The sequence below is a fragment of the Amblyomma americanum genome, chromosome 1 (assembly GCF_052857255.1).
Source record: "Amblyomma americanum isolate KBUSLIRL-KWMA chromosome 1, ASM5285725v1, whole genome shotgun sequence".
In the NCBI taxonomy this organism is placed as follows: Eukaryota; Metazoa; Arthropoda; class Arachnida; order Ixodida; family Ixodidae; genus Amblyomma; species Amblyomma americanum.
In genome coordinates, this window is record NC_135497.1 from 192,449,897 (window position 1) to 192,593,704 (window position 143,808).

General features: G+C 47.1%; 4 protein-coding genes across 5 annotated transcripts; 1 reads left to right on the forward strand and 3 right to left on the reverse strand.

Annotated features, from left to right (window-relative positions):
* Positions 1–14,496: 14,496 nt before the first annotated feature.
* On the reverse strand, positions 14,497–23,613 carry mRpS24 (mitochondrial ribosomal protein S24). Its single transcript, XM_077648137.1, has 3 exons — positions 23,541–23,613; positions 21,151–21,349; positions 14,497–15,980 (listed from the first exon to the last, which is right to left on the reverse strand). The coding sequence occupies exons 1-3, from the start codon at positions 23,568–23,570 to the stop codon at positions 15,691–15,693; spliced, it is 519 nt and encodes a 172-aa protein (XP_077504263.1). The 5' UTR covers positions 23,571–23,613; the 3' UTR covers positions 14,497–15,690.
* A 382-nt stretch (positions 23,614–23,995) lies between these two features.
* Positions 23,996–41,608, forward strand: Sar1 (Secretion-associated Ras-related 1). Of its 2 annotated transcripts, none has more exons than XM_077648135.1 (7): positions 23,996–24,150; positions 24,656–24,712; positions 28,151–28,270; positions 29,615–29,680; positions 35,172–35,275; positions 38,301–38,432; positions 40,434–41,608. In XM_077648135.1, exons 2-7 carry the CDS (start codon positions 24,670–24,672, stop codon positions 40,545–40,547), a joined length of 579 nt encoding a protein of 192 aa, XP_077504261.1. In that variant the 5' UTR covers positions 23,996–24,150; positions 24,656–24,669; the 3' UTR covers positions 40,548–41,608. The 2 variants fall into 2 exon arrangements, with proteins under 2 accessions (XP_077504261.1, XP_077504262.1); XM_077648136.1 differs by lacking the exon at positions 23,996–24,150 and adding an exon at positions 24,479–24,502.
* A 16,668-nt stretch (positions 41,609–58,276) lies between these two features.
* LOC144115241 (uncharacterized) lies at positions 58,277–70,445 on the reverse strand. The gene is made up of 3 exons (XM_077649536.1): positions 70,127–70,445; positions 61,860–63,075; positions 58,277–58,842 (listed from the first exon to the last, which is right to left on the reverse strand). Exons 1-3 carry the CDS (start codon positions 70,319–70,321, stop codon positions 58,277–58,279), a joined length of 1,977 nt encoding a protein of 658 aa, XP_077505662.1. The 5' UTR covers positions 70,322–70,445.
* A 1,588-nt stretch (positions 70,446–72,033) lies between these two features.
* LOC144114413 (cocaine esterase-like) lies at positions 72,034–119,893 on the reverse strand. The gene is given in 11 exon segments (XM_077648138.1): positions 72,034–74,977; positions 74,979–75,144; positions 76,258–76,387; positions 77,066–77,222; positions 81,024–81,217; positions 82,143–82,308; positions 83,370–83,563; positions 90,131–90,316; positions 90,696–90,840; positions 92,907–93,047; positions 119,390–119,893. Coding segments are annotated over 11 exon segments (2,103 nt in total). The 5' UTR covers positions 119,783–119,893; the 3' UTR covers positions 72,034–74,746.
* Positions 119,894–143,808: the final 23,915 nt, after the last annotated feature.

Here is a 143,808-nt window from a genome sequence, read left to right on the forward strand (position 1 = left end):
GATAGAGTGGCATGTTGGCCACATAGTTGACAGGAGGGAGAGTGACCCCAGGGTATATGCGGGCATATATCGCGGGGTTGGGGAAGGTGTTCGTTTGGAGTTGCCTCCACGCAACCTCTTGGGGTTTGGTGAGAGAAATATGTGCGGGGGGATATAGAAGTCTACCTAAACGGTAGTGCATGTTTATGTCATGAAATGTAACCATACGATCTCTCGCCGCCCGCAGGACGGGCGACAACACATCCCGGTCGACGAATCCTCGGGCATGATTGTGGGCCGCCTCGTTCCCTGGATGGCATGAGTGCGCAGGTACCCAGATCAATTGGATCTGGCGGAGTTGGTCCTTGGTGGAGGGTGACGGGGGAGACCCGGCCTTTGGCGAAATTACGAATCGCAGATTTAGAGTCGCTCAAGGTGGTTTCTGCAGAGGAGGAGACCATCGCCAAGGCTATGGCCGCCTCCACGGCCTCTTCAGACGATCTGACGAGAATGGAGCACGCAACCAACGGCCGTCCACAGTAGTTTACAACCGCGAGCGAAAAAGCATTGCGATCATAGTATTCGGCGGCGTCGACGTAGACCGCTGTCTGATCTGTTAAATACTTTTTTATGCAGAGACTTAGGCCTGTCCTTGCAGCGAGCGACATGATACTCTGGGTGCATGTTCTTCAGGAGATGGGTAACGATAAGGTTGCTGTAGATATGGGACGGAAGCTGGGCCTTGTCGGCGACGGTCGTTTCGAAGCTTATTCCAAGCTTCTCGAGTATGTGACGTCCCGTGGAGGTGTGGGTGAGACGCTCGTACTGAGCGGTTAGATGAGCTTCGGACCGAGAGCTCCGTCACAGTGTTGTAGACACCTAATGCCAGTAGTTTATACGGGGGGTCCGGTGGGGGAGATGGAGAGCCGCCTTGTATGCCCGTCTAATAAAGCAGACGACGCGGTCCCGTTCCTAGCAGCTAAGGTAGATGTAAGGGAGGGTATATATGTGAGGCGACTGATAACAAACGCCTGAACAAGACGTCGGAGGTCAGCCTCTCGCATGCCTTTATGTTTATTAGCAATGCGACGAATTAGACGAATGGTCTGCGAGACAGAGACTGTGAGTTTAGCCAGAGTGCCGGTGTTTCTCCGATTGCTCTGGATGAGAAGCCTCAGCACCCTAATGGTGGATACTTCGCGTATGGGTTGGCCACTAGCAGTAATGCAGATAGGGGGATGGCCGTGGAGGCCGGGTTGACCTCGGATGAGTAGCAGCTCGGGCTTTTGAGGTGAACACGAGAGGTCGGCTCCGGCTACGCGGCGCTCAATGACATCCACCGCTTGTTGAAGTGCGGATTCAACCTCAGCATCGTTGCCTGTTGAAACCCAGAGGGTGATGTCGTCTGCGTATAAGGTATGGAAAAGCCGGGGGGTAGCGTCTAATTTTGAAGGTAGCGTGAGCAAGGCGACATTGACAAGAAAGGGGAGAACGGATCCTTGGGGTGGGGGGGGGGGGGGGGGTGCCATTGCTACCTAAGGTTATAGGGTCAGAGAGGAGAGAGCCAAAGCTAATTTCAGCTGTACGACCAGAGAGGAAGGTGCGTGTATACTCGTAGGTATGGTGACCAGGATTTAGTAGGGAGAGGTTAGCGAGAATAGCTCCGTGCGAGACATTGTCAAATGCTTTAGTTAAATCAAGCCCTAAAATAGCCTTTGTGCCCGCTCTGGTAGAGGGGCACAGTATCTCTCGGGAGAGCTGGAGCATAATGTCTTGCGTAGAAAGATTTGAGCGGAAGCCAATCATGGTGCGAGGTAGATCATTATCTTCAACATAATGATTAAGACGGTTGAGAATGATGTGCTCCATCAGTTTCCCAGCACAGGAAGTAAGGGAGATGGGACGGAGGTGTTCGAGAGCTAGTCGTTTGCCTGGCTTCGGTATGAAAGTCACGCGTGTGTGTTTCCATGCTGCAGGGATTTCGCCCTCTCTCCAGCAATCATTAATGAAGGCAGTGAGAGCCTCAATGGACGGGCCATCTAAATTACGGAGAGTTTTGTTGGAAATGCCGTCCGGTCCCGGGTAGAGTTAGGGCGGAGCTGAGTGAGAGCGAATCTTACCTCAGCCTCTGAAATCTCCGCATCGAGGGCAGGGTTGGCACCACCCATGTAGGGTGGGTGGGGGTGGTGAGAGCGTTCGGGGGAGTAGTATTGAGGTACCGGACACGAAGTTCATCGAGAAGATCCTGGTCTGAGCCGGGGTGTTGACGGACTATGCGGGAAGTGCTGTCTCGTTGGGATGTTTTGCAACCGTCCGGATCTAAAAGGTATTGGAGAAGGTGCCAGGTGCGGCTTAGCCCGAGCTGGCCACGCATGTTGTCCCAAACTTGACCTCATTGCTGGGTAGCCAATGAGAGAGTGTGTCACAAAATTGGCGCATTTTCGAAAATAACCGGCGCTGCGCCTAAGCAATCGCGCGGTAAAATATAACAAAAACAGCGGGGAAGTACCTCCGGAGAGTGCGTAGCTTTGCGTACTGCTGCAACTCAGCTCGCCGGCGCGGCGCAGAGGGGGCATATGGCCGCGCGCGGCGTCGATTTTTCTAGAATTTGGGAGTGGTTTCTACTCGTTGTCGACGGAGAGGGCATGACCTTGACCGCACTAAGGTGATACCCTCTCCCCTTTGCTCTTGCGTCGATGACTCCGCGTGGCGAGAATGATCTAGATTGTTCTAGAAGGTGGTTTCCGCGCTCGACCAATGGGGTCGTGCGCCCGGGGCGAGGAGTTTGTGCAGTTGAAGCTCCGTGTATGTGCGCACCTGTCTTGGCGCGAAGAACAAACAGACGCGGTCTGCGCCTGTAAATGAAGGGCTGCAACCGCTGTCGGCGAGCCGGAGCCGCCGTTTAAGCTTCCGAGAAGCGCGCCCGCTCTACTCCCGGGAAAACACCACTCGACTAGCCAACGACCAGTGAGGCAACGTGCGCCAGTCTGCGAGACGGCCCCGTCGTGCTCCTCAGGTCGTCGGACTGTCGCAGTGCCCGGTGAACAAATTGTGTTTTGTTTGTCTCTCTCTGTGTTAGTGCACTTTAGGTGCAGGTATTTTGCGGAATTATCTATGGTTGCCTTGCACGAGTTGTAATGTGTTTGTAAATCACTTTGTATGTGCTCGTACGAGTGATAATGAAACCCTTTGTATCGTCTCTTAGCTGTATAAACTTTGTTTTGTTTGCGAACCTTTGGCTCCGACCCATTCTCTGGCTTGTGATCGGCGAGCTGGGCACCAAACGGCCAACCCCCTTGTCACTTCGTCTCCGGCTGAGCTTGCCACGCTGAGTCGAGGGCATCTCCTTTGTGACCGAGACCGCTACCCCCACGCTCTTTAAGGGTGTCTGGGAGCGCACGCAAAAGTGCGCGAAAGGGTGACAGAGTGTGCGCCTCAATCAGTTTGTCTATCTGAGCTATTCGACGCCGAAGCGTTTTATTGTGGCGTTGTTTTCCAGCGGTTTTGCATGCTTTCGCGGGCCTGCCATAGGTGGAGGAGACGGCTGTCTGTACTGGACTGATCAGATGTGGCAGGCGATTCCTGAGTAGTAGCAGACATCTGCGTGGAGATCCACTCGTCCAGGTCATTAATCCGGGTAGGGGCGTACTGAGCACGTAGGGAACGATACTTGTCCCAATCAGTGATTAGGCTCGGGCGACCTTTCCGACGGTACGGGGACGTGCTCAGGGTGGTCGCGAGGATATAGTGGTCACTGTCAAGGGTATTTCCAGTGTTGAGCCACCGATCGATCCGCATGTTTTTGCAGAATGTAAATGCAAAAACAGTTAAGAATTTTAAGATCGGTGCACAAAGTCGTCTTTTTGCATTCGGTTGCTGCAAACAGAGGCAAGAGCTCGCCATAGGAGGAAAATACAGAAGCCCTTCCAATAACCCGACCTGGGAGAAAGGCATGGCGGAAGACATGTGGTTCTGAAGAAACCTATTTGATCTTACCAGAACCGAAACTTTGTAGGAGGAGGAGGAAAAACTTTTATTTAACCAATGGTAGTAGGTAGCCATCCTCTTCGGGAGGTGTCCATAGTCCAGGACTCCACTGACTGCCGCTATATGTCCTGAGCGCCCGCTCGACCACACGTTGCTGGTCTTGTGGATCTGTGCTGGACACAGCAGCCCCCAAGAGGAGAAAGTGGGGTGCAGGATGGTTGGTGCCTCAGTGGGTCGGGGCATTCCCATAGGGAGTGGAAGAGTGGGGTGTACGGCTGCTGCATGATGGGCAGCATCCGGGATCTTAAGGGGCGGTGTTTGTGGTAGAGGTTTGGGAAAGTGTGCGTCTGAAGCTGGCGCTAGACTATGGCGTCAGCTCTCTTGAGAGATTTCAAATAAATCTTTTTGCTGGGCTAGTTGGTGCTTCATTCCCTTGGATAACAATTAGGGCAGCATACATTGAGAGAGATTTGTGTGGTGGGGGAAGTGTGCATTTCTGGCGTCTGTATGCTCAAGGATGAGTGTGCATGTTAAAGGTTATGTGGGTGGTGGTGGTGTTATGTTGTTCTATTCGTCTCTCCTGGCCTCTCCCACTGGTACCCGGCGGGCCAGGTCTCGGGGGAGCGCGTGGGCGCGCTCATATCCAGGAGGGCTCTGCTGGTACGTCTCAGAGCCTGCCCGCTGGACTTCGATAAGTTCTCCCATGATGTTGTACGATTTGAAATAGCGTTTGGTGTGCCGACATCGCATAGCAAACGGGTGCCTTTTGCGTTTCGCCTCCATCGAAACGCGGCCGGGTTCGAACCTGGGAACTGAGCCGGAGTTCCCGGGTTCGAACCCAGCCACGGCAGCCGCGTTTCGATGGAGGTGAAACGCAAAAGGCGCCTGAGTACTGTGCGATGTCGGTGCATGTTAAAGATCCACAGGTGGCCGAAATTATTTCGGAGCCCTCCGCTACATCACCTGTTTCTCTTCTTTCACTCCCACCTTCCTCCCTTCCTTATGGCGGGGTTCGGGTGTCCACCGAGATGTGACAATTACTGCGCCATTTCCTTTCCTCAAAAACCCATTTCAATTTGTGTAACTACGGAGCACACTCTTTTTCGCGCACGCTATTCTACATGCCCATTTTATACTAGCTACATTCTGCAGTGTCAAAACGTCCCCTGTGCACTCATCGAAGCCTTGATATTGCTGCAACGAGCTACTACCTACCTACTACCTGCTACTACCCTTCCTATCCACTCCGCGCTTCTCTCTCGCCCTTCGCGGCTCTTCTCTCCTTCGTTGCGCCACCGCACCATGCGCAGCTACCTGCCGCTTCTCTCCCTCCCTGCTCTATCTTCTGCAGTGCTTATACTTCTCGGCACTTGCAGGCTTTCACCTTGACCGCGGTGGCCGCGTTTCGATGGAGGCGAAACCCGTGTGCTGAGCGATGGCAGCGCAGTGGCATGACCAGCTGGGAACGGCAGGTGCGGACTGCAGCGAGTGCAGCTGCAGTAGAGGGGGGAGGCAGCGTCCACACGAGTGATGCTGCACTTGCCGAAGAACCTCATTTAAAGGGACCCTCAGATTATTTTGGAGGGCATATTTTAGTGCAACAGACCTCTAGAGGTGGTATTTGTGGGTGTTCGAGTCAAATTTGAAAGTTCTAGATGGACACTATTTAGAAATAATTTTTAAAAACGGCCGTGGCTTAGCTTGGTTAAGCCTGGTGATTGCGAAGCTTCTCGTTCCTCTTCCGTCTCCGTAGCTCGCTGATGCTTCCTCTTTGCATTCTGCCGAGCTGCCTTGTTCGTAGGCACCATCGTAACATCTGGCTGTATGACTGCCTTGGCGAGAGGAGCGGAGCTGTTTTATACAGCTGGTGTGACGTCACTCTGACCGTAGCGCCCCTGGTGAGAGGAGCGGGAGTTAGGCCGCCCTTGGTGGCTACTGCCTCGCCTCGCGACGGCGTGAGATGGGGCCCCGTTTGCAGTTCAGTTCAGAAAAACTATTTCCGGCAGATGGTGGTCTCCCTACCCCCTCTCAGGCTCGGCCGAAGCCTAAGCCCGATTAGGAGAAGAGGCCGTCGGCTGAGGACGGTGTAGCTGATGCTTCACGTGGGGCCCCGTTTTTACACAGCTGGTGTGACGTCACACCGACCGTAGCGCCCCTGGTGAAAGGAGCGGGAGTTAGGCCGCCGTTGGTGGCTACCGCCTCGCCTCGCGACGGCGTGATGGGGCCCCGTTTTTACACAGCTGGTGTGACGTCACACCGACCGTAGCGCCCCTGGTGAGAGGAGCGGGAAGGAGGCCGCCGTTGGTGGCTACCGCCTCGCCTCGCGACGGCGTGAGATGGGGCCCCGTTTTTACACAGCTGGTGTGACGTCACTCTAGGTCACGTGGTGTGACGTGCCCCAGCGAGGTCACGCTAAAAGTCAATGGTGCCTACCACCGCCTCGCCACGGAACGGGCTGAAGTGCGACCTTAAGCAGTATTGCTTCGCAATAAAATCGCTGCTCGCAGTAGCTCGCAACCGATTAGGGCAACACACTTCACCACACGTCCTCTACCTCGATGACGTCAGCGGGCAGAAAAGTCAGCTTTCAAGCTCGCCCCGTCTGCCCACTGACGTCATCGGGGAAGGGGACGCGCAGCGGTGAGGCGTTGCCCTAATAGGTTGTGAGCAGATTTCAAATTTGGCTCGAATACCCACAAAGACTACCTCTACACATTTTTTGCACTAGAATATGACCATCGAAATTATTTCAGGGTCCCTCTTAGAATGAGCTCAAAGTTACAATTCCAAAACTCATAGCCTTCAGACTAGTCTGAGAGCATACTTTCCGTCGAAATACCTAGGCTGTAGAGAGACCTCAACGCGGCAGGCACTAACCCGAGAAGAGGTCAAGCAATAGGCAGCATTAGAGTTAGTCACATCCATAACACAGTGGGATTTACTTTACTCACACAACCCTATCACTAGACTTTGCAATTATTCCTGATATGCCTCTCTGTGTCACCATGAGAGGCTGGAGATCTAATTTTAAACCTACTGAAAAATACTCAACATCTACAATGGGATTGTGTAGGCTCTTAGGGAATGCAGTATTTTCTGTTGAAAGCGAACTGGCGAAAAGCATCGACGTTGAAGTTATCAACAGCGTTGGAGCTCTCAAGAAAAAAAAATTATGATTTACTGTTTTTTATTCTCCATACACCCTTCACTTGAGTGTTGTTTCTTAAAGAAAAGTAATATTTTCTATTATGAACTATGAAGCAAGGTGCTTTCTGATGCATGCTCCAAGTATCTCCACAGTCTGTACATCCCTTAGTACCTGGCCAGGGAAATAGGGGTGTTCGATAAGTGATCTACCTCAATATGAACACACGACTTCTAGAAATATATGAGCTATTAAATTTTCAGTGCAATCCCCCTGAACATCAACACACCTATAAGGCATTTATTGAAAAGGAAAGATAACCGATGATTGTTAAGGATGATGGAGTGGATCCCAAGAGAATGCAAGCGTAGCAGGAGTCAGAAGAAAGTCAAGTAGACGAATGAGATTAGGAAGTAACCCCTGCAGCTGGCACAGGACATGGTCAATATAGTGATATGGGAGAGGCCTTTGTCCTGCAATGGACGTAGTTAGGCTGATGATAATTGTTTTTCCTCACAATAGAAGGAGACTTGTTTCTGCTGCAGGAACCCGATCACAGCTTCTTTGACTGAATTAGCATCATGCAATTGTTGTCAGTGCAGAAATATTTTCAGGTTCTAAAGAGAACGTAATCACCGGCAACAAGGCTTGAACTGTAGGGCAGATAGTTAAAGGGACTATGCAATAAATTAATTGAAATTACGTAAAGCAGACGAGAGATAGGCATTCAATCACTCGTCACCCCAGTGCAAGAATTTTTGAGCTAGCATCAATAACAGCGAAGATATAGACGATCAAAAATTACGCTCCTCCTCTCCCCCCTCTACTCGTACACGAGGAGCACCAGAAAAAAATAAAGAAAACAGGGGTCTGGGACTGCGCCCTGCCTTTGAATACGTCATCAGATGACGTTCGCTTTGCAACTTCCGGTTGCCGCTCCTAGCCCCCCAGCAGCAGCGTCGGCGGCGTGGCGGCATCTCTCCGGTCTCTTCTTCCTAGATTGCGGCGCGCGTCGGGTTTCTTTGCTTGCAATCTGTGGTAATTAGCAGTAATAAACCCGGACCTCGAGGTGCGACTGCTCGCTTTTACGGCTGCGATGGGCATCGAGCCCTATGCGTGCGCACAAAGAGCCGTGCGAGTGGCTCCGGAACTCCCGACAGAAGGAGGCGGCAGAGGAAAATTGAAACGATATGCGCGAAGGCAATGCCCTGGCTCGCTTGCCAGAGAGGGTCGCGTGGTGGCACGAGCAGACAATTTTCACGGCTACCGGAAGTGTGCCCTTGACGTCGTGGCTGCCGTGGCTCCAGCGAATGAGAGCGTGTGGTGGCCTGGCGACGTCATGGTACAGTGACGTCTTTGTTCCAAGATTTTAGTTCCAAAATCGGTCACTACGAGTACACCTGTGGAGTTCGCTGACCTTTCCGCGAACTCGTTGATATTGTGTCCGCAGGGAAGGCCCTCCAGTGGGGTCGGAAGTCCCCAACAAAGGGGCCCGTCCCGTCCCTGCCTCCCCTTCGTGCGGCGGACATCCTCGTTTACGCCGCGCCGTCACGGGGATGACCCGCCGGGAAAAACGCTAACCATGTACAGCTGTCGACATGTGGTTGTTAAGGGGTTGACGAGGTTTCGGGGGCGCACGAGATACGGCTGAGTATTAGCCGAGTGACCGGAAACCCACTATTCCCGTAACGACTGTGTTCGTCTCGTGCGGTGTATTCTGTAAACACTTTAGGGATCGTTTTGTCGCGTGTGCGAAAGAGACAGGAAAGTGGTAACGGCTGGGCTGTGGGTGCCGTGGGAGAGGGTGGTCGCGTTTGTGCTGTTTGTCTATTTGATTGCAACCTCTCCTTTCCCAAATGTTTAATCAGCACTCTTTCCCCAATCTGTGATTAGTTGGTGAAAATCCTTATTTTCCTTTCCCTGACCACTGATTGGCGAGATGGGTCGTTTGTTATCTTATTGGTTGCTGTCCCCGCTAAGGGCGGAGACAGAGGGTTTAAAACCAAGCGCTCTGGGTTGAGCGGGGGCTGAATTCGTCTGATCCACGATTTAGTCATGTAAATAGTTTTCTCCTTGCTTTGTTTCTTCTCGGTTTTTTACCTATGTTGTAAATAAATAGTTAACCTTCTCCTTTCCTTGAGCCGCCGCGGTGGCTGAGTGGTTATGGCGCTCGGCTGCCGGCCCTAAAGACGCGGGTTCGATCCCGGCCGCGGCGGTCGAATTTCGATGGAGGCGGAATTCTAGAGGCCCGTGTGCTGTGCGATGTCAGTGCACGTGAAAGAACCCCAGGTGGTCGAAATTTCCAGAGTCCTTCACTACGGCGTCCCTCATAGCCTGAGTCGCTTTGGGACGTTAAACCCCCATAAACCAAACCATCCTTTCCTTGAGTAATGTGAATGTTTGCGAGTAGAGCCACCGGGTCATCAAGAAACCCCGATTTCATCATTATCAAGTAGTTTCCTCTCATCGCCACCGGAAGGGGAAACTCAACTACACCAATCGGCCCGCGAATTTTGAAAAACACGGTTTTTAAAAGTTCATAATAAATTGCTGGCTCATTTCCGAAGACTCATACTTTGTGTGAATGCTTCTTAGCATCATTTCTAAGCATTGAAAACATTTACAAGTGACTTTTTATTCGTTGCATAGTCCCTTTAAGCTCCATGAAGCCATATTCCCTAATATGGCAGCTTGTGATTTGTGAGACAGGAACTGGTGCATCGTCATGAAGAAGCAACACACCTGCCGACAACTTCTTGTGGCCTTTCTTTGATTCCTCACGTAACGCCATCAATACTGAAGTACAGGTCCTCCAATAATTGCCGTGTGGCATGAGCTCTAGCAATAAAACGCCTTCTGCATCCCAATAATCTTCAATCTGACACTGTTGTCAGTTTTGCTGTAAAAATACATCTTAGGAGTGCTGTTACGTAAATGTTTGCATGTTGACGAGAAAAAAGAGGCAGTAAGCATCCTTGAGCGAGTTTTCTAGTGCCAGCAATAAAGAGAGCATGCGGACAGGAAGTGAGCACACTGTGTAATGGAGAGCTTGCAGGACCATGGCAGTGCAGTTCTTATCAAGCACTGAGCCTCTTAATTTCTGTTGGCTCGTTTTATGGGGATTAAAGTCCCAAGATGACTAAGGCTATGAGGGATGCAATAGTGGAATGCTCCAGACAATTTTGACCATCTGGGGTTCTTAACGTGCACTGACATCACACAGAACATGGGCCTCTAGCATTTCTTTTTCATAGAAATACAACCGCCGCGGCCTGGGTCAAGCCTGCATCATTCAGGTCAGCAGCCAAGCACAATAACAGCTGTGCCACCGCAACGACTGCACCTCTACATACAGCAGCGGCAGCCTCGTGGCTTGAGCATCCACATCGCATGCGGGAGGTGCGGGGTTCGATCCCCAGTGCCGCCGGGTACCCACCGGTGATACAATGGGTACAACCTTCCCACGGCCTGGTGCTCGGTTTATTCAGGGTGAAATGCTTGGGAAATGGATATATGACCTCACCTTGAGTAAACGAAAATATTTTGTGCCAAGGCGCTCTTTTGCCGCAGATGCCACTACGCCATAAAAGTTCACTACCATCAGCCTCTATTTCTAATGAGATTATTTTTGTGCACCTATGTAAATACGAGACGCTACTGGTTAACAATCATTGCTGAGCACAAAATGACTAAAGCAAGCGCAAAAACTTCTGTGCACGAATGTCCCTGTAACAGCAGGCCTTATTACAGTGCGCATGTACGATTTGTTATCTATGGTTAAGGGTGGGGGGTGATATAAGAATGATTTACTCGAACTCCATTTCGGTGCAATTCTTTTTGCGCTTAATTACTGCCCCATGCCTTTGCTATGACTGCAGACATGCACTCAGACGGGCGGATGGTAAGAACCGAATAGAAGCAGACAAAAAGATTGTATCGCAGTGGCCTTACATTCATTCATGCCTTCTATCCACTTCTTACGAACAAACAGAATGCAAGGCGTGTATGCTCAAAGAAAATAGTGCATGGGGAACGCAATTTTATATTATTCTTGCTTTCCATTTGTACATTCAATTAAAAATCTATACACATAAATAAAATAGCACATGATAACTGAAATGTATGAGCACGAAATACACAAAATTGGGGCAGCTTTAGCAGTTAAAACTCAGGCAACAGTGAGAACATTTCTATCGTTTTTTCTGTGCAAGCCACATGACAGTCGCCGAGCCTTGCTTACCTGTAATGCTAAATGCAAAAGATTGTGCTGCTACTTCTGTCATTCACCCATTGTACAAATCTGCGACGTCTATGTTACCGGCTTCAAATTCTCTGCAAAATGCTTGTACAGTTGAACCTCTATGTAACGAACCTCTATGTAACGAATTCCTGGATTTTACGAAATTTTTCAATTCCCCAGCACATCCCCCATTGAAGCCCATGTATAGGCGACCTCCATGTAACGAACTCGTTGCGGCAGTTGACCTTGATGTAACGAATCCGTGGCTCTGATCATCGAGCTGTATCTTGTAATGTTTTGCCCGAAATTTGACCGGGCAGTGCGCAACTTTAATGAATATTGTTTAAGTAAGTTTTTATATTAAAAGGTAAAGTAGACCGCGAGCAGAACGCTTGCAATCGCAGCAAACAAGCAGACCTCAGTGATGATGATGATGTTGAGCGCCGCTATCGCCGCTCCGTGGCAAGCGTAGCAACTTTTAAGCTTTCATTTTGTAGCTTGACACTAGGTGGCACTACTATGACAAATTTTTCGTGGTGTTGCGGCGCAGTTATGGTAAGCCTTCTTCGTCAGCGTGTTGACGTGTGTGTGTTGGTGTGTGTTTACGGTGTCGGTTCGTTACGATGAGTTCTGCTGTGAGGAAACGCAAAGTTTTGTTGCTTGAAGATAAGCTCTCGATTTTGAATGCGGTTACCGCCGGCGAAAAAAAGAAGGATGTCGCTGCCCGCTTCAATATACCAGCCAGCTCCCTGTCAACCATTCTTGCTGCAGAACAAAGCATCCGCAGTGCGATGGAGTCGGGCACAAGCGCCCAGAAGAAAAGACTGAAGACGTCGACGTATGCTGATGTGGACAACGCCGTGTTTGCATGGTTTTTGGACAGACGAGCACAAAACGTGCCCATAAGTGGCGCGATTTTGCAGCAGAAAGCCATAGATTTTGCTTGTATCCTGGGCCACGACGACTTCAAAGCGAGTAACAGCTGGCTACAAGGATTTAAAAGCCGGCACGGTGTCGTCGGAAAAGTGGTATCTGGCGAGTCTGCCTCCGCAGACAGAGATGCTGCTGCCTCGTGGGTGGCCAAGAAGCTTCCCGGCATTTTCAGCCACTATGAAGCTGCCGACATTTATAATGCTGATGAGACGGCCCTGTTTTTTTAAATGTTACCGAGCCGCACGTTCTCACTGAAAGGAGAAGACTGCCGCGGTGGAAAGCAAATTAAACTCCGCGTGACGGTTTTGCTTTGCGCCAACACTGATGCCAGCGACAAGCGAATCCTGTTTGTTATTTTCCGCAATGCCCGATCCGGATGTTTTAAAGGAACAGGGCGGATGCCAGTAAAATATGTGGCAAACTCCAAAGCTTGGATGTCGCGGGCAATTTTTTACGACTGGCTGAAGGAGCTCAACCAAGATGTCAAGCGACAAGTTCGCAGCATTTGTTTGCTGCTTGACAACTGCTCCGCGCACCATGTGGAAGGCCTACAGCTTTCTAAGGTCGAGCTGCAGCATTTGCCACCTAACTGCACTTCTCTGGTACAGCCCTTAGACAAATGGGTTATTAACAGCTTTAAATGCTGTTACCGGCGTCGATTGATACAGAAGATGCTCCTGGACATCCGCCTTGAATGGCCAACAAAAGTGGATATCTACCAAGCAATCGAAATGCTTGCTGCGTCGTGGCAAGAGGTCGGATCACAAGTGATCACCAATTGCTTCGCCAAGGCTCAGGTAAATAAGGCCATTCAAGCTACAGTCACTGAAGACGAACCTTCAAGCCCACCCGAGGTCGCAGAAGCGTGGGATGAACTACGCATGAACGGTGGGGTGCCCGACGGTGTCGAGCTGTGCAACTTTTTGTTCGTGGACAACGGCGCCATGGCTACGGAAGAGATGACTGATGCGGCACTTGTCGAAACCATTAAAGATAGCCTTGAAGGTGACGGTTCATCAGAGCCTGATACGTTTTGTGCTGTTCCCACCGCGAGGGAACTGATGGACGCGGTGGACGTTCTGCGCCATTTCGTCGGCTCGCAGGACGATGAAGCAGCCATGGATGCCTTAGTTTCCTTGGAGCGCCGAGTAGTGGCTTCGATCGGGCAAAAACAGCAAGCGAAAATTACGCAGTTTTTCTCTATTAAATAAATTCTTTGAATGGCGAGTTCACTTGAATTGATATCTGTCGAATTTTTATTTCGTTTTGGCATAATCCTTACCAGTCTTAACCCAAAACTGCATGTAACGAAAACCTGGATATAACGAAAAATTGCGAACTTTTTTCAATTTCGTTATATCCAGGTTTGACTGTACACCGTACACCGCTCCGCAACCACGCCAGCCGTTTTCACATGCAAGACAGCTTTTTCTTCCTTGTCTCGTTCAGTCTTTTCACACACTATACAACAACCAAAAACTGACTCACACAAGTTTGCCACTATCGACAAACAAGCACAAGTTTGTGCAATTTCCAAACAAGCATGGTTCTAGCTAGGCTGCACCCAGAAGCAGTGCCCTGTAGCACTGTGCTTGTCTGCTGTCACTGTCGTCAGCATGTCCAATATCCTTATTTTGAACAACAAGCTTTAAAGGGGCTCTGAAAGTGGCTCTAATAACGTTGCGATATTCCTGGGATGTTAAAGCACGTCGCTTCATGAATATTGTCCAGCAAGAATTTTTTTAATGTGCTTTGTAGAAGCTGAGTTATCTGTAGTAAAAATTTTAATTCCAGCGTGTTCGCGCCTTTCCCTTTTGTCACTTTTTGCATGCTGGAAGGTCAGCGATCCTCCGCTGGAACCACCTCCGGGGGCGGAGTTTCCTGACTTGCCGGAGCTACGCGACTTATTGGCCGCGACCACGGAAGCTGCCCGACATCTGAAACAATCTGACCAATAGCCATCTCTCAACTTGTATACGCAGGTGCAAGCGACGAAGAAGGGTGCGAGCACGAAAAAGTCGCCGGGAAGAGCTGGCCAACTTTCGCGCGTGATTATGGGTTCACTGCTACGTGTAGAGGTGTATTACTTGGCCCAGATGCTCACAACAACACAATGCAGTGATTGAGCGAGTTGATGCGCTCTCCTCAGAAGGTGTTTCAGAGCCCCTTTAAGTAATTGAGGTGAAGTGAGTTCTTAAATCAGCACCTAAACTGCATGGCTCTCATTCATTTTTACTGCCTTTAAATGCATAAAGAGGCATCATTTTCAATGCACAAAACTGCAACATTAGAATGAAAAAGGGAAAAACATGGAGGACCCTGATATTTTTCATAAGTCCCCGATTTCCTTTTTTTTTCCTCCGATGCCCAAGATTGAAGCTACAATACCATGGTTTAAATCAGAAATGACGTTCACCTAAGAGGACAGAAAGTCAAGACACTGATACTATGTTGCATTCATGCAGTAATCCCCTATTAAATGAAGTTAATTCAAACTTGCTGCATGTACCATTTGGTACAAATGTTGTGAACAAAATACCAGAAACAGTGACAAGCGTTATATGAACAGCAAAAAAATATTACATATACTAATATATATTCACCAAGGTATGCTCTTACAGCAGCAAGTTCTTCATCAAGCAGTAAAAGGAATGCATCTCTAAAAGTAAAAATCATCTAACTCTAGCAGTTTCTACAAGATATGTTTTCTCGGTACAGGGCCAATAGAGCAAAATTCAAACACAAAGGGAATGTGAAAGTTGTTATCAATGTTTAAATTTAGGTCTTTAAGGCATATCCAAAGTGTTGTAGAAGAGAAAATACATTGATCCCCAAGTTTTCATTATGAAGCAATAGCATTTAACATGTATTAATACTTGTCTTTGATACCCATACACAGCTTTTCATTTCTTTTCATTTTACTGACCCGCTGTGTACACAGTTACCTGAACTGTACAAGACATCTTGCACAACACGTCCACAGGAGAGTGAGTAGCAACCAGCATAAGCAGCAAAATTTTGTGCAGTAGCCCCAGTTTTATCTTAATACCACTCAGTTCCACATTATAAATTACTACTGTTGCCAGAAGTTGCCCATCTATACGGGTAATGTAAGACGTTTGTGATGTAGTCAAGTTGCAAAAAATTTGGCGCTCAAAATCTCTGGACTAGTGTGGCCCTGAATAAAACCTAACAGAATAAGCACACACAAAATTGGCAAATCTTCAACAGCTTTCTTTTCTATAAACAAATGGCATAGGAAAAAAACCTCCTTTACCAACGAGCAGACATCTGAAGTTGCAGTGCACTACTGAAACACACCTGTAATCAAAGCTTGTAGTCCAGCCTAGTCCAGTGCAGTTTCAACTTTCCAAACAGAAAGGAAACACAACGTGCATAAGGCCACCTAGATATATTTGAAGATCATGTCCTTGCGGTCAGCAACTGACTGCAGCTCCAGTTTCACAGGGCACTTGAGGATGTAGCTGAGAATTTCTTCAGTGTAGCCAATGAGGAAGTACATCTTGCGAGGAATCACCACTCTTTGCACAATGCCCCCGATAAATACCATGTTGGCACGACGCTTGATGAGGATCTCCGAAACAAACAAGCGGTGCCATGTGCCAGTCATGAACTTGCGAATGAACACGTCTTCCACTAAGGTCTCCGAGCGCCTCAAGCCACCTTGCAGGTTGCCTGGAAGTGACACGAGGTAAGAGGTGAAGTGTAGTACCAACCAATTTGATTAAAACTGAGTGAATAACATACTCTTTGTCTGGAGAAACTCTTAAGATTGCTAAGGAATGAATAAGGCAGCTGGCTTCTTTGGTAAAAGCAGACATCACGCGCTACCGCGGCCGTGGACCCTCCGCGCACACCACCGCCAGTGGAGGTAGGGGAGGGGCCGAGTAGGTTGGGCCAGTAAAGAAGCGTCGCCATTTTGGCGTGCGAGAGGAGAGGGAAAGGCACGAAGATGCGGAAGTTCAAATTTTGCCTGCATATAACTCAGCTTCCACAAAACGCATTAAAGTAATTTTTGCTGGAGGATAATTATGAAGCGGCGTCTTTTAACATTCCAGACATATCACAACTTTATTGAGAGCCTTTTCCTGGGTCCCTTTAATGCCACACAGGAAGAAATTATGTTACTTTGTGTGCCTATGACCTTATGGGTGATCTGGATTATCCTGGTATGGCCTGGCTCAATCATGCTATCCACAACTCACTAGTAATGAAGCAAGAATGGTGAGACTTCTTTTGGATCCTGAACTCATATTCGCTATGTCAATTGATGAAAGAACCAACATGTAGCTTGGCAACATTAGACATTGTTTGCACTAAACATGCTGCAGACATCACTCCGGGGATTCTTAAGAAAATTAGCCACTACAGGCTAGTACCTCTTGACTACAACCTCTCTGTGTGCTTTGAAAACGCAGTCCTTGGCAAAGATCATTTATAGTTACGCTTCGAAAGCTGCCATAAAAGCCATTTCTAACAGTCTCACTGAATCATGGACATACCTACAGAAATCAATTCGTGGAGCAGAAGTGATTGTTGTTTAGACATACCTTACTACATGTATACTTAAAAGAAATAATCCTTATGCTGCGAAAATATGACAGGAGAGGATCGATTGAATTTTGGCAATCTAGAAAATTAGAAATCAAACAACAAGGCAAACAATTTTATTTTAGTTCTGCAGTTTAAAGCACTGTTTTGCATTCGGCTTAAAATACTAGAAGGTTGGCACACCAAGTGGCTTTTCACGTCTCATGTACTAAACTGGCTAAAGTCCGTTCGTAGCCAGACTCCGTCGTCATGACAAAAGTAGCCCGACATTAGTGTGGCAACCAGGACAAGACAGGCTCAGGATTCCTTCCTGAAACCTGGGATCATCCTGCAAAATTCTGAACAGTTAGCAACCCTAGCATCAACATACTTGGCTGGAACTGCAAGACCCAACTAGTGACTACGAAGGGTTAAGCCTGAAATACATGTCATCTCTCCCAAACCCTGGCTGCTCTGACAGCTTCGGATGTGTTGCCTGATCAATCATGGCTGACATAATTGTTTCTTGAAGAAGACTTCAAAACAGGCACGTATCCAAGCCCCTAAAATGTGGCTCACCCCCCCCCTTTCTTTCTAGCTGAGCATGCAATGCAAGGTACCCCTCTCCCCAATACAAAAAAAAACTGCCTTGGACCCCCCCCTGAAAAAAATTTCTGGTTAAGTGCCTGCTTCAAAGGCACTGCTGCTTTTGCCAAACATGTTCACTCTAAGTACTAATGAAGCAACAATAGAATAATAAAAGATAACTGCAAGGCAATTTTGTTACCTTATAAAAAGGGATTAGACATTTCAGTTGAAACTGAAAAAAAAACAATAAAAGTAGGCTGAATTCAATTTTCGAACTTCGGCTTTAAACAGAAAAGGTAGGTATCCTTACATCCACGGCACCACTTGCTGGCTATTGCGTAGGAGTTACACTTGGTCAAAATAGAAAATTAGCAACATGTGGAAGCTAGGGGCGTAGTGGGATGATGATACTGCTGAATTAGCTCAGCAGTTTAAGGCATTTGTCCACTGCATTACATGCCTCTGCAAACTGCGAGGTTCCACATCCTTGCTGTCAGCCAGCAAAGCGCTGTTTCTTTATTGTCATAACCCACTAAGGGCAGTTACTTGGTTGAATGGATTTTTGCATTGCATGTAAGAACTTTGACATGATACTGCACACAAGTTTAAGAAAAAAATGTCATGTTCTGGCTACTGCTACGGCCGTTCCATCACTGCCATCAACACAGAGACTACCTACATGATACCTTGCCCCAACTTAATGATAACTGCGACAAACGAGTTTTTAGAAGTAAACTTCCACTTGCGTTTTTGTCTTCTGGCTCCATTACTTTTTATAATGATAACTGCGCTTCCGTGTACAAATACACCTTTAAATACAACCATCTCTGCATTCGTTAGTGGCAAATCCACTGCTTGCGCTGACAAAAAAGGCCAAGACAAACGTTAAGTGACTTGTGACCACACAGGAACACCACATTACATCATGAAAAAGAAAAAAAAATTAATTCAACAACTAGAAAATAGCATTTGCAAAAAAAAAAGTTTCTTCAAATACACAAAAAAAGGTCCATCAATTTCAAAAAAAAAAATAAACCATAAACCCCAACCCCTACTTTTATAGTGTTCACAACGCTTCAAAAGCAACTAAGGCCATCATGTGCCCCAGACGTCATATCATAATCCTCCTCTTTCCTATGCAAGGGCTCATTTCCTGAACAAAAATGCGAAATGGATGTACCGTAAAAACCGGAATATATGTCAAACTTTTTTTCAAAAAAAAAACCATGACGAAAAGTCGACCCCCATCTTATATACCGGTCATTGCCGGAAAAACTACGGATGTCTTGCAACAATGGGCGGCTGAAGTCAACAGCCTTCATCACCATCGCCATCAGCAGCAGTGCGGCGTGCACCGCCGTTTTGCGTTTCCGTTGTTTGGTTAAAGGCTTCTTTTTCACATTTTGTTTCGAAATCAGCAGAAGCCAGCGGCAATTCACCGTCACCTTCAAGAAAAACGCGATTGATACGTGGAAGCTCACGGCCACCTGGCGGCACAGCACGGATTTGGAGTATCCGAAAAGAGCATTCAGTACTGGCGGAGGCAGAAGCTGCGTATTACAACTTGCAGCAACCAGAAGTAAACATCATTTCGTGGGCGGACTGCAGCATATCCAGAATTAGAAGGAAAGGTTGCGCTGCGTGCAAGATCGCTTCCTGTGACTGCCAAATGCATCCCCATGAAAGCGGTAGAGATGGCGCGTGCCTCTAGACTCACGAGGGCGCAATTCAAGGGCTTGCCATCCTGGGTGCGGCGATTCATGAAGAGGAAAGCTTTGCTCTATGGCGCCGTACTTCTGTGTGCCAGAAACAAACACGCGGGTCGATGGGAGTGCGATACTGTTAAAAAATTGGCTGGGTGTACATATGAGCAGCATTTAAATGAAAATAATACTGTCACCATTGTGCAACCTGTCGAGTCGCATTTGTTTCAAGGTAAGGGTGTCTTTCGGTACTTTTTCCATTGAAAAAGATTTTTTCATTTTTAGAATTGGTTAGCTGGGGGGTCGACCTATATTCCGGTCTGACCTATAGTCTGGTTTTTACGGTAAATCTATAATCAGGGCAGCAGCCAAAAACACATCGCCTCACATCTACTGACACACACGCATGCACACACATGATGAGGCATTGCCGTATCTAATACCCATGTCACATGGGCAATCTCAATGCCCATCAGAATTTTCAAGGGCCATCCAGATACAGCGTTGCCACACAGCAACACAGCGAATTTCAATAATCATTGAGTAGTGAGCCCGTGATCCGAGAGATGGTGCTAAAGGCAGCAACACTCAGTAAAAATACGAAGTGAAGCACAGTAAAACAAGCCGAACGTTGGAGTAAGTGCTATTTTTAATTGAAACTTTGTTCAGAAAAAGCTATTCATATCCTTCACAGTTCAGCACGATGTAGAGACGGCGATGGCGAGGCGGCGATGGGCAGCGATGCGCACTTCATTTCAGAAACATTCATTTATCACTGGCGAAGCTGCATCAGATCAGTGACAGTCTTTTTCTTGTTCATAGCTACTTTCATTGCAGCATTTGTGGGGCACTTTTTGGTCTTGGTAGATGCAAAGTGTGCTGAGAGGTGAAAACAGGAGAAATGAAGCGGAATGCTATGACACCGCACAGCAGGAACAGCGTCGGTTTGTTTACATATGACCATCGGACGTTTTGGAGAGCTGTCATTTTGACTAGCAAATAAAAATTTATTTATGAACTGGCTAATGTAGTCAAATTTTGCCATTAAATCAGAAAGGTACCTTTCTTTATTTTGAGTCTTTATGTCTCGTTTTTTCAACATATGGTGAGTGCGAGCGAGGCTGTTCTCAATGGCCACTGAGATTCTGATGGCCCTTCACGAACCTCCACTGAGCTGATGCCCATCGAGTTCAATGGCCACTGAAAACCGCCGAGTGGCACTGGCTGATCCACATTGAATTCGGTGTCCATTGACTCAATAGGCATTGAAACTGCCCATTTGACAGGTATAGCACCACACACGCACGCAAAAAAAAAACACGCTCAATTTGCAATGCACGGCCCTTTAAAACGTGCAAATCTGCGTGCAAGAACACTAGTTGCTCAGTGAGCGTAATATAAATGCTTCTCGCAAGTTGAAAAAGGCATTAGTCCTTCCTTACCTTACCAGCTGCTACAGAATTTTTCACACAAAACCTAGGCCCTGGGTGAAATAAAGATGCAAACTAACACCCCCTGGATTCTGAACACTTCTCGGTCTCTAGCAGAGTTTACTTGGAGTGCGTCAACATCAATATGTTCTTCAACAATGCTGTTAACGTCTCTGCCTCCTCAATGTGTTTGAATCATCAGGCCCTTCACACAGACTGGAAAGCATCATCGGCGGCAACATCACTCAGTAAGCCACATATAAAGGAGTGACAATCATTTTCCACGATCTGTAGGCTTGGCGCCTGTGCAACGGCACAGTTATCGAATCTGGTTTTCTTCATCGTGCAGGTGCCAAACCATTAGCAATTATGACACCTATTTCGCTAATCAATAACAGTGTTCAAGAAATTACTGATGTCCCTGAGCCAATTCTTTTGCAGCATATGATACAGTTCAAATGCATTCAACCATTTTTCTCAATAACAACACTACCTCAAATGCCTGCTCTTAAAAGATAAAGGAGCTGTATAATTCCACTGTCTAATGCACAGCACCCTCCATAAAACACAAACTATTAAGGCAACAATACACACTGGTGTTCCACGAGTTCCAGGCCTTGCGATGGGCAATCTGGTGGGGGGGATTAGCCATTTCATAGGTAAGTGGCCTGCTGTGGTTGCGTGTCACTCTGTACCGGCCTGCTCGGTTCTTCTCCAGTGTAGCTGTTGTGTGCAATGCAGCACCACGGCCAGGTGACAACAGAATCTCTGGGCGGCATAGCCGTCCAAGTGCCTGGACATGAAGGAATGGAACCATTTAGTGCCTCTCTACAGACATCATGTTAGCATTTTAGCATAAAATGAGAGTGCTATGTAAATATTTTTTACTTTTCAGCTGACCACAAAAGCCGAAAAAAAAAAAGCATTACGTTATTGAAAGTGGAGCATCTAACTGTAAAATACTGATAACAGCAGCCAAGAGCCGACGACGAGAATGGGCTGCACCAGGGGCATTCATGTAAAGAGCAGTCAGCCATGCTTACTGGGCAGGCACCTTTTCCGCCAATCTCTCGCCACATACCAGCGACAGCGATCCGCGAAGTGCGGCCACGCGCTCCCATGTGCCCTCTCATAGTGCTTCTTCCTGTACTTGACTTCTGCTCTACCGGAGCCATGTCAGAAGCGGCTATATCTTGAAACTGTAGTTACATGGACAGCGTGCACATTTCTGGTGCGGCTTTGAAATCCCCCAAAAATGGCCAAAAAAATTAATTTTTTGAAAGTCGTTGAATCTGCTTGTATGCCTCATCTTTTATGCTGCGCCGAAGTTTCAGTGATGAAATCGACCGGGAAGTACTCTAAAATAATTTTTTCGTGAACCACGGCACCTCTGCATTGTGGAGAAACTCTCGAACAACAACTGTTTTTCTCCATTAGTTTTCTGCCTAGGTACCCACCTTGCGGAGTATATTTTTTCATGACTATTTAATTCATTTTGATGCCATTTGTTTTGTTGCACTTCTAAGACCATAGTGCCGGTCAAGACATTTTGATTTTCAAATTTGTCAATTTGAAATTTCTTATATAAAGTTTTTTTTACACTTTAGATATGTTAATGAACACTGCATTGCAAAAATTCGAAACCAAAATTTGTGCTTTGCAAAAAATATGAGAATATCTGGACCTGTAACAGACTAGTTGGAATGCAATGAATGTTGAAGCAGCGTATTGCCATTTTCTCTGAACTTTGCAGCCTTTTCACAGGATTCAGAGGAAAATATATATTATAGAACAGTTTTTATGGACGTATAAGAGTGAAAATTGGTGAGAATACTAGTAAAATTATTTCTAATATGCTCAAAAATTTCATGCAAACACAAAGAAATGCAACAATTTTTGCTGAAAGCTGCGTCCTCCGTGAACTAATTCTATCAACAAATTCAACTTATCTCTTGTATTTAACGGAGGCTGCATTAAAGGCAATGCGATGGCGCTGCGACAACGCGCCAGAAATGTGGACGCTGTACATGTAACTACAGTTCCAAGGTATAGCCGCTTCTGAGGTGGCTCCGGTAGAGAAGAAGTCAAGTACAGGAAGAAGCACTATAAGAGGGCACACGGGAGCGCGTGGACGCCGCACTGCGCGGATCGCTGTCCCGAGATGCGGCGAGAGACTGGCGGAAAAGGTGCCTGCCCAGTAAGCATGGCTGGCTGCTCTTTCCGCGAATGCCCCCGGTGCAGCCCATTCTCGTCGGCTCTTGGCGGAAGCCAGATGCTCCCGTGTTCCCTCTCATACTACTTCTAGCTGTACAGTACTCTGCAGCACAAGCGATATGCAGATCATATAACAAAGATACGCGTGGGAAGTCACACAGGGACACCCAGGCATAAAAAAAGGCCCGAGGAACAAGCGTACGGCTATCCCCCGATGCCCGCAAAGAGGAAAAAACGAACCGTGCACCAACCCGGAGTAAAGCATAATAAGAACGTGAAGATTTACGTTCAAGTTAAACAAAATTTTGAAAGAGGATACACGAATACACGAAACAACCTACAAATGCCAGGTGCTGAACGGCAGGGTCGGCATCTGGGAATTAAGTTTGCACCAAAAGAAAAGACGCACCACAGCACTTTTTGTCAAAGCATTTTGTGGTGCCGATACATGTGGCCAAAGGAAACTGAGGTTCTAATGATTCATTTTAAGCATATACCCTACCATTAAGAACAAGATACGTTTCATGAAGTTCATAACCACAGATGCACTTTGCATAAATCGCCGAGACCACATACGTTTGGGGCTTTCAAGAGAACGCGCTGACCATCATCGCATTAGCGATGATGGTCCAAAACTGGAACCCGAAACTGCCGTTATCAATGTTGCATGTTAAACTGTCGCTAGCTGTCTGTAAAATATCGCAAACATAACTCATGTAAGCAAGGATGAACGCAGAGAGTCCAATTTTCTTTCGAACAATGCCATTTACCTTGCACAATGCACTCATGGGGGCCGCCATACTTTGCTAAAACCAGACCGCATACAACATTTTAAGGACCACTATGTTTTATTAGTTTCTAACAATAAAATTATATGATATATTTTTTGCTTGAATGCGTTACTTTTATTTATTTTTGTTAAATATTTGTTTAATTTGCTGCGTGACCACATGACGTAGATTTTGCCATGTGTTAGAGAGTTTACGTGCAAGGGTAGTGCAACGCTCAGAACAATCCTAATGTGAACATTTTGTAACAATGTAGGTTATATAAACAACTATATTACAAGTAATGAAATTTAATTGTAACTAAAGCAGTTTTTATAACTATCATTTCTAGCTTAATATTATTTACAAGCTATTTATCATTAATACCTTTAGTTTTCAACTCATCCGCTAAAGAATAGTAGCGTCGCTGTCGCCAGTTTGGCCAATCATCGTCTGCCTCATCTCAGGCGAAGAAATTCAGTACCTTTTTTCGTCGCCGTCATCCCTCCTAATACCAGTGCGGAAAAATCTGGCGTTGAAAAGTCCCCACCTGAAACCGAAGAACGAACTCTCGTATTTATTTCCTCTTAGTTTGGCGACAGACCACAGGAAGGTGAGGCGTATGCTTCGCGCTCGGTACCGCTCAACGACGTTCATTTTTGGCACTCTAAACTTAAAATACGTAGGCTTAGAACCTGCTCGCGATGAAGTGTGTGGTCGCTCTTTTTTTTTTTTTACTTCAAGTGCAGGGGGGGGGGGGGGGGGCAGTGACGCTGCTAAAACACGTCCTGTTAAAGTCTAGATTATGGAAGTATTGAACATTAGTGTCTTTGCTACTGTAGGGCCCGTGAGCGTCCCCTTACCGTTTGTAGTGTAGCGGTAAAGGGCGACTGGTATTTTCCTTTCAAGCGAGTGGTCCGAGTGCGACGTCCTGTTCTGTGCGCTGGTTCCCCGTTACACAACCCGTAATCGTTGTATTTCCTCTAAAAGTTGTCGGTACTATGCGCAACCAGTCTAAGTTTCAACACTACGAGTGTTTCAAAAGCGTAACTGGAATCGTCATTTGACGAGTGCATTGACAAGTTATTCATACCCGGTATTTTTTTTTTTTTTTGTAGTTCGTCGCCCAAAAATGTTCCTCCTCGAATGGCTCGGCGGTGTTCTAGGTTACTTGGGTAAGTCTTCTATTTTTTCCCTTTTTCCCCTTATCAACGTTGAATACGTTATTGCAAGCACTGGGGTCTGTACACGACCCCTACCTCAGCATCCCCGTTGCCAGTTCTTCTATCGATCAGCGGATTAGCGCAAACGATCTGCTGTCACAATCTTTCTGTTGTAAAGAGGCGTGGAATTCGTAACGTCTGCCTTTTGATTGACATTTCATAACGCATTAAGCAAACCCCATCTGTTGTCCATGTGGACACTCTGCCACCGCGGCGGCTTCTGTTATCTTGAAAGCTAGGGTACTGGGGGTTCTTGTTATTTGTAGGAACATATGAGCGGGGGCGTATTTTCCAAAGGATGATACCCCATTTGTCTAATTCAAGCTTGGAGCGTTTGCCCTCACGCAGTCAAGGGAGTGAGGGTGGCTTGCACTCCCGTATGCTTATCGTAGTGCTTCTGTCCTTGTGCATGTGACCTGTGATCATCGCAATTTCAGCTGTCTTCTGGCAGCGGTCGCGCATCGCCAGCGCTACAGTGTGTGCTGTGGCGGTGCCTCTTCCCTAATGATGCCAGACTTTGCAAACTGAAATATTGTGCATGGCATCTTTGGCGCCTTGCCGCGAGAGCGGTGTGCAAAGTAGCAGACAATGTGTAGCTATGGAGGCTGCTTCTTCCTGAACACTTAGACCTTTGCTGTGAAATGAATTGGTACATCACGTCTATACGTGTTTGTAGGGTCCTAGTTAGTTTGCCAAAGCTCTGAGATGCGCTTTGCAGTGCACTGAAACATGCAGTTGCCATGTGTTGCATACTTGGCTCTGGTGTTTTGGAATGCTTTAAAGAGTTTCAGCAGTTTGCACTAAGGCTTCATAGAACTTGGCGAAATTTGTTTGTGGTGCAAGGCCTTTCTGTTAGTCACACAAGATAAGGTAAATTTGTTCATTGGTTGTCATGATTCACATGCATCTGGTGCTTATCATCACAGGGTGCTGGCCAGTCCAGCAGATATTCACAATGCTAGCATATCATGGTTATGCTCATTGATGTGGCAAAAATTGTTGTAGGAAAGAGTTGTCACAATTGCATGTAGCAATTAAATTAAATTTTGCTGTTGACCATTAGTTTGTCAAAGAAAAGCCTATGGGTTTTGGTTGCGTATAAGTTTTAAAATATTAAAATTCTCTTAAAATTGTTCTCCCTACACCTAAGAGGCTGGGGATTATTGCTCCAGTCTCGTGCTTTCGCTGCACAAAAGCCAATTTTTTTTTTTTTTTCAGTTATTGGTACTAGTGGGAGCACGTAATGTCTGGGACAGAACGTTATGGGAACTTTCTGCATTTGTGGCTAACTTTCAAGAATGTACACACTACCTCTTGCATTTGGCTTAGTCCCCTGAACTATTATTAGAGTGATTCAGCTGACGTCCATGAGCGCTTATGCTGAAGAAGGGTAAGGATTGGAGGAAAAAAATGGAAAATAGAGCTTAGCCATTAATTTAAAGGGACTGTATGACTTAAACCCATCACATGGCCACTTCTAAATGCAAGCAGATTGAGAGCCTTCGAGATTCTTAATCGCCTTTGAAACTCTTGAGCTGTGCCACTGCCACACTGCCAGCTTGATCGCTGTCGAAAGTTGCCATCAAAGTGTTGTGGTGCCACCGTCGCCACCAATAATTTTGCAGGCATGCTAGTAATGGCTGGTGATCTGAAAAGTTTAAAAAAGGGTTTATTTGTTATAGTAATTATTAATCACTCTTGAAATGAACTTCGTTTCTGGGACAAGCTGCAGTAGCATTCATGCACTTTTGAAGAAGCTGGTGTTGATTGTTGTTGTATTTCTGGCAACAATGCTAATATGCTTGCTGCAGTGTTTTGTAGCCCGGCCTGTCTCTTTTTTTTTTTTTCTTCTGCAAAATAAGTTTTGTATTTTTCCCATGTTTTTCAGGGGTGATACTGCAGTGATTGTATTCCCCAGTGCGTTGCTGCGTGCACTCAGTGCCCAAGAGTGCACGCAGCTCCCGCTTGAAGGCCGTCGAGATCTTGATAGACTATCTGTTCCAGACCCTTTGAAATGACCCTGTGACAGGGTCATTAGTTCTGTAATTATTTGTGTAGTTCTTTTCACACAAAACTGGCAAGAAATGTTTTCTACTACTGATAGAAACTAAGTTACATTTCTGCTTTGGATGCCAGTGTTTTTTTTTTCCTTTTCGTATTATGTTTTGAAAGGACAGATGGCCAAGTTCTTTTTTCTCGGATTAGACCTTTGACAATGTATTATTCACAAATGCATGGAGGTAACTCATTTTGCTGCTGGTGAAATTGTTTACTCAGCAGATTGGCTAAACACTTTGGAATCTCCTCAGAAAATGTTTCTATAAGAGGGTTAGGAAAACTGCTGGTATTGAATGTTAGGTGGCATGGATTACTGATTACATGTGAGGACGTGCTTGTGGGAACACAAGTAGGGCTCAATGGCAGGAGAAACAAATGTGCTTGTCTGATGAATTGCGCTTGATTTACTAGCACAACTTAGCAGCTTCCCTCCTTTTCCAGCATGCATATATTTGTCCCTGCTTAGTTAGCTTTCATAGCACCTGACAGGCAGTGAAGCTTGTGACTTAAAAGCTGCAATGCTGTGTTCCGTACAACATATTAATATTCATGGCAGCTGGTGAACCAGTGAGTGGGCAAACAATTGGGTACAGTGCTGGCTTTCCCAAAAGTGTGTGCAGAATTCGTTAAAAGTGAGCATGTGTGGAAGGTGTTTTTGTCCTCTAATAAAGCACATGGCTTGAAGTTTGTTTCTGCTGCATGTGGGCAAAAGGCTTGACAGTGTTTGGAAGCATTAGTGCTCACTGGGCCCAGTGTAAAAGTGGTACGTTGGCTTCCTTTTCTCTGTAATTAGTCACAGTGGAGTGCATTGTCACTGTGCTAAGTGTCCTTCATTGGGGAGAAACTTGGCATAATGCTGATCTGAGCTTGCAGTTTGTTGGAAATGCTGGTGCAAATTTGTCACTTGTTTACTGCACTATTCTTGTCATTATTAAGTTTGATTTTTTTGTTCCTTCAGTTATATATTGAATTAATGTTGGTAGCAGGTTAAGACATTTCCCCACTGAAAGCCTGAGAAGTTGCTCGTAGACTGTATTGTACGAGTAAAAATTGCAAAGGTTCATTGATGCTTGGAGAAGGAAACCTTTAGTGGTTTGGGAACAAGAACTTTTCAGCAGTCTCATCACTATTTCCTGGCTCTGTACAATGGAAGTGTGTGCATTTTGCAAAGCAGGAGTGAGATGTTAAGTTTTGCTTATACATATGTCTTGATGGGCATAGTTCAAAAGTGTGCTGTAGGTGCAGCGCAGAGAGGCTGGAAGTTGTACAAGCCCTGTGGCCTACCTTTTCAACAAGGTGGTGCAGGTATTTTACAATTTATTTTTTTGGCAGGCCTGTGGAAGAAGAGCGGCAAACTGCTCTTCCTGGGCCTGGACAATGCAGGCAAGACCACACTGCTGCATATGCTCAAAGATGACCGGATGGCACAGCACGTGCCCACGCTGCATCCCAGTGAGTTCCTCACTTGCTTCCTCTCATTGCAGCTGTAACTCACCTCCATATTTCAGTGTGTGCAGCATTGTTTCAGAGTGCAGATTCTCAGTGGGGATTGGAAGCAGGTGGCAGCAAGCTGTGGGTGCTGCATGTTTTTTTTTTTTCTTTCTCGGTATGGTTCTAGCCTGCCGCTGCTTCTAGTTGTGCGCGTCGTTCCAGGTGCCATGCAGCCAAGACAAGGGGTTCTTTGTGAAGCATTTTCATGAAGGAGCTCTTTTTCCCAGCTTTACGCCTTCGTCCTTACAGAACCTCATCATTGCATTCCAAGTGTAGTTTCTGAGATATTAACAGTATGCTTGCTTGTGATTATTGCTGTCACCACCATTAAGCGCAAATAGATGAAAAGAAGGGAAAAATCTCTCCAAATGTAAAACGCCAATGCTCCGGGGGCATAACTTTCAGCCATTCTTCACTTTCTACTTAGAATGATGGAAACAGCAAGGCAGCTTCTGTTTAGATTGCGTTAGTTCAGGTGTTTTATTGGCTGTGAGGTTTTAAGTGAATATGCTTTAGATAGGTGATGCCAGTGCAAAATAGCTACTCCAGCAAAGTCATCTTCCTATTTTTGGGATACAGCCTGGCAGGTTTTCCTAAAATTCATACACACTATGTCGAAAATTAAGTTCAAGACTACTGTATTTGCTCGATTCTAACGTGCACGATTTTTCTGGATAAAAAAACTCGTAAAATGACATGCACTTTAGAATCGAGTACGAGTACATTACAGTCGAAGTCATACTTTTTTTTCTGACCTTGAAAAACAGGTGCACGTTAAAATTTAGGGTGCATTAAAATCGAGTAAATATGCTGTGCGTATTTTTTTGCTGTCCTGGTTCTCAGGTGTTGCGTAATTATGACTGCAGCTTAGTCAGCAGAGCAACCGCTACTCTGGTTGTGCCATAGATTAAATTGTGTATGAGATGGTGCACCATGAGTTATTATAGCTGGAGCAAAAAGGGAACACGGATGGTGTCGAGACATGTGTTGCAGCTGGTAGTGCCAGTCACCTTGTGTAAAATTTATTCTAGTCGGGAACTGTACTTTGTAAGCTTGATACTTCAAGGGAGACAAAAATAAAGGGCCTCACTTTTATGCTTGATGGCAGTTTCTTTCCAGAATATACAAGGTACCAGAAATCAGATTAGTGCATTAGTTCACACTGCACTAGCACTGGTGTGACCAAAGCTGAAGTGAGGACTATTGACATCTGCTTGTGTTGCCTACAAAATGTGTGTATTTATCAGTGAAATGTGTTTTGTGTGTGCATAAGTCTGCAGCAGTTTTTTCTGACCACGTGTGCAGCCTCTGAAGAACTGTCCATAGGCAACATGCGCTTCACCACTTTCGACTTGGGTGGCCATCACCAAGGTAAACACTCCTGTACTTGTCAGTGCCCATCCAGTCTTCAGTGTTCCATTGTCACTGTCTTTTTCTAAGCTGGTCTCTTATGTTTCAAGCATGAGCCAACTTGCCCAAACAGAAATTTTGAGTTTTAAGTCATTCATTGGCAAGAGGCTGCAGTGTTGTGGATGGTAGGGTTATTGTGCGTGTTTGCTTGTTTTTTTATTCATTCATTTCTGTTGCTCTTGGGGAGTCACTTGGAAAGACTGGTCAGACTCACATGCAATGTGAACCTGGCCAGTGGGTCTGACGGACACACCAGACCATACTGCAGTATTGGAAGCTTTTTGAAGCTGCTCTTTGTTTCACGTCTGTAAAAATCATTATGCAATTGGCTATCTTATAGCACACTACTCTTCATTGCCTAAGTGATCAGGAAGTGAACATGTACCTTGTGTGAAAGGGAGAGCTTCTGGCACCTGCTGCCTTGGTACAATAGGTGGCATGTTGCACTGGTGCAGCATGCGGTTGTATGTTTGATTGCTGTAGCCACAAAATGCAAAAATGGAAGTGTATTGTTTTCACTGCACGTCAACCTTGAGTGGAAGCAAATATCTGGAGCTTTCGTAGTACATTGCAATACCTGAAATCATTTAGAAACTGTTTGGCTGTCATTCTACGTTGCCCTATTTTGTAACTACTTTATTAAGTTGAATTTCTCTTATTCAGGTACAGAGTATGAGGTTCTGCAGAGCGGCCATAAAACTTTTAAGCTCTACTACATTTCAAGCTTGTATAGCGGTGACCTGTAATGAGGTGTACAGCAAGCTAAATCATTGCAGGCCGGTTACTATGTATTTAAGAAAGCACTGCTCATGTGCCTTCTGACTTTTTCTTAGCTTGTTAAATGCTTTTGAAACTTTCGTTGCAACATTATTGAAATTTGTTCAACTGGGTGATTTTTTTTTTAGCGATAGCTACATTACGGTAGCATTTCGAGCCTTCAGCGTGGTGGCACCGCCACCCTGTGGCTGCGCCGCCACGCGGTCACGTGGTGTAAAGCAGCTGCCAGCGTCATTTTTTTTTTTTATTCTACCGTGTATATAAGTTGAATAGTATCTTCTCTGTGAGGGCGAAATGTCTGGAAGATTATATTAGTAGTGTTACAGCAGGGTTTCACATTCTAATACAGCTATGGACTTCGGCCTATATAATGAACATAGAAAACCGAATGCCATGGGGTTGGGCTTGAAACAAATGACGCATTAGATATGTCATAAGTCTGATGCTGCTGGGCTCTGTAGGATGCTGTATTAACACAATTATAACTTGTTTTTTTGCTCACTTCATCAGTTTTAAAGTGCATCTCTAGTTATATTCAGAACCAAGGTATGAATATAACGCAAATTTCTTTTCTCGCTGGTCATCAAGATAACGGCCTTCATCACCAGACTTGCGAGCTGCTAGGAGATGCCAACTTTTTGACAACCTTGGGGCAGCATGGAGGTCAAAGGAGAGAGTGGCTAGACATATGGAAAGAAGGTAGCACGGACTGTTCAGAAAACGGCAGTGGAGCAAGGAAACGGAAGGGCACAGGGCACGGATATTATGCATTAGTGGCCGTATCAAACTGTTCCTACTTATTTTCAACAAACATGCAGTTCTTTAAATATTGAACATGCTTTTCCACAAAACAGATATATCGAACTGACAAGTGCCAAGCTGCACCCATTCAGCAGGCGGCAGTGCCTCGGTACACAAGTGACTAGGGGTGGTGCGGCAAGAAGTGGTGCCATGGTTGCTGCTTTCATCTCTCACTTGCCAGCAGCACCACAGGAGATGAAGTGGCGAGAAAAGCTGTTAGCCAGGCAGTCTACACCCGTTTGTGCCTCTCGCACCCGTATATAGTAGCTCAGAACTAGCGACTTGGTTGGCTGTTATACCGTGTTTACTCGAATGTAACGCGAGGGGTGACTTTACATGCTGCCCAGCAGGAAAAATAAAACCACGGATGTAAAGCGAGGCTTAAGGACGCAAAACAAAGTACCTGTAATAGACATCGTGGCCAACATATTTATTCATGTTCCTTGCTTTCGAAGGCAGTGTTCTTGGAAACGGAGTCCTTTTCATGACCGAAGTCTTGCGGTAACTTCTGCCGTATCAATGTTGTTCGCCGCAGATAAGCCATTCCTCTTCATGAACGTTTGGGCCCACCCACTAGATGCTCTGAACTTCCCATCTCCCAAGCAACGTCTCTAACTTTCCAACGGATCAGCTCGACACTGACCCCCATGCGATGATTGCACTGCTCGATAATGAAGTCTGCCACTTTTTTCTCCAGTTCGACGTGATGGCCGGGCGGAGGCCCGCGAAATCCTTTGCGGTCAGGCTCACATTTTAAAAAGCCCCTCCCGCTGCAGCCGTCATCCGCGGATGGTTGACTTGTTGAGGCCGTCTTCGAGCTGCCGCAGAATTCTGGACCTCGTCGGCTAACAGGATTGCTTTATTCTTAAAACGAGCGTCCTACTGAGCACGATGCATTGCCATCATGTGCACTGAATCAATACACCGCGAGCGATGCCACAAGAACACGACACGACGACACTAAAAAATGAGAGAACAACGCTTTGACTTTGGATGGATGAGGATTTGGCTTCCGTGGTACCCATGTTGCCAGCATAAGATTGCAAAACTGCGGAAACCGCAACCAAGCTGATTGCTTTGAAATAGCTGCAACGCGGCACTGCTTTAGGCCAATCGGAATGCGTTATTCGATTATAACGCGAGGGCCGACTTTAATGTGAAAAACTCGTGTTACAGTCGAGTAAATATGGTAGGTTTCCAGCAGCTACTCACGTCGACTGTCAGAGTGGAGGTGGTGCTAACGTCGATAGCTTTCATCCTGGCGTCCGATTTCTTACAAGACACCACTGTAATGCCAAGAAGCTGCTCTTGCTGGCGATTGACCTGCACCTCTGCGTGCTGCAGCGCATTGTGGGGAAGCCAAATTGTGTTTTCCAGTGTTTTTTTATGGCCTCTGCAGTCACCGCAAGCGGCTTCGTAATAGTGGTAAAGCTACGAAAAAGGTCTCTACCGGTAGCTGTTCTTTCACTGAATAAATTTTGGTTCTCCAGCATGAGTTTTAGTGGAATTTTGTTACAGATTTCGGGTATATAGAACTAGTGTACGATTTTTTTATATACAGTCGCCGACCGATTTTCAGGCTCGAAGGGACCTGAAATATTGTCCGAATAATCGAACAGTCCGAAAAATCTCTGAAGTACAAAAAATCACTTTGTTGAGATGAAATCTGCTTAAAAAAAGGTCACTGATTTTACCTTGCGGAAAAGTTCTCTTGCTGGCGACGATTTGTGCCTGTATTTGCGCCTAAGTTGTGCTTTCACTGTATATGCTACACAGCAAGGCAACGGCGTTTAGTTGAGTGCTTCCCACGCTTCTTTGACAGACCCGGCAGCACCGGTGGGGCCATGTTGTTCATAGCCAGAGTGTGCACCACATCGCTCGTCAAACACACGCAATGACAAGGCACTTTTCGTTAAAAGCGCTGGAACCGCCGGACGCAATCACAAAACGACGAACGGATGTAACTCCGTGAAGACAGAGTGCCACTCGGTCGACGCAGTCGGAGAAACCCAAGTGACGAAATGGCGCACGTATGAGACCCGCCGCAGTGGCTCAGTGGTTAGGGCGCTCTGCTAGTGATCGGGAGTACCAGGGTACGAACCCGACCGCGGCGGCCGTGTTTCAATGGAGGCGAAACGCAAAGGAGCCCGTGTGCTGTACGATGTGAGTGCATGTTAAAGATCCCCAGGTGGTCGAAAATATTCCGGAGCCCTCCACTATGGCCGCCTCTTTCTTCTCGGTCCCTCCTTTATCCCTTCCCTTAATGCGCGGTTCAGGTGTGTCCGCCGAGATGTGAGACAGATATTGCACCATTTCCTTTCCCCAACAACCGATTTTCAATGTATGAGACAAGCAATAACTGCTGGCGACAACGTTGGCAACAAAAGCAAGTTGACTGCGATGGCGATCTGACTACCACCTCGAAGTGTTAGAGATCGCAGGGACCTCTACTGGCAAACATGAGGTACCGAAAGTATGTCAAGCCAATCCAACTGCAGAGTAAATTTACCTCAATCCAACATGGTGCCTTTTGCGCCGGCGCAAAGCTGATAAGATGGCTGATTTTGGCCCGTAGGCGACTGAAATTAGTTCGAAAAATCGAACTTTTGGACAAAGTCCAAAATATCAGTCGCGAATATGTATGGGCTTCTATGGGGTGACTGACGGTGCCTCATCGAAGTCCGAAATATTCTACAAGTCCGAATTATTGGAGTCCAAATTACTCGTCGGCTACTGTATTCATTGTAACGAGGCTTCACTTCATATAGATTGCACATACAGGGTGTGCCAGCTAACTTTAGCCAGGGTTGTTTGTCGAGGCACTCTAAGATGATGCAACCAAATGCGTGTGGCTGGCTATTGTATGTAGCAGTGCATACGTAAAGTTTAATTAACCAGCTATGCAGATGACAAAGTCGGGAAAAAAATTCCAAATGGCAAGTTGTAGAGTGGTCCACAAAATGTCCAATTGAGCTGTTCCCAACTTTCTGTCCATCACGTATTGGTTTTTTCCGCTTATTGCAGATGCCCGTGAAATAAAAAAAAATGCATGGCATGCCCACTTGTGTGCCATGATTGCAATGCTCCCAAATGTTCAGCTTACAAACGAACAGCATTTAGCTGTGTGTGCTTGCCAGTTAAGACAATGACAGGGCAGCAGCGCAGGCATTGGCTGTGTGATTTATGCCAGTGGCCTGCTTCTGCCACAACGGTTCTTGATAGCTGCAAGCATACGCAGCACTTATCGCTTATGCTGCGTCTACATTCCTCCTCCTGTTGTTATAGTGTCTCAAACTCCAAACTCCTCTCTTGTGTTACATCCGTGATAACATTATATACTTAAAAATACAGTACTTGTAGCCCTGCTGTTTTTTAACACTGCTGACCACATTCTGCAGTCTCTTGGTAACCTGTTCGATCAGACTGCATGTGCAAACATTGCTTGCATAACTTGGGAAAGCGTGCCAAGGCGGTAAAGACTGTCAAGTTTTGATCCTCTTGCTGTTTTATATTTTTGTTTTGTGAATGATTGGAATGCACTGCATCCTCACCTTGTTTTGTAAAGGGGCACAAAATTTTCTGTTACACATTCCTCAATACTGTGCTTTCAATCTGTAAAGCAGACATGCATGAACCTGTTGGCAAACAACTGCGCATTCATGTGGCTCACTATCAAGAGCTCCAGCACGACCTCTCTTGCTGTAAGAGTAGTCTTAGTGCACCTCCTTTTGATTTTGTGGCCTCATTTCACGGTCTTGTGTACCTGCTTTCACATATCCTTCCTGTAATAGTCCGGTGTGTTCTTGGGCTGTATTCGCTTTGGTCAGAGCAAAAGGCTGCAGTGGTAAAAATTGTTGTTTTTATATCTGCTCAGCTCGTAGGGTGTGGAAGGACTATTTCCCTGCTGTGGATGCTATTGTGTTCCTCATTGACGCCCATGACCGGGAGCGGTTTCCGGAGTCCAAAGCAGAGCTGGACGTGAGTCTTTACTTCTCTTGTAATGTTGCAATTTCTTGCACCTGTAGCCGCTGCGATGGCTCAGTGGTTATGGCGCTCGGCTACTGACCCGAAAGATTCGGTTCGATTCCGGCCGCGGTGGTCGGAATTTCGATGGAGGCGAAATTCTAGATGCCCGTGTACTGTGCGATATCAGTGCACATTAAAGAACCCCAGGTGGTTTAAATTTCTGGAGCCTTTCACTACGGCGTCCCTAGTAGCCTGAGTCGCTTTGGGACGTTAAACACCTATAAACCATAAACTAATCTTGCACCTTTATCAGATGGGCAAATAGAATGCCTCTTCCCTAGTGTCAGTGCTGCATCAGGAGAAGTAAAATGTCACTTTGAGAATGCGGTGATGGCATCAAAGCAGTTTGCTTCATTTGTGGTTAGAAATTTGCACAAATTCCTCTTGCAGTGGAAAAGGCTCTCGGAAGACCTTTGTTTCGATTAAAATATGTGCATGCAACAACTTCACGTGATGCCACTAATGCAATGGTCTGGCAAGAAAATTGATGGGCTTTCATAATGCCATGAGAGAGTATGAACATTTGAATACAGGAGCTTCAAGTTCAGACTTTAAGGGAACAGATTTTCGCTTGAATTATCGTAAGTTAGAATTTTCAGACGTGTACTTTAATATGATCGCTGTTAAATGTCATTTGCTTTATGCATATACAATCAGCATTTGGGTATTATTTCTCTATTCAAATGAAGCTGAAAATGTCACAGCATTACATATAGGTGAAATGCACTTCACATATCGTATTTACTCGCGTATAACCCCAACCTGTGTATAACGCGCACCCCTAACTTTGAACTCCTAAAGAAAAAAACTCGTATAACCTGCGTGTTTAGCTGAAAAAAAAAAAGAAGTCCTAGAAAGATACAACTGCACACTCGGTGATCATTTCGTTTTCAGCACATTTATTCAAATGACCACCACCACGTCACTGGTTATCCGATTCTCAATCGTCGCGGCTCTCACTGCTGCCATTCGAGGCTTCATCGCCACACTTGAAGACATAGTCGTCCTCGGAACCATCCAAGCTGTTACTGATGGCACACTTTTTAAATCTTTTGCGTACCAAGTCGACCGGTATCGCTTTCCACGCATCCACGATCCACTGGCACAGCAATGGAATATCGGGCGTTCGCACGCATCCGTTGGTGTAAGTGCGTAAAGGCTATCAGCCATCCACTGGGCGTACAGGCACACTTTGAGTGGCTGTAGGATGGATGTCATGCTGCCAGGTATTGTTATAACGCGGTCGATGGTGGTCTCGGCGAGGCGAGCCTTCACCACATCAGTGCAGTGGCCTCGGAAGGAATCCAGTACGAGCAGTAGCTCTGTTGCAGATTTCTTCGGCAGTAGCTATAATCTTTAGCTTCTCTTTCGCTGAAACACTGCCGCCGAGTCGCACTCATGATGCCAAAACAAAGCAAGCAAACAATGCAAACTGGGGTGTAGTACACGAAACAGTGCCTGACACTAGGCTCAACAATGCTGGCTGAAGAAAACTTGGCCAATGGCATGGGGAAGAATAAACTATGAATGGGGATTTGGCTATGCCTTTCATTGGCCCCTCATCGGTTTGACAAGCATCGATCACTATGGGAATGGCGGACTACATGGGGGAGGCCGCCGCACATTGCCATGAAGCAGACCCCCCCCCCCCAACCCGCACCCCCACTTTTTAAATGCATTTTTTGTTTTTCAATTTTGGTGCGGGTTATACGCGAGTAAATATGCTATTTAACTCAACCAGTAGCCTCCAACTGCTGATAAAAGTGTGTGATGCACCGCTTTCTCAATATATTAAAACCACGTTCATTGGGACCTGAAGGGACTCTATAAAGCGTTCGAATTATATCCGGAGGTCGATTCATTGAATGACTACAAAAAGAAAAATCCTTTCGAGAAGCAGTTTCACAGCACAGCAAATTTTATTTTAAAAAAATGGTCAGTTATCTGCTTTTGAGTGAAAGCTGAGTGGCTATGTCAATTTTGTGGAATTCCATCATGCTGTACTGCATGTTCACTGTTAAGAATGTCAAATTGGAACTACTCTAAAATAGCCCTTCACCACACGCTAACAAGCAGCTAGTAATGATCGAGCATGCATTTTCGACACACAGGTCTACACAGATGGAAACCAAAGGAAACCACATTTGCGCTGGAAAGGCGAGGCACTTTACAGAAACAGAACAGACTAGCATTGCGCCAATCTGCCTGAAATGTACGCAGCTGGGCTTGGCTCAGTGGTCCATGGGAGGCTCTGAAAATTTAAACTGCATGGCAAGAGGGCGCTTCCGATTGCTTGGAGTGCCGATCAAGGTTACCTGGTTAAAGAGGTGGAATTTCCAGCTCATGCAGGGCAGCAACTCTGACGTATCTGAGCTCTTCACCGTCCTTTCATGTGCCGGGAGCATTGGAGCAAGACTGAAAACTTGCTGTTAAGTTGTACTGTTGTGTAAGCAATGTAGTATACGCTTGGTTATACGCTTGGCTGCCGACACGAAAGACTCTGTTTCAATCCTGGCCACGGCGGTCTAATTTCGATGGAGGCGAAATTCTAGAGGCCCGTGTACTGTGCGATGTCAGTGCACATTTAAGAACCCCAGGTGGTTGAAATTTCCGGAGCCCTTCACAACGATGTCCCTCATAGCCTGATTCGCTTTGGGACGTTAAACCCCCATAAACCATCATTGCAACAGCTCCTGTGCACATGCGTCACCTCTGTGATCAAGCGCATCGTTGCTTGCAGCCAGAGCTAATCGCAGAGGCCACGGCGCGTGCGTTTCGAAGGCTATTCTCATGTGGGTCGTGGAAAGTTTGGGTGCAGCCCTTATACAGATGTTACTCTTTTTTAAATATTTCCTTGGGGAAACAGGGTGTGGCCCCTACATGTGTTTATACGGTATGTGTGTGGTAGTCATTTGCTCAACCCTGGATAGTTGTGCTGGTGTGTTTTTAATTTCTGATGTATCCAATTATCTTGCAGAGCCTGCTGACTGATGAGCAGTTGGCAAACTGCCCGGTGTTGATTTTGGGCAACAAGATTGACAAGCCAGGCGCAGCGAGTGAGGACGAGCTCCGCACTTACTTCTGCCTTTACTCGCAAACTACTGGGAAGGTGGGTGAGGGAGCTCATGAAAAGTGGCCTTGTTCGCTGGTTGTGTGAACAGCACAACCTTGGGTAATGCTGGAATGTTATTGTCTGATAACGGCCACACATTACCTTGATTGCAAATACTGTATTGGAGGGAATGTATGTGCAGTGAGGGACAAAGATGTAGGTAGCAATGCATCTGACTGCTGTTTTTCTTTAAATTAAGGCTTGAGAAAAGCGGGTGGTGCACAAAATACCTGGAGATTTCGTGAACATGTCCTAAAAAACTCTACAAAGGCAGTGATGTGGTTGCTGCGCCAATTGCTTCAAAAAGGCAAAGCCTACTCACTATATGGTGCTACATTGATGAAATATGACTGATCTGCGCCAAGCCTGCGCCAAAATTCTGTATTTACAAAATTCTCGGGCGCCGCATGTTATCCTTCATGGACGTATACATGCTGCATATCAAGCTGGCCAGGCCTGTGGTCGCTCCGCGTAATGAAAACAGAGAAGCGAAATAGGCTCACAGCGTGGAGGGATTTGCTCTGGACTGGAGGCAGCGGCAGCGCGCACTTCATGCCGCCGCCGCATCCAGTCCAGCTGTTGCAAGATTATGAGATTCTAACTGGAGAACATTTTAAGAAGTTTTAGCATAGAGTGTTCCGCTACCATTAACTGCACCCACTGACCTACCTGTGTATGCATAGGTGGCCCTGAGGAGGGCACACCGGCCACTGCGCAGGCGTAGTTGGGTCCCAGACTCCCCTCTGACGCGGATCACAGTAGTGGATGTCACTGTGCTAAAACTGTATAATAACTTGATCCTTCATTTTTACACATCGATTTTCTTGTCATAGTTGCTACGAACAGCAAAAAACTTTAGCGTGGTGGTGAGTCTAACCAACGAAAAATAAAAGAAAAAGCGACTTAGACACCACAAAATGCGGTATATATCTGCGCCAAATGCTCTCCTTTTAGCACCAAAAGACACTTTTGGCTGCTTCAAAAGCTGCTCCAAAGTGACCTCGGCCAATCACATCGCTGCACAGGCCATAATGCACAACATACACATCGTATATTGCCGCCCCTCAACTCTCATTCCTAGCTGGCCAAAAAGAAAAATTGGCTCTATAAGATGCATAACCCCTTTCACCCCGCCTCACGTTATGTAGTTCTCCACAGGATAGCATGACGGCGCGTGCGCAGTGTGAAGCAATAAAGGCGCAGCAATATAATATCAAAGCCAGCAGTGAGGCAAAAGGAGATAAAAGGCAATAACAGCACCCTCGTGCTAGCCCGGCTGACTAGCAGCAAATAGTTCAGTGGTTTCAGATTTCGGCGTGCACAGGAGTTTACCGGAATTTTGCTCTTGCAACTGTTCATCTGGGAAATCGACTGCCAGTGCGAGCAATCTGGGGATCTTTTCCCAAGGCTGCCTTGCATGCAACCACATGCATGTTGGTAGTCTGTTCTGTAGGGAGCATAAATAAATTCGGTAATAAATTAAGGGTGCACAAATTACCCTAGTAAATACAGTATCTCAGGCATTCAGAGATGTACAGAGCTATTTTAGATGTTCTACTTTCACAAAACTTTCTTGCATATGATATGGCTGTTAGGATTGAACTCTTGTGCTTAATGCTGTCTGTCTCAGTGCAAGAACTGTGCACATTTCGTGATTTAATTTGACGCAGCAAAGGACTCATGCCAGATGGTCCAGCAAATTGAAACTGGTGTATTTGGCTCATATGGTGGGCCTAGCTCCATGCTAGAGTGGAGTCTGTTGCAACCTGCATTTTTTTTTTTTTTGCAGGTTGCCCAGGTGTTGCTTTGCATGTGCAGTGGTGCTGTTTTTTCCAGCATGCCAGAATGCAATTGTTTTTTCTTATTTGGAATAGTTTTCTCAAAGTTTCATGTTGAATTTTGCAAACTGAGCCACCTGTGACAGTTTTAACCATGGACAGAAGGCAGTGTAAAGAAATTGACTGTGCAACATTTTTTTTCTCTTCCCTTGGTCTGCAGGGCAAAGTTCCGAGGTCAGAAATGACAGCGCGCCCCTTGGAGATGTTCATGTGCAGTGTCCTCAAGAGACAGGGCTACGGCGAAGGGTTCCGCTGGCTGGCCCAGTACATCTAGGCATCACCTAGCCCAAATGGGAAAGGAACGAGAGAAAGCAATTGTGTTGGGGGCATCTTGTGACTGGAAGAGAGTGTGGTGGACAACTGCTGTTGGAAGTACTCTTCCCCCTCCCTTTCCTCACCTGCGACCTTAGCCTCCTGGCACGCCCCTACCATCTTCCCCCACCTGAGGCGACAAGCTATGGGACTTCTAGGAAACCTTTTTTTTATACATATAGGCTCATTCCAAACCTTAGCTTCAGGCCCCGCATAAGCACTTACATACGTCCTGTATAAAGAGTGAGCACTGTACAGATATTGAAGAAGACTCGAGGCAAACTAATCTTGCCAAGTTTTGTCCTGTCTTGTTTTTATTAGGTGTGCTTGAAGAGGGAGAGGCAGGGAGAACATAAACCATATTGAGTGTTGGTGCAAAACAAAGTGGGTGATGGGCTGCAGTGGACAAAAATAGCGACCGACGCTGACAGGCCACTTCATCTATTTGGGCAAAGTTTGTGAAAAATGCCTGGCATATTGCCAGATTCTGCCCTTTGATGCATTAGAGATGTGTACTTTGTAGCTTGTCCATCCAAAGTGTTACGTTGGAGTGATCTTTGTAGCTGCTTTTTTCATGAAATGACGGGCTGCTTCAGAGAGGCATTGTTGGTGTGCTGCTGTAACGACCATTTCTAAAGTGGCTTTGCAACTGAGGTGTAATCACCTTGCCGATTTTTTGTTTTTAACATAACCAGGGAGGCTACGTTCTTGTAACATTTGCACCTTTGTCCTTTTTTGACAAGTGCAGTGGCCAAAGGTTTATATGAAATGTCCCAAGAAGTTCAAGGTTGCTTGTCAGCGTTATTGTCCTTTTCAGACTTCTCTAGATTCTAGAGAAGAAACATGTCGCAACAGTCATGTTATCGTAAATACGTGAATATGCGATTTGCTGTTGACTGTCTTTTTTTTTTCTAAGTTAAGTATTTTCATGCCTTTTTTTTTTTCAAGGACTGTCTACTGTGTACATAATTGCGATCCCAAAATGTGAAAGCTTGACTTGGTAGATAAAGAAACCATTGCCAATGTTTGGTTTCCATGAATCATTTTTCTTGGCATAGTTGGTGTGGCACTCTAGAGCATGGGCAGAAAATGCAACAGTAGGTGCACTTTCAATAACAGTGCCAGATTTCTTCGAATAGTTATTGTTCACGTTCCTCACATGTGCCACAGTTGGAATGTTGCGTGGAGGGTTACCCCAGAAGGTTTGGTGCATTGTAGCTTAAATTACCTGCCATAAGCACATGTGCAAGAACTCTAAGAATGCTTATATTACTCGGATGCTGAACTAGAGCAGCACTGTACAATAGTTGCACGTACTGGTGCATGTAGCTCAGGGTTAATTTTTATACAGCATCTGATGCCAGCCAATGTGAGATACAAAGATGAAAAGTAATAAATTTGTTCTTCAACCTCTGTACATCACAAATGTAAATTATCTAGGCGTCTGTTCCAGCACCTTGACATGATAGAACTTCAAGGGACCGAGAGATAGTTTCGATTCAACTACCCGAAAACCGGTGAGACTAAGAATGAAATCGACCTCATACTATGTGCTCACCTTGGAATCATGCAGGATTTGCAGGTCCTCGGAAAGGTGCGTTGTAGCGACCACAAAATGGTAAGGTCTCTATTTAGCTTAGACTTGAAGAGGGAACGGAAGAAGCTAGTGAAGAGGAAGTACATTAATGAGCTAGCGGTAAGAGGGAAAATAGAGGAATTCAGGATATCCCTGCAGAACATATATTCAGCTTTAACTGAGGAAGACTATCTTAATATTGATACAATGAACAATCTGACAGTTATCAGTAGAAGTAGGCGGTAGGACAGTTTGACAGGATGCTGGCAAGCTATCTCTGGAGACTAAAGATCGGATTAAGAAACTTCAAAGCATGAGGGTGTCTAACCCTACAGACAGAACTAGCAGAGCTATCAAAGTTAATGAGTGCAAGGTAGCCGACACGAAGTTTAATATGGAGAGAATCGAGCATGCTCTAAAGAACGGGGGGGGGGGGGGGGGGGGGGGGAAGAAGGGGGTAGCCTAAAAGCGGTGAAGAGGAAATTAAGCTTGGGTAAAAACGATGTACGCATTACAGACAAGGAGGGCAATGTCATTAGCAATATGGATAAGATAGTTAAAAGTAGCTGTAGAGTTCTACACAAACCTATACAGTAGCCCATGTAATCAGAATGTTAATGATAGACAGTAGCACACAGCAATTACCCCGCCCGTAACGAAAGAGGAAATAAAGCCTTAGGAGCAGTGCAAAGGGAAAAGCAGCTGGTGAGGATCAGGTAACAGCAGATCTGTTGAAAGACTGAGGGGAGATTCTGCTAGAAAAACTAGCCACCCTGTATACACAATACCTTATGACCTCGACCGTACCAGAAGCTTGGAAGAACGCCAACATTGTCTTAATTCATAAGAAAGGAGACGCCAAGGACTTGGAAAATCACAGACCAATCAGCTTACTGTCCATTGCCTACAAGGTATTTACTAAGGTAACTGCTAATAGAGTTGGGGAAACCTTAAGACTTTAATCAACCAAATTATCAGGCAGGCTTTCGTAAAGGATGTTCCACACTAGATCATATTCACACTATCAATCAGATGATAGAGAAATGCGCAGAATATAACCAACCCCTGTATATAGCCTTCATTGATTATGCGAAAGCATTCGACTCAGTGGAATTAGCAGTCATACAGGCATTGCGGAATCAGGGTGTAGATGAGCCTTATGTCAAAATACTGGAAGACAAAACTGTACAGCTACCATAGTCCTCCATAAAGTCTGCAATAAAATTCCAATAAGGAAAGGTGTCAGGCAAGGAGACACGATCTTGCCAATGCTATTCACCGCCTGTTTACAGGAGGTATTCCGAGGCCTGGATTGGGAACAGCTAGGAATAAGAGGTCATGGAGAATACCAAAGTAATCTGCGATTCGCTGATGATATTACCTTTCTACGTCACTGAGGAGATGAACTGCACAACATGGTCGATAAGTTAGAATGACAGAACAGAACGGTGGGTCTAAAAATTAACATGCAGAAAACCAAAGTAATGTTCAACACTCTAGAAAGCTAACAGCAGTTCACAGTTGGTATCGAGGTGCTGAAGTGATAAGAGAACACTTCTACTTAGGGCAGGTAGTGACAGCTGATCCGGATCATGAGAGGGAAATAGAAGGATAAGAATGGGGTGGAGCGCATATGGCAGGTTCTCTCAGATCATGAATAGCAGGTTACCAATATCCCTCAAGAGAAAAGTGCAACAGCTGTATATTACCGGTACTCACCTACGCGGGTTAATGACATCCTAGTCGAAATCAAGAGGAAGAAATGGGCTTGGGCAGGGCATGTACTGCGAAGGCAAGATAACCGCTGGTCCTTAAGGGTAACGGAGTGAATTCCACGAGAAGGCAAGCATAGCAGGGGACGGCAGAAGGTTAGGTGGGCGGATGAGATTAGGAAGTTTGTAGACATAGGGTGGGCGCAATTGGCAAAGGACAGGGTTAATGGGTGAGACATGGAAGAGGCGTTTGCCCTGCAGTGGGTGTAGTCGGGCTGATGATGACCCGGAAACTGTCAACCGGTTACATCCCGGTATATTTGCTGAAAGGCTGGGCAATGGTCGCTCCATCAATGCTGTATCGCGTGCTCACTGTCGGGAGCGTCGAAGCAGGACTGCTCTAAATTGGTGCCTCCCCGGCATCCTTCACGGTGCGACGCGGTAGGGGTGGAGCCCCCTCGCTTGTGAGGAGGATTCAACCACGGCAGCCTGGATCGGACGCGCGACCGTTCTTCTACTCTGCACACAGCGCACGGCATGTGGCGAGCGTGCAGAGAGGGTGGATGGAAGTTAAATGCGCCTCCTTTGGAAAGGGGTAGTGGCAGTTACCACATTATTCGGTGAGGGGAAACAGTCAGCGCCGGCAATCGGCGTGCGAAGCTGCGCGACCGATAGCCACGTGTCCGCGGGTTGGCGCGAAGCTCGGAAAAGCGAAACTGAAACTAAGTGGTTGGCCTATATTCGGAGGCGAGGCCAGCTAGGCCGTCTGCCTTTCGTCGCGCTAGAATACATTCGCGAGCTACTCTACAGGCCCCGCCGCGGTGGCTCAGTGGTTAGGGCGCTCGACTACTGATCCGGAGTTCCCGGGTTCGAACCCGACCGCGGCGGCTGCGTTTTTATGGAGGAAAAACGCTAAGGCGCCCGTGTGCTGTGCAATGTCAGTGCACGTTAAAGATCCCCAGGTGGTCGAAATTATTCCGGAGCCCTCCACTACGGCACCTATTCTTTCTTTCACTCCCTTCTTTATCCCTTCCCTTACGGCGCGGTTCAGGTGTCCAAAGATATATGAGAGAGATACTGCGCCATTTCCTTTCCCCAAAAACCAATTATTATTACTCTACAGCATGCGTCAGTACTAACATGCCGTGACCTGTTCCTGGGTATACTCTGCTTCCATCAGTATTTCCCGCTCACTGTCGACGACGCCCGCTTTGCTGCGACACGGGACGTTTATACAGAATAGGATGACCCTATCGCTTAGGGTAATAGACGGGCGCCTGTCATCATGCGCACTGGCCCCCCGTTATTCCCCTATGCCCCTAACCGATAGGGTCACCCTCTCCTAAAGTTCCCAACGTTCAGGGTCGTGTGTCGCAGTTTGGATTGTAAAACTGTTAATTCCAACAGTTTGAGGGGCTGTAGGCCCCTCGCCTAAGCGATGGCCAGAAGGTCATGGCTTCTGGCGGCGTCTTGGCAAGTTGGACGACCTTTGCCTGAATCTCCGGATCGAAGCTTAGTAGGAGAGCCTCCCATTTTTTTCTCTCCAAGGTTGAGATCCGCTTTGTCGTGACATAGCTTGCACTCATTTGAATATTGTCCCGGATAAAAAAGTCTACACATAACCGTGTTCGGGAATGTACGAGTTTGGAGACTGCGCCAAGAGGTGGCCTGACTCTTTGACAAAGATTTATCAGCCGGGGGGGGGGGGGGGTACTTCGCTTTATTGAGCCTGTAATGTGTGATCTCTCTAATACACAAGATGATCCCTGTCTGCGAAGCCCTCGGTATGCCCACTGGCTCGGAAAGCAAGACCGAGCCAGTTCGTGAACTGCTTCATTTCCAGCCAGGGATGCGTGTGCAGGTGTCCAGACTGAATTTTGTGGTCGTCCGTTGCGGTCCGCAGGATTCTGTTCGTCAGGGGCGAGACCCTCACTTTGGCAACGTTCATTACTGCAACCTTCGAGTCACTATCGTTGACGCCCCCGTGGCTGCTATTGCGAGCGCGATGGCAGCTTCTACCGCAATTTCGTGATCGAGGTGCCGGCTCGGAGGTGTGTTTGGGCGCTAGCTACCGCTGTCGCCATTCTCCCCTTCCCGCAATTAGCCGCGTCCACGTAGGCCATGTCTTCTATCGGATAGTTTTTGAAGCGCCTACCGAGGTGTTCAGCCCGCTTCTTACTGCGATCCTTGTAATGGACGGGATGCCTGTTTTTGGGTAGTGGCGGGATCATGAGCCTATCACGCACGCTCTTAATCATGTCCACATTGGCCTAGCTGACTCTCGTAGTAGTAGTGACGCTTCCCGACAGCCTTTCGTACTGCGAAATTTGTGCGGCCTGTACAATTTCATCCAGTGTGTTGTGGAGACCTAGTTCTATAGTAGTTTTATGGTGGGGTCCGATTGGGTAAACCCAGCGCCTGCCTGACACTTCTGAGAATGGCCCCTTGGAGCTTTAACTTCGCCGCCTTGAGATTAAGGAAAAGAGCTACGTAAGCGATCCTGCTAATGACTACGAAGGCTTGATCTAATCTGAGTGGATTAGTTTCATGCCATACCGCCTATTTGCGATTCTGCGGATGAGTCGCATAGTCTGTTGCGCGCATGCATCCAATTTATTTAATGTATCCCCATTGAAACCGTTGTTTTGAATGTACAGACCTAAGGTTCTAATCCTCTCCACCTTCGGGATATCGACTACCTGAGCCTTCAGAGATCCGCAGCGGATCCGACCGAGGTTTACGTCTGGGTTGATAGAAAAGCATTTCCGATTTTTGCGGGGAGCATTTAAGTCCCATATCATTTACGTACTTTTCAACTTCTATGGTCATTTGTAGAGTTTCCTCTATTTGACCGTCGGTTCCTTTGGCAATCCACATGGTAATGTCATCCGCATACATACAGTGACTGAGTCCCTCAATCGCCGCTAGTTTTCTTGGAAGCCCGATCATAGCCACGTTGAATAGAAGCAGGGATAGGAGAGATACCTGTGGTGTCCCCTAGCTGCCTTGCTCTATGTATCCTGATTTAATTTCCCCGAAGTGAATTTGCGCCACTCTATCGGGAAGGAAATTTTTTAACGTAGTTGTAGGTTTTCAGGCCTACTCCTATTTAGCTGAGATTATCCAGGATCGCCTTGTGCTTGACGTTATCAAAAATTAACCTTCGCCAAGCCAAGACCTAGCTGGGATGACCTTCGTGTCCCGCGTTTGAGCGTCCAGAATTCGATGTTTTAGTTGCAGCATCACGTCCTGCGTGGAGAGATGAGACCTGAATCCCACCATGGAGCTGGGGTAAAGGTTGTTGTCCTCCATGTAGTTGTTGAGACGTGTCAGCGCTGCATGCTCCATTAATTTCCCTGCACATGAGGTTAGGGATAAAAGCTGGCGCCGTTGGCCGTGAGTGGGAAGGTGGTGGTGAAAACTTGAAACAAGGGAGTATAGGACACGCAGGGAAATACAACCTTTGTCCGTAAAGTTCCGAGACTGAGCCCATTAAAAAATGTGTTTAACATTGAAATCATTTGTGTAGCACCCCTTCGAAATAGTCTCCCTTGCAGCCTACATACAGCTTCCAACGCTTCTTGAGGTTTTGTAAACAGCTGGAAAACGCTTCTTTTGGCAGGGCTGTCAGCTCCTTTGTCGTGACGTCTTGAATGGCCTCCACGCTCTCCATCCAGCGACAATTCAGGGCTCTCTTTACACGAGGAAACAGGAAAAAAATATCAAGGGGAGAGGTCAGGCGAGTATGGCGGATGAAGAAGTACAGTAATGCTGTGCTTGGCGAGAAATTTTCTCACGCTGAGAGCTGTGTGCGGCCTTGCGTTATCGTGGAGAAGGCTCCATTGTCCAGATGCCTATAAATCAGGGCGACGGCGTCGCAGTGCAACACGCATGTGTTGAAGCACGCGGATATAAAACTTCTGATTCACCGTCTGCCCTTGTGGCACGAACTCATGCTGTATGACGCCTCTGGCATCGAAAAAACTATCAGCATCGTCTTTGTTTTGGTCTTCAGTCGCCGCACCTTTCTCGACGCCGGAGAGCTTGTGGACCGCCATTCGGCGCTCTGCCTCTTTGTTTGAGGACCGTATTGAAAACACCATGTTTCGTCTTCAGCAATAATGCTGTCGACGAATGCAGCATCCTTCTCCGCCCCGGAGAGCAAATCAGCGCTCACTGATGCCCTCGTGTCCTGCTGGTCCTGTGTGACGGAGTACGGCACAAGCCTGGCATTCAGCTTTCGTTTCTCCATCTTCTCATGCAAAATTTGGTGGCATGTTGTCTTATGTCGAGAGCATCTGATAGCATGCGGACTGTAATGGTGCGGTCTTGCTGTACAATTTCTCTGATCCGAGCCATGTTGTTTTTATTCCGTGAGGTTGAAGGGCACCCTTGCCTTGTGTCGTCTTCCACCGACGTTCTCCCCGAAACGAACCTCTTGAGGCACTCGCGCTCGCGATAACGTCTCGCCGTAAGCGGCACGAAGGACCTCATACGTCTGTGTGGTTGTCTTGCCAAGCTTCACGCAGAATTTTATGTTTACAAGCTGTTCGAGGTGGACGTCCATCTCTCCACATTCACTCTCAGTAGAATGCGCAGACTAGTGACAACATACTTTTCTACATGTAGTGCCATCTAGCGGCTGCCACAGCACTTAACATAAATAGCTCAGGTTAGCCCGAAAAGATGGCGCTACACATAAGTACCAACATTTGTTTTGGGGAATCATTTCTAGAGAAGAAAATAAATCAGTCTCGAAACTTTACGGACAAATGTATTGATGGAAGCAAAGTAAATCCAGAAACAGGTCAAAGCATATTCGGACTGCCCCGAAATCTCTCGGGGAGGTTCGTGTAACCAGACTAGCCTATTGAGCTTAAGAAATTGTGGATAGTTCGGGTATGAAATAAACCCAGGACCTTCGGGTTGCAAGATGGGCACGCTACCCATATGCCACGAAGGCTATTTGGTTCAAGCTAATAAAGGTGGACCTATTGAATGCGTTGTGGTCTTTGACTTGGTGAACTGTCTTGAGCGACATGTACTGATGCGTACATGAGTAATTACGAGTATGCGAATTCGGAAATGGGTCGTTGTATGAGTGCTGAGTAGGCGATGCGAACGGGACGCGATAACTCTATCGTGTTTTACTCTCAGTCTGAGGCTGACCAAACTTTATTGCGCTTAAGCGTAGGGGATTTAGGCAAGTTAGCAAGCGTGCCGCAGGCCGTGGAGACCTTTGGCGACGGCGGCCCGTTCGACGGCCTTGGTCTGAATGTCGGAGTCATCGCTGGACCTTAGCTTATTCCATTGCTTTTTCTAGGGATCAGGCAAGTGTTCTGAGGGAGGCTTGTGGATTTTTCAAGCCCAGATAAATAAGGTCGAAGTTATCTTTCTCACCACAAAAGCGGAATGAGGGATTGATATCCTTATTTATGAATTTAGATATGTAGTTTGGGTTGGGGAGGGTCCTCGTCTGTAGTTGTCTCTACATGACCTGTTGTCTGGTCAGTGTTTGATGGGACGGTGAAAGTGTTGTTCTTAATGCTTTACAATGTGCAATGAGTTCGTGGTATATGAGTGGCTCACTGAAAGGTTCCGATTCCCGACTTTGCGACACGCTCGGTCGGCTTATTCTCGAGCATGTTGGTGGGCAGTCTCATTTCCCGGATTTGCCGCGTGAGCTGGGGTCCATATGAGTTCAGCATCTCTCAAGAGACGAGAGTCTCTTATTTCTGTCAGTATTTGCGAGGTGGGACTGGAGACCTAACCCCTAGCGAAGTTGCTGATCGCCAACTTCGAGTCGCTTACTATGGTAGTAGCGTCTGTAAAGGCGATGGCCGCGCCGATGGCGGCCTCCTCCGCGACTAGTGCTCTAGAGGTGGAAACCGTCTCCGCCATAACGAATCTTGCTGGTTGATTGCCGGGGTGTGCAACTCCGCATATAGAGTACTTGTTCTGGGTTCTCCGCGTCTTCGGCGGCGTCCACATAAAGGACATCCTGCAGCCAGCTCAGGGTCTTGTTCGCTCTTGCTTCTTTTCGGCCATGGTGCGCGTGAGGGTTTATATTTCGGGGGAGAGGTTTGACGGTGATCCTCTTTCGGATGTTGCTTGGGTTAACGTGGCGGAGATCTTGTAGGGGTTCACCCTCAATCCCCAGCCTGTCGAGTGTTCTCCTGCCGGCGGTAGTGCAAGACAGGCACCTTATTTGGGCAGTTTAAATTGTTGTGCTTCCTTGAGTTCCTCGTACGTATTGTGGACCCTGAGTTTGAGTAGCTCCTCGTTGGGAGTCGAGCGGACCAGGCCCATGGAGGTTTTATAAGCCATTCTAATGATGGCGTCGACTCCACCTCGTCTCTTCTGAGCCTTAGGTATGGGAGGGAGTATGTAAACTTTCTTATGATAAAGGCGTCTGTTCTCTTTCATGCCTCTTTTTTATATTAGTAATTCAGTGTATTGGCCTGGCAGTTTGGCGGACTACCCATTTGAGTTTATTGATCGTGTACGCGTTGCCCGAGCCCGTTTGAAGCCTGATCCCCAGGATCCTAATCTTCTGGACCTCTGATTTCCACGCCTCGTATAATGACTGTCCTCAAGGGCGCGTTCAGTTTGTGTTTGTGGTAGACCATAAGCGCCGACTTTTCAGGGGAGCGTTCGCGGCCCTGCTTCCTGCTGAGACCTCTTCATCGATGACGTCTGCGGTCGCTTGGAGAGCGGCCTCGATTTCGGCCTGGGAGCCATCCATTGCCCATACCGTAATATCGTCCCCGTATAGACTGTGCTGTACTGCAGGGATATTGTCCGGTCTATCCGGGATCTTTATTATTGTCAGATTAAAGAGGTAAGGAGACAGGACAGCCACCTGAGGTGTGACCGTACTTCCCAGCTCTATTGAGTCGGATTTGAGTGCCGAAGTGGAGTTACACCGTGCGCTCACAAAGAAAAGGCCCTGACATAATTGTATGCATGTCTCCCAGGGTTAATTTCGTTTAGGTGCTCCAGTATAGTATAATGGGAACGTTGTCAAATGCTTTTTTTAGGTCGATAGCCAGGATAGCCTGTGGGTTTGCCTTTTTATATCTGTTAATAATGTCATGAGACAGTTGCAGCGTGACGTCCTGCGTACAGAGCCCCCTCCTGAAGCGCACCATGGTGTGCGGCAGCAGAGAGTAGTCTTCGGCATAGGCTTGTAGTCTATTAATTAATAGCACAACGTGCTCCATTACCTTGCCTAAGCAGGAGGTAACGGAAATTGTCCTAAGGTTATCAAGGCTTATTTTCTTGTTGGGTTTGGGGATAAAAATCATCTTTGCATGCTTCCAGGATTGGGGTATGCTACCTGCCTCCCAGCACTCATTCAAATAGTCCATGAGTGCAGTGACCGATTTCAGATCTAGGTTCCCCAGCATCTCATTATTGATTTTATCTGATACAGCCGCAATATTTCGTCTTGAGTTGAGACAGGGCGGCCCAGATCTCTGCGTCCGTGAAAGGCTCGTCAAGAGTTTGGTTTTCGCATCCAGTGTATTTGGAGTACGATTCGGCATCTTTATGAGAGTTCACGTATTTGCCTTGCAGCCATGAGATCAGTTCTTCCCCGCTTCCCTGGATGCGGTCTCTCTTCGGGAGCCTGTTCGAGTTAACCGCTGCAAGACCTGTAGCGTTCGAATCGGTGAGCGTCCGACGTCGTAGACTTGCATGGGTGTAGGCCGAAATCGCGCCTTCAGTTCAATTATCCGGATTTTAGAATTAGTGAGCTTTTACTGCATTGAGCCGAATGTTATAAACATGTAAGCAGTGTGACTACAAGCGTGATTATCGTAAGGAATGAGCCGCTGCGGTGGCTCAGTGGTTATGGTGCTTGGCTGCTGACCCGAAACACGCGGGTTCTATCCCGGCCATGGCGGTCGAATTTCGATGAAGGTGAAATGCTAGAGGCCCGTATACTGTGATATGTCAGTGCACGTTAAAGAACCTCCAGTGGTCGAAGTTTCCGGAGCCTTTCACTACGGCGTCCCTCATAGCCCGAGTCGCTTTGGATATGGATATTACGATGGGCTACTCGCCTTTAATACTTAAGGATCCTAACAGTAATAGTTAAAGATGTTTCTATTCAATATTATTTAACTAGCCTGCTATAGTTAGCACGTCTTAGCTGTATTCTAATGTACTACACGCTAAGAATGCTATGCCGAAAAAGAGCGCATGTAACTCAAAAAACCTGTTTTTAAAAATTGTGTAAAGTCTTGGGTGAAACACCGTGTATACTTTTGGACATCATAAATGGCTACCCACACTCGAGAACTGAGACTGGTGCATTCCATTGCAAAGACGCAAGCAAGCATTCCATGCGAGCCGGCTCTGTCTCGGTCAGCGGGCTCGGAGTTCATCTCTCTCCGCAGTGTCACCAACCTTCCTGGTAAGAGGCGCACGCAGCCATTCCCGGGCAGTGCGTGCAGCTTCCGCACTGATAACGTTTACTCTGCACAATGGCTGAACTGGCCAGCAGGATTTCGTAGTTGCGAGACATGGAACGAGCGAAAAAATGAAACGTAGAAAGACAAGGTGGAGATAACAGATGATGGCGGGTTGCTGCCGTGCACTGGAAAATAAAAACGCGCATCCGAAGTGGAGGCATCGCAAATAATGTCTGTAATAAGGAAGTAATTACTCATTAGCGTCCGGTCAAGCACAGCCGTGCACTATTGCAAAGAAAAGCTATACAGGTTTCACAGAAACTTCGTAGTTAAAGAAAAATTCGCCCTCGTCCGGGGATCGTACCTGGAACCACGCCTGTTCGGGGCAGTCGCTCTACCATGCAACTGTGCTAACCAGGACGGCTAGCAACGAACGATAAACGTTAATGAGTAATTACTGCCTTATTATAAATCCTCCCCCACAAAAAAAGAGAAATAATGCCAGTGTTGCTCCTTTTGATGGTGCCTTGAGGTGCCGGCGAAGGTGAAGTTCGCGTCAGGCACTCTCCACACTGTAATATGCCTGTTGGCGCTGTGTGTAAATTATACTACCAGGGCGCAGCTGTGCTGCACAGTCTCCACCTTGGGCTTCATAATGAAAAGCTACCGCGTCCAGAGCTGTCGATCGCACAACATAGCGCAACATAGCGCGGCGTCGGCGACCGAAAATCACATTCCCGCTTTTTCCTGCCTCGTGAACTTCCGTTAAAGCTATTGCGTGGCTTTGCACGTATGCTGTCATCACCGAGAGCACAGATGATGAGAGTATCTCTCGAGATCTGTATAGGAAACGGCGTAGATAGTCATTGCTCATGGGCGGATTGTTTGTGATGCTGCAGATTAGGTTGAGCGGTCGGTACAGTGGCCCAGGGCAGTCACCCTGCAAACTGTGTGCATGCGCAGGCAACGAGCAGCGGTCACTTATGCATCGTGTACCCTCCGCATAGATGCGGCCGCGGGGTTCGTCAAACACTGCGTGTCGGTCTGTGCCCCTGTATGTCCTTGTGCTGTTCCTTCTGTCTCTGCTGACGTCTTACTTTAGATCAGTTTGCTTTTATGTTCGCCGCTACACGCACCGCGTGTGAGCTTCTCCAAAGCTGGAGGAAAGAAGAGACAACACGAGGTTCTTCAGCTTAACTTTTGTTTAGATATGACGCCAGCAGTCGGTCGTCGCCACGCGATAATCCTGTTGACCCGATTCTCGCAACTGTTGACCCCTTTATCACAAACTCACTCCTCGGCTCTTCTACTGACAGCATTGTTCTTTTTATCACCCGATTTCCGCTGCCACGCGGCGTTAAAGCAACATACATCGATAGGAACATTCGTCAGAGCAGAAAGTGTGCATTGGAATCCGTGTGTGTGCTCATAAGGAGAAATGCCCCGGTTCCTTTTAAGCGACCATCGTATAAATAGCCATATGGAGATGCAGAGCTTTTAACTCTGTAATCACCTCAGTTAACTGAAACGAGCACGCGATGCTGCCTTCGCAAAATTTACTGCCAGAAGAGACGCTGCCAGCAGCTTATTCGCGTATGGTGCGTTGGGTAATTTAACGACCCAAAGCATTGGCTATACATGAGGGAGGCCGTATAGGGGAGGACTCCGGATTAATTTCGACCACCTGGGGTACTTTATACTGCACTGATATCGCACAGTACACGGGTACCTTGCGATTCGCCCCCATCGAAGCACGGCCGCCACGGCCGGGATCGACCTCGCTTCCTCGGGTTCAGGAGCTCAGCGTCCTAACCTTTGAGTCACCACGACAGAGTGGCTTATTCTGTTTGCGCCACTGATTATATTACTATCGTTAGAAATGCTTGCTTGTTTCAGAAGAATACTAGGTAAGATGAAAAAAAAAAAAGAAAGTCTTTCTTGCGCGTATGCAACAGAATAATATTTGAAGGTTGCATATACCTTTGTCATAAAAATAAATCTTTGTGGCTGCGCATATACATAAGGCCGGTATTGCAGAAGTAGTGGTCAAGATTCTGCGGTCAGAGTCAAACGACTAGCGAAGTTGAAGTGATGTGTCTCATTTATATCCATTGTTTTCTGCTACAAGGTGGCACAGAAAATAAATGTCGTGCGGGACACTTGCCAATCTCATAATGTCTTTGGGACAAAAACTACCCCGTAAAACGATTTTGTTAGCCATTAAGACGAAAAAAAAAAGCTTAGACGGGGATCATCATCATCATCATCATCATCAGCCCTACTACACCCACTGCAGGGCAAAGGCCTCTCCCATGTCTCTCCAATTAACCCTATCCTTTGCCAGCTGCATCCACCCTTTGCCTGCAAACTTCTTAATCTCATCCGCCCATCTAACCTTCTGCCGCCCCCTGCTACGCTTACTTTCTCTTGGAACCCACTCCGTTACCCTTAAAGACCAGCGGTTATCTTGCCTTCGCATTACATGCCCTGCCCAAGCCCATTTCTTTCTCTTGATTTCGACTAGGATGTCATTAACCCGTGTTTGTTCCCTCACCCACTCTGCCCGCTTCCTATCTCTTAACGTTACACCTATCATTTTTCTTTCCATGGCTCGCTGCGTTGTCCTTAACTTAAGCTGAACTCTTTTCGTTAGCCTCCACGTTTCTGCCCCGTAGGTGAGTACCGGTAAGATTATGCTGTTGTACACTTTCCTCTTGAGGGAAATTGGTAAACTGCCACTCATGATCTGCGAGAATTTGCCATATGCGCTCCACCCTATTCTTATCCTTCTAGTTATCTCCCTCTCATGATCCGGATCAGCTGTCACTACCTGCCCTAAGTAGACGTATTCCGTCACCATTTCTAGGCTCTCGCTGCCAATTGTGAACTGTTGTTCCCTTGCTAGGCTGTTGAACATTACCTTGGTTTTCTGCATGTTAATTTTTAGACCCATCGATCTGCTCTGCCTGTCTAACTCGTTGATCATGATTTGCAGTTCGCCTCCTGAGTGACTCAGCAAGGCAATGTCATCAGCAAATCTCAGATTATTTAGGTATTCTCCATTTATTCTTATTCCCAACTGTTCCCAATTCAGGCCTCGAAATACCTCCTGCAAACATGCGGTGAACAGCATTGGCGAGATCGTGTCTCCTTGCCTGACGCCCTTCCTTATTGGAATTTTATTGCTGACTTTATGGAGGACTATAGTAGCTGTGCAGTTGCTATATATATCTTCCAGTATATCTTCCAGTATCTTCCAGTACATCTTCCAGTCAGGCAGCGATGGCGTAGAGGTAGAACATCCGCCTCGCGTGCAAGAGGACCGGGGTTCAAATCCTGGTGCCGCGCAATTCTCCACCGGGTTTAAAAAAAAAAAAACCGCGTGTCGATGGAATTGCATAACTAGGCCTGGAGTGCGGCCTTATCTCGGTGACCAGAACCGACAACGCACTCTCTCTCCAGAACAGGATTTGGCCACCCTGGTGTAGTACTTGGCCACAACCTTCAATGATCAAACCAATTAACCCTCGGCCCTCAGTCCCCAGCGGCTGCAGAGCAACTGACCACGGCGGCGGTCAGACCTGTGACGCAGCGGAGGGTGCTAAGAATCTCTGGCTCCGGACAGGCCGCCATTGGAATCTGAACCTGGCAACGTTTAACGCTAGAACTTTAGCTAGTGAGGCTAGCCTAGCAGTGCTGTTCGAGGAACTAGCGGGAATTAAATGGGATGTGATAGGGCTTAGCGAAGTTAGGAGGACCGGTGAGGCGTATACAGTACTAAAGGACGGACACATACTGTGCTATCGCGGGTTAGAGGATAGACGAGAACTAGGTGTGGGTTTCCTCATTAATAAGGATATAGCTGGCAACGTAGAGGAGTTCTACAGTATTAACGAGAGGGTAGCAGCTATAGTAATTAGGCTGAATAGGAGGTACAAGCTGAAAGTGGTGCAGGCCTACGCACCCACATCCAGCCATGATGACCAGGCCGTTGAAAGCTTCTATGAGGACGTAGAATCAGCAATGAATAAAGTAAAATCACAGTACACTGTACTGATGGGTGACTTCAATGCGAAGGTGGGCAAGAAGCAGGCTGACGACCACGCGGTAGGTGACTATGGGATAGGCTCTAGAAATAGCAGGGGAGAGTTATTAGTCGAATTCGCGGATAGAAATAATTTACGGATCATGAATACCTTCTTCCGCAAACGAGAAAACAGGAAGTGGACCTGGAAGAGCCCCAATGGTGAGATTAAAAATGAAATCGACTTCATACTATGCACTAAACCTGGCATCATTAAGGATGTGGCCGTACTCGGAAGGGTGCGTTGCAGCGACCATAGAATGGTAAGGTCTAGAATTAGCTTAGACTTGAAGAGGGAACGGAAGAAGCTAGCGAAGAAGAAGACCATTAACGAGTTAGCCGTAAGAGGGAAAGCACAGGAGTTTAGGATAGCGCTGCAAAACAGATACTCGGCTTTAACTGAGGAAGATGATCTTGATGTTCATTCAATGCACGACAACCTGACATCAATAATTACGGAGTGCGCAGTAGAAGTAGGCGGTAGGACAGTTCGAAAAGATACCGGGAAGCTATCTCAGGTGACGAAAGATCTGATTAAGAAGCGCCAAAACATGAAGGCATCTAACACTACCGATAGAATAGAACTAACGGAGCTATCAAAGTTAATAAATAAGCGCAAGGTAGCCGACATAAGGAAGTTTAATATGGAGAGAATCGAGCATGCTATAAAGAACGGAGGTAGCCTAAAAACAGTGAAGAGGAAACTAGGCATAGGTAAAAACCAGATGTATGCATTAAGAGACAAGCAGGGCAATGTCATTAGCAATATGGATAAGATAGTTAACGTAGCCGAAGAGTTCTACACAGACCTGTACAGTAGCCAATGTAATCAGAGCGCTAATGAGAAAGACAGCAGTGCACAGCAATGCGTCATCCCGCCAGTAACGAAAGATGAAGTAAAGAAAGCCTTAGAAGCAATGAAAAGGGGAAAAGCAGCTGGGGAGGATCAGGTAACAGCAGATCTGTTGAAGGATGGAGGGGACATCGTGCTAGAGAAACTAGCCACCCTGTATACGCAATGCCTTATGACCTCGACTGTACCAGAAGCTTGGAAGAATGCAAACATTATCTTAATTCATAAGAAGGGAGACGCCAAGGACTTGAAAAATTACAGGCCGATCAGCTTACTATCCGTTGCCTACAAAGTATTTACTAAGGTAATCGGTAATAGAGTCAGGGCAACGTTAGACTTTAATCAACCAAATAATCAGGCAGGCTTTCGTAAAGGATATTCTACAATAGATCATATTCACACTATCAATCAGGTGATAGAGAAATGCGCAGAATATAACCAACCTCTATATATAGCTTTCATTGATTACGAGAAAGCATTCGACTCAGTGGAAACCTCAGCAGTCATACAGGCATTGCGTAATCAGGGGGTAGAAGAGCCTTATGTCAAAATACTGGAAGATATATATAGACGGGGATGATGCAGCAATTAATGTCTTACTTGCTTTCGTTCTCTGTCCACAGAGAGTCCCTCTATGGAATAGTTATTTCACACCGGCGGACGTGTAGCCGGCGGTTGGCTCTGTCTGCAGTCCATCTTAACGCCGAAACAAGTATTCCGGCCAACAGGAGGTAAAGACAAGCAAACAAAACAAAAAGAGAGTGCCAAGGAAGAATATGGACCATGCCTGCGGCACCTGCGACGCCTGCTCTGGCTATGCACCGGGATGCGCTCTATATGCCACTTGTTTACGGTCACGGACTGGAGCTGTGCTGACAGCAGACAACTATGACAATGAACTGCAATCAACGTGCGCATCGCCTGTGAACGTCCACCAAAGATAACACTGAGCATGGTCCGAGAGCCCAAAGGGCGAAATCTCGGACCGGTGCCATAAGGAGACGCTTCACGACTGTTAGCGCACGGGACACGTGCTCGCTTTAGTGGCGTCATTTGAAAAGGACTGCGCACGCGTCATCCTTCCACATGGTGTCCGGCGGGCCGCAGAAAAAAGCGTTGTGGAACAGCATCATCTCGGCCAGCGGCCGGTTGCATGCCTCTCTACCACCCGGCCGACCGCAGTGCTGGAGACACCAGGCGGCGAACAGAGACCGGATGCCACGCAGGCCCCTCGGCAGCCCCTGGACCCCCTGTCGATGGTGTTGCTCCTCAGAATCTTGCACAGCCGACGCCAGAGCCATGAGCGACAGAAAGCTGTGCATGACGCGCCGCTGCGCGGGCCGCAGTTCGGGTAACGTTATACGGCGGCCCAGGTGACAGCGGACCTGAACGGCGAACTCCTGGCGCGACTCGCTGTCCCACTCATCATACTCCTGGAAGAGCAGCGAGGCCAAGGCATCGGCAGCCACGGCACCAGCGACGGCCAGGCGGAGTGCCAGCGGCCCCTCATCGCCGAAGGACGGCAACGCAGACGCTTCGGGCAGCAGCTCGAAGTCGGCGCTCAGGGGGCGTGTTCTGTAATACGGCGACTCCGCTGCGAATCCCTTGTCCTCGTCTGTCACGAAAGAGGGGCGGACAAAGTGACCATCAGTGGAGTTCTAGAAACTTCTCATTATACCGGGTGTCAAACCTAAATTGAGCCAAGGGTTAAAAAATAAATTATTGGAGAAAGGCGAATGAAACCAGTTGCATATTGGTGACAGCCATCTTTCGCACCACAGGAAATTTTTTGTTTCGCAATTAATTCATAGTTAAATTAAGTTTATTTATCTAAATAAATAAATATTGACTTTAGACAACAAATTGCATTTGAAGAGTTGTCGAGCACCTTCAGAAACCCCCATTCCATCACTTATGATAAGGAAACCCTCACGTGTGTCTTTTTTTCCCAGTTCGAAAGGAAGCCCGAGAAATACAAAATAACCCACGTGACTAACTCACTTGCGCGCCAGTATCGTGCTGCTCTCAAGCGTGGTTTGAGCAAACGAAGTCACCTGCAGCCTTGACTCGACGGCCCCGCACCAGCGGCAGGCCAATGTGTAGGCGGTGTTTTCTCGTCTGAGCACAGGTGCGAGTTGCCGCCGCCAGCATATCGGCCTGCCACTGGTGCGGGGCCGTCGAGTCAAGGCTGCAGGTGATTTCGTTTTCTCAAACCAAGCTTGAGAGCAGCACGATATTGGCGCGCAAGTGCGTTAGTCAAGTGGGTTATTTTGTATTTCTCGGGCTTCCTTTGGAACTGGGAAAAAAAGACACACGTGAGGGTTTCCTTATCGTAAATGATGGAATGGGGGTTTCTGAAGGTGCTCGACAACTCTTCAAGTGCACTTTGTTGTCTAAATTCAATATTTATTCATTTAGATAATTAAACGTAATTAAACTAATAATTAATTGCAAAACAAAAAATTGCCTGTGGTGCGCAAGATGGCTGTCAGCAATATGCAACCGGTTTCATTCGCCTGTCTCTAAAAATTCATATTTTAACCCTTGGCTCAAGTTAGCTGGGACACCCGGCATAAAAAAGTGTCTACGACGGCACTGGTCCGAATTAAGTGCTCTTCTACAAGCCACGACAGTCTGAGCTATAGCTACAAGTTTCAAAATGGCCACACAGCATATCATCTTATCCTGGTTGCCATGCGCGTGTCCTCGCGACCGTTTCCGACTAACCAAGACTGGAAGCCACGTGCTAAATTGTTGCGACTAACGGCTTCCTGCGGCTGAGGCCTCGTGGACCAACTAAGACCAATTCATTTTTGGAGGCTCGTGTTCGTCGACATATGGCTTACATTCATTTTAACCACGGTGAAATACCTGCTGTTTCAAATTATCTGGCTCAGACTTAAAAAAAAGCATGAAAGATGCTTCGCTGTGGTCTGTGCTGGTGGATTGCGCGCGAATATTTACGTGATAAAATGTATTAGCATACGATTAACTAGCTATAATTAACTAATCTTTTTATGTTTCGTTATGGCAGAATTTTATACATCGAAAATGAAAGGCGTCATCATCTAAGGCGAGCTGTTTTTAAGACGGCGTAATCGGCTTTGTGGTTCCAGAGTTCCATCATGGAAAAGACATTTAAATTCTCGGTAACCTGGCTTTCCCACGCTGCCAACTGATCAAATGGTGTCGTTAAAATTTTAGTACAGGAAATCATTATGGAGTAAATGTGTTTTATGGCGTAGAAGATGCTGACATGGTTTCTGTGACGACACATGTAGCAATCCCTTTTGGTGAATGTGCAGCATGGGGAAACTAACTTAAGTGGCCTCACTTTCGATTTCGCAATAATATTTTGCCCGGAAACGAAAAAAGTATAAGGTTGATTAGTAATTTTTTGTTAGTTAATCGTCTTTTAACTTCACTTTATCACGTAAATAATGTCCGCCTTGCCGTACTCTCGACATGCATAAACCGCACCGACGTATCTTCAACGAATTTTAAAAGAAAAAAAATTGTATGGAATAATTTCAAACATCAATTGTAATGTTGCCCCACTCAGAAGGAACCAAATATTAATTATTTCGTCTAAATCTCTTGCTTGTTCGCATTCAAACTTCGCACAGAGGTGGCGTTTGGCGGTAATTGTTTTTTTATGCTGCGTGTGGGTCAAGTAATTTCCTGATATGTGAGAATTTATCAGATGTCCGGGTCTTATGTGGCTATGCTGGACTACAGCCGTACTAACAGCATCAGATCTTGTCGGCGGCGGATTAACGAAAGCAGAAGAACGCGAGACGCAAAATGAAGAGTGCTCCCTAACCCTCCTTGAGTGAGAGGTGGCGCTGCTGGAACTGCTGCTGTGAAGCGTCTTTTTTCATTCGGCGTCGCCGGTTATGATGCGGACTTCTGGTTAATTCTCACTAAATCAGGCAAGTACCCGACCCAGACGTTATATAAAACGAAAATTATCAGCAAATGCCACGTCTGTGCGAAATTTGAGTGCGAACAAACCGAGAGAAGCGTCTTTTGGTTCTCTCCGAGCGACGCAACAGTAGTTTTCAACGTGAACTGAACGCGGTGGGGTGTCCCATACTGGATTTTTTTTCCACAGCTTCCTTGCACAGGCAATGCACTCGGTGGAGCGATTACCAAATGAGGGCACTTACACTAGATGGCCAGTGCTTACATGCTGCCTGTTCCTCACCAAATGCAACATGCTCTCGACACCCCCCAGGGACGGCCTGAAACAATTATAACCTCCTTTTTTTGTCTTCCTTTTCCCCATTTCTTATCGCAGCGTCATCCCCCCCCCCCACACACACACGTGCGCACGCACGCACTTCGCCCGGTCCCCATCTCAGAAAAGATAAAAGAGTGGAATCCCGAGTAAACTTCTGGAGGTCAACGTTGTGGACGTAATACCCGCCTGTTCTGCGTGCATCGACATGCAAGGGCTGATACTCATTGCACGGCGAGTTAAGTTCCTAGAGCAGCTTATCCAGGAAGATTTTACCTTTCTAGCCTTCTCTTGGCAAAAATACAAACTTACAAAGCACCCATGCGATAGAGTGCTACGTCGGCACCGCTTTGCGCACAACGCGCTTCTTTCCGAGCTAGCATAGAACTCACAGTGAACGCGGGCTTCTTCGTGTTCTTCCGCGGAGAGAACGACATGGCTGTCCTTGAGGCGAGCAAGCATTGCCAGGGCGACGCGCCTCCAGTTCTCGATGAAGCTGCCCGTCATGTCGCCGTACTCGGCGTACGTTTCCTCGAGTCTTGCCGGCTTGCAGGCCTCCAGAATACCGAACACCAGGCCAGAATCGTTTCTGTAATCCGGCACGTGGAACGCTGGCTTGAACCACGCATTTTTCTTGAAGACTGAGACGAAGCCGGCGTACACAAGTGGCAACAGGTTCTCAATGTTCGCGACGACATCCTTGTGGAATGATCGCAGAACGGTTTGGCAGGTGAACGCCTCACCCATGGCGCTACGAACTACGCGAAAACAGAAGCGAGATCGTTCCGCAGTGGCGCGCGCCGAATTTCCGTAGCGACTGACGAAGGATGCTGCATCGAAGACTGGAATGTGCGTCGCCATTACGAACCACCTCAGGTACTGCTGCGCGGCTACAGGTCCCAGTTTAGTAGGGAGAGCGAAGTACTCTTTCAGAAAAGCAGGTCTGTGAAAGCGGTACCTTATGTGCCGGCTTGCCAAGCCGCAACACGATTCCAGCAGGTCTGCCCACTCTGCCTCCGAGACGAACGGCAGTACCTCGCTCCGGTTGCTTGTGACACCCACCTGGCCACTTTGCCTGAGTGCCTTGATAAGCTCGCTGCGCGTCGTCTGGTGCAATGCGTACAGTTCGTCGGCGGGAATCGCGGCGGCCTCTTTGTTTTCCAGGTACTCGCGCACATAGTGGTACACCTGGTCGAAGTGTTCGCGCACCTCTGCTCTCCTGAGCGAGGCGTGCTCAAGGAAAGCACGGCTGGGACGCATATAGAGGAGGAGAGTGCCTGAGGGATCTTGAACGTCGCCTAAGGTGCGTTGACCTTTGGAGAGAGAAACTTGCACCATCGTCTCGAGCCGCACCCGGGTGTTTAGGAATAGCGTGGCGTTCAATAGTTCGGAATACTGCGTCCAGGCCGGGGAGAAGAGGCCCGCTTCGGCGAGCGCCTGCTGAAGTCTGTGTGCTTCGCTTGAATTCTGGGCAACAATCTTCTCGCACGACTGAAAGAACGTGGCCGCCTTCTGCTGAGCGGTTTGGCCTTCGGTGGGGACTTGTTTTCTGTTGCTTTCAATGACGGAAACTCTGAACCTGTGCTGCCACCTGTGATGAAGCGTTTCCTGCAACGTACACAACAGATAAGTGCTTCAGGCCCTTGGCACGGATGAGGCGTAATGGAGCGGTGTTCACTGCAAAATTAGAGACGAATCTCCTTTTCAAAAAGTTTTAAAAAATGGAGCTCGAATTTTACAGGCCAGTCATCGAATAAGTACGGATACAGTACATTTTCAGCAAGAATGGTTTACGTGGCGCAAATCTGAAGCGAAACAATTTTTTTTTTGTAAATTTCCGCTGCTAGTTCAATAGACAGCTTGGAGGAACACCGTGCCTCGTTCAGACCTTCAGCATGGAACATTTTGTGCTTTGCCTATCCTCCCAATGAATTCTTCTGAACTAGTGTTCCTGTATATGCTGGAGCATATACAGGAGCATATACAGGAACACTGTTCTGAACTAGTACGATCTTGTCCAAGCGGCGCCTAAAGTTAATGGAACGCAGTGCCGGAATTCAGGTGCGCTGCCGCTGACCTCTTGGAACTGGAAATACATACCCCGCTAATGTGTGCACTTTTCGGCACCGCATTTGTGGGTCACCACAGCTGTTGATTTTTTAATATATTGGTGGGAATCGAGTACTTGGGATTTAAATTATAACTGAAAAACTGTCAATTTCTTCTTTGCAGTTGCTCTGGAACTATTGCAAGGTAAAAAAAAAATTCCTAAAATCCGTGCTAAGTCCGGACTACTCTGACGCAGGAATGCATGCGTACAGCGCTGTGTTTTGTAGCTTGCGATGCTGTTCCTGTTCTCACTTTTCGTGCTTACTCGAAGCTCTTGCCGACTGTAGGTGAAGCCGATCCGATGTCGACGGCATTACCTCGTCCGCGTGACGCACAAAATAGCTTCAGCTAACTCTCGTATGTTCACAGAGACAGCCAGCAAGCGTTCTGCTCGGATGCGAGTCTCAATTGATCTTCCTCGAGCGCCCTGAGAAACTCTTTTTCGCGTCTTATAACCCCTTCTTTGTGAGTCGGCTTCCCTCGTTTCCCTACCGCACACTCTTGCCTATTGTTCTTGGCGCCAGTGACGCAGGAGCGCATCGTGCATGTGAGACTCCTGGCGAATTCCCTGCTTCAAACCATCCGAGCTTTACTCAAACGGCATAGTGCTGCCATCTGTGAAATGTCGCCCGAACCACCAGCAAAATGCAACCATTGACAGCTTTGCGGAGATAGCTGCGTGGTTAAAGGGGTCCGTCAAGCAGGCTCCTAAATGCGCATCAGAAGGCATGTATTCGAATCCCAAACAGACCGACAGTTTTCTTCGGTCTAATTTCCTGAGTTGTGAAGTGGCGAGTACGGACAGGCGGGCGGACGGACCGCCAAATGTGCGGACATGGAGAGGCGAAGATGCAGACATAAAATGCATTCCTGCATTGAAAACTTTATTCAACGATTACGACGGAAAATAGCCCTAAAAGACAAAACGGAGAATTGATGAGGACAGGACAAAGGCAAAACTCTCAACTGAGCTTTACTGAAACTCATTTTCGCCGCCGAAACCGAAAAATAAAAACGAAAGGAAATGTATCCCCTTTGCCAAAAGTAACCGAGCAACAGGTTTTCGCTTCTGAGCCATATAACTAAGCCTTTCCGGCACCCCTAAAGACTGAAAAGTATCAATACGTGATAACAGGGGTTCACCTGACTTTACACAGATTCATCGCTTAAGGGCTGCCATAAATGCTTCGCTACGAGGCTAAGAAACAAACCACCGTTGCCCGGTTACTTTTTGCAAAGACGGTACGTTACAGTGTGTGATATTAACTCTTCAGAAAGATGCGCAGAGAGCACACTAACACTCGTGTCACTGCCAAATAGTGTGTAGGGTGCGCTGTTCCAAAAATTTCCCTTCCTAGTTTGTCTTTGACGCGCCCAAGCACACTTGTGCATTTATATATAAAGGGGATAAAGGGCGCTTCACCCGCGCTTCAGGCCGTGCGCAACCAGACGCGCACCGCGATCGGAATTCAGGGATGCCGCTTGCTCGCGAAAACGATCGCGAAGGGCAACGTCCAGTCTGGTCTGCACACTTTGCCACAACTGGAGGGGCTCTTTTAGACAGTGCAAATTCTGCAGCGAAAATTATTTTCTCGATTTCCTAAGACGTCCTGTTAAATGCACAGCTGGAATGTATGCAACAACCTTTAGCCATTTATTTTTTAAATGCCTGGAGAGTCTGCCAATGATTTTTGGTGCTTCTGCAGTTACTAAGCTCTTTCGAACTGCCAGCTTCGAGAAAAAAAAAAGAAAACTGTCCAGAAGATAGGAGCTAGCATACGGTCCAACGTCGCCCCTGTACTTTGATAATTTTTTTTAGCGAAACTGGCTCGCTAATAGGGAATGCAGAACTGGCATTTTTTATATCTGTATTAGGCATATTGCAATAGTAAGCACTCTAGATATAGCTTCGCTTTAGGATCTTCTGTACCAATTTACCCAACAATCATTTTCTGCAACGCATCTGTGAAGTTCGACAAGGTAAGTTGTTGGGCGGGTTGGTTGCGATATTCCATGACTACAGCGCAACGAACGGAACATAGAAGGACACAGGCAGGGACACGACACAGCGCTGACTCGCAACTGCCGTTTCGTGCGATAATTTCTGAAACTGGAACATGGCAGAAGCATGTCGTGAAATTTTTGGAAGAAAAACTGAAGATTTTAACATTTGACGACCCTTTCAGAGTGAAGAAAAACTGAAGATTTTAACATTTGACGACCCTTTCAGAGTGAAAAGTTCAGACGAAGTAGTAGCGTTTCTAAAATTCAATTACAATAAGAAACTTCGGGAATTTTCTATTGACGTTAAAGACCTTTACTACATTATTCCTCAGGCTGAAATTATGCCTTCTGTTAGTCACCTCATTGACCAGTATGGAGCCATTGCATTTCAGAATGAATGCGGGATTTCCACAGGCAGCTTCCTCTAATTGCTATCTTGTTATTTAGAGTTCCTGACTGTAAAGGTGATGTGTACATTCCAAAAGATGGAATCTGTGTTGTTTCATGCCTTGCACCCATATTTAGTGACATGTTACAGGCTTTTCGCGACCAAATATTAAATGAGCGCATCGAAGAGTCCCGTGCTTGTGGAATTTTTAGGTTTGTTGACGAGTGTGACAACCTCGAATTCGAGCAGCAGTTCCTTCATGTTTCTTCAGTGTTCTCTGAGTGCCTGAAACAGATGATTTTAACACACGAAGTACCACTTAATGATTTTATCAGGTTTTTAGATCTCTCACTTCAGTTCACTTCATCCCATGTATGTTCGGCTTTTGAGCCCCGTGGTCAAAAACCCATCCTGCCATATTCATCAGCCCATTCGAAACTCGTGAAAAGAGCAATTGTGCATTCAGTTTTTGACAATGTTCTAAAGAAATCATGTCAGCACAGGTTGGAGCAAAGCTTCCACAACCAAGTAGATCGTTTCACACAGGCCGGTTATCCTTCACAAGTTTTGGTTTCCGTCGCAGAACGCTGAAAAACTCCAGGAAAAGTTGAGGTCTGATGTCAACAGCAAAATTAAAAAGGAAAGGAGAAAAAAAAAACTTGCCGTTGTGCCATATCTGCATCAGGTCTCGCACAACCTGAAGAGAATTGGAAAGCATGGGGGGGGTTGACGTTGTGTTTTCGGCACCTATCCGACTGTCCAGCCTGGTGAAGAAAGTTAATTCGGCCAACAGTGAACCACGCGTCTGCTTGAAAAGGCATGCAAAACAATTTGTCCCGTGCCAGGAGGTAGTCATCGACTCTTTGCCGCTATCGTGTGGGAAGCAATACATCGGCCAAACCGGCCGATGTGTCAACGAAAGACTAAAAGAGCATGATTATAATGTCACACGTCCCCTCATCGTAGGCCACGTAGCGAAACACTGCATAAACTGCAAAAGTGATGATGATGATGACGAATATGACATTGATGCCTGCGAGCCATTGTACAACGAGTGCGTTGTGATAGGTAGGAACCGTCACTCGCTGACAAGGAAAATTATATAAGCACACATGATAGCAAGGCTCCCGGATGAATGTATAAGCGCACCCTCTGTATCGCTGTCAAAAAAAGAAAAACGCTACCTCGACTGCGAATATTGACACGCGTGTCCTTTATTTCGAGATTTTTTATATTTGTGTTCCCGCTGCATGAATTGTGTGCATTACTTTCCATTTCTGGCCGCCAGTTAGGTACTTATTCCGGGTGGCATGTAAAAAAGATTTCAGTTGTGAGTCAGCGCTGTGTCATGTCCTTCTTCTATGTCCCGTTCGTTGCGCTGTAGTCATGCAATTCCTGTGAACAAAGCGGAACGTCTTGCGCGAGTTGAAGCAACTGAGTGCTGTTTGGAGTCACTTAAGCCACTTAAGCCTTAAGTCACTTAGCCTCCAATATATATATTTTTTATGTCTGCCTATATAATTAATAACTTAATTGAGACAACTGCACTAAATTTTGAACGCTTGAAATAGGAACAAAAAGGGGATTGGTAATCTGTAGATCACCTTGAAAAACCAATGGCTTGAGGTTTCGTAGGAAGTTACGATTTACGCACTCTCTGCGGGCTTTAGAAAAGCTTTTGCGAAATACAGACTACAACGTGCCAGCAGCGCTCCGGTACGCGATTTCAAAGAGCTAATCCTTCATCCCGAAGGGTTGTCATCAACAGCTCGTGTCATTTGTCTTGGTTGCGAGATATCACCAGCAACTCTTGATCGTCGTGCAAAGCAAGGGCGCGTCGTTCTTGAGGCAGTGATTTGGGAACGTGAACGAACAGAACATGGCGACTGCGTTTGCTTGCTGCATAAACTTTTCACGATCAACGTTTCACTTCACTTTATTACCTTAAGGACCCCACTTTGGGGGCATTGCATAAAGGCCTAGTTTTTTTGTATTTTACTGTACTCTGGCTTATTTTATAAACCGAATGCATCTAATATTTATGTTTTATTCCACGCCCCAGGAAAGCATGAAGCGTATATACCACCTCCGTATGCGGGCTCGACAGTGAGTGATTCCTGACGCGTTAGCACTCGCTGGCGCATTTCTCGCGGTCACCGCAAACGCCAAGACCCTTTGGGGACAGCTGCTCTGAAATAAGAGATCTAATTTTTTGAGAGCACGTGCAGGGGCGCTGCTGTGACGTAGCTTTTTTATTTCTCGGATGACTTTCTTAAGCTCGTAGAAAGAGCTACATAAAACGTATACCTTATTGTAAGCACTCACTTTTTTTTCAAGGTCATCTACAACATTGCTGTTCACGCTCAATCCTCGAACAGTTCAACAATCAGCTAATTAGTATTAGTTGCCTAGGCAGGCTGAAGCAATACCGGAGAGTAGGCCAAGTAACTCCTAAGAACACTCAGTTAGTTGGCTCCACTTGCGTAGGGTGGTCTGTCCTTTAAAACCCTGGTTATGTTCAGCTGGGACACCTTGTTACGCCCAAGACGCTAAGAGCGCTTCTTTCTGTTTTGGTCAAATGTTTAACAGCCAATGCAAGATGATGAAGAAGGGAATCGCTTCAACATGGCTTTAGGTAATTCCCACACAAGGATGACAGTTTTTTTTTTTTTGCGCAAGCAGATTGATTGAAGCTTCCTGTCTTGGCATCAAGGCTTCTTGAGGTCGTGACAGAGTCTTTCTAGGGTTCCATTTGTTTCGCAGAAAGAGCAGCGAAAATCCTCCATACAGCTGACAAAAGCAGGAACAGTAGCTCTAGGTCGTTATTTAACCCACTGGATCTCGCACAACCTGAGAAGAGAGACCTGAAAAATTGGTGTCGAGGTCATGCTATTCGCTGCGTGTAAACTGTTTAAGACTTTTGTGCCTTGGCTGGTCCTGCGAAAGCCTACCAGACACGCTAAACAAAACGTCCGCCTCAGAACTTGCGATGTCTGTAAGGACACCCTGGTACGTGGAAGTTTATATAAACTGGACGCTGCCTAAATGTAAATGATCATTTGCGCGAGTACAGGGCAGCCTAGAATTCGTATCGTGGAGAGCATCTGGCCGCTCACAACTTAAAAGTGCGTGTGTATTCCTTGTTCAAAAGCACATGTGTGCTTGGACGTACCAGAGATAAATTGGAAAATAAGGTCCTTGAAGCAGCGCAGATCGTAATATTTGGCAGTGACACGCGTGGTAGTGCGCCCTGTGTGCATCTTTTTGTAGAATTAATGCTTTTTAACGCAACTGATAGTTTGTTCTTGCGTTGTTCTTTTTTGTTTGCGCACGCGTTGAGAAGGCGTACCAAACGCTGTTAGGTGAAATCACACGCCCCCGCGTGCACGCCCCCGCGTGCACGCCCATATTAATCCGGATAGCCGGTTGAAAGAAGATGAGCCTTTCATTGCAGTAAAAATTGCAGGGGACACTTAAGCTCCGCCTTCAGGACATGACGTGATAGCGTTAATGAACTAATGCCCATGCATGCGGATGTTATCATTGTCAACTTTACATTCATATATCCCTGGGAGTCTTCATACCCCTCCTTAGGCAATGGTGCAGCGGTTAAAGGATGCGCCAGAGTCCTGCGATGGAAGGTGCTGCCACCGGTGGGCCTTGTGCGGTCCAGGTCGCTCTTCCCGAGAAACCTCTCGCGCTCAACCGTTAACTGCCACCTGCCAGGGTGGGCAGTTTGCTCACAATCAGGTAGGTAGGTTGTGATGACCCCACAAGGTCACATGGCCTAGGTTGCCCACCTATGTTGCCTCTCCGGGGGTGGCTGCCTGGGCCACCCTACGCCACCCTATTTATCGCTCACAACGTCGACGCATAATTTTTTGAGTAACGGGGCCTTTAACGATATCGCGTTAATATGGTAACATCCTGCCGATGGCTCAAACTAGGGAGCGGAAATTTTCTTGCAGCTAAATGCTGTAATTCAGAGTCGAAAGGGCTTCGAAGCGAACGTGCAATCTGCTGAGCTCTGAACACTGATGACTTTGCGCCTCGTGAGGGGTCTGAACGCCGAAAATACATGGTCTGTCGTGGGTAACTGACGTTTCTTCATATTTTCTCATCCGTTATTCACACTGAGCGTCAAAATGTACAATTTACCCCGAAGGCGTTGCTGCTGTTCCAGTTGCCGCAGATGAAATCGTAGAAGCTGTCACAAGGATCCGCGGCTAGGTCCAGGCTGGCGTTCAGTTGCCCGGCGAATTCAAGGCATTGGTCGCTACGACACAGCCGATCCCCCTCCTCTTGCATGAGCAGCAAGGCTAAACCAATCGCCGCCACGCACGAGGCACACATGGCGGCAAGGACGCCGGCCACTGACCAAGTGCACAGCTTGGCTGGCGGCGTGTCATCCGTTGACAGTGGCTCCGCCTCAAGTAACGGCGCCTGCTCCGCTTCGCCCTGGGCGGGGCCTACGGACTGTGGCTCCTCCGCTGCGAATATAGAAGAGGTGTAAATTCCTCGTAGGTTGTACCGATCGCGAAGGGACGAAAAGCTGTGTCCTTTTCGTCTACGTCGCTGCCAAGATGTAACGCGACGAGTAAATGAAGAGTTGTATACACAGCCTGAACCTCATCAAGACGAATGCTGCCGGTGTTATTGCGTACACAAAAGCCTCCTGTAGCAGCAAGAGACGTGAAAGCGTTTCTTGCTTGGCTTCGGCTCTACAGGGCTTCCGCTCTGGATACAGTTCTCGCGGGCAAGCAAGCCCCGGAACAGGGTAAATGTATGTCGGAGGGAGACTTTCTGACCGAAAATCAACACAAGTGACGCGAAACACAACGCTAGTTTCAGTGGAAAACAGCCCGCTCGCTTCTGTTTTATAACACAGCTTGAATGTAGGACAGGGCGCTTCACTGTGCGCCTAGAGGGAGTAATAAAATGGCACTGACCGTCAGAGGAAAACGGTTTTGCTGTCACGATCTCCATAGAATGCTGCTTTTTTCACTGCTCGCGAGTCGGTGTCTCCCGTAGCTCCTTGTCTTTTTCTGTACACCAACCCGTGCTCTCCGTGCCAAATAATATGTCTAACACGCGCTCGCCCACCCGTCGTCTTTGTCGGCAGCGCTGCGGTACTGACGGCGGCTCCACTGCATTTTCTTTTGCAGCGATGACTGCATAAAACATTTTCTCCGGGACAAATTAATGGCCCTGCCTCCGGCGCACGCTGAGAAAAGCAGAGAATTGATCGATGAATATCTCAAGACCCATTGCACATTGGCAAGTTCTGTAAACCGGATTAGTTCGGGATCAATGCAGCTTTCAAGACATGGAAATCAACGCGCAGTGTGTTGGCAGTCATTAGAAAGACCATAATTTTTGGCTAATTAGCTGCATAACCGTGACCGCTATCTCGTTGTATTGTGTCCGCCGAGCCCAACACACACTCACTGAGGGTCATAAGCGTCATTTTTTTTTTGTTCCTAAAGCTGTGAAGGCTTTAAAATGTCACCCTGTTTATAAACTCTTTGTTTGCGAGGACTCATCAAGTTTTACAAATGGCAACGGTGGTTTCTTTCTTTCTTTCTTTCTTTCTTTCTTTCTTTCTTTCTTTCTTTCTTTCTTTCTTTCTTTCTTTCTTTCTTTCTTTCTTTCTTTCTTTCTTTCTTTCTTTCTTTCTTTCCTTCCTTCCTTCCTTCCTTCCTTCCTTTCTTTCTTTCTTTCTTTCTTTCTTTCTTTCTTTCTTTCTTTCCTTCTTTGTGCTTTTCTCTCGCTCTCTCTATCCAGGAGCAAAGGCATTAAATCTTTACTCCAAAGAGGCTCTTTCACGCCACAGCGGCAATCCCCAATGGCGCTGCAACTGTAAATGTATGGATGTGAGCTATTCACTCTGTTGGTTTTGGTGACACAAACGGTGCCATTAGACGAAATCACTAGCACGCTCTGCGCCGATCACGCTGCTTGCTCGGCAGTGATCGCAAAAAGGCAAGCTCACGTGTGACTTTCTGTAGTAGTACAAAGTCATACTGTGCAGAGAAGCACGTTTATTTTGTAAAAAAGAGACTCTCTTGAACTAACAATGTTGCTAAACTTTATTCAGTTTTCTTTGTACATGACACACACACAAAAATATGTGAGAACATGTGGCAACAATGACTGGTGGAGCGGCAATATGAAACCCATGCTAAGGATATGTCATATGTACAAATATGCGTATGCGGAAAGAAACAGCGGCTAAAAGGTTCGTTGTCTGTGTTAGAGCATTCTCCACGGCCAAGTCTCGTGCAATGCACTCTTGTTCTGCGTGACACATGACTGGTAGGCCGTGTTTAGTAGAAAACCACTAGGAAGTATCGCGATGAATATGTGCTACATGCGTTTTCAGGGTTGCGTTCTAAGTACATAGACCACGAGGACCTTCAAGTGATAGAGAAATAAACCTCGTTTCCTAACGCCAGTATATGCGAGATCGTTATTTCTTTTCTACGAAAGAAATAAGGCTAATGCAACACACACTCCCTTTGTTATATACGCTTGCAGACGACTCGGCCTTCAATCGTATGAAATGTTATTACACTATGGTACAAATTTCTACTCCTCAGAAATATGAAGGAAATTTTTAGTAAGCTGGTTAGATATTTCCTCTTGACAAAATAGTGTAAAACATAAAACCGACACAAAATCACTGCTCGTATTTAAGATTTAACTACTGGTAAGCAAGTAACTATACACATTCTTTTTCTGCAATAGGTTGCACCACTGAGATACCCCAAACGCTGTGGCTTCGAGGTACAGAGTGCATTGGGCAGTAGTTACCCGAAAAAAAAAAACTTCTTAAAATACACCACTGTTTAGTGTGCATGAAAAACAAAAAAAAGTCAGCATTAACAGATATCGAAATGAAAGAAAAGCAGGTTTTATGTTCTTGTGTGCCCGACTAAAGTGTTTTCTTGGTAAATTAATTCACCCAACCGCATTCGCGGAATTTTGGTACAATGAGTTCAGAGCCGTCTAATCGCGTTATACGTGCCGTCGCAGTCAACAGGCACCGGTGCTTAGGAGTCGGAGCTTGTCATTTCCATCAGGCTCCGCCAAGTGTAAAAGCCCTACAGGCGTCCAGCTCGAGAAGTGTCTCTCATAACCACGCTTGACGACAGCCCGCTTTAAGGGGAAGGAAAATCGCGCGAAACGAAAATGGCAAGTACTGCAGGAAAGCTTCACTGCGATGGGAGCCAGACTACGTGCATTGAGTGTTTTGATGCAAGTGAACGTGGATTTGGCTACAAGGTGAGATTCTTGTCATAGCCGCCTGTTGTGGACGCTAGCGCATTTCAGTCGCAGCTCATCTTCACCGTGACCATGGCGTGATCAGGTTTGCGGCTTGACAATGATGCATGTGCAGGCAGCCTCATGGCGGACGAGTGAACCACCTGTGGCGGGCAGTTTTAATGGTTTGGGCTAACATAGAATAGTTGTTCACGTGTTATTACCATTGTTCCCTATAACGAATGCTTGTGCAAATACGAGGCTACACATGATAAATACTAAACAATTACTACGGCTTCTAGAAGGCAGCCTTTGTCTAACAGTTCGACCTGTCATCATCACGGTATAGCCTCTCTTTTTCCTATCCACTGCAATGTAATGGGGAAAAAAAGCACACACTTGCGACGGCGTGTACTGCCTAAGGCCCTCTATGTGCGCATGGCGCTTACGTCTCATAGCACTCTTGCTCTCATGACAATGACAAAGCTGAGGAGTTGCAGTGAGCCATCGAGGAAGAAAAAACAAAGAGGTACAAGAACAATAAAATTTCACAACTAATTGGTAGACCAGGTCAGGCTTTGCGATTCCAAGGCAACTATAAAGATTCAGCAAAACATTTGCGTTTAGTGCCACCCAGCGACTTTTTCTTGCTTAAATGTTACCCAACTGACACAATTCCAAGTTGAAAGCATAACCACAGCCTTGATCTTATAAGGTTATACTTTCCGACTGCGCTTGTTTGCCCCGTTTACTCCAGTAACTCACGGAAAAAAAGACCTTACGAGCTGTATACTATCCACATTGCTTCACCCTCCTTTTTTTTTTACGAAATTAAGCTACGGTCAGGCTGGATTACATTTCTTGAGATGTGAACGCGGGAAATGACTTGCCGTTCAAAATACGTCTTATTACGTGTAGCTGCAAAGGCAACGTGTGCTATTCGTTTATCCGGTGAATTTACATTTCTTTGCCGCGTGCCGAAGTTCAAGTGCACAGACGGCACTTTTCACTCGGAGAACTCCCGCGCTGCTATTAAAAAGAAGGGTACCAGGGGCTACCGCGATTATCTAGTCTGTTCAGCGCAATCATGGCTACGCATGGCTGTTCCTTGCGGCGACGTTGTTTTGCTCGAATGGCTTAACTCACAGCGTTTATAAGCTTGCTGCACCAATGGAAGCTCGCTTCAAACATTTCAAGGGGGCCTGCAAGATTGCCTTCAAAGAGCCAGAGCCTTTGTCTCCTCTTGGAAAAACAAAAAACGTACCGAGCAGTCGATGCCAGGCGGGCATCGCACCAAGGTAGCTCGGGCTATCAGCACAGCGCGTGTGAAGTCCTGCTCATTTGCTGTGTACCGTTCACAACCCTTGCTGCGAGCGAGAAGTGTATGCGCGCCTTTTTTTTTCTCCTCTGGAGCGCTCATCAGCGAGCGACCGAGCGAGGCGAGTGGCGCAGCAGCAGAGCCTGGCAGGACTTTTGCGCATCCGTCTTTCAGTATGCACCGGCGGAGTATCGTCGTCAGTAGAGCGTGGATCCTCCGGTGGACATGCGCGAGTTGTCCAGGTCGGAGCTGGCGCGGAAGCTCTGGCTCTTCTTCTGGTTGTAGAGCACCACCAGTAGGACGATGAGGGCTAGCGCCAGCGCGATGGCCACGGCAACCATGCTCCAGGCCAGAGTTCGGTACAGCGGCTCCACGTAGCCCGAAGGCGTGGCGAGGGCGCCCGAGCGCGAGTCATCGCTTTCCCCCGCCCCGTTGGCCCAGCAGGGCGGGCGAAATGCCCGACCAGAAGCGCGTCGCCTCGACCCGGTACTCGGGGCCCGGCTGAAGAGAGCGGCCGATGCGGTACGCCGACACGTTGCTGGGAGTCGCGCGAGGCCACGCCGGGTACTCGAAGTTTGGGTACTGTGGTGCCATTCTGCACGGGAAAACACGAGAGAAGGTCAGGCAACGCGTTGCACATGCCGAACAACACGCTAGAACCCTAGCAAAAATGAATTCTGTTCCTCCAGTTAATAATAGTACATGCGAGTCTTTTCTGTAGACTCCTTATTTCGGGTTTGCCACCGCTCTTTCCAAAGTCCTGTGTGAACCGCAAAGCCACCAAGTCCTGTTCTCCCAACACGCGATGAAGAGGCGCTCGAGTGGCGTTCCTCCGAGCTCTCTGAAATTATTGGAGGGATGGGCCGATACGCCACACGTGCGAAGCACGGCGCAAGCTTTCGTCCTCTACCCGTAGTGAGGTCTTTTCACTGTTTTTTCCCTCTTCGAAGATTGCGGGGATGCCAAAGCCTCAGTCACTGAAAGGAAATCTTTTCAGCAGCATAGAACAAACCTTTCTGGTATCTTCAAGAGAAACGCGGACGAACTCAGTCATGTCTAGCAGAAGCGTACGCATTCTATTAGACACTATTAGTTGTCTATTTTACAATCTTCACCAAAATGATGTATTTTTTGAACTGTTATTACTAACCCTATTTTGCCCTCCTGCAACAATCCCAAATGGGATTAGCAGTATGTATAAATAAATAAATAAATTAAGTATACCAAGATGTTAGTTGGGAGAATTACGGAAGTGAGCGACACATGGCGGCATGTTGTTTATCCACATTTTTGGAATACGTGAGATAACCCTAAAAGTGACAGCGCCCCGACAATTTTAAGAAAACTGTTCCGAAACAACTCGCACTGTTGCACCTTCAACGCTCTGTAAATTCAAAGCGCAGAAGACAAGGGTAGACATGACAAGCGCGCCTTTCAGCATGCTACGCCAACTGGCCCAACAGTCAACTTTGTTAACCAATGTCTTTAGCGTGCATCCCACTAGGTACAGAAGTTTTGCCGCTAAGTTGACGGCGTGTATGTCTTTTCATTTTCGTTTTCAGGCATTTAACGCCTTTCGTGAATGCAGCTGAAGGTTTCAATCAACCATCCCTGCTGCAGTAAGGTTAGTAAAACTATACAGCTAGAACTACTCGGCTTTGAGTTCAAGTAGAAAATCTGAAAGAAGCCTTTCTTATACGATTCGTACCCGCTCTTGGCGAAGTCTGTCCAGAGGCTGATGATCCTGCTGCTGACGAGCGAGTCTAGGCTCGACAGCGGCCGCAGTCCATCGGCCGTCACGTCGAATAGGTAGATAAGCTCATCGCCGTTCGACACGCCTGCGAAAGGGAAATTTTGTGCATCACTTGGTTAAGTAAAGAATGCTTAGAAGAATGACATTCACACATCACATGCGACTTTTTGCTGACACGAAGGCAGCACTAAAATGGTGCGGTATCTTATTAGAGATTGTCGTTAATTTGTATAATTTGACGTTTTTAATAAAACAAATAACCCAGTTCTATGGTACTAGGCAGTAAGTTGGGCTCGCTAACCGAGGTCAATGATCGGTAACTTGTGAGCTTGACTCGTGAAACGCTCTTCGCTATTCCCAAAGGAATCTTACATCCTACACAATGGAAACTAAAAAAATTAGGTTTTTGCGCTTAAATTCGCTGTTCCTAATGTGTGGGTATGCGGAATGTTATTCAATCCTCGCAAATTTTCGATGAATCATGTAAACAGACGATTGCAAGTGCACCTGTTAGCCGTAATATGTGCACCTAACACATTCGAGACAAGTGAAACCCGTTTCAGTTTATGTGGACTGCCCTGCCTACGCTTGTCTGATCTGTCAGCCCGCGCGGACGGCGAGTGCCATAGTGTCACGCGCAACATTAAACATGAACAGAGTCAACGGGGCTCCAAGCGCTTGATCATTATATGCTCAGAAGACGAGTGGCGTCTGTGTCGTGTCTCAAGGTGCCCGTGTCGTTCGGATGGTCCGGAAAACGCACCCAGGTCGTACGACTGCCTCTGGAAGCCGAGTCGTGCGTCCAACAGGCTGGTGTCTCCTCGGTACTCGAACACGTACATGTAGGTGGGTGCCTCGAAGCGCGAGTACTTGGCTAGCGCTGCCTGGTTGCCCGCCACAAACATGGCGTCCGTCGACATCTGCGCGGAGCAAAAGAAGCATGAACGGGGACCCCTGCACACCTCAGCGATGTGACACAGGTCTGCATTTTGTGCGTAAAGCGTACATTTGCTTTCCCAGCGGTACGTGAAGTAGTGCGCAAGTGACCTACGCAGCTCGACGAGTGCACTCTTTCGAGACTTTATTGTTCAAATGATGCCTGTACAACCCCGCACGACTCCAGCTGTCGCCATAATTGGTATCGCTGTCGGTATAAGGTGTTAAAGTCTCGAAGCGACTCATGAGCTATGAGGATTAATTTAGGCCACCTGGGTTTCTTTAACGTGCCATGACATCGCACAGCACACAGACGTTTTTGCATTTCGCCTCCATCAGATTCGGAGTCCGGCCGCAGCGGTCGGGATCGAATCCTCCACCTTGGAATCAGCAGCCGAACGCCAAAGCCAGTGCGTCACAGCGGCGGGTTGTTGCTATAAAGCCCATTTCTAAAACACTGATAGTAGCAACTAGTTGATGGCTGCCCCATGTCAAACCCTGGTGACGTCAGCGGTAAGGGCGCTGAACTTAGCATCTGGGTGTCGACTTACGTGCCCCTAGCAATGCTGTTGACGTTCCGCTTAAATTCAGTGCGTTCTGTGAGCAGAGTAAAGCTTGAATGGCGGATATGCAACAGCAATTCCGAAAATTTGAGTCATCGCTTTATGTTGCATACTTTTAAACAATGTACTTCAGTATAACAGCGCAACAAAATGTTGCGAAGTTTTTTTCCGCACTCTGCCTCCTGCTAGTATGCTGCTTACTTCAGGTTGCGTTGGGAGAAGTAAACAGACACACAGATCACCGCTTTGTGTACAGCAAGCACTACTGTCACTTTGACAAAGTTGCGCCAGCTTTGATTTTGAATTGCGCGAATCCGCATAAATGGTCTTCAATTACTGTGACGTGTGCCTCGACACTGCAGACTTAAACAGAAGTGGGTTGAACCCACCCACGCATGCTTCAAATTGGGCAGGTTTTAACCTCTGCTTCTTTCTCTTTCCCGTTCCATGCCTTTCATCTCTTACGGCACTCCTAAGGCGAGACAGCCACGCACCTTTCCTCCTCTTCCTCTATACGACAAACCACCACTGCATGTCCGAACCGCATACTTCGGTACCACACATCGCTTCGGTGGTGCTGCTCAACTAAGCACAGCTTCTTGAGTCAGCCTCGAAGCAAATCATAGAACGCTTGTTCATACACCAGCGGTATACATATAAACAGTTCCAAAATATAAACAGTTGTTTTTATATGTATACATCACTAAACATATTCATGCATCATGCAATAGGGGGACTTCTGATTAATTAATTTATTTATTTATTCATTTACCCTCAGGGCCCGAAGGCATTACAGAGGGAAACGCTTGTTGTCGGGCTAGTTGGTAAGCCATAATCTTAGAAGAACCAGCGCAAAACAACAACGGACAAGAACGCCGCCGCGGTGGCTGAGTGGTTATGGCGCTCGGCTGCTGGCCCGAAAGACGCGGGTTCGATCCCGGCCGCGGCGGTCGAATTTCGATGGAGGCGAAATTCTAGAGGCCCGTGTGCTGTGCGATGTCAGTGCACGTTAAAGAACCCCAGGTGGTCGAAATCTTCGGAACCCTTCACTACGGCGTCTCTGATAGCCGGAGTTGCTTTGGGAAGTTAAACCTGCATAAACAAAAATCAAGCCAAACAACGGACAAGAATGAAGGAGGACGACACGGGCTGAAGCGCTGAACCTTCAACTTTAATTCGGAAGAAATACAGTTTTTCTCTCAGAGATTATGACGCACAAGCAGAGCAAGATGATTTAGATATGACAATGACTCAGTATATAAAAAGAGCGGCACAAGCTAGCAAAATCCTGCACAGATCTTTGCTATAACACATCAAGGAATGCGAATATGAACGGGCAACAAGGAACACGTCATAAACAAACGGTGATAAAAACAGGGTCTTGAAAGCTAAAAACGATAAAAAAACATAAAAACGATAAAGGGTATACAAAGGATAAAGACCAAGAAGTAACACGGCAAAAAAACTAAAAGGACCAATTAAGATTACAGCAAAGTTTTATGTAGATCAACTGAAGGATGTGCTGCTGTTCCTGACAGGAAGAAAGAAAAGGAAAGTGCACGGGCCTGCCTACTGGTTTTTACATTTACTAGTTTTTTTGTCGTGGTTCATTGACACGTTTGTAAAGCTGGGAAACTCCCTCAGGAGCACTGAAGACGACCTCAGAGCCAACCTATTGCCCAATTTTCTTCATATTCTGCGAAATTCGATGCAAGTAGGGCATAACGGCTACCTTATTTTTGGTTGCCCTATCAGCCGAAGGTGCGGAACCATGCTGTTTTAATTTTTTGAGCATTGCTTCGGCGACTAAGGCCAGAAGCTTTGTAGGGTCACTAGCCTTTTCCAATCTTACTGTTCGCGCTAAAAAAACTTTTGAATTTCGTGATCACAAGATTTAATTGGCGCATTTCTAGAAATTCTTTGAACTACATTTCTTTTTACCAACTTAGAGTGGGTTGAGTCAAACTGGAGAATCGGTTTATTGCCCCTTGGCTCATAAAACCAGCAAGTCATCCCTCTTGAAATGAAGACCCAATTCCAAGATTCTCAATAACACATTATTCGGCACTTCATGCGTCAAAGTTAATGGTGATAAGCATTCTGGGAAAATGGCCAAAGCCTTTGAGACCAACTCGAAAGGTAACCTGATTGCAATCAAGAAGACAAGAAAGTATTCTACAAATAAAAAAATCTTTGTTACTTTTGTGCCTTAAAAACAACTGTTAACTTCTTTGTGAAGTTAGCTAAATAGAAGTCGCTTTTAGGTAAATGCAGGCTTATCTAAATACAGTTTAGCTAAATACAGCTCGCGACCCTCCCACCATGTCTACTGTTTTTCGCACTTTCATCACTTTTGCGCACATCCTTCAGTTGGTCTACATAAAACTTGGGTTTAACCTTCATTGGTCCTTTTACCTTTTTAGTTTTTTGCCGTGATACTTCTTGGCCTTTATCCTTTGTATACCTTTTATCGTTTTTAAACATTTTTATTGTGTTTAGCTTTCAAGATCATGTTTTTATCACCGTTGGTTTATGGTGTGTTCCATGTTGGCCGTTCATATTCACATTTCTTTCCTTGATGTGTTATAGTAAAGAGCTGCGTAGGTTTTTGCTTGCTTGTGCCGCTCCTTTTATATCCCGATTCATTGTCATGCCTAAAAAGTCTTGCTCTGCTTGTGCGTCACGGTCCCTGACAGGGCAGCTGTATTTCTTCCGAAATAAAGTTGAAGGTTCAGCGCTTCTGTCCGTGACGTCTTCCTTCATTCTTGTCCGTTGTCCTTTTGCGCTAGTTGTTCTGAGATCATTACAGAGAGGGAGTGGGAGGACATGCATTTGGTAACATACGGTGCAGCAAGAACAACAATAACTGCTGTAAGGAGGCAAAAAAAGAAAAAGAGAAAACAGCAACGATTGACAAAGCAAAAAATAAATATAGAGGCGAAAAAAAATGACAGCGAGAACAAATGCAAGGGAAGTTAACAGAATTTATAAAGAGAGATTACACACTGTAGTCTTAAAATTATTCAAGTCAGTAATGTCGGCTACATAACTGGGTAGGTGGTTCCAACTCTCATTAGTGCTGCTTGGAGGTTTTACTGGACGCCGGACTTTACGGACGCCGGACATTCAAAAAGCGGTATAGGGAAACGAGATAGAAATGTATGCTTGAATTTATCTCTATCCTGAAGGAAACTGGAACAAAGGAGGTGTAGCGTGGCGTACGTTGATGAAGGCCCTGATGATAGCACCGGTGTCCAGTGGGTTGATGTCCCGGAAGTAGGTCTCGTCCACAGAGTCCACGACATCCGGCGGAGGCCGACTGTAGCGCAGCGCGCTGCTCAGAAATCGCGGGAGCAGCTGGTCGCGCACGTACGTGGCGCTGCGAGCCGACCGGTCCCGCAGGTACGCGGACAGCACTGGGAGCAGAAAGAGGGAAATAAACGAATGCTGATTACTGTTGGCTTGAGAGAAAGAAAACAATGACCTTTTATCGGAAGGAAAGCTCCTCGTTTTGACTTGTCTACTTGAAAGCTTTAAACAGGTGACTGGCATGACGTTCTGTGAAAGTGTCCCGAGATTTTGTTTCATTCATGCTGCATACATTAGCTTTTTTCATTGGATAGCTAGCAGACAGACTGTCGGTCTGGTTCTGCTGCTAAAAAAAATAAGGAAAATGAATATGGCCTACTCCTATGAACAGCCTAGCTTTCACTTTCGCGAGCGAATATCTACTGCCATGCACTGCTCTCTGCCAACCAATTATAGGAGGGAACAGAAGCTGCCCAATTTACGTGACCCTTGCACAGCCGCGAAGTATATTGCCCAGACTGCCGTGCGTCGACGTATATATTGACTAGACAAAGTGATGTCAATAAGGAACGAAACCGAACCTCACCTGCTCACTCCCTTCCAGGCGCGTGTGTGTCGATGCGCATATGAAAATTCCAAAGTTAAGCAGAGACAGTGCAGTAAGTGAGGTACTTTCGGAAGCGCCCCTTGTGAGCAAGACGCATGTACCTCAAGTGCATTGGCTCTGCGTTCAATTCTGACTGACAGAGGCAGCAGCAATATAACGTCCTTTTGTCAAAAGTTTTCAGGCCATCAGATTTGCTTATGGGCCCTACAGTGCTGCTAGTACTGCCTCTCTCGAGCTACAGATCCCTGGAGGACGAGGAGATCGTCCTCCCCACCGTTGTACAGCCTTGAAGTGTCAGGGATGTTGCCAGAGCAAGTTCCTCCACACGGCACAGCAACAAGCCTGGCGGTCTGGTAAAATTTGAAACAGACACCACGTGCCTCGTCCCATCGCTACTGGCACGACGTCGCGGTGCATCAACTCACCGGGGAAGAAGAAGGCGGTCTCGTCCTTGTTAACGCCGGCGATGAGCGGCACTCGGCGGAACTCTCCGCGCTCGAGCAGGGCGGCTGGCTCGTCCGGCAGGAATGCCCCCTGAGGGTTGAACTTCTCCACCACGGGCGCCGTCCGCACCGGGAAGTCGCCGAACACCTGCGTGCAGCGCACCCGTTGTCACGTCAGGCCCGCCAAGCATATTCTGCTGATATGAGCACAGTAGGCCGTGTGCATTCCGCCGCGAATGCCACTCGCGTGGTATAAGGCTTTTTCGGGTCTTTTTTACGCGATAGCATCAGAGCCCCATGGGGGCGAAACGCTGTGTCACACGTACGTCTGCTACCTGCCAAGGTTTGTAGGTGGAAAAGTGGAGAGAGTAAAGTCCCCCTCCTCTTGTAGGAGAGAGTAGGTGGACACTGGAAGGTGGCTGCCACGGGAAGAACCCTGTCCCCTACCAGAGTTGCTAGACGGAAGAACCACCTGGCCCCTTCGTCGGTTGGCAGGTGGAAAAGTGGAGATAGGGTAATTTTCCTCTCCTCTTGTTGAGTTTGGTAACCTTTATTAAATAGAGCTGGCACAAAGGTCTATTCCCGGGAGAAGGGGAGTATGTGTTGTCGTGCATGGCAGCTCACAATGAGGTTCTTATACTATCGCATTGTCATAGCTGATGATAATTAGGTGTCCTCTAAGTTTCTGTCACAAGGAAAGGGTAAACCCACAATTCTCTGAGACTTTTTCTCTGCGTATATATGTAGTGATGGCGCACTGCGTTGTCCAGAGGTGCGATTTATTCTTATTCATCGGTTGACCATACTTTACTGCTTCCCAACATGCTCAAGTCCACGCTAAGCTTCCCTGACAGCAAATGCTGCATTAGCTTACCAGCTGTTTTCATGCCTGCATATGGTGTTCGTTTATGACGTATAACGTGCACATAGTTACCAAGGGTCGTTCGGCTGTCCGCTTCTGTATAGCGTAGAGTTCGCTACACGAGAAACAGTGCTCGTAAAGGTGTTTGCCCATTCCCTTCATTATAGCTCAGCTGGCTTGTTCCAGCAATCGAAATTATACCTTCTTAACTTCATTCGAGGCGGGCTTTGCCGATAACTAGTGTTTGTAAAATTTCTGGGCTACGCGGCAGCCTTTCCAGTGTCCGTGAGTGGCGCTCTCGCACCGTTTCGAGGAACGTCGGAGAACGGAGCGGAAAGATTACGCACCTTGCTCTCCTGCTGGATGCGCAGGAACTCGCTGCTGGGTGTCTGCATGAGGCAGTCGATGAGCGCGAACGAGGGCCCGTCGGCGGGGCAGCCCGCGCCCTGGGCCACGGTGCGCTTGAACTGCGCTGGGTCGGGCTCTATGCTCCAGTCGCTCAGCGGGCTGCCGCTCTCGGCGATGGCGCGCGCAAACAGCCCTGCGCGCCCACAAGGAAGCGGATCAATCTATGGTCGCACGAACGCACGCTGGGAACACCGTCAGTGAAAAACGCATCAATTAGACCACACGAGTGAATTAGTCGGCGACTCCGGGCACCGCGGCGGCCGCAATTAAATCGTTCTTTTTATACAAAGTTACTCTAACACCGCAAGAATTCTTGCAAAATAAGCCACGAGGTATCTTGAGATCCTTGTTGCACAGTAGCCATTGTCCAGCAAGCAGCTCTCCTCAGGCTATGAACGGAATTCATCAAGGTTAGATTAGGTTATGCGAAGTTGAATATGAGTGGTTAATTGAACACCCTGAGGCACAATGCACCCCTACTGCTTCATTAGCCTAAAATACGTGGCATAATTGTCCTTTCCAAGCTGTGGTGCCTTTGAACCGAAAGTCGAGCACCGTCATTGAAAAGTACTGCTACAGCCTGGTGTCCTTGAAGGCTTACTAAAGTTCTTCTGCATGCATCGTCCATACGACTGTTACCAGGAGTGCTGGCTCACTCCTCCTGCTGCACTAAGCCCAACACTACGGCCGCTTCTGCATGGTGGCCCACTTCATCCACGTCATGGGTAACCATCATATATATCGCGCAGAACTCACGCCTCAACCCTCTCACTATAACCAGCTATCCGAACCTGGGACGCGTATTAAAATTCTCTCTTTTGCCCTCCCTCTTTAGAGAATATGATGAATAAACGCTCCGTGATTATCGTCTCGCAGACCTATGCACCGAGAAAGTCTTTGGCAATGAGACTGCGTGCGCTAATTTAAATGGCGCTGATTTCCCAAATGAAGGCGCGTAAAGGACACGGAACCATGCTCAGAAGTAGTCGGGGCAATGAATGTTGCAAGGCTGGGCGCATGATCTGACTCTTAAGAGAAAAAGAAAACTATAGACAAGCTAAGCAGAAGAAAACAAGCCCAACTAAGCGCTATACAAAACCCATATGATATTTTTAATGAATTGATCTCTGGAATCAATGTGAAGACTAAATGTAATCAAGCGGCCAGGGAAGGGATCGGAACCCTGCGACACTAAATCTTCATGCAGTGAGTCCAAAGCCTTCTTTTGTCGCTGACTTATTTCTGCGATAAGTAAATATCTTTATTTCGACTACCTGAAGCGATTCATACAAAGGAAGGCAGCTGGATTTTTGTCACTAGAGCAACTCCATCTAGCTGATTTTCTAAATAAGTAAAAATGGCGTCCTCAATGTTCTGCTCATCTGTCTGAGCGAGCGAAGTCACTAATGAGCTAGCAAATAAAATCTCACAGGGGGCACTGACCACTGATTATTTGCAGAATATAAGCAGAGAAACATGGCACAGCAGGACAGCGGGGATGACGTTTTGAACGTAATAGGTAAGTGAACTTCAAGCGAAAAAGCAGCGCCAAGATGGCGTCGGCTTCGTTAACATTTAATAAAAGAATTGGCAGGACGATCATTAAACCTGTCTCGAGAATTTGCAATAGCAGTCGGATTTAACTTCGATGATTACTTTGATGCATTTAGTCCAATGAATGGTTTTACTCTAAGCCGAGGCTTCGCAGACGCGACAGAATTTTTATGGAGGGTGAGGGTGCAAGGGGGGGGGGATTTTGAGGGTGTAGGCTTCACTCGCAAAGGGTTCATACGGACGACGCCGGCATTTTTGCCAAGTACCCCTGGTACTGCTATCGCAGTAAAGTTAAAGCGCTGGGTTTAATGAATTTTAATTATCAGTACACTCAGAGGACAATATTCCTCTGTCTTAAAAAGCGAAGATAAAATTTGCTGCACCGCTTTTATGTTCTGTTTGTCGCTGCTTCCCGCGTCTAGGCGCCGTTCAACTTTCTTTTCAACGGCGTTCAGAGACGGTATGTTCATGCTGGAGCCTTGGTGGTGGGCACTGCTCGCGTGTGATGAATCATGTTGAACTTAGTCCGTTTTTCCGCCGTAGTGTCTGCCAGTTAGGCAAATTACAGGTAAACACGTTCTTTCCTCAAAAAACAGCGCTTTGCTTCCTTGCGAGCTCTGACTAGCCAGTTTTCAGAGAAAGCGCCTTGGATCAGAGTAAAACTAAATGCATTGTTATTACTTGCTACCAAAAAAGAAATCTTGTACGACACATTACTAAACCAGACCGAGTTTGCACTTCTGTCGAAGAGACAAGCGTGTACCCATGGAAGTTCGAATATCAAGCTCCAATAGGCAAGCCCGCTAGCGTACAGCTAGCAGGTGCGCTCCTTCACAGCGCTTTCATTGTATTATTGCGTTCCATTGGATGGGCTAATAAATAAGGGGAATAATTTTTGCACGCGCAAGGCGGCCAGCACGCCGAACAAATCTTTTCGCTTTTCTAGGGCAGTGGCAGCCCAATTACCAGGAATAATTAAATAACAGCAGCCCCATTACCGACGCCCATAAACACTCATCTCTAGGTCACGATAAAATCAGCTATGAGTGTCAAAGCTTCCGCTCTTGTCTCGCGCAGCTCTGCAATTCTCTAGAAGTGTGTGGACAAGTCCTCTCGGCGTGGAAGCCGGCCAAGGGTGTTCCTGTTCTGAAGTCTGGCCGGCCGCCAGCAAACCACGCCTCTTTCCGGCTTACGCATAGCTCTGCTCAGGTGCGTCGGAAAGCTGACAAAAGAAATGAATCACAATGGGATGACGTGGGATTACAACACTGAAGCGTGCGCTGCCGAGAAATCGGTGGCGATCGCCAAAACGAATTAGCTGAGATGAACGCAACTATTCTTTTGTGCGGACATAAACGGCATATCTAATTGCAGCTGTAAAAAAAGTATGGCTATGGGCCCCGATTAACATTCGTTCCTTACAATAAATCTAAATTAAACAACTGCTCGTTTCCAGCTCACACATTGGCCCAAGTAGAGGACTATACATATTTGGTTGTGACCGTAGCTCCTACGTTGTTCTGGAATACGCATACTGATTCTATACGCTTCTCTGCTTCCCCTAAAATCCTTTTTTTTGGACTCTGAACTTAGAACATCCCTACCAATATAAAATTACATCTCGAGTATACATGTATGTGGCACAGAATCCCTGAACTCAGCTAATTAAGCCTCTCAAAAAGACCCAAAGAAATAATGCCGCGAATATTTGTACTGTTTATTTGTTCACGCTCAAAGCTGCCGGCACGTGCAACTGCTTCCACGTTGTTTGAGACTGTTGTAGTTGGTTTCGGTGCCTTATCTCGAGGCTTCCTTGCCAGCTTTAAATTGAGCACAGGCGAGAGTGGTACGCATTCTCTTCGACGAGCGCCGAGCACGCTTGTTGCTATCGCTGCCGCCGGGTCATTCAGTTATTTGTGGGCGCAGGTAACCGTAAAGATCATTTTCTTTTGCAAGCCGATTTCATTGTCTTCCTGAATGCCGGACTGCCATAGCCACTGCGTGGCAATAACAGTTACGATTATATCTACGGTTACGTTTATATCTAACAAATTCTCAAGACTTGACTCTCTTGCCAGGATTATGAAGAACAATTGCGCGCACACCGACGAAAATAGGCAGAAAGCAATCACGACTTCAATTCCTTCCTCACTACCAAAATAATGATCATAAAATAGGTCCGTCGCCTGATCTTGTGCCTCTAGGAATAAGGCACAGAAGACACCACCACTTAACTCGCTGGCCACATGAGCTCGAAGCGACACAATTAAGTTTTATTATTTTATTCGCACAGTATCGTACTGGATTGATGTATTATGAACAGTTTCTTGCAGTCGTTTATACTATGCAGTTTTAGACGTCTTTCTGTGCTGTTTTCACTTTCTTGTATTAAATAAAAATTCGTTGGAGGCACTCAAATATCTCTTAAATGCGGGAAGGTGAAAGCCGTTTGTAATTTTTACCCAAATTATAAATCTTTCGGTGATCTTAAGGTCACGTGACCTGGGTGGCGATGTAACGAACGGACGATCAACGCGAGTATGAGCCATTAATGGCTATCGCCTTAATAATTAAATAAATAAACCGACGAGTGCGTAATAGAACCCTAAATCGCAATATGCTTGAACGACGAGACCCCAGCTCGCCAGCGACTAGAAAGAGAGTTCTTCCGTTCGGTTTATTCAGAGGTTTCAAGAATAGAATGCAGTCATGAGTCATGACTTTTATGTACCCATTTCTTAAAATCGTGATGTGTCCAGAGCCCTTACGTTCCCATTGAGCGCGATCGCGCATCTAGATCTCGAAAGGGCAACTTATGGTAGACCTCAATGAACTGCGGCAGTACAGCCGAATGAGTTCAAGAACCTTGCTTCACAAAGCTTTCATGCGCGTCCTACTGCTATAATAGCATGACATTTCGGCAGTGAATGTCGCCGCAGCTACGTGAGAATAAAAGTGACGCGGAGCAGTACTTTCCGCGACCTTCGCTGGCCCTGTGGGTGCTTATATCTACGCGTACAACCAGCGCGGTCGCTGTTTCTCAGCGGCCCTTGATTCAAACGTGGCCACTAATGAAGACCTACTTCGAAAAATCAAATTTTGGACGGCGTAACAAAAGCTTCGTGAGGCCATCCTACCCTAACAAAAATTTCGGCTTCGTGGTCCCATTTTATGCCGCAAAAGGGACGCCTGTTTTTCTTTTCATATTTCATTATCAATGGCGGCACACTTTACGCTGCCGAATCTTGCGCTGTTTCTCTGTGTACAGAAAGTACTAGAAGCGTGTTCGAGGAGGAAAAGGCCTCAGTCGAGAGTGGAGCGAGACTCACCAGCGGCCAATAACTGAGTAAAGGGCAAGAAAAATGCGAAGCCAGAGTCACGACTAATATTATTGCCCTGGGTTGCCATAACATATGCTCAAAGCTACTTGTAGAACAGAGCCGAAACAAACGCAAGGTCGCCATCACTGCTAGTGGGGCCTACGGTTTCTTCTCGTCCCTCTTTCTTTTGTAAACCCCGGGACTGATTTTGAAATTAATGAGACAAAACGCCTAAGAAGGGGAAACTTGGTCTAAAAGCAGAACACTGCAAGTCCGATTCTGCTGAGTTTTTTTTTTTCCTCCGACAAAACGGCGGTCTCAAGGAATCTCAAAATCGAAACTCTAATCTCCACCTTATACATTCGTCCCCTACGCAAAATTCGACTTAATACCCACTATACACCTGCTAGAGCGTGTCTACTATCAGTAGGCCACACCTTCAAGTTTCAACTGTCCAGAACACTTTGCCAACCTCTCCCACTGTCTCTTTAAGTGCCCATTAGCCATACAACCACCACATTATTCCTATCCAACCCTTCTTTCGTGGAGTGCTTAGCTCGCATCGCACCGGCAGAAAGACCAGCTGGCCCACGTGCGGCAATCCCGCCAGCCACTGAGCGGCTAACACACAAGCTGTGCAGTACAGTGCACTCTCTCTCTCTCTTCCAACCAAAGAGGACATCTGATCACATTGCGCAAACGCAGTTCCTCAGAGACCGACAAGAGCCAGCGTACAAATGAGGGGGCCCACATATTCGGTGACTGTTCCCTTTCGCCTCACACCTTTCACATGACGTCATCATGTGCATCTTGAAGGATAGCTTCTCGTATAGTATTTAAGAAGCAGTTGCTCGAAATTAGCAACGGCAGAAGATCTTGTAACATTTGCAGACAAAAACGTTTCGAAAGAGGAGCGCGCCGCTTGAAATCCTAAACTTACGCCGCGTCATACTCCATGGTTTGCGCCCTCTATTGAAGTGTCTGGGCGTCATTTCACCATCTCTTATGCTAAGAGCACTTCAACACGTGGAGAAGTAGTTGCCTTGGCCTGCACATACAAATAGCTAATACAGAAGCTGGAGAAAGTTTTTTTTGCAAAAATAGCTCTTCTGAATCTACGGAGTTGTGTCCAGAGATGGGAATAATCCAGAAAAATTTGTATTTAACAGTCGTCATTTTATTTGTCGTGCATATTATGAGCCGGCACTTTAAAGGTCGCAACGATGTTCACGTCATTTAGTTCCTCACGTTTGGCATCGATCGTCAAAGCTCTAATAGCAGTGACTGCTCGTTCAAGTTACGAGCCCTTATTGTGACAACTGAGTTCTTGGTGACAGGGGCGAGTTTGTACGAAGATAATGAGAGTGAGTGATAAAAGAATTGTATTTTTTACGTTTCGTTCGAATTCCATTATATTCGTAAAACTATGTCTCACACAAAGTTCCAGAATGAGTTGCATTGTGTGTTGTGTTGTGTTGGGTTTAGTGGCGCATAAGCATCTAAGGCTGTCATGCTCCAAATACAAGGTTGAATCTATGTGCTGAATGTGGTTCTTTCTCACGCAAAATTACAAGCAACGTTCAAATCATTTCTCTGATTAACTGCATTACCAATATGGGCGGTAACGCGACTATCCATTGTTTCAGAGCTGCCTCTACCATAGTCCGAGGCAGCTCAAAAGAGATCTGCATGCGCTTCTGCCACGCTAACAAAGTTAGCGAACGCAGCTCTGGGGTGCGTCATGGGTATTTTCTACTCGCCTTATTGGCCCGAAGCCTTTTTGCCTGCTCATAGCCGCTCACAGAGACATGACACCCGGTGCGTACCTTGGCTGAGGGGCGACAGGATGTGCAGGAAGACGCTGACGGCGCCAGAGCCTTGCCCAAATAGCGTCACTTGCGAGGGGTCACCACCAAAGTGGGCCACATTGTCGCGCACCCATTTCAGTGCCAGGTTCTGGTCCAGCAACCCCAGGTTGCCCGGGCAGACACTGTCGCCAGTGCTGAGGAATCCTGCAGTACGAAGCCACATGTACAAATGGGTTAAGCAGTTTGTAGACTGTAATGAGAGAGTCATCACGACATTCTTTATTTTCAGGTGTGCCGAACCGCGAGAGTAACATAATAGTTAATGGTACGAAATAAGGCCACAATTCTCTCTCCATATAAACTCCGTCTTATGTAATGTCGAGCGTACGGAGCGATGCTTTCTGTTCATAGAAAGTGAGCGAAGTTGTAATGGCGCTAAATTTAACTTGACCCATTCTTTTCGCAGACACCCATGGCATTTGTCAGCATACTATATACGTAAGGAGATGAGCAGACACAGCACACATATTTTTTATCCACTGCTGCCTGTCAACCTTCGGATGTAAAATGCAAAAGAACGTACCAAGAATGCCGAGCCTGTAGTTTAGGGTGACTACGACAACGTCCTTGTCGACGAGCTTCTGCGGCCCGTACTGGCTTGCCGCTCCTGTCTCGAAGTTCCCGCCGTGGACGAACACCATCACCGGGTACGAGGGCGTCTGGCCATTCTGCGCATCGGTGAAAATTGGAGAAACTAACGGCGATATTCGCAGTGCAGGAAGTCCTAGCTGGCACAAGTCAACATTTTCGACTTTTATCAATTGCTTAGGGGAGGAGGTGACATTGTGGCAATACACGTTTTCTAACATTCTGTGAAGCGAAGCAGTGTGAGAACAGATAGAAATTTAGAAAGTAACTTCAAAAGTCACCCTTCTAATGCTACTGACGATCGGTAAATCGCAATAAAAAATTTGTGCGGTACGTCGAGATAGATTATAATTACTGTCTTTGCAAACAAAAGTTCTTAGTGTAATGATTACTTTTACCTTTTGCTTTGCAAGGTCGCTCCTTTTTCTTGCTATGCGAGTAGTTCTTTTCTAAAAATAGATGTGATGTTCCTTTCTACCAAGGTACTGTGAAGAAAAAAATGCCTGCTCGCACCACTCTACAGTAAAGCGATTTGGCTGAACAGGGAAGAGCCCAGTACTTCGTGTTGTAAGTGTTCTAATGCAAAATTATGAATTTGCATTGGAAGGCAGTGCATTCACAGCGAACAGTACCCAAAGAGAGTACTATGCGCTTACTAGGTTATGTAAAAGTATGGGAGTAGCATTTTGTTACTTGATTTACACGCCGTTTGGTAATCAGTGGGTTGAAAAGAGGCCTTACCAAATTTTCATTATTTCTTTGCAAGACTAAAATAGCCACATGATGCACTGAGCGAACGAGGTATTAGGCGATAAATGCTAGCCGCCTCGTCCCAAAAGTGGCTGGCAACGTTTCGCGGTTAATCGGTTATTTAACGTATGGCGACACAGAAATGCTGCACTGTCAAGCTTCAACTCCATGGACTCACCCACAATAAAGACAGATATTAGTCTTGCGCAAGCAACCAGTGTGAGAACAAGCTTTGAAGTTTAAAAGTTGGGGGCCAGATTCAAAACACTACTCACACGTCCTCATCCGTACGATTGATTTCGTAACTGGCTGGCGTTCGCGCAATAGCCATTCATGATTTATGACCAAACAATGGCTGCGACGCGCAAGAAAATCATGAGCAAATCTCACGTGCACAGCGCTGCTACTAAACACCTTGTTAATGTCTCCACATCTCAAACAACGTCATTCACGTCGGACCCTTACTTGCCAACTAGTTCGTTGATAGCTCTTCATGGGGAAAGGATATCCCAGTGAAAGAGCGCCAGAGCCTGGCTCTTTAATAGAGGACTCCGGTCGCCCTCACAAGTTTTATGTAGTTTTCCTATGGTTCATACTGAAACAGCGGCAGTTGGAATTTAATTATGTACCACTTTGGTAACATTTGAGTCGAGAATTTATTTGGCGGCAGTATTCCACCACCTGAAAAACTGCTACACGCAACAGCTTCAACAACTGCCTATGTATTCAGCGTGCTCCAGACTCGCTTTGACCGCTCTGTATCGTAGCTTATTTTGAATCCATTACCCCTTCAGAGTGCACAGGTGTAACATTTCTAGCACAGATTGATATTCTATGTGCATATAGAAGCGCAGGGAAACGTGATGCGTCATCTTTTGGCGCTCTTAGAGGGTCGATTATTCTGTGGGTGACTGGTACGGGGTCGAACACTTCTGTTAATATGAAGCGCTAGCGGAGAGATCGCCAATAACATTATTCTTAAGCGATCACCGCCTGTATTATTATTATTATTATTATTATTATTATTATTATTATTATTATTATTATTATTATTATTATTATTATTATTATTATTATTATTATTATTATTATTATTATTATTATTACATTATCGCCATCACCACCTTAAATACTGCCACTCGAAATCAAATGACGCCTTTTGTCACGCCGGTTAAAAGATTTCCATCAAAAGAGCTGGCTGAGACGGGACTGATATGGTGCGACTAATTAGTTGCCTTACGCCTAAATTCAGAGTTAAGCAATGCAGTTCGTCATTGCAAGTCACGGTGGAATCTTAGTCCACCATTCAGTGGCGTCAAGAAGCCGCGCAAACACACCCAGTACTGCCGGGCATGCTGAGAAATGCGCAGGCAGTGTGCACAGCATTCCTACTTACCCTGTAGCCTGGTGTGTAGATGTTAAGAAAGAGACAGTCTTCGTTGCCGACAATCCTACCGCGGTAGTCGAACTGCGGGCACGCCGACCTGAACGCGGTCGCATCCAGCACTGAACTCCATCCAGGATGGATCACGGGCGGCTGCAAGAAAGGAGGCCATTCAGCGCGTACGCTTGCAAGAAATGACCGCGTGTGGGTGCCCAGAACACATTTTAACGTTAAAATGCCATCTGGCTATTGTGAACGGTTTCAGAAGAGCATAATCCGAAATACGATACGTCTGTCGTATGCAACGAAAGGTACTGTCTCCCGACAGGTGTCAGTATAATTTGAAGACATCCACTCTGACGTCTGCCGATCTGCTTCACGGGATAGCTGCAATTTACTAGTGGCACTGGAAACCTTTCCTTGGTTGTTAGTTTCATTATAAGCTCTTTGCATGTAAATAAGTTTGTATTATGGGCCGAACAATCTAGACAAGAAATAGCAACCACAAGCTTGCCATTAAATAAATGCAACAGATATTCGGCCCAGCTTCTCGAGACGAAATTATTTGCAATTATAGGATATAAAATTAGCAAAAAAATAGTGTCAAGGTTCGCTCGCGTGAAAGAGCTCGAAGCGCAAAGTAATTAAAGCAAACTACAAGCAAAGGGGATCCGAAGGCTGATATCCGTGATGATCGTCCATATTTGCGTTGCTTTTGAATTGTTTCGACATGTACTATCCGTAGCCCAAGCCACAGATCTTTTCGGATGAAGACCGTGCATATCTCTACCGTTCCATCAAAAGCAGTCACTTCTCCATATCTGGAGCCTGGACGCCATTTGCAACCGCCTAAAAGCTGCACGTCCCACTCCGCGTCCAGAGCACCGCTTGCAATACTTCCAGTGTTCGGCGAACTATACGACATCACAGTGCACCCTCTTTAGCTCCCCCCTTCTTTTTTTTATGCCAACGCGCACGTGAATGCGGCTTTCACTTTTAAAAGGCAGCCGGCAGACGGTCATACCGCGCACATGCTCATTGTGCTGTCATTCGATTCGACTGCGAACCGAGAGGGGAGAGAGGCAAGAAGACGCTCAGTGCTCGTTTTCACTTCTGATGTAGGAGCTATTGATGTTAAAGAGTAAGACCTTCAAAAAACGATTAAAGCGTGCAAAACTTTGTGCCGTCGTTAGGCTGCAGTGGTCTCTGCACTGTCCACGTCTCAGAGTATACGAAAGGTAGCCTTTCGCTTTTCTCGTTACGAGGTTCCTTCGCTCCAACATCGAATGAACTTATCCTAGGCAAACGGCTCGTGTGAGAGAAGTGGCGAGGACGTCAACTAAACGTACACCAGTGTTCGAAGAACGAAGCACCACGAGATAGAAACCACTGCAAAAGGGCTATGAAGACTGTCGGAAAGTTTCTCTACAATGGCTGCGACGCAAGCGTGATGATATGATGCAAAATGTCTCGGGCGTGCACGCCTCCCAGGTGAAATATGCGCCAGAAACTTCATAACTAAGTTAAAGGCATTCAGGCATTGCTTGCTTTCACGTGTGAATCGACTTACAGCTCTGGTTTTACAGTTGGCCCGTTTCCAAGGCTCAACTGACAGGGTTCGCGTTCCAAAAGACCGCTCGGAGAGTCTCCACACCTGTCAGTAGGGCATGCACTGTTCCTTTTCGGCCGTCTGCCATTCATTGCATCCACAGAGGGCGTGGCACTACATTGCCCCCCCCCCCCCCCCCCCCCTCAACCGCGCCTTTGAAATTCACCGCAGTGCGTACTCGAAGCCTGCGCTATTTCTTTCTGTTTAAGGGGAGGAAACAAAAAAAAAAACACTCACAAAGGTGGCACCCAGTCGTTGCCTCGGGAGGGCGTGTTTATAATTTTTCTCCCTCACGGTTCCTGATGCTACTTTGACGACACGCGAAAGAAGGTTTTAATAAAAAAGTAATCGAAAACTCACTAATTCGAACTGCACCATGAACATGTGTAGCCTGTGGCCCATTAACCTGATTCAATCCGCCACCAAAATGTGGAGATAAACGCCACTGTCCAGAAGACCAGGCCTAAGAGCGCAGCTGACTTCAACCTGCCAAGTATGGCAGCCGAGGATCACACAAAAAAAGACATTTTTCCAAAGTGTTGGTGCCACAGACGATATACGATAATAATCAGCGGTAATATTTTACAGCAGTCGAGCAGCTGAGTGCCATTCAGTCTGTTCGACTCAAGGTTGCAGCACCGGCTGTCCATGCGCCATCAAAAACGCGTCCGTCGCGCAGGTCATATTACTGGGCTTGCAACCAGACGCTGCGTCTAGTGCGCCGCGCATTATTGCATTACACATACACACACGTTCATGGCTTCATACATCACATAGTGTTTCTCCGACGAACTCTGATAGGCAGAGTTCGCGGTAGCGAACCAATACATACTGTACATGCGTGTGCGAACACTTGTCACATGGCAAGTCTTCGGATTAAAAAAAAAGATCCTGAAGTAAGCTCGAACGAGGCTCCTGCATACCACTGAAGGTATTTAATACTTATTTTGCGTCAGTATAATGTTTTGTCAGTTTAATGGTACGCGTTTTCAATCGTGGACGGTACGAAGCCAGCCTGTCCATGCGGAGCGCCTGGGCCAACGACCACGCTGCTGCAGCACGGGATCGATGTGCAGACACACTTACTGCAGCTGTAGAGCTGAGGCACAGCTGTGTTGCGTGCTCTGATGCCCTGTTTGCGAGCTGTCACCGTTCAACGTTTACACGTGAGTTCAGCTGGTTAATTTTATTTCTTTCTCAGTGGTTCCTGATATAAATGATTTACCTATATAATAAGCTAGCGTCTTTAATCTCGAGCACGCGACAGTGAAACTCGTGAGCTGGCGCGCTTTCAGTGGCATGCAATTCATTGCGCCATAGCATCGTGGAAATTGATCGTCGTGTATACCGGAATTTCCCGCTAGGTCGATTCGCGTTCCTTGGAAGGGGCCGCTACATGGACATGCATAGCTGACGCCCCCACCGTTCCGCCGCGATGCTCCTGCGCCCTTACTTCGCATCGCTCAGGTCTTCCACTTCCATAAACATGGCTCCCGCGAGTGATTGACGACGCCTGCTCTGACAGAAAAACAATTGGACTCGCTTTCTTCTCCTCTCGTCTCCTGTCTTCGCCTCCCGAGGCTATCTGCCGTGTGGGCCCAGATTTCGCAGTGGTGAAAGCGGTCGCTTCGAGCTTGCGCCTATGGCGCAGAAGAAAAAAAAAAGCGGAGAAAACAAGCCCCGCGTCACGCTTAAGTGCGCATGTCGCCGCGCGATTTTTCAGGTACTTCCGTAGCTGCAACTGTGTCGCTTCAAGTATTATGGGAAGCAGAAAGGCGTGGCGGGAGGCTTGCGTAAGGCTCTTATGTTGACCAGCCTAGCTGCGCAATAGGACTAGTTAGAAACGAACCGCGCGCAACTTTTAAGTGCCGTCCTACATGCCATAAGAGAATCTATTGGTAGGGAGAGTATATCTATTGATGGAGTTTCAAGCGTACACTTGCTGGGCACTTTAAAGGGACACTGAGAAAAAAAGTTGAAGGTGGCCTGTATCGAATAGATTTGCCCATTCTAATGAGAAGGAGTCTACTTTCGCTTAAACCGAACGTTTTATAAGCTAGAAATAGCCAAAAACATTAAATATAGGTGTCGCAACCTTGGCCATTGTCCAAAGCATACTACAGTGTGATTTTCTTTTTTTTTCCCCGCGCGAGACACGTAGGCTAGGTAACACAGATGTTGACGAGCAAAATGCGACCACGAAGTCCGTTTCGTTAGGGAAGTCATGAGTTTTCATCAAAGGTCGGCGAATTATTTTAATCCCCATTTCCTGGCGATAAAAGCGTGTGTTGCTGCCGGAGAAACATCGACAACGCAGAGTTCGCAGTGTATTAAAAAAGAATTACGCGTGTGAAACTTGAGCCTCGTTTGATTGAAGTACAGCCTGCATTTTATCGCGCCCCTCTTCCGAGTCATAGTTCCCCGTTCTACTTCTTCATGGGCTAGTCACATATAGCTACACATTGCCCTTTATAACGCCGTGCACACACAGTGCGAACTGTGTTATAAGGGCAACGAGCACGAAGCGCACTGGACGACACCCACAACGCGAAATCGGGGAACGAGGCAAAGGCAGCTAGACCTGCAGAATCACGCTCGAAAACCCGCGAATGAACGCGCGCGTGTAATGGACCTGCGCTTAACTCAACCCCAATAATCTCCAACATGAGTCCACCCCCGCCATCTGTTGTCGCTGAGTGACAGCTCCTGCGCAATTCCCTTTTTTATATTTTTTCACACGAATCACACGGAAGATTAAGAATTTGGGGGGCTAAGAAATTAATAGCATGGTGCGGAGGTCCCATGCACCTCTGCGCAACGATTAATTAATTCACTAGCTCTAGTAGAACTTGAAGATTTCTATAACCGCATTTTGATGATGCAAATTGCATTTCTTTTCCAGCTTCAGCGTCAGTTTGTTGCTCAAGCGCATTGCTGTTTTCAAGTACCCGTACTTAATCGCCATTACAATCAGCATTCTGCGAGAAATCTTAGTTGTCACGGTTACATAAGCTTAGATACTTATTGAATTATTTATTTATTGACCTGGTATATTATTTCTTCTATATTTTTTGCATTTTTGTTGCCGTGATTTAGCTTTTAATGAATGAGCCCTTCTGTCCCTTCGACTATACACATAAATAAAGATCAATAAATGAACAAACTATAACAAAACTGCTGTAACCAACACTATAACAAACTCTTGAAATCGAACATGCAACCAGTTACCATGGCTCGAAATGGAAAGTCACCATTGTCTACTGTGTTTTTATTAGGAATGACACCTTTAGCGTTACAACGGGAATCGCTACTAACAATTGTACCCTCACAAACAACAACACATTGACGAGGCTTTTTACAGCTACTTATCATCCGTTGTTACCAGCCATGCTCCAGGTAATGCAGGAGAAAAACGAAAACGATACAGGAGAGACTGACTGACTGACTGACTGACTGACTGACTGACTGACTGACTGACTGACTGACTGACTGACTGACTGACTGACTGACTGACTGACTCACTCACTCACTCACTCACTCACTCACTCACTCACTCACTCACTCACTCACTCACTCGGTGCGTCTGTGTGTTTTTTTTTACTTCGTTCCCGTCGCTGTGCGTTGGTTTTCCGACATGCATCCCCACCAACTCTCCTAGCCTGGCATCCTTGTACAAGATCAGTCTAGGGCACGTGACGTACTTTTTGGGCACAAGCACGCTTGTGCAAAGAGGAGTAATTCAATTTTTCTTCCATATGCTTCGCTGCAGAAAACCATACACACTTTTTTTTTTGTCGTTGTAAAGCATCACGCTTCTAGGTATTGATGGCGTATCGGTAACTTTGATATGTAAAGACGCGCTGCGTAAATATTTGTGAGTCTCAACTAACTACATTCACATGTAATTAAAGGGGCTCTGAAAGAGGTCCTCAATGAAGTTGCGGTATTCTTGGAATGTTAAAGAACGCTGCGTCACAAAAATCCTCCAGAAAAAAAAAATTGAATGCGTTTGTTAGAAGCTCAGTTGTGTGTAGTCAGGATTTGAATTTCAGCGTCTTCGCGCCTTTCGCTCGACTCTCGTAACTTTTTGCACGCTTAAAGGTCGGTGATGCTCTGCCACGCACTCGGCCCCACCGTCGGCTGCCGATGCGCGCAGGAATTCCCCGGGAGGCGGAGCTTCCTGACCCACCGGAGCGACGCGGCTGATTTGGCAGCAGCCATGGTAGCTGCGTGACGCCTGAAAGAATCTAACCAACAGCCATCTCTTAACCGATGCATGCATACGCTTGGCACGGCGGTGAGCGAGAGTTTCAAAAAGTCGCCGGAAAGAGCTCGCCAACTTTCGCACGCGATTTTTGATTTCGAGTAGCATGTCACTAACCCGCGTTTGTTCCCTGACTCACTCTGCCCTCTTCCTGTCTGTTAACGTTGCACCTATCATTTTCCTATCTGCAGCTCACTGCGTTGTTCTCAATTTAAGTTGAGCTCTTTTCGTTAGCCTCCATGTTTCTGCCCCGTAGGTGAGTAGAGGTAAAATACAGCTGCTATACACTTTTCTCTGGGACAGTGACAGAGGGACAGTGAGGACAAATTGAGGTTGCCCTATATGCACATATTATGGCATTATAGCAACATGATGCTACTTTCTCTGGAAACGTAGCTTTTGCGAGCTATAAAAAGCCAAAAATATGAAATACAGGTGTCGCCATCATCGGCCGATTTCGCTAGTAAACTGGTGTGCCGATCTCAGAGGATAGGCTACACTTCCATTCACTGCAAAACGGTGATCACGGAGTCCTTTTCAGTGCAGCCGTCACTAGTTTAAATCGACAGGCGGGAAAAGTTTCAAAAGGCGTTTTCTCAGCAATCAAGGCACCTTTTTTCTGCTGCCGGTCAAGCATCAACATACCCAGAAAGAGTCGCAGAGTATAGACACTTTTGCCAAGAAGTACTCTGGATGGAGCTGCAAGCGCTGTGATTATGGCAGTTCATGTACGAACTTCTCGACGGCACAGTAGTCAAGAACCCGCTCCAACCTACCCCAGAAGCGGCAGCGCCACGTAGATGTGAGTAGCACAAATTACGTGCCGTACTTTAACTATCGCTTGCCGTTACTTGCCGTCCTGAGCGACGGCACGAAAAGCAAACGCGACGAATAGTGTGCATAAAGGAGTCTTCACAGGAAACACTTGGCGACATGCATGTCAGCAAGAAAAACGGGGCAGCATGCATGAATTCTAGTGAAGGCATAGCATAATCAGGCCGCAATGTTTTTTGCCATAAACAAACAAAGAAAAACAAAACAAGCTATGGAACAAGCTTCCAAACCTCGGCTGCATCATTTTATTCATCAGAGGAGGTACAGCTAGGTCAGAATGAAACGGGACCACGCATATAACACAGTTTCCTTCTTTTAAACGAGGTGTTTTTTAGAAATGGAATATATACTTCAGTAGACCCTTTACCCAGAAACATGAATAAGGCTAGTTGTATACTGCAAGTGAAATTACACGGGTAAATTATTTTGTCTTGTTCAGAGGTGCTGTTAGCATTTTATTCTGGCCTGACTGTACTTCGAGCGGGTGAACTCGAAATACATTAATGAAGATAATGGTACCTTGCACGCACTGTCCAGTAATTTGTCATTTTTCCAGTCTTCTCAAGTGTTATGTGCTCTTTTTATATGTGTGGTGTTTAATTTCAAAGGAATAGCGTAAAATGTATTCACTTTTTAACATAAGGACCTCCTCACACACCTGCGTTCAGTTCTCGGCTCCTGCATTTCTGAATCTTCTGTCGCGTAACCAGGGACTGAGAATAAAACATGTCTGATCTGGTTTGAACTGATTTTGACATGAAGCACCCCCCCCCCCCTTCCCCCGGAGCAAATATCAATGAAATGCTTGTCCACAATTGCAACACGAGACTGTTCTTGGCGTTTGACACGCAACCGAGGAGCAGTACACTCTGGATGTCCCATTTATCGACTCAGTTAGCCGACAGAATGCGCCACCAAGCTATTAAGTATACGCCGCGGGCACCAGGCCTTCGCAAAAGAATGGCTGTAGAAGGGTGTGTGGGATGCAATCATTGCCCCACTTCGGCCAGCCTTAGAAAAACACTGCGATAAGCATGCGAAGCGACTGCAGGGATCGTTCAGTGAGGCTACGCCCCGTTTTCACTTACGCGCGCTGACATTCACCAAATCAATCACCGAGGCACTCTCCGAGCACCCGCGGTGATAGGCCCTGAATGCGCGATGCGCTCATCATGAGTGTCCGCGCTGGTTGCACGCGCACCGACGCGGTACCCTCGGCGTCCCCTTTTGTCGCCCGCTGCCGGGCGGCCCGCGCATCCGCCCCGTTGTGTGGGCGCCGGGCATCCTCGACTTGGCTCGTCTTCCGGAAGAAGCCTTTGTGGGGCCCAAAACGCGAGCTTTTTGCCTCAAATGCGGCCGGGCCGTTCGCGGCCGGCGGCTTCCCCTCTCACGTGGCTCGTGCAACGCGGCCGCGGCTGTTCGTGCGTGCGCGCGGGTGCAGGGCGGCAACGTCCACCGCCCCGCGAGGGCGGTAAATACAAGAGAGAAAAGCGCGAAGACCTTGCAGAATGGTCGAAGGACAGCTCGCGTCCCTCCCTGCACGCGCATGCACGCGTGTGTGTGCGTGTGTGTGTGTGTGAGAGAGCATGCCAGACAGCGCAAGCGCTCGTGCGAATTCCATTGATGGCGACATTGTATACACGCCTCGAGTTCGGCAGTTGGCCGTGGCGCAGTGCGCGCATTGTCATGAGAGGGAAATGCCTCCGAGGCCCGTTTGAGCTTGCCCCGTCATAGTCAGCTGGGTCACAACGAGTTGGGGTCCTGGGGAAAGCTTGAAATAAAAGCGCACTTACAGTACGGATAGAATGGAAGAAACAATAACTACACGCACGGAGTAGCTGCTTAATGTGCGCACTGAAAGCGAAGCTTGTTTGCACCCTCTATTTCTGTCTCTTTAAAATGAACGAGCCGGCATTCTGATGAGCAGCGCTACAACGCGTTAGCACTACTCATGCGTATTGGTACCTTATTTAGATATATGGTTATCCTGAAAACATCCCATTAAATACCGTGTTTTACGCACCTTCACTGGAATCAAACTGAACTGGTAGAAATACTCAGTGTGTCCTGGTTTTCTTCACTGACTGACCAGAAAAAAAAATTGCTTGAATCCGAATTAAGGATACTGAATGCTTACCATGCTATTATCTGGTTACAAGCGGTGAACGACGACGTCCATTGTCAGAAAAAACTCCGAGACTTTTGGCCTTCCCCTGGTCAAAGGGCTCGGTTGCACTTGGATAACATTCCTTTTGATAATAATACTGCGGGAGTTTTTATACTACGACAGCAAGGCAAGGCATACACTTTAGTGAAATGCTTCTCATGCAGATGTATGGATTTTGAAAAGAAGTACGAAAAAGATAAGTGGTGCTTAACTTAGCCGCTGCTTAGCTTAGCCGGACAATTAGGTTGCGCACATACTGCCAGTTCACTCTTAAAAGTCTCAATGACAAGTGAACGTTATCTACAATGCTTTCCTACGCGTGTAATTCGCCAGCAACGATACCCACCTAATAAATAATTTAGGTTGCCACAGCGTTGTTTCCACTCATCAGGATCGTGCGCTTCTTGAGTGTCTCTGCCTACCTCATCCACACTGTACGCAGTCCCGTGGCGAGCGTCTACCGTTTTCCACAAGAAACCCTTCGCGTCGGTCCAATCTAAGGGTATTTTGATTTTACAATAATGTAGAAACGCTTCATTAACAGCAAAATAGACAACAATGGGGAACCCCTACGCGAGACATCTCCGCCACAAGGTATGCATATTCTTATGTTTTAACCTACGCGTTCAAAAAAGATGTCAATGTGCTTAGCTTGAGGGACATCTTCACGGTTGTTTGCCATTCGTCATCAGCGCTACAAACACGGCGTCGTCTGCACTCACAACAGGCTTTTCCTGCCCGAAAATGGCGCACCCACCCCTCGGATGATGGAATGCCGTCTGAGCGCTGCCGCTTTTAAGGTTTCTCAGTAAGATGAACACCACGAAAGGAGAAGCAAAAGCAAGGGAAAAGCAAACTGAACTCTGGACGTGTATGCAAAGCGATTATTTGCGAAGCCAAGAGGGAGATCAAGAAACTTTATTATCAGAAAGGGTCGAGAGCTCAACCAGAGCAATGATGTTGCATTCGGGGAGTTTTCCCTTCTTCAAGACATTCGAGGGGTAAAATTCGGCAAAAAGGGAATTTTCTCGGAGTTTCAGGGAACTTCAAGAACCGAAGTAGTCTCAGTTTTTTCAGGTTGACCGACTTTTCGAGCTTCTGCAGGGCGAAATGGCCTGAAATAGGGATTTTTGGGTCAAATCGAGGGAATTTTATGCTCCAGCATGGAACATCAGTGTACCGGAGGATCCTGCCTCCGGCGTGCTTTTGCACACAGTCAGTACTGAATGAGGAGGAGCCGGATAAAAGAGATAAATGAAGATGGAAGGTAGTGATGTGACAGTACCTTGAGCTGCCCAAGCCGAAACCAAGGCCCAATACTGTGGATGTATTAAGGGAGTAATTACACATTAGTATCCACTTGAGCGCGGTCATACGGCTACATAGGAAGGGTGCAAAACTTTATCAAAATCTTGCAGTCGAAGAAAACTTCGTCCCGGTCCCAGCGAGGACAAATTTCGAGCATTCTTGGTGAATATATTTTGCCGTGTCTCTGTATTGCAGCGAAAGACTACGAGGACTTGTGAATGTGGGTTCATCTTGAAACAGCGCGTACAAAAAAGACGTAACACAAAGCACAGAACAGGACGAAGCATGAGCGCTATCTATACGTACTTTGTCTCTCGTCTTTTTTGTACATGATGTTTCTCGATGAATCATTACCAACTCGCCCAACGTTCTACGTTACATAATGTGGGTTGAAATATGGGCTTAAATCTATGTCCGGCCACTCTTACGGGAGTCGTTTCGGTGACATTGACTTTGCCGGCATAGTGGTTCACTGTGTCTGTATCGCCTGTCGTGCAAAACTTTTCTTTTTAATTTCACATATTGACTGTTCAACTCTATCACCGCATGCCCTGGTTAAATTCTGTTCGCCATAAATGATTTTACCATATTTTGGTGCCCTTAATTTTCAGCTGGGAAAAATGGAAAGCTACAATTTCTGTATTTCCGATTTTATTCGAATAGGACCGCGCTGCTCGTTATTGCTACGATAAAACAGACCAAGTCGGCACGCATTTGCGCATTTACAGGAAAACCAGCACGCGCAAGGAAAACTGTTCTGAACCACTGCCTCAGCTCTATTACCACATACGAGGGTTGATCCTCAAGCTCCGCCGCTGGCTTATTTACAGCTGCGCTATAGTTTTGACTTTGCGCATTAGTAATGTTTGATATGTCGGCAGTGTGCGTGAAAATTACCTGTGTGTACAAATCGTTGTTTGTACAGTGGAAATTTGTCAAAGAGCAGATGTGGAGGCTGATTCGAAAAATGGACATGTCAAGCAGGCAGCTATGTTTAAGTCTCTGCAAAAGAAGGATATCATTGTAAGAAAAATTCACAGGAATACGCCGAGAGGTTTGAAGTCATCTGCCGTGTCATATTATGCAGCAAAATATGATGTCGCGGATTTCAATATTACAGAATACCACGTCAGCACGAACATGGCAGAGGCTCGATTACAACTGTTAGCACGGAAAAAGACAAAAGCAAAGCCCATGCTATATTGACTCTATTGAGAACCTACCACTAGTGATACAGTAAAGAAAACTATAGTTTCATGCTATTTAATATAATAAGAACCCTTCGCCTTCGTTTTTTATTTTTTTATTTGGTGGGTTGAAATCGGGTGATAATTCTCGAGCCGATATTCGGGTGCAAATCGGGTTATTCGTGACAAATTCCCGAAGTTAGGGTTTTTTCGGGTCATTTCTTGAGACAGTTTACAATAACCCTTCATTCTTTTGCTACCATAAGGTGCCCTATTTTTTGCTAATTCTCTCCTAAACAACTTCGAAATCGTGGGGCTCGTTAAAAATTGTTTGCCAAATAAGATTTTTGTTTTCCTAATCTACTTCAAATCTTTCTTCGCGTACGATACCAACCTCCTACGGAGCACTCCGGCGCCTGAGTTAAGACAGGCCTGCCTTTATTTTTGTAGTGCGAAAACGTGCAGCACCACACCAACCATTTTAAACGCACAGGGTCATTTTATGGCGCCTCGCTTCTAAATTCCCCGTTTCTAATTTGTCCTCAAATTCATCCGCTTCATGAAAACGACCGTTAAAAGAGGTTTAAGATCTCCACTTGATCGTAGACGCCTCTCTGGAATAAGAACGTACTAGATGTACACCAATTTTTCCTTCTTACGGTGCCTTCAGATTTGTGAACTGGAAAAGCAACATAATCTAGAAGGCGGATTTTCGGGGAGAAATCGGGTTTCAATCGATTTTTCAGAAACATGTTCGGGGAGCGAGATTTGAGCGAAATCAAGTTTTACCCGAAAACGAAGGGCCCTAAATATAGATGATATGGGAAAAGAATTGATCGTGAAGAAATTAACGGCAATATTAACGTAAACCTTGAATGTTAAAAGGACCCTGAGGAGATACTGAAATTGGCTTGCATCGACAGAACACCAGCTCTTAAACGCAAAAACACCACTATTTCGGAAAACAAAGCTCTTGCAAGGCAGCAAAGAGCAAGAACTAAAATACAGGTATCGCCGCCACAGGCCAATCTCGCAAGTACAAGTGTGATGATGAAATTGGAGAAACGGAGCTACAGATCTCTGAGGCTGACAAACGTGCATGATGGTTACGTGTTTGAAACCACCAGTGCACTTTTATCACAGGAGGAAGGCGGAAAAAAGACAACCTAAATGTTGGAAGTCAAACAAAGCCTGCAATTACCGGCGCAACAGGCGGCCAGCTGAGCTTCGGTATGTTTTAGTGTGCTCGCGGCTATGCGGTCTGCCTGGACGCATGGTTTCGTTATGCGCCTTTGTTTACAAAGACGGAGCAGCAGGTGACCTCCAAGTGTCTCGTTAAGTGCACCACGGACAAAATTCGTGCAACGGTACGCAACTGCGCCAAGGAAATAGCCAATCTTCAATGCGCCTCCACGTTAGCAAACGCACCGCTCGGCGTGTTCGCTTCGTCAACGTACCAAGACGATGGGCTGCATAACCAGCCCTACGAGGATTATTATTACAGAATTTAAATATCCCCGCACGTACCAGTCGATGCACATCACTCGTGACAGTGGCTCGGCGGTGACAGCAACGCTGCCGATTACTCGGCGCTAGGACTTTCTTGCCAGACCCACCGCCTCAGCCCTCAAAAGCATCGCACGCTGTGTGGGGTTGAGGTCGCTGAATGCAGGCCGCAGTTCTTTGCGAGAACTTCGTTGTCGGAATCGGGAACGCGATCCATCGTAACGTTGGTGCAAACGCAAATGAAGAGACGACGGCTGATAGAGGCCTTCAACGTCCGGCCGGCTTCAGTTTTCATTTCGGCTGCTGCTAGGCGGGAGAGCAGCGCTCATCCACCAGCAATCACGGAGTCCTCGTTCCAGTTTCCGCCGCTTTACGCCACTCTTCTCCTATTTCGTAATCAGAGAGTCCCGAATTTTAATCGTAGTGGCCGGAAAAAAGTTTTTTAAACTTGGAATCAAGATCCCTTATCAATAAACGCACCTTTCGCTGCCGTACAAGCGGCAAAAAGGCCTCAAAATGCCGAAATTTCGGATTTTACTAACAAAAAAAATTCGATAGCGTTGTCCTCAATCTGCCTTTAATAGCTAATCAAATGAGAATAAGGGTTATAGCGTTTCACGCAAACTTCCGACGGATAAACGAATTACGCGATAAATATGTGAAGATGGGTGAATCGCAGATTCAGCTCTACGAATCTGAAACCCAAACACAACGTAAGCAATACAAACTTACGGGTCTTTCACCTTTAAAGTAATTCCTGACCATGCCTTCAGCACATAATATAGTGATGTTGGTTATTCTGGATGCTAAATGTTGTTGTCTCAAAGGGTGATTTACAAGCTGTAACTACAGTGACAGGCTTTTATTATGTGAATTTGATTATGGTATTACCTGCTGCTATGAAGAAAAATTCCGCAGAAAGTAGAGAAGGAGGGCCTTTGATTTGAGCAAGAAGAGTTGCGGTATATAACAAGACAAACAGGATGGGATTGGTGCCGTCTTGTCTGTTTTGTGGTTGTCAAAATGCCGCAACTCTTCTCGTCCAAAGTGGACTGCACCAACTCGCTCAACAATGCCTCCTTCAGTACACTCTTAAACCACGAAAATGCACCTAACCGTAAGTTCTGCGCTGAAATCGGGTTCAGTCATAAATAGCGCCTAGCGAATTGTTAAAAAAGATGTCGGCGTTCACTGTGTTCATTGGCGTTGGCGTTGACAATGTTCTAGACGGCGATGGCTTTGAGCAAAGGAAGGGCGCATAACTGGCTCCCTGGATATGCGGACGCCTCATTCGTGCTTTGATGCATGTGGCGGTGGTGAGAGAGAGGTGGCCTGAATGCATTAGCGCTGACAGCGATGTGGCTGACATGCGGCACTGCAGCAATAGCTAGGCCGCAGCGTTCGCTTGGTGATCAATCTCTCGCGATCAACCATTAACTGCATGCCACCTCCCAGGGGGCAGGGAGGGCGCGCTGCCTATTCAGTGTGCGGAACGGAATCAAAGCACGCTTTGGCAATTGGACACCAACGCCACGTACATGAAAGCGAGATTGAGGTCTCCACTGATACCCGCCGCGGTGGCTCAGTGGTTAGGGCGCTCGACTACTGATCCGGAGTTCCCGGGTTCGAACCCGACCGCGGCGGCTGCGTTTTTATGGAGGAAAAACGCTAAGGCGCCCGTGTGCTGTGCGATGTCAGTGCACGTTAAAGATCCCCAGGTGGTCGAAATTATTCCGGAGCCCTCCACTACGGCACCTCTTCTTCCTTTCATCTTTCACTCCCTCCTTTATCCCTTCCCTTACGGCGCGGTTCAGGTGTCCAACGATATATATGAGACAGATACTGCGCCATTTCCTTTCCCCAAAAACCAGTTATTATTACGCCACTGACCCACGGAGCCGGTTGTGTGCCTTTCCTTTCGTGAAAATGAACGGCCTTTGCAAAGTTGTCAACGCCAATGAACTCTATGAACGCCGTCAGCTCACTTGTTTGGTTTGGTTTTTGAGGAAAGGAAATGGCACAGTAACCGTCTCAGATATCTCGGTGGACACCCGAACCGATCCGTAAAAGAAGGGATAAAGGAGGGAGAGAAAGAAGACAGAGAAAACTGAAAATTGAAAGTTGGATTTTGAGGAAAGGCGCGGCGAGGCGCGCGTTGTGACGTCATGGGCCTCCTCGGAGCACCGCCACGGCGAAATCGCAAGTTCGCTGCCAGTAAATCTTTCGCTTTAATATCCCCAGTTTTCACCGGACCTGGCTCTCAATGACCCCGCTGTCTTCCACAAACGTAACAAACGCGTGCATGGGTGGAGCTTCTGTTGGATAATGAAAATAGCAGGGGCCAAAGGTGCATGGTTTGCTAAAGTTTTGGAAGCCTTCTTTCAGGAAGCAGACGAAATGTTAGAGAGTGGGGGACATGCGCATTCAAGTCCTAGGAGACTACACCGAAAAACGGCGTAGGATAATTTCCAGTTTTTACTCCGCAAAATGTGTTATGCGTCTGGAGCACAAGGATCAACCTTCGCCGCGCATTTTGTCCTCCTGGGAACGAGTGGTTCGCACGCTGAATACTTTTAGACGACTGTTACGCTAGACGCGTCAACAAAAGCAAAGAACGCACGCGTGGGGGCGAAAGAGAGGAAACAATGTGCACTTAAAAGACAAGAGAAAGCAAAGGGTGCGTTTCTTGGCACTAACTCCTGGCGCTTCATTTATTGTCATTTTTTGCGTCTGCCTCTGCCCCTGCATTCAACTTGGGGATAGTGAACGGAGCCAGACGAGAACGAAATGTGCCAAGATGGACGGGCCGACGACAGTGGTGCCCTGCCCGCACACGCGCGCGCGCCCGCTGGGGAAATGTGCGTCCACACCTGCGGATCGGCACAAAAGGATGTTTGCCTTGCCGCTGCAAAGCTCGAAGGGCGTTGCATGCGCACTCTCTCACTTTCGTCCCCCGGAGTCGCGTATGGAAAGCGCTAGCTGGCTCCGCGCACACACGCATATGGCCCCGCATTCGCGCGCACAGTTCGTATGCGTGCGGCATATGCGCAGGAACGGACGCCGCGTCGCAATCGGGGCCAAAGGGCTCTCGGCTCGCGACCTCGGTCGTTCGACGCGCAGGGGCGGGGGTTTGACTCGCGGATTTCTGTGTGCGCTTGGCGCGACAGCCTGCTCCGTAGTATAGACATTTTGCGCGCACATATTCCCAAGCGCACACGCGCACTACTGCCGTCGCTTTTCCGAGTGCGCACCCATATCCAGCACGAAAACGGTGTCAAATCGTCACCTCACGAAGCGGAACCAATGCTCTAAGGAGAGGATGCGTGCCCGGCAGTGCCCGTTTGTTTTAGAGAAGCGACAGACGGCGCGGGAAGCAAAATGCGCGAAACCGGGTTCAGTTTCCGCGTGCGCGCCACCGCCGCCAGACGCGCGTGGCCGCTGTCGCTGCGCCCCCCTTTCCTGCCGTTGTGTATGCCAGCGGCGCCCGCCGTGACGCGGGGCACTTTGACGGCGACGGCTCTTTTGGCCGACTTTCAAACCGCGTGCACGGCGCGGCGTACGCGGTGCTAGCCTTTTCTTTATTAATGCCGCTCTTTTGTTCTGCTTCGCCGTTTTGTGTTTCTGTTATTTTGGTCATTTTGACGCTGGTTTGAAAACAACGAGGCCTCGCTGCCTAGGAAGTCATTACTTTCCGCACGTGTAATCACTTTCCGCCGTTCGTTTCGCACGTTGGTTTCAATCTGCCTATTGGGCATTCCTTTTCTTTTCTTCCTGTGTGGCAATTTCGATTGTGAGCTGCTGATTTCGATGAGTCTGTCAATTCACATCTCTCTCCGTGGGTTTCGACACCCTGCAACCTTGGTCTTAAATTTTTGGAAGAAAGTGGTTATCAGAATAAATGAAAATCAAATCCTAACGACATATTGTGCCGTGGGCTATTGCATCAGATTTTAGTACGGAGCCATCGCTCGACAAATAATCCAATCTGCACACAAGCGCATGCATTTAAAAGTTGCAGCTCGTTCGAAAACATCATTCTTGAAATGCACGTTTATGGAGAACGACGGCTCTCTTTCATTGGTGTTCAGATATGGAATACTCTTCGAGAAGAAATAAAATACGCGCTCAAAATTTTGCACTTACAGCTGAAAAATTCTTTCAGCGCATGCATTAAATATGGTAAAGGACATCTATCCGCTGTTCGCATCCCATTCATTATTGTAATTGAACATGCACGATGTTTTTGAATTGGAGCGACTGTTCCTTATTATGCTTTTTTGTGATTTGTATTATGTATATATCCCTCTCTCCGCTCTTCCAAGTTTTTATTGTGCATGTAACGAAGTGTCTGCATTATAGAATTTGAATTTTTTTTTGACCCATAACTAGCCTACGGCTACGGGTCCAAACAGTGCTGGACACACTTTTATTGTGTTTTCATGCATAAATAAATAATTTGAATTTGAACGTCATGAATCTCTCAACCGAGCGAGCCGTATTTATTTAACACAGAAGGGTAGACGTCACCCGATGCTTTAGCAGGAAGTAGATGTTATGAATTTGTCTTTATGTCGGAAGATTATCGGCAGATGACCTAACGTGCCATCAAATGAAGCTCACGGCCAGCAGTGCACTGCTTCCCGTCGTGCAGACGCATGCGAAAACTTAAAAATAACACCTGTAGTCTCTCCTCCGCAGTGATATTATATACAGATACGTTGCGTGGCTTGTACAGCATTACAAATATTAACTGCAATGGGGAGCTCAACGGCGGAATTCGGAGAACACGCACTAGCTCATGGAAAAAAAAGTAATAGACAAGAACATCGCAAACAGCATTATCTACACCGATTCTCTGGGTCTACGCACAACAGTAAAGCCCAGAAATGTAGTCAGACCTTTATTAGGCGACATTGTACAGAATATAACAACATTTACTATGTAAGTGCGTATGATAAGGGCATGCTGAACCCCAAGTTATGTCGGAATGTGGCACTCTCAGAGCTGGCGCATGTGGTGCCCAAGCTCGCAACGGTATAGCCAAAAAGTAAACGCACCTAACATAGAACACATAAAGTTACTGCTAGTAAATTGAAGTATAAACGGCAGCGTAAGCGGGATAAGGAAGTACACACCAAACTCCATCTTTTGAAACCCCTTTTAGAAGAATGGAAGCCATGCCGACATCAATAATGTTTCATCGAATTGGTTTTATGCTGTATTCGCATAAGGTGGACACACCTTACACAGCTTCATTCTCACGGAACAAGGAGACGAGGTCACATTAAACCAAGTTCTTTTTTAGTGCACAAAATATGAGAAACTAAGGAGAAAGCGCTTCACGTAGTTTATGCTTCAGACATTCCCTTTGATCCTAGCTTACTTGTCTTTAGTTTCCTAGAAAGGAATGCTTCGTGTAGATTGTAACTTAGTGAAAACTTTCAGTCCTTTAGCAAAACAGACGAGTCTATTCCCGGACGTTTCATGAAGGAAAAAGGAAAGGATATCCGCTATTAGTCTTTATTTACTAGGGTGAGCACTCACCGTTTGCAGTCACTTTCGCATGCGCCTGAAGCAAAACACTGCTATAGTTGATACGGTAGTTCTGAGCTAGCCGTTTTCCCTTGCAGGCTGTCAGGCTCCACAATACACCCGAGCGCCCACAACAAGAAAAAGATGGGACAAGTCAAGTGCTGTCTCATCCTGACCGAGACAAAACTTGTCTGGCCGCCACTTCTGCCTCCGCCCGTGTGCTTGCTGCAGGATTATGAACACGTGCCACGCCCCCCTATAGTGCAACCTCCGCTGAGACACCACGCTCAAACAGCAGTGTGAGTTGAGGAAAGAATTAACTTTTGATCCGCAGCATTAGATGACTTAAATTACTTCAGAGCCCGTCTCTGCGATGTCTGTCGCAACCTACGAATTGCTTTCGGTTAGGAACGGATTTAAGAGTTGCCAAAGGAAGGGTTCGAGAAAAGTTCAAGAAATGCATGGTGCAAACAGGACCACCCTCTCGAGGAGCGGGCCGTAGATTCACCCCTGTTTCTGGCCTTAAAACAACTGCCGCTGACAATTCTAAATCGCCTGTGATTCCACAGTCTGCATGGCTGTAAGGCCTGTGCGATAGTGCAGCAAGGACACCCCTACGAAGCGCGAATTGCGAGCTCTCCAGCTCTGTTCAGCTCGAGACAGGCATGATAGCGTTCCGCAGAAAAACACTATGTTTACATGCCACGCCAAAGTTCTGCGAAAATATTTCTCCGGCCGTAAAGACATCCTCGGTTGAGAGCGCGTACGTGTGCAGTTACAGATCCCATCAGATAAAAGTCTGCACACGCCTTTAATGGCGCACGCAGCGGCAGACTTCCGTCAAGGTCACAAAGACTCGGTCACGGCGCTCTAGCTCAGTTCTGTGAATGAAAACCGCGCTTCGTTTCAGGAATCCTAAAATAGGGCTACCAGGAAACCGCATACTATTGATCGGCGTGCCTACTTACCGTAAGCGTTAACAGAGGGATTGTTTTGCTCAATGAACGATGCCTATCTCGGGTTCTCCCCTTTTGGTTTCTGTTATTCCGTCTGTTGGCCTTCGACCGAGACGCGCAGCTCATATTTAAGTGCGCTAATTTCCGCATGCATTAAGAGACGCTTCTTACAGCTTCGCAGTTATGCTTAGCAGCGCCCTATCAATAAGCCCAAAATTGCTCTCAATGCGTCGTGTTTTCCCGCCGTCCGCTATTCGCACGATCCCGTTTTCTGGATCGAAGGGTTGTTTGTGCCTCTTGCGGGGACTTTTCATCAAATCAAATCGATGGTTGCAAGCAACCGTGCGCTTCCTCGGGCATGGCTGTTATCTTTGTATGCATTTGTCATCCTGATATGGTTTATACAGAGCTTTGCATACACTGCTTCCTTGACATGTCTTGCAGTGTAGCGCATTATACCTCTTTGTGTGCTAAGGGGAGAAATTTGTACGCCGACTTCGTTTTGCTGGGTAGAAATAAGAGAAAATGGACCCCGCCGGGGGGTATCCTCTGGAAACGCCCTATCCCAAGTAAGACGAGGCCTGACTCGCGGTCGTCGTGATGCCGCAGTTTGGGCGAAGAGGGTGGTCAGTATCAGTCTCTGTGCACGTGTGCAGAAGCCCATTTTTGCGAGCGGAAGTCGCAAGCTGCTCTGCGGCCTTCACCGTTCTGGGCACTGTCCATCACAGTCGCTGTTTTAAAACGTTACAGTAATTAAGAGAGCAATAACTACTAAGCGGTATCATCTGAGCATTCCAGATAAACGTCTGGGCTTTACGTTTCAACATATCAGCATTGCACCTGCATCTGAGCGTCTGAACACTAAACCGGTAAAAGCGTTGCCATCGGCGGAAGCCTGACATTTTGGCTTTCAGGAATGCGTCATTTGAGTTTAACTTAACGGCTAACCAGCTTAAAACCATGTATGGATACTAATGCATTGTGGACTACTTGCAGGCGCCATCGAAGAATTATTGCAGGGTTGATACAGGAGGCACGTTCTAGCGTCGAAAGCATACTCTAGTTCGGCATGCGATATCAAGAAGAAATATATCAAATATAAATGGAATTTCGTAGGGCTATCAGTTAGAGGAAAGAAAAAGTAGGTAGAAATTTCACGAAAAAAGAATTCACGGAAAAAGGAGTAGTCAGAAACGAACTCAAGCTCGTATATTATCCCACGCATCATACCCGTGTAGGCTTGAAACCAACGCGAGCCCTTCGTAGTTGATTCTATTTGGCCACGAATGCAACGAGCGCTTAAAGATGTTTCTATATCAATCTTCACGAATCTTCCGGTCATGGCGGTGACGAAGCGACACGTTTTGAGAAGGCAGCGAGTGATGTTCCTTCTGTATCAGGCTCTCGTTAAAAATATATGCGGTATAGCGTTACTGATGTGCCTCTGAGCTGCGGGTCACGTAAGAGATTCTAAGCGCGGCGAGCTTTTATTGCAGCAGTGTTGCGTCAATGACTTTAGCTACTGGCAGCCAAACGGACAGTTTGTACGCGCTCTAGCACTGTGAAGAAATTCGAAAACTAATGGGCCCGAAACCACACCAGCATATTTCAGTACGACGCTTACGTTAAATTGATACAGCACCCATTTTGAGGGTTTGCTAAAATTAAACTTTGTAAACCTCAGCAAGCTGCTAGCTTTTGCAGAGACGTGTTTTGTTAGAAAAGGGAAAAAACGTAGGGTATGCCCTTGAAATATTTATTCAGGGACATCTGAAGGTGGCACGTTATTCCGGCATTATGAACATGAAAAGTGGCGCACGTACTGTTTCCTACATCATAGGCGATTACTGCTCAAATCGAGCTGATGATGAGAGGCATCTGAAGGATATCTAAGGCACGCTAAAAGAAATTTCAGTACAGTCTAACCGAGAGCCATTGATTTTATTTCATTTATTTGCTCCTTAAAAGCCTGAAGGCATTACATAAAGGGGGGAGAGGGGCGTTTAGGTTAGGGAGAGAAAAATTTGCACAGAAACATACAAGCGAAAAAGTAGCCGTGAAGAACAGTGCAAACCACACTTTTCTCAAGTGGCAAAGGTGATTAAGGATCCAGACAAGCGCTGCTTTGGCAGGCTCAGAAAATATCGTGTGTAAAGTAGGCATGCCTGGTTTTCTGAAGTACTTTCTTAGAGCCTCCCTTAAGCAAAAAATAGCGCTGTGCAGTTGACGACCCTTATAGTAGCAACGAAAGACATCGTTATAGCTACAAGAGTTTCTTACATGCAAAAGCAGTTGATGTGAAGCCATGGTCTGGATGGCCGAAATAATATTCGTTTTGACCCAAGTGTTATTGCGCTGCACAAAATGTTCTCCCAAATACGCCCGTAAGCTAAATATGGTGTTAATTTGCTATACCATTTCTTCAATCACACTTATGCATCGAAAAAATGTTCCCGTTCTCCCAATCCCAAGGCGGGCTTCCAGTAGCCAGTGATTTATTAAATGAGACTACAAAAGTAGGAATGATTCAGCGCATTAGAAGGAAAGCCATCTGAATCTTGCACAGCCAGCTTTTTGCTTTAGGCACTTCATAACTGCGGCCATAGCTGATAATTATAGCAGGCATGTCATCAAAGACTACTACAGAAGGGGACGTAGATTGTATTTGTAATAAAAATCAAAGAAACTAGAAAAATGTGTCCCAGCCCGCACCACTAAGTATAACGAGCTTTACTGAAGGGGATAGTGCACTAAGAAAGAGAAAAAAAAAACGAACTAGAAATAGTAATTGAGGCTTTCGCCTTTTCTGTGAACTTTTCTTGCTTTTTCCCCGCCACAATCTAATTCTTCGTTCCTTCCTTATTTTTGGGTTTCTATGGGTCAGAGTAAACTTTTTCGGATGCCTTACTTCACAAATTATTTTTTATTTCGCAGGGTCACTTGTGGGCTTCTGGCCATGGTTTTCCTTGGAAGCGTTTGAGTGGTGATTTGCCTATAGTTGATCATTCTAGCTCCGCGGGCAATTCAAGCCTTGTCCCCTCCATGCGAAAACGCTTACTGACACTCTACACAAGTAGCGCCTTTTTTTCCGGCATTACTTTTTGGCATTACTTCGCATGAATTAGGAATTTGGTCTGAGCTAGTGTTGTGCGTTCTCTATCGTGTCCTCGCTCCTTCATGCTGGGTTATCTGTTGATTACTCCGCAATTAAAAGTAAACTTATTTGGTCACTTGTTCATCCGCGTGTCCGTTAGGAAACGCCTCGATTCTGGATCGGAGAACCGTGGCGAATCGTGATGTAACTGACGTCATACCAAGTGACACGGAGGTCGCTGCGGGAGGTGCTGACTGAGCACAGGTGCATCGAGTCACACGTATTCCTACACATGCGCGTACGTCGAGACAAACCAAGCAGAAGCAGAGACCATGCAGCCGAGAGCAGAGTGAATTCGTCCGAGCAGCCCGTCGAAAAGCGGCCGCCGCCCACACTTCGACGGCTCGCGGGCAGGAAAACAAAAAGGACATAATGGCGAGACACCTCAGCGTGAACTTGAAAGCCATCTAGCGCATGATGTGTCCCCGCACGGATGGCTGCTCTTCTCGACGCCTGTGGTGATGAATCAGGCTTAAAGGGTTGCGAAAACGCAGTCAGCGAAGACGAGCTGTCCAGGCCACCAGCGCTGCTGCCGCTGCTCACGGAGGCTCGACCGAGACCTTCGCGCTTAGTTCGCCGGACACACCCCCCGCCCGATGCACGAGCGCTAGTCGTTTAGAAACTCGCCGCCTTTTTACGCATTCAGGTCCGGATTGTATGCGCAGACGTGCTAGTGGGCCGGTGTGCTTCGCAGTCGTGACGAATTCACCGCTGCTCTTTTGTCTCTTGTTGCGGTTTAGCTTCTGTGCAGCATACAGCACACACCTGCATGGGAGGCATGGCCGAGCGCTGTTTGGGACGTGACGCCGCGTATCCGGAGCCCAGAAGCTAAAACGCCTGCAGCGGCCGCCTTGCTAAGATGGCGGCGAAATGGTAATGTGCATATTGCAACGTTTATGGCCGCCTCTGGAAAGTAAACACTACTGAACTTTCCTTTTTTCTTTCTTTCAGTTCATGCAACGCGTATAATTTCCACTGCCAAGACACGTAGGCTGTCGTGCATTGTGAATGCTTATCAGCGAGCCTTAGGTCCTGAAGCAAGTTTGTCTGCCTTCTACGCTTCTCCTTCTTCTTCACGAGCCCACATGGAGGTTCTGCATGTCACTTGCGTACTTAACGTGGAAATTTTCAATTCTCTGTAAAGCTGCAGGCTATATGAAACGTCATATACAGTGGTCAAGGTAGTTTTGTGTGACCCAGTGCAGGTATGGTTAACCTCCTTATCTTTCTCTTTTTATCTCTCTTTCCCAGTTTACTTTGCTCAAAGCTCTTAGAAATTCAGTAGCTTTGCGGTGGGTACGAGTTGTACTGTGAGAGCCCTAGATATCTCTGAATAACAATTTCCGGCGAGTTAATTCACCTTCTTATTTCGTGGTCCGCTCATGTGCGCTTGTACCGCCATATCGCTGAAACCTAGAGGTTCAGCACGTGAAGATTCCAAGGACATCATTTACGTAGGAAAATTATGGGTGCAGGAGCAGCCTCTCCAAAAATGTTTCGGTGGCGTCGTTGCTCCCATCCTTTGTAAGGCCATAAGCACTAAGTCGCCTTAGCCCGTGAGTCGAACCCGGGTGTCTGGTATTGCGTTGCTGACATCGTATGTGGTGTTATTTTTAGACTAAAACAAATGATTAATCACTACCTGCCCCACTGAATGCCTGAGTGCAATGCTGAAACAATAAAGTGGTTATGTCAAACACAAACACGCACAAAAAATGAAAAATTATACTGCTCCCACGAAGCCGAAAAAACGTGACACATTTTTCTTCTCTTTGTACACATGTAAGTCGCTTTGCTTACGATTACTTTTTTTTTGTGAGATGGTAGCCCCGGAGATTTTCAATATCGACTTCCAAAACAGTGGCTCATATTATTTACTCTTGTTCGCTTAGATAGAGTAACCCGAAATTCAGGGTCCCCAAAAATGTTATCTACCAGTGGGAAAAGACTAGCAGCTATTATTAAATCAATTGTAGAAAACAACTGCCCAGTTTATTTTAGTTGCTGTCAACCTCTCGTCATGCCCCTTGACGCGTCTTCATTTCAGAATAATGTCCAACACTGCATGTTAGGAGAGAGCGGCGACATTATAATCATTCATATTATTGGCACCGATATGCAGCCCAGCCACACGTTAGGGAAACTGCTGCAGCGCTGTTTTTTCGAAACGACAGCTGCGACGTTTAAAGAATGCTTTCGCTCTTCGAAAGCATGCACAAGACGGGCAGGCCTAGGACGAACGCCGAGACAATACGAGTTCGCATGGTATGGTTACACGCAGATCTAACGGTGAGAAAGGAAAAAGAAAGGAAAGCATGCAATTCGGTAAAGAGTGCGTTCGTACAGCCTGTAGTTATTTGTGAAAATAAGGTGTCTTAGCTAGGTAGTTTCTAGAAAACCCCGATCCTATTCGATTTTGAAATCAAGAACTGGCGTCCGATTTTCATCTCCAAATTGCAAGAACAGAGCTTGAAGACTATGGATGCCTGCTTGTGTTCTACCTGGCTCAACAAGCTGTCGTGTGTGCTATTCCAAACTCCCAGCAATTATGTTCGTTTCAAGCGCTCAGCAAACACGGCCAGTCCCCTCTCTGTCATTAAAAGCACAAGCTTAGACCTTTTGAGGGCTTTTTTTTGGAAGATGTCTTTTGGAAGATGTCTTTGGAAGATGTTTTTTTGGAAGTCGATGTTGAAGTGAGGGATTGCAGGCTCTTGTTGATACGTCTTATCAATGTGAACATTATAAGTGAATGCACCGCAGTCGCATTGTTCACTGTCTTCACAGCATCTGCCAAAACTAAATCGGGCCAACAAAAAGCAAAGAACGCCATAGTCGCTCAGTGTCTGTAAGGTGCCGCTGCTGAGCACGACTTCGTGAGTGAAATCCCGGCCGCGGCGACCAAATTTTGATGCAAGCGAAATGCACAGATTTAGGTGCACTTAAGAAGCCAGGTGGTCGAAGTAAACCAGAGCTTCCACTGCGGTGTTCCTCACTGCTCAAAACAGCAATAACAATCAAGCAGTGACAACAATGAAGTAGTGACCTGCCGTACTGCGCCAATACGAGTGAGTTATAAGTGCACCTCTAAAGTGCACCAACTAGGAAGACACGCGCCAGTCCAAGATGCGAAAAGCAATCTAACCACTTCTGTGTTCATCTAAAATGTGAGCGTACATATCACTTCTGCATAGCATACTTTCACTGTGTTATATTGAGTCGTTTTTCGTAGTTGACCTAATGGTGCTAAATCCAAAATACATTTATACGATCGAATTTTCTGTTCATAGAAAATTCGCTAAACCAGGAAACTGGAAAACCTAGCTTAAGAAACAATTGTATGGAATAGGAAATTATGAGAAAAAAATACGAGGAATTCAGCTAGATTGACGTCCGCAGCACCAGATCCGTTCCTCCTGAAGATTACGATGTTCCTACATAATTGATCTTTCAAACCACACGCCGACTTCAATGATAAGTTCTCGCTGCTTTCCAGTATATACTGACTGCAGTGTCTGATCTGAAGATGGGCCCATGTACTGATGACTTTCGACAACAGGTGCATTTGTGGCACGAACCTCTGGGAGAAATATATTATTTCAAAGTAGGACTGGAACACGACTTATGTAGTGTGACTGTCAGGAAAATCAGAAAATGTTGTCAATACCTGCTGTTCGCATGTCACGGTACCTGTAATGCCGCGCTGTCTTCTGTGCATAAGGCTTTCAGCTGCTGTATGAGCGACTATTTGAAGTGTGGACCAGAAGTGCTCCCCCGAGTGGAGTGTCGTCGGCCGCAGTGACACAGAGAAGGTAGAAGACTCGGATGAGTTGGCGTGCATCCACCGCCGGTGCTGTGCGAATAGCTCTCGTACGTGCTTCCCGTAGCATACACGCGGACTGTGTGCGCTCCTCTACGGGTAGCACATACGGGTAGCATGAGGCCGTGTGGCAGTGCGGCGTCGTGTGCACGAGCGCTCACCTTGAAGCGCAGTGGTCCAAGAGGCGCGGCGGCGTACGGGACGCCCAAGAAGGCGACCAGCCCCCTGCCGGAAGGCGTGCGCAAGACGCGTCCCCGCAGTACTCCCTGCGGTATGGTCAGCTGCACCATGCGCTGAGGCCTGAAGCCCCCCTGCTGCTGCGCCGTGGCCTGCGGATGACCGTTGCTGTTGGGCGGCAGCTGCAGAGCCTGGTTGATGAGCTCGGGGCTGAGCTTGATGCCGTCGGGCAGTGGAGGGTACCGGTGCACGGGTTGGAACCGGGTCCTGGGAAAGTTCTGCTGCTGCTGCTGCTGCTGCTGCGTGCGGCCGACCAGCAGCAGCAGCAATAGCAGCGCGGCGGCGAGCAGCGGCGGCGGAGCCGGCGCGATCATCATGCGGTTGTCGAGCGACGGTTGGCCCAGCGGCGGCGGCGGCCTGGCGTGCGGTCCATGCAAGCGCGTCCGCTCGGGGATGCCGCGTTTGGGGCCGTCGTTGTTCGCTCTCTGGTTATGGGGCCGGATGGGAAGCCGGGAATACACCGCGGAAGGTGAAAGGGGAACCGGGCCACGTGACGCGCCCCTCGCGTCACGCTGCCCTGGCTCCACACCCTTTGCCCGCTCGCCTGGTTCGCCGCGCCACGCTCGCAAGCTGATGCGCCGCCGCGTCACAGCCGCCGGCCTTGCCGCTCGCGTATACGGTACACCGGGGGCGCGCCTTCGGAGAAGTCCGTTTCGAGTGGACACTCGCGGGGACTTCCTTCGATCAGCTGCGCGCCTCTCTCTTTTTGCTTTGATTCCTTGTAAGCACGCTCCTCGCGCAGCGGCGCAGTCTTTCTTGCATGTGCTCGAGTGTTTTTCTTGTCAACAGCTTTATTGCTCGTGCTCGCTGAGCTGGCCGAACAAAAGCCCGCCACGTAATTTGCAGAAGACCGTTCTTCCGGCCGGAGGCCAAGGACTAATAAGCGACGATGGAAAGAAAACCGCGCGGCGCGATGCTCCTGCTTGAAATCGCAGCGGATGTGCGCTCCGTGGCGCCGGCTATTTCACAAATAAATTTGTGCGCGTGCTGTAAAATCGTTTATAGGGAAATGTGAAATCGATGCGAGAAGGTGAATTTCACGTCAGTTAGAGCGACATGTGCTTTCCTGCCGGTGAATATTCGAAGGAATTGATCTGAAGGAACTTGTAAATGAAGGAAGCTGAACGCTGTGCAAATAAACGCATCTGCAGAAAAAAGCACAACATATTGTAAAAAAAAACTGAAAACTATAAAAATATTGTATTGAAATTCCTGTGTCAATAAAGTGTTATAATTATTATCACTACTATTAAAATTATTAATAATAATGATAATGTTATTATTATTAAAGGCGCACTTTCTTGATATCTTAGAGCTTGGTAGTGGTTTACGACAAAACATAGCGCTCCAATGCGCTGCAGTCCGTATATGTAAATAAATAAATAAGCACCTCGAGGAAGTTGATTGCTTTCTGGAAAGCTCATTGGCTGAAGCACAAAGACAACACGCCAGGATTTTAATCCAGAACCGCAAATCAGTAAAGGACCTCTAAAGGAAGCAAATAATTGGCTGACTATCCAAGAGCACCGAGAAATATCAAGGCAGCAGTCCAGCTTGTTCTGCTTCCTTACTTGTCATCTCACTGATATTGACTACAGCTTTTTCCCTAGACCTAATTTTATGCGCGGTGTAAACGGCGTTTTTGTTTCTTTCCTGGGGAGTCGTGCGGAGTACGATAAATATCACACCAGATATCGGCAGCCAGCAGAACGCACACCAAGCGTATTTTAGATAGAAAGGGCGCACTTTGGTAAAGGTCAGAATCCATTCCAAGGGCGAGTTCTTTCCTCCTACTCCTCGCTATCGTCTTCCTGTCCCTTCTATTTCCGCCAGCCGCAGCTCTGGTGCTTAATATGTTAAATAACAGTTACCGCGGCCGGCAAAATGCTTTCTTCCGCTCTGTATTTTTGCATAAAACCCCTACTACTACTACTGCTAGTTATTTCAATATATACTGTTGCAGCGTCCTCATAGGCGATGTCACCGGTTATTGCATCTGTGGAGAGAAAAGGGCGCGTGTGTGATTGCAGTCTACAGGAGTCAAAGTATGCCTCAGTGTAACGTAAGGCAAATCGTGTCGTACCTATTCTCATCATCGCGCGACTATATATATCTCGATGAAATCAAAAAGCCCTTTTTATTTTATTCTTTTTGGCAAAAGCTTTAAAACAGTCATAGTAGGAAACGCATGCTGCTTACGGAAGATTATATGAAACGGAGCCAATTTTCATGGACGTACATTAACGTGCGGTAGTAAAACAGAAAAAATTTTGGGGATGTTATGAAGTTTCTAGAGCGTATGTTACTGTGGCGTCAGTAAGACACTGGTTACCGGGTAAGGTACCGCAAAAAAGACGCGTTGGTCATTACTGATTACGCGAAGAGCCTTGCAAAGCGAATGCCTGCGCAGATAAAAAGAGTAAATCTGTGTGCACAGCAAACATGCAGCTGGAACTGTAGAACTAATCAAAATTCATTTTTCGTTACAAGCAGCGCGTCATCTCAACTCTGAAATACATCCACGAAGGAGCGTGAGTTCATGGTGTGTTGTAAAAGTGTAAGTGGACGTATTAAGAATTCTCTGAAGAACACAGCACCCCTACGACCTTTACGCTTCGTAGCGGTTAATTTAATTTGGACTAATGTCCTCAAAAATTGTGTTAAGTTCCAGAATGTGGCAAAGAAACACTATGGGGATTAGCAGCGACAGGTTACAAAACATAAACATGGGCAGAAACCCGCCGATTAGCTAATCATGGGTGTAGGCAAGAAAATGCAGCCCTCGGGACGCTGCTCCACGAGGCACACCTCAGGTTGCGGAGACTGGACGTTAGTCACAGTCGTTGGCAGAAAGGCATTGTAAGAGGCCAGAAAAGAAAGACTACATATATATCGTGGTGTGTGTCTGCTTAGTTTAAAATCGGGCAGAATGTAACGTCTGCTTAGTTTAAAATCGGGCAGAATGTAACATACATGATCAAACAACTTGGAAAACATTTTCGAATTTTTTATATTGGTAGATGATGTATTCTCGACAGCTTTTGAACGATATTTAATTGTTGGATATGACAATAAAAATGTGTTAAAACTGTGATGATAGTGCGAAAAAATAAAATATCGAGGAGCTAAAGGGGGTAAAGGTATGTGGTTTGTTCACTTTACGTTAACCAGCATTAAATGAAAGGATGAAACAACGGTAAATGACTTGAGAACAGCACTCTCCTGCTTGTGTGAAAGTTTTAAACTAGCTGGAATGTGTGATGATCGGTCCTTGCTGTAAAAGTAACTCTCAAGACTGCGCTGACTCGGGCAGTATGCCTGTTGCGCCTATTCCTCCTTTCGGTTACCACAGCACGGGATTATCAGATGCAAGAGATCGATTGCATCATTAACAACTGTACCATAACGTCCTTTATGGGAGTAAATTTCCAGCTTTCACTTTTCGTGCTCTTCTGATTCCGACAGCGGTACCCGTTTGCTTTTTGCTCTCAGTGATCCAATATACGGTATTGCCTCTGAAAGTCCACAGCGGTTCGAAGTATTCTTTAATTTCATTTCGTGCAGGAGGCATTCACTGCGTGAACCAACTGCTAATGCAGAACAGTAATGAACGCTATTTCACGAAGAAGTCATAGGATGCATGATGAGGATGCAAACGTACTTTATGTAGGTGGATGCGTGGGTCCCGCTCAAGCAGCAGCTTTCGCCACAGAAACTAATTCTTAACAACCCCACTAAACTAGAGTCGATACTGTACGAAAGCGGATACAACTAAGTATTAGTTTAGCATATCCACCGCACATGGTTACAGCAGTGTTTGCTGTTGCATAAAAAAATCAAATTGATTCTGGTTTGTAACCACAGTTTGTCTTCGCTATGTGGTCAGATAATCTGCAGGCATGTCAACTGCAACACGGTCCTTCAGTAATAGAGACTTAGAGCACTTTAATCCCTTTCTCCCTGCGGATCAGCCGATGTCGCTCCTGTCGGCTGGCTTTTTCGAACAGGCGAATGCACGCTGATTTTCGTAATTAGACGATTAGACCGCTCAAAGCTGCGCCAGTTGCTGCAGCGCCGAAAGCTGTCACTGCTCGTAACAGTTCACTCCCGCCTCTCCCGCCAAGGCAAGCCCCAGACTGCATCTAAGCGTCCCCAAGTCCCTATGTTCTCTACGTTTGCGACGCGCTTCTAGAAAGCGTGTGCACACTCCGCCCTCTAAGAGCGATTGCGCAAAGAAAGCGCTTGCATTCATTTCGGCGTGTGTTCTCTTCGCTGCAGGGTATGCAATATTTCGCCTCTTCCACCCCGTCACAGCGCCAAAGGCTGCTTATGTAGAGTGGTTCGCAGAGGCTTTCCGATTGCAGCCGCTTTCATAATTACCAGCTTATGCCCTCGAGCTGGAATTAGCTGCAAGTCGGTAGGAGCCATCACCCCAGCAAAACGATCACCGATAGTAGCTCTCAGCGCGTAAGGGAAGAGTCCTTGGAGAGCTGCAAAATCCGCTTGAAAGTCACGACTGCGTATTTTTTTCTTTCTCGGTATCGGCCAGTGGCTCCGAGGGCGTGGCTCCAAGCAGCAACCAGAAGCGGCCTCCAACGAATAGTCTGGATAGAAGGCTACCTGCTCATGCTCAAAAGCTTGTAAAAAACAGTGCGGAGAGTATCGCTGCCCGTTCAGACCTTCTCATGAACATGGTCGGGGTGCTGTTTTCTCTTGCTCTCGGAATACACTGGCTACGATGACAACGATCGAAGGTCGTCTTTCTCTGTCTGCCAGTCGGGGTCGTAAATCGTTTTCCTTGGCAGCCAGGAGGCTTACAACGCTCCGCTAAGCATGTTTCTTTCCAAAGCGGCCCAGGTGAGGAAAGGGGGCGAGTGCAAACGCAGAGAAAGGAAAACCCAGCTTTTCTCCGCCTACGTATCACCTATTCGGAGGCATCGTTAGCTCTCCTGCGACAGCGAGGTAAGTACGGGAGGGGCAAAGTGTGACTGTCACCCCAACTCTTCTCGGCTCGGGAATTTTAAGCCTTTGAGACGAACGCCAAATGACTTTGGTACAGGAGGTCGCACTAGCTTTGGCACTATTTACCACAATAAATAATCGCGTGTGATATTACGATTTGTGGCTGCAGCCAGCTCTCGCTGATACTGGCGGCGAAAAAGAGGTGAGATAAGGCGCAGGAAAGGCTGCACTAAGGTGTAGATGCACTTATTTTTTCGGGGAACAGAGCAAACGAACCACTGCGATATCTATAAGGTCGCAAAGAAATTGTCCTGTAATCAAAATGCGTAAAATATCAAAGCTTCCCTGTCTCCTCTCTTGTTCGAGTTAATAACTACGCTGTTGACGTCGCTTATTACTTGGGAATTTTATTCGTGTATCTTCAGTGTTCTGACCTGAGCGGTTAAACAGATATAGCTGCACGAAAGATGGGACACGGCGTCTCGAACCATTGCCGAGCTCGGTCGCCCAACCTTCTTGAGCATTTATAACTGACTGCACTTTTATATCGACATTATTTAGTTCGCTTGCCCGTCTGTGTTTTTGTTTCTGAATGTCTGAATCTGGAAGGATCCACGCGCTCACTGTCAAACTCGCAGTCTCCGTTTCAGTAGCAACATTTTCGCAACACTTTTCAACGCAGGGAGAGGGCCAACGCGTTTCGCTTACGTTTTAACACTAGACGATGAAGTGCATACCTCCATAACGTGACTCAGGTTGTTGCATTTTTTATTTCAACGAAGTCAGTACAGAAGTCAGTCCGTCGACTACTACCGCATACACCTTTGCCGCAACACATGGCACACAGTACGCGCTCGAAACAGAGTCTGCAGCTCTGCGTGCATCTGACCAGGCTGTGCTCGAGGCAGGTCAACTACACATCCGTGCATTGTCTATAGCACCCTTTGGTCTGTACGTCGGACGTGTTCCGGGGCACTGGACGGCTGAAAATTTGGGGCGTAGAAGCCAGCTTGCGTAGATTTGGAATATTGCTTTTCAGTCTAGTATTGAATTCCAAAAAAAATTGAAAGAAAAAGGCGTAGAAGAGAAAGAAATCCTCAGGCCTATCCCATCACAGATCGAATATCTGGACCACATGAACGCACATGGCATATTCTTTTTGGACAAACATGGCAGTGCTCGTTTGTTACCGGTCGGAAGGCGATCATGTGGTCAAATAGCGGTGTCGTTATTGAATTTTTCGCTACGACAGACTACACCATAAACCATGGAAGACTTCCTTGCAATGCAGTGAACGAAACGGGAGAGAGATGCTCGAAAAATCCGTCGATCGTCAAATGCGGAAAGCAAACGCGCGCTCTTTCTGTTTCTGAAGTTTGCTAAAGGGACCGAACTTGCGCTTTCGTAATAGCTAAGTAACATGCATCCCATGGGCATATTTCGTCGCTGTTCCTTTCCCTATACATGATTTTTATCCTTTTAACCATTAGCACCTACCTCTTCCGACGTCAGGACTGATAACTAGGAAGCAATGCTTGGCTCTAGCTGTTTGCGAAGCTCGCCATTTACAAACAGGCACCATAATCAGTCGGGAAAAGAAAGGCCTAAGTTTTGTTATTGCTTCTCCCATTTACTCCGTCCGGCTGATGAGCTAAGGACGTAAACGTCGCTGTGCTTTGCCGATGCCGCCCGTATACTTGTCTGTCATTCCCGCGACGTCGCGCAAGCCATAGTGGGCTCTCCGACAGCTGCCGACAACATCGCGCGATAGCGATTATGCGTTCTTGAGTGAGCACCTTCGGGCAGCAAAGAGATCGTCTACCGCTCTTTATAGCTCAGGTATTAGCCATATGTAAAGAGGAGTACTTTGAGCCTGCAGTTCGCGATCAATACGTGGCATGTCAGAGTGCAGATGAGAAGGTGAGTTTCCCGCGATCGCAAACGCGTATGGCTGTCGTCTAGCTTATCCTCTGAGTATAGCAATCGCACAACTGCACATGCTAATGTGCAAAACAAAAATTTCTCGAGCACTGTGTTGCCAAGGCATGTTTATAACACATTACTTGCGCGTAAGCACGCATGTCGTGGATACTTTTATTCTTCTCATTTCTTTCTTTTCTCTTGTACATCCACATATGTCTGTCTCGCGGATCGCTACACGAACGGCAGCATCGATATGATCCTTAGTTGAAGGAGGAAATTTTATTCAGCAGCCCGTCAGGTGATTTCTCGATGCCAGCCCTCGAATTATTTGCGTTTTTCTGGATACGAGCGCTTCCGGTGCTGGCTCGCGCCATAATGGCAGGAACATACTTCTGTAATAAAACTTGACCACCCAGACAATGGGCCTAGAAGTGTTTGTAAAGCTAGCGCCAAGAAATCTGAGCTCCAGTGGCTGTAAAAAGGAAGCATAACCATGGAACATTGAGGTCGCTTATTGCACTGTCGTCTACAGTACACTTATGAAGCCGCAGTTGTAACGAGCGCTTGGTTATTACGAACTACGGCAGTGCTGCTGTCAAAATATGTATTAGGACAATAGCTGTGTGTCTCACATACAACTGTTATAGCGAACTCGGTTACAGCGAACGCGAAGGCTCTATAAACTCGCCCCTACTGTCGAAAAACACCCTCTTCACGCTGCACCTCCCCTCCCCCACCCGGGAAACAAGGTGAAAATAAAAAAAATCAATAAAAAGTACCACTGGAGCTTCAGAACAAAGCAGGCCTATACCTCGCTTTAAGGTTAAATAGCTGCGTTGTTTTTTGCTGCCATCCAGATGGAATGTTTAACTTCTCCTGCAGTTGTGTATTTGGAATAAAAAAAAATATTCGTACTTGCGTGCAGGCTAGACAAAGCATTTTAGATGGAAGGAGAAGCGCGATGGCCGCGATATGGGAAGGGCGGAAAAAATGCGGTAGAAAGCGAAGCTACTGCACACGGTAGTGGATCAACGAGTTGGCGAAACTTGAGAAGCTTCAACGCCATAATCAGCACGGCGCGATAAAGCAAGGACAAAGGGAAAGAACTTGCGGGTTATGCGACATGCGTCGCTTCGGCCCAGTCGGCTCTCCAACCTGTGGGCTCCTACCGTTGTTACTGCGAGCAGGTAGCGCGCAGTTGATACCTTGGTACTTTGTGCTATTGATGCGTTCTGGGCGCACGTGGACTTAGCTAGGTTAATTGCTGCCTCTTTACAACCTTGCGGAGAATAGCAGCCTCCAATCTTGCTTTATCGAAAGTGTCCGATAGCTGCAAATCCGCATGGTATGATCCCGGGCTGTGTGCCAGGTTCAACTTCGACGGTGAAAAGAAAGGCTGTCGACGTCGTAACGAAGGTAGCCATGTTTAATGATCTTGTTTAAAGGGTGAAGAACAGCTGGGTGCAGAATCGGCCACTTCGCCATTCGCCAACGAGAAGTATAAGACTCTGAGTGCATGGCACAAATGTCGACCCGACGACAAGAAAGCGCGCCTCCTGAAAGCGGCTTGCGCGGGTGTTGAAGGTGCGCTGTTGAAGTAGTTTGTTATCGCCAGGTCTCCAAACATTCCCATCAGCGGGCTGCCGATGCTTTCCAAGGAAAGAGACTTTGCTTGCCTGTACTTTTTTTTTTTATTTCAGCTCGAAAAATGGGTCGCTCCACTGGCTTAAAGCTCTCCTTGAATTAGCGTTCCAAACCATCGCCGGCGAAGCTGCGACAGCGAACATCGAGGAGTAGAACATTCTTGCGGGCTAGTTGGTTCATTGCAGAAAAAAGGTTAGTACTGCGAAAATTAGACACGACAGGAGAACAGGAACAAACGCGACAACACAGGCGCAGACTCGTACTTGCGGCGGCACTATCTTGCGTTTCAAGCAGTACGCCAGGACACGGGACTGACAGGTGGTCACAGCGATGAGGTTCACACACGTCAACACACGCAAGTACGAGTCTGCGCCTGTGTTGTCGCGTTTGTTCCTGTTCTCCTGTCGTGTCTAATTTGCGCAGTACTAACCAACATCGAGGACGTCGATGCCTGGCTCTTGGAAAACATTTAAACGATAGCTAGCTAAATACGTGCAGCGGTACGTATACAATGCCGACGAAAATTCACTGTTTTCCTAGATGCGGTCATAAAAAACCCATGCTTTTAAGGCGACACTTGATCTTGTGTAGCTACCGCCGCCACGATGGCTGAGTGGTTATGGCGCTCGGCTGCTGCCCCGAAAGACGGGGGTTCGATCCCGGCCGCGGCGGTCGAATTTCGATGGAGGCGAAATTCTAGAGGCCCGTGTGCTGTGCGGTGTCAGTGCACGTTAAAGAACACCAGGTGGTCGAAATTTCCGAGGCCCTTCACTACGGCGTCTCTCATAGCGTAAGTCGCCTTGGGACGTTAAACCTCCATCAACTAAACTCACTGATCTTGTGTAAAACACATATATTAGGCTGGGGCAACCTAAAAATATTGAAAAATAATAAGCCCTTGCCTGGACCACTGACGGATAACAGCACAGTGAGCTTCGCGCTGCTATCGTTTGCACGAACATGGACGGCAGTGACTGGCGGCTGCCATTTGTCATCGAGAAGTATTGTAAGCCGCCGTGCTTCCGAAGCTACATTCTAGTGTGCTACAGCCGCAACCCGACTAGAATGGTTCACAGAGTGGCACATTTAACATGACTGTCACATTACGAAACAAAACGCGGTAGTCTTGCTTGTGCCAGACAAATGTGAGGCGCACCACGTGCAGCCTTCCCTGTCTGCGGTGACCATATACTCTTCTTTGCACGGAATGAAACGTTCAAGATTCAGCCGCCAAACGTGGACATCATTCATGCGCTCAAGGCGTTGTTTGGGTGGCGCGTAATCCAGCGGATGCTGCTAACGATTGACAGACCAGGCGCTGATTCGGATCTCTTTGTTCCCCACCGTTGAAATTTAGGGCGCCTGGATCGAGCTAGCTGCGAAGTGCGTCATGAATTGTTCCGTAAGTCGAGGCTTCATGGACCCATGAATCACTGGTGAGGTTGTCGAACTCTCTCGTAATCAGACGCATGCGGATTTCTGGCAACGCGTCACTCATGCACAGTTGGCTGGACCTGACGTTAATTTAGATGACTTCGCTGATGCGCATGATGACATCGAAATTGCGAAGCCATGCACTGACGAAGCCATTGTGCGAGAAGCACAAGCACACCCAGAATGCCAACAATACGACGGAGATGATGTCGAGGCTGACCTTCCACCAGATGCCGTGTGCGATAGAACAGCGATTAGTTCTATCGCGTTTAGTTATATCACGATTAGTTATATATGCGGCACTGCATCTGCGTTCGTGCGCGAGACTTCACAGGATTTTTTTCGAAACATATAGCGTTGTTTTCAGGATGCTACATTTGCAATTCCGGCTGGACAGGTTGGCAGTGGCCTTTCGTGTCTAGAAAGAAGATTGGATTGTGGGTTGTGAAAAGGTTTAAGGTCCCAAAGCGACTCAGGCTATGAGCGACGCCGTAGTGAAGGACTCCGGAAATTTCGACCACCTGGGGTACTTTAACGCGCACTGACATCGCACAGAACACGAGCCTCTAGCATTTCTCCTCCATCGAAATGCGACCGCCTCGGCCGGGATCGAACCCGCGTCTTTCGGGTCAGCAGCCGAGCACCATAACCACTGAGTCACCGCGGCGGCTCCTAGAAAGAAGAATCGCTTTCCTAAAACAAAAATTAGAGATGGACGTCGGGAAGTTCGAAGGTGCGCCTGGCAAGTGTTGTTGTTGTTGTTGACCTCACACAATGGCACATACCCACAAGGGGGATTGGCTATAACCAGGCGGTGACTATTTAAATGACCAGTTGCATGTGGCAAGCATGGGATGACCTACCAAAATTTGGATCGCACAGTTTTCGTAGCCGAGGTGGTTGCAGGAGGTTAGGGGGGTCATACAAACTAAAATTTAGGCAAAGAAAGGGTAGGGATTACTATAAGTGGTTGTAAAAACCGAAATACAGAAGCTGATAATGGGATGGGCAGGACGAAAGCTCATGAAGGTAGACGTTTTGATTCTAGTAGATAATTTTGAACGGCAGAGCAAACATTCCCATTGGTATGGCCAAGCATAGAAGCGCCAAGCGACAGAACAACCGCAGAAGACAGGCGCAAACTGAGATTCTGTATTGGAACTTCTAATAGTCGCCTCCTAATCGATGAGTAGCGACGGCAAAAAAGAAGAAAGTGCTCTATTGTTTCCGGCTCCGCACAATACGGACACAATGGGGAGATCGCCAGACCAGGCCTGTATAGGTAAAAATTTAGTTGCGGCACTCGGCAACGAAGCCTCGTGAAGGAAACTTCAAGATTGCGCGATCGCCAGACTGAGCTTCTCCATGGGAACAGTAGGTGCTGGAAGTCGTCCAAGGAAGTAAGCGCTGATGCGCCCAATTCGTTCATTACAGTGTACCGTCGAAAGCCTGCCGCCGTGATGTAAGCAGTTGTTGGAAGCGGGTCAACAATCGGTCCACTCAGGGCTGCCTTCGCTAAAGCATCAGCTGGTTCATTTAATAGAAGACCCCTGTGCCCAAGAACCCAAAGAAATCGAATTGATGTGATGTGTGGAGGGATCAGGAATTTTAGAATCCGAAAGAGCTGCGATTCAGTGGACGCCGAGAGGGAAGTGCATAAAGATAACGAGTCCGTAATTATTATTACTGCTGATAAAGAAATTGGTACCTTGCGCAGAGCGAGAACCACTGCTAGAAACTCAGCCAGATAGATAGGAGTGAAATCTTGGAGACGGAAAGAAAAAGACCAGTCAAGGGACTGGGAGTAAATACCTACACCTGCCTTTTCTGCACACACCGAGCCATCAGTCGCAATTGCAACATGTGAGCTGAAGGTCGACAAATAATCCTGCAACATACCATTTAACCATGAGAAAGGCAGTAATTTTGCATTACGTGGATAAATGTCATCGTAGATGATAGACACATTTGCAGGGATGGACCGCACCGGAACAATTTCAGGTATTCGCACGTTGAGTGGGCCCAGCAAAGATTCAACGAAACAGATTTGGGGAGTTTGAAGGCGAGACCATCCGACACCCAAGAAGTCCGCTCGCTGCCCTAGGAAGATCAACTCGGATGCATGCTGGTCCGAGTCGCAAAACTTTAAAAACGTTTGTACTGTCAAAAGGCGAAACCTTGCAGTAAGAGACGGCACCCGCGCTTCCAGATACAAAACATTGTTTGCCACGTATTTAGGGAGACCCAAACACAGGCGCAGAGCTTCTCGCTCTAAGAGCAGAAGTGGGCGCAGTTTGTATGCAGCTGCTCCAGAAAACAAAACGCAACCGAATTTCAAGATTGGCCGGATATACATTTTATAAATCAGCAGCAGAGCATGTCTGCGCATACCGCAGCGAGGGCTACTCATCCTTCGCAGAAGGCCTACCGCCCGAATCCCTTTCGCAGCAACCTGATCTATATGTGACCGCCAAGAGAGAGAGGAGTCATAAGTTACCCCGAGATACTTTAGGGAACATACCTGAGGAATGACATGATGACGATAAGACAATGAAATGTGTACCTGTTGAGTAACCGGAAAAGGTAACAAAGCGCACTTGTTTACATTAAGACTTAAGTGTAATTCAGATAACCATCGGTCAAGGGAATTTAAATATGACTGTAAAACCATATACACAGAATGTAAATCACTCGCAGCAGCAAAGAAAGCTATATCGTCTGCATACACGTACGTAGTCACGTCAGGGGAAGTCGGAATCGAACTAAGTAAGAGGTTGAATAGAACAGGGGAGAGAACTGCACCTTGAGGCACACCTCTAGATTGATGAAATTTCCTTGTAGAAACTCCGCGTTGACAACAATAAAATTCTCTGTCAGCCAGGAAAGCTGACACCCATTCCACAAAATAACTTGGCAAGCCCAGTGCACGTAGTCTGTACATCAGAGGCCCATGTTCGACACTGTCATATGCTTTCGAGATGTCAAGAGTTACCAGCGCCGCATACTGTCGACGCCGGCGCGCTAGTCGGACACGGCTTTCGAGGTCAGTATGCGCGCACCATATAGAGCACCCAGGCTTGAAACCAATCTGACAGGGGTTAAGTAGTCCCTTTTCAGTAATAATGGGCATGATTCGTCCATACAGCACGCGTTCAACCAATTTCACCAGATTCGATGTCAATGAAATTGGTCGAATGTTGTCTAAGACCAACCCTTCGCCTGGCTTTTTAAGCACCGGGATAATTTTGGAAACACGCCATACATCCGGGATCCATGGGGTTCTAATAGAGTAATTTACCAGCTCCAATATAGCATTGGGGGATTCGTCGAACAGTATTTTAATCATCGCAGAGGTGACATGGTCAGGACCAGGAGCTGCAGAAGGTAACCGATTTATCACCTGGGAGAGCTCAGAAACCGAGACATTAAGGAAATCATCATAGTGATTCCCAAGCAGTTGTGGGCGAGAGAGCGCAGCCGAAAAACGGTGTTCCAAGCCTTTGCCAATGTCTTCTAATGACCTGGCAAGCTCTACTGGAGTCAGCACATTAGAGGGAATGTTGTGAGGCGGTGGCAGCCTGTTCCTTGACCTCAGAAAGCGAAACAAGGCTTGTCTGTTATTAGATTTTGATAGATGGTCATAATTCTCTTCATCATATTTTTCTTTTGCCCTAGCGACTGTGCGCTTGAAGGTAGCTGCAAGAAACTTATAATCGATCCAATTCCGGGGACATTGATTATGGATAAGTTTCTTCCAGGCTGCCTTGCGCCGCCTATAATCCTTTGAACATTCTGCATTCCACCAAGGGCTCTGAGAAGTGCCTATGCTATCGCACACTCTAAACTCTGATTGCCTCCGTACCCGATCTAAAATAGAGCATAAGCCTAACACCCTGCTCTCCTGAGACAAATTCGGCAAAGAGTGTAGTTCTGAACTGAGTGAACTTTTGAACTTGTTAATCGACTAGGGTGCAACTGAATCCGCCGATAGAAGTCATCGGACACACAATGTCAAAAGTGAGTGAGAAATGGTCACTGTTTGTTGCAGAGTCAACCGGAGTCCAGGAGGAAACTGCTACCCCTGGGGTTGAAAACGTTAAATCCAATGCTGATCGGGAGTGCCCACGGAGAAAGGTCGGAAAACCCGAGTTATGACAGTTTAGGTTATTCACACAAGCCCAATCCCATAAACGCAAACCGCACTGGTCTGTTCGATAACCCCAAGTCAAGTGATGCGAATTGAAATCCCCAACAAGCAACACATGTGATCTACTGACAGAGAGTAAGGAATCTAATGGCCGTGAGTCATGAACCCCAGATGGAAAATATACATTTGCGACAGTAATGGGATGGAAACCAGGAACTGAAAGATCCACTGCCTGAATTTCGCAATGAGCGTCCACCCGCTGAAACACCAATCGTGCCTTGTGACAGAATCTGGATGAAACCAGCAGAAGCAAACCGCCCCCCCCCCCCCCCTTGATGGGCGGTCCATTCTAAAAATTCGATAATGTTCCATTTGAAATGAAAACTCTTTCGACAACCAGGTTTCTTGAAGCGCAATGACATGAGGAGAAAATCGATTTGAAAGAGTTACTAAATCAGTGAAAGCTGATTGAATGGAACGGCAGTTCCACTGCAGCACTCTCAGAGACCCTATTCTGCCGAGAGATCTGCAGCAGCAACTGCCTTTTCCAAAATTCTGTGGTGACCAGTTTTTCCTGAATTACTCTTTTTTGTTTTGGATTGAGGGGAGCTAGACGGACCAGCAACGGCCAAAGGAGACCGGCTACGTTTCTGAGCTCGAGCATCGAGCTCCATCAGCTCAACACACCCATCAATTGCTCCGGTCGTGACTTCAGGTACATGAGTTGGAGGCGTGCGCTCTTTTTGCGGCTGCATTGAAGCAAGGGAAGGCGTCTCCGCACTGAATTCACTAGCCGATCCATGACCTTGGCCATTGCCTTTTCAACCGCTGTAGCAATCGCATCTGACAGACTTGAATCCACGACCGCAGTCGTCTGCCGTGCTGCCACACTTGAGTACCCGTACGTCCTTTCCTTAACAATAGCCATAGCCTCGCGCCTTGAGCACCGGCGCTTTTCTAACACTTCCAGCACCTTAACCTCCTCAGCCCTTGCAGGACAATTAGAATATGTGGCGGAGTGACTACCGCTGCACAAGCAACACATCTCATCTTTTGAACACTTTCCTACACGGTCATGATTACCACCACACACACTGCACCTTGAGCTTGACTTGCAGGCGTTCGCGCTGTGGCCAAACCTCCAGCAGTTGCGGCATTGAAGTGGCCTTGAAGAATACAGATCGACCCTGAAAACCAGGGGCCACACCTTCAACTCAGATGGACAGGAGAGACCCGCAAAGGTGGCAATTACCGTTTCAGTTCGAAGTTTTGTTTCCTCAACGACCCGAGTGCACCGATGTACAGAAATCACCCCTGCGGAGGAGAGCTTCTCTAGCGTTTCCTTAGGGCTAAGGCGTGGGTCAACCCCTCGCACCAGCCCTTTAGAGCACGCCAAGTGCGGCGGTATAAATGCGCTTACCGACTGGCTTCCAAAAGCTGTGGACGTTAACAAATCCTTGATGCAGGCCTGGTCGGCCGACCTGCACACCACGCCTCCTCTGCCGTACTGCCGGACATCACAGATTTTTAAGAAGTGAGACGTAATCGCCTGTAGCGCAGTCAGAACCGCATCCGGGTTATTGAGTCGAATGGCGCCACCATCCGATGGAACCAAGGCCACGGGAATAGTGCCGACGCCACCCCGAAAGAAGGCGTCCAGGGGGAGTTGGTTAGGGGGGAGGCTGGCCGACCAGGGGGAGTTCCCCTGGCCAGGAGAGGACGTCGACATGCGCCCCTAGCGACCTGCAAGCGCCGTTCTACGTGTGTAAGTGCTTTCTGGTGCTGTTACTTCTTTCTTCTCTGACGCACTGCAATGTTTTAGACAGACCACTGCACCTGAGTTTTCGTTGCGGAAGCAGCTTTAGATGATAAGCATAATAATGAAATCAACAGAAGTGCGTTTTACAGAAGAATAAGGCTGCAAATCCGTGAGCGTTGAAGAGTGCGGCGTGCGTGAATTAAAGTTTGTTAGCCTATTATGCTGTTTTTGTGAAACAGGGGTTCTAAAGTGTACACAAACAAGAATTTTCAGATTTATATTCATAGCCGGACATAATAGGTATCTCAAAGGGTTAAAGCAGCCTGTTGGCAGCAAGGGTCTCGGAGAGAAGCAGATGACCGCGCTGGATAGGTTATAAGGCGTCGTGACATACAGGGTGTTTGCTGTTGTTGTAGGCGGTTTAACGTCCCAAAGCGACTCAGGCTTTGATGAGCGCCGTAGTGGAGGGCTCCGGATAATTTCGACCGCATGGGGCTCTTTAAAGTGCCCTGTCGTCGAAATGCGACCGCCGCGGCCGGGATCAAACCCGCGTCTTTCGGGTCAGCAGCCGAGCACCATAACCACTGATCCATCGCGGCGGGTTCATGGTGTTCCACCTATGACTTCCCACAATTTTTAAAAATAGGCTTTTTGAATCTGAAGGGTGCTTTTTTCGGCACAGAAGTGTCAGCGGGGTAGTACAACAGAATAGAGCTAAGATGTGCTAACTAGCAGGCTGGTTAACTAATACTGAAAAGTTAACTTTTTAACTATTCCAACTAACCGCCGCAGTGGCTTAGTGGTTTGAGCACCCGCCTCGCATGCGGGTGGTGCAGGATTCGGTCCCCAGTGCCGCCGGGTACCCACCGGTGATACAATGGGGACAAGCTTTCCCCTGGCCTGATGCTCGGTTTCTTTATGGTGAAATGCTTAGGAAATGGGTGTTTGAGCCCACCTTGAGAAGAAAAATACCTTGTGCCATGGCGCTCTTTGGCTCTAGATTCGCTTGCGCCATAAAAAAATCACAATAATCAACTATGTCTGTTAAGCGCCTTAATCTTGAGAGGCGTGTAGTCCGGCGTAATTAATATCTATAACAGTTTTTAGAATTTCGAAAATGCGGTTACCGTCAACGCTGCGGCCAAACAAATTTTGGCTATTCCGACGAGTTAAGTGCACTGGAGAGGTTGCTTTGCCTGCAAGCTTCTCGAAAGCGCATGTATTTTTGCGCGATTGTAGCCAATATTTGTTGGGCCACAGCGCTGATGGTAACCGCGTTTTAGAAATTCTAAAAACGGATATGGATATTACTTAGGGCCTCTCAATAATTAAGGAGCGGAACTGTAATAATTAACTATCGAATATATATTTACCAGCCTGCTTGTTAGCACGTATTTGCTGTATTCTGATGTGCTACAGCGCTCACAATGCTAGGCCGAAAAAAACGCTGTTCTAACTCAAAAAACCTATTTTTAAAACTTTGTAAAGTCTCAGGTGAAACACCTTTTGAAGTGTGCTCTGTAGAAGCAGGCGCCCATGACTGACTTTTTAAAGTAATAAACGCCATTAATGCGAAAGCATTATGTAGCACATCGCCGAAGCAACCCGGCGTCGGCGTTGACCAGCAGCAGTGGTGTCGCATATCTAAGATGACGTCACCGGGTAACAAAGAAAAATAAAGTTTTTACGCAAAGTGCCGGGAATTGTTCCCAGGATTTTCAGAATGCGCGGCGAGCACGCAACTCATAGGCAACAAAGCCGCGTTGCTTTTGGGCGAACAAAGGTGAGCATAATTGCCTTACGACTATACGCTAATGAGTAGGTGTGTCATTAGAAAGGAGGAGATAAATTCAAAGATAAATTAAAAGCAATAATTAAAAGGAATAGAAAAGGAAAGCTTTCGTACTCAAAGCACGTAAGTATAGTCTTAGGTGCGCTCAGTAATTTTTGCTTATTGACTTCCTATTTCTTCTCTAATATGGGAAGCCCACTAGCTACGAACTTCGGATACAAACAACGCAATGATCGCGACCGTCAGGTTCGTTAACTACAACTGGGTTCGACTGCATACCCTTGGCGCCGCCGCGTATCCGACGTAACCAAGGTCAGTGACGGGCTTCAGGCCTCAGTGGCTACTAGACTGGGTGACTCCAGTATAAAAGTGAAAAGAAAAGTTTGTCCTTGGAAAAAAAAATGCTTTCTGCGCGCTAAAGTTGACACAGCTGACGATTTTTCTTTATGGCAACTGCGAGGCCTGAACGCGTTAGAGGAAAAATGGCCAGCCGATTCTCGTTGCGCCATCGAGCGTAAAACAGAGAGCACAATGAAAAAGCGATTGCCGTCTGGTTTAGCGTCTAGGCCTTACCCGGAAAAATGCCGGTGAGGGGGGGGGGGGGGGGTAGCTGCGCAATACTAGGCGCCTCTTCAGTGTGTCTGCCGCGTTTCTGGGGAGGTGTGCACAGCGCGAGTCCCGCCCTCCGTTATGACATGTTAAACGGAGCGCCGGAGATTGGCTGCGAGTTCACCTGTACATTGCGTTCTAAGCGTAGTCTGTCGTGCTCCCTCCATATAGGCTTACATCTTATTTTATACACGCTAGTCTTGGCGGCGTCTCAGCTGCTCTTCGGCACTTTTCCGAGAACCGTGACATGCCGACGTGGGGCTCTGAAAGAGACAAGTTTGCAGGGGGCGCTCGCTTGCCGACACCGCCTTTCGTATGCGCACTGTGAGAGCGGAACAACAGGCTCGCGCGAAAGAGAGACCCATCTTCCCGACAATTGTCTTCGAGTCGCATTAAAAATTTCGAAACAGGAGCCACCTCCGAGTGAATTATGGGCGTGAATACTAACGAATCCAGCGCCCTCTCACCGCGGGTAGTCGCAGTGGAAGCACGCTCTCACGGGCCACAATTGCTCGACGCCGGCGCGTCCAACCTCAAAATGTCGCGGGCGTTAAGTAATCCCGCGCCGCTGCTGAGTCGACAGCAGCGTCCTCGAGCCTGTTGTCACTTTTAATGCGCGTCGCTCGCCCCCAACCCCCGGAGACAGCGGGTGGTCTTCTGTTGGCGGCGGCAGCGGCGGGCCGCTCCTACGGATGAGTCCGCGGCCGCCCTTGGCCACGCCGTTCCGCATGCGTTGCCCGACGGCTACGGCGCAGGCCGCGGGGCCCTTGACAGCGCTGGGTTCTCGCGTCGGAAAAGACAAATCCATCAGCCCCGCGCGCGGCCCTACTCGGAATCTGACGTGAGCCGCAATCTCATACGGCTGCGCGCGAGCCTTCCACGGCGCGCGCTTAGGTAGACTGGTGGCGCGGAGCGCTGCCGGCCGCGCATGCTGTGGGGGAGAGTTTCTTTGAGTTAGCTACCGCGGAGAAATTAAATATTTGGAAAGCGATAGTTTTGCCTCAGCACCAACGGCGTTCCATGCATATCCGTGCATATGCAGATACTCCTTTTTTCTTTTTTTTTGTTTACAGCGAAAGCCGTACGAGAGACTTTCCTTTCGTCATCAGCGTATCATGTCGTAATCTGAACTCTCCTATTATACTGCTTGCCGAATAGGATGTTATCCGGGGAAGCATGAGCCATCGGATAGATGTGGGCTTGAGAGTGGGCGCCCTTGAGGACGTGCCACCTGTCGTCGCGTCATCCAGGTGCGGCGGGGAGGGTGCGCACTTACTCGGAAGGGGGGGGGGGGGCAGTGTAACACAACTGTCTCTCTCGCTTATTGGCCCAGCAGCAGTGCACTAGTCTGAAGTTTACTTCCAATGAAAAATTCTGTTCGCAACTGGACCTTTCTTTCTTCTGTATACCTCTCTAGTTGGATTCCTCATGACGAGGACGACATGTCGGATTAGAAGGCCCGTTCCATATAGTTAGAGGATACTTTGACCCGCGGTTGTCACTTCAGGTGTTGTTGTGCCCTATTCTTCTATTTTTCTTCTTTGTGACTTCCTCACAAAGACGCTTCTTTGTGTAAGCAGCTGTCACCACAGAACTCGAAATTATTATAGCAGTGCACAGGGCACTCAATTTCCAACGAGAGCATTCCCCAGGTTCTACCTGTATTTTTTTTTTGCCTTTTCTGGTTTGCACAGGAATGGGACGTACTTTGAAAGCGTATATAACCTCATGTTGCATTTGTTTTTTCTCTCACGAATATTCGTTAGCAGAGCATTCCATCCAGGCATCCTACGCCATATCTTATTTGAGCTGAATGAAGCTTGCACCATTCGGTGCCTGTAAAATAAATGCGACAGTCCTCCTAAGTGTTTTATTCCTACCCAATGTCGGTTCTAAGCCTCAGACAGCCAGCGGACCGTTTGTTTATGACACGGTTCTCGTGTGATGCTCTTCGGTATATGCATACGCAAACCAAAAGCAAAAAAAAAAACAGGAAGTACCACTTTAAGCTTTTGATTTAGTCGTCGGTGACCGGGCATGGACGCAGAGATGTTCCGAACAGGTGCCGGCACTATCTTCCTGAAGCTATACCAGCGCCCGTCTCAATCTCAAAGTATGGTGCACCAGTGTCGATGCTTGCGAGGAATCCATTGGCCGTGCACGGGTCATTACACTTGAAGTTATCTGAAAAGGCTTTATTTCTGCGGCCATACAACATTCGGTATCTCCCTCAACAGCGAGAGTGCCACGTTTGCTTTCCAAATCGCTACCAAGCTTTAATAGGAAAAAAAGACAGAAGGCTGCATTTTATCTTTAGTGAACAATATTCAGTACGCTAAAATTGCACGACGTTTACTGTTGCTCCGGACTACAGTGTGTGTAGCGGAAAGATGAACAAGCTTGCCAGAGGCCAACCCAACATCATCCATGGGAAGCCGGTCTTCCAGCGCCGGGTGCACAGCGATGGCTGATCGACCGGGCCTGCAGGATAGTTGCGGCTAATGGAGCCCCGGAAAGAGATGATGTACATAATCCAGGAAATAAAATCTCTACTACTATTTGATGCCCCAGCAAACAAGCTGACGATAGAAAATGATGACTGCGCCACGGCTACCGCGCGCGCTGCTCAAAACAGCGCGAAACGCGAGCAAGCGCACTACGCACACTGCGTGCTCGGCAGGACACGAACCGGCCATTGGCCCAGCCCGGAGGCATCACTGAGGAGTGTTAGTCACGCCTTTGGTCCCACTAGTGCCCGTAGTGAATGGTCGGCGCCTAAGGTGGTGGTGGTGAAAAGCCTTTATTGAATGAAAGAGGTGAGGCTCTCTAAAGAGTCCCGCAATGGGTGGAGTCCTTATTCCGGGACCCCATTGGTCGAAGCCTCCAGCTTAGCCCTCTTGACCAAAGCCTTTTGGGTCTGAAGGTCCGAACAGCCCAGCAGGGCCGCCTCCCATTCCTATCTGGTAGGGTTGGGGTGGGGGGAGAGACCTGAGTTGTGGCGCCTAAGGGCCACAACGCATGTGTAGTTTCGCCACTCACGCAGGTGGTTATCACGAGACGGAGCTACAGATATCACCGGCCACGCCCTCGCGCGTTACTGTCGATTCCACAGCACACTGTGCTATTTAAAAGCGAACCACATGCGCGCTCCGACGTCATTCGTACGCCGGCCAAAAATTGTTGCCGATGTCAGTATGACCGCTCCTTACGCCGGCCGCCGCCTACACGCACAGAGGGAGGCAGTGGCGTGGCGATGAGCGAACGTGCACAAATACACGCCCACGCTGCCAGCTCATCGCTGCCATAAACTGCGCATCGACGTCGCCATCGTTCAGCGGTAGCGAGGCACGCCGCGACTTGACTCGTACACAGCTTGTTCGCACCAAAGCGCCCCCGCTGAGCAACCTCCCCGCGCATCGCCTGGTGCGAAAGTTCGACGAGAGCTGTAGGAACGCTGCCTTCCCTTTCCGAACCAAAATTTGCGCGAGTCAAGGTACTGTGTCGTCTCAGCGTGCACGCAGCAGAAGGCTCGCGTGCGTGAGAGCAAAAACTCCGTGCACTGTTGAGGTCGAAGTCACATTAACAGCCATGTTGCTTACACTCCAATGCGAGGCTTCTCTAGTTTACCAGACCATAATTATACCACTGGAAACCAAAAACCAGATAACGTATACACTCTAAGTGATTTTTCGTCCTTTCAGGAGTAACGACCACCGTAGCCTACATCAGATTTTTCGGTTTACAAGCCTATTTAATTAAAGGTAGAACTGCGCGAATAAGACAGGGGGAAATGGGATATATCCCCTCTCCCTTTCTCATTATGCCTAATGCCACACATCTCGAATAAAAAAAAATGGGACAGAAGACAGAAACGAAAACAGAACGGATGCAGTCCTACCTTTACTGAAAATTAGCGAACTAGCCCCGAAAAACGTCCTACTGCAGGCCGGTTTAATTTTTTTTTGTGTGTGCGTGTTTCGGAACAAACAGATTTCTGGATAAGTATTCTGTTCTATGAACCGGTAGTTCGGCTTTAGGCCTGAAACATCGATGGAAACGGCGTTGATAAAACAAAATGACATAATAATTAATTCGTTTGAGAAGAAAGGGCTTGTCCTTGGCATTTATAACGACCTTTTGAAGGTATTAGACTTCCTAACCACAACTTGCTAATGCAGAAACTGAATCATAATGTAATTAGAAATGTTAGTTTAACCTTGTAACGGTCATACTCAACGCATCGTAAACAAAATGAGGCTCATAAATATCATTTTTATAGTTTAGAACCGTTTATGTCTGGTGTACCACAGGGCAACTTATCAAGCCCTTTTTATTCCTTGTATATGTCAACGATATATTAGCTACTCCATTTTCCGTTTTTCTTCCAGGTTTTTCTGACGATTTAGAGGTACTTGTCATAGGCAGCATTCCCGTAAGTGGGGGAATCAATTACGGGGATATATTTATCAACGGTCAAGTAATAACTATATTAAGGTAAATTCTAAAAAAACACAAACAATGCACTATTCAGTGCAAAAAAAAAATCTACGCAATGCACGCTAGCCATACAATCCTGGGTTTCATCTTTTCAGGTTGTATGACTTTGAATGTGCATGGTGATCAGGCTCGTCAAAAATATGCCGCGTTACTGGTATCATATGTCGACATGAGATCGCACTTCCAACTCGAGTAATGGTCTTTATTTCTAAGGTAATCTGTCCCTCATTATTCACTCACTCCCTCACAGTTGAGGGAACAATGTCCGCACAACCTCCTCAAATTACTACTAGCACAAAAGTGGGAAATCAGAGTAATATCAAACGTTCCCTCAGCACCCATACAGGTTCATACTTTACTAAATTTTGCGGCTTTAAGTATTCTTCACTATATCTTTTTGGAGCATTATCCACTCACAAATCCACCAGAATAACTAGCAATGGAAGCACTCTCATCATTTAAATTATTGCGTTACATGTCAGTTAAGCACACGCCCCCACGTTCCTAGGTTATTACCTGTTTGTAGCGCTAAATTCTGTACACAATCATTGCTTTGATCTTGCCAAGGTATTTGAACACCATATGAACATATACTAACATTTAGCCAACGACTATCAGCTACCTCTTTCAGGACCCTTGGATGTCTGGTTTACTTCATAAATATTCAAGTAAATCACTATATATTTATGATTTACCTACGCGTGCGATAACATGGCACTCTTGTGTAGTTCTATTACTATTTTTGCCATTTCTGTAATCATTTATTCTGTAATGTCGCTGCGAAAAAGAAACTTGGGGGACCGTTAAGCTCCGCCTTTAAGGGCACGACGCGACAGCGTTAATGGGCCCCGTCAGCGGTTCCTCCTGCCCACACTGACACCGATGCTCTTCCTCTTTCACTACCACAATAATTATGTGGACGACCGCGATGCACAAATATAAAGCCCCGCTGTGACCAAACCGTACGAACGTGTCTGTGTGGCTTAGAAGCAACAATTATTGAAGTGCCTGCTTGGCCTAGCAGCAGCGTGTCTGGCCTGCAAACCAGACGTCAGGGATTCGACGCCCGGCTCCATACTCTGATTTTTTATTCAGCGTAATTCATTTACATTATATATTTCACGTCCTAACGGCGTTTTAGTCATGTTGCGACCTTCTAATCACAAGTTTTTGAACGTTTTAATCCCTTTTCAAATCCGCCGCTCCACGTGTGGCGTAGCCACCTGTTCGAGCAATCCGAATTTTTCGCTCACAACAACGCCGTCGCAGGATCTTCTGCAGAGGGAAACCCTTACGCTGTCGCGTATTACATATCGTTAATTGAATTACAGCGATCTTGTATACCTCTACCGTCCAAGGAAATGTCCTGTCGTCGTCGTCAGGAATAAAACGCCAGAATAAAAATTGAATGCTACTCCGAGCGGAAAAGTACCCAACAGCATACAAATCGTATATCATAGTGATCTTAAAGCAGTAGTAATGTGAAAAAGTCAAAATTAAAAATTAAAAAAAATATATACGGCATAGAAATCGTATATCACACTGATCATCAACCAGTCGTGATATAAATTTTTTG

What these genes read in the sequence shown, in the direction of transcription:
- Sar1 (XM_077648135.1), top strand. Translation starts at nt 24,670, where the DNA reads ATGTTCCTCCTCGAATGGCTCGGCGGTGTTCTAGGTTACTTGG. An exon ending in AGTCCAAAGCAGAGCTGGAC is followed by an intron (nt 35,276 to 38,300) that starts GTGAGTCTTTAC and finishes ATTATCTTGCAG; the next exon opens with AGCCTGCTGACTGATGAGCA. An exon ending in ACTCGCAAACTACTGGGAAG is followed by an intron (nt 38,433 to 40,433) that starts GTGGGTGAGGGA and finishes CTTGGTCTGCAG; the next exon opens with GGCAAAGTTCCGAGGTCAGA.
- LOC144115241 (XM_077649536.1), bottom strand. Translation starts at nt 70,321, where the DNA reads ATGTGTGCCTCGTGCGTGGCGGCGATTGGTTTAGCCTTGCTGCTCATG. An exon ending in ACAGCAGCAACGCCTTCGGG is followed by an intron (nt 63,076 to 70,126) that starts GTAAATTGTACA and finishes TGTACGTTGCAG; the next exon opens with GAAACGCTTCATCACAGGTG. An exon ending in CGAAGAAGCCCGCGTTCACT is followed by an intron (nt 58,843 to 61,859) that starts GTGAGTTCTATG and finishes CTTTCGTGACAG; the next exon opens with ACGAGGACAAGGGATTCGCA.
- mRpS24 (XM_077648137.1), bottom strand. Translation starts at nt 23,570, where the DNA reads ATGGCGGCCCCCATGAGTGCATTGTGCAAG. An exon ending in CCATGAGTGCATTGTGCAAG is followed by an intron (nt 21,350 to 23,540) that starts GTAAATGGCATT and finishes CTTCATGTCCAG; the next exon opens with GCACTTGGACGGCTATGCCG. An exon ending in CTGGAACTCGTGGAACACCA is followed by an intron (nt 15,981 to 21,150) that starts GTGTGTATTGTT and finishes TGTCACTTCCAG; the next exon opens with GCAACCTGCAAGGTGGCTTG.